Below are 144179 nucleotides of genomic sequence, written 5' to 3' on the forward strand. Positions count from 1 at the left end.
AACATCAGTACAGTAACAAAATATCATCACAACTACAACTGTATCCTGAGTTCACAAATTATCAAACGTATGTCTCTTTGTCATAGTTTGGGAACTTTGTACCAGGTTCGTGAACTACAAAACTCCTGTACATATTTGGTGTCCCTTGACAATGTTAACAAATTCATTAGAAAGTTCAATGAACCTATTTCCAGTTTGAGTTTTTCTTGTCTGTAATTAGATTCTAAGAGGCACATTTGCTAAATTATATCGCATAAGAGTCCCTTTGTTGAAGCTCCAGTGGCGCAATGTGCCATGGCATATTTATAAGGCCACTTAAAGCCACTTTACATGGATTTTCATAGCCTTACAGATAGGTGCCCCTTTCACCCAGTAAACTGTGTGAAAGGGGCGTTCCATGGGTGTTGCAGTGGGTGTTCCCACGCAACACCCATGGAACCTGACATATTCCCAGATTTACGAGAAACCGTAAACCCAGGAATACGTAAGAACCTAACGTCACCCCAGGGGTGGCGTTAGGGAGGTATAACGAAGAGAAATATTTTTATTCCTTATTGTGCTTTCCTTTTTCTATGGAAAAAGGAAATTTCTTGTGATTGATTGTGTGCAGGTAGGTGTACCTTCCTGCATAAAATCAATCAGTCCTGCAACACAGGCACCCCTGCATAATGGTGCAAGAGTACCTGCGTTGAAGCATGGCACCACATTGTGCGCCCACACTTTTGAATAGGACAGGAATGCACCGTATCACATAGATGTGGCGTATTCCTACCCTTTTGTTTTGACGTAGGGTAGCTCAGCAAGATTCCTTGCGGCGCTGCCCCGCGCCAAAACCTCATAAATGAAGCCCCAAATTTGCTGCACTTCTTCGCACTAGGGAGAGAAAGCAACAGAGAGCCATAAAATAGTCTGCTTCTGGACTCTTCACCTGCATGGCGCACAATGTAAATGTAAATGTAAATGTAGTATACTTGTAAAGCGCACAGCTGCCCCAGCAACGGGGCGTCCCGGCGCTGTATAACTCTGGGGAACCCGTCCTGGCTTTCCCTGTGGGATGGTCCCTTGCTGGGAGTCCCCAAGGTGGAGCCAGGCATCCCCGGAATTGGTGGGGCCGTTGTAGAGATGAGGCAAGCTAATGCCCAGAGTTGCCGAGTGGAACCCCTGATTAGAGTAAGCACCGAAGCGAGAATTAGCGAGAATTATCGAGTCCGCTGACCAAGGTCCACGACCCTGCCGCGTCGGGAATTGAACCCTGGTCCCAGGCCGTTCTCTGCTTCCGGGTCTGCCGCCTCTAACCAGTGAGCCACACTACTCCAAACAAGGTTGCCTTACACCAAGCACATTTCAAGGTGTGTTCATGATGGCTAGCATATACTGTTTAATAGAAGCATACCATTCTAATACTATGTTTAGTCACTTTTGTTTACATTATACACATTTGCTGTACAATGAAGTGCACAAGCAGTGATCGAAATCAATGGAAATATAAAGAAAACTCTACTACTTAACATCTGCATCAAAGAGCCATTATTTTATGAAGTAAAGCCTGGTCTGAAAATCTTTGTAGATCTGGCTTTGATTTAAGAGTCCATAGTGGCAGTTTTAGAATGCCCAAGTAATGGAACACCTCTTTGATGCAAAGTAGCACAAGGCAGTACAATGCACTATGTATGCTACTTTAAGGGCAACTTTCCAGTGCAAAAAAGTTTTCTGCTGGAAAGTAAATACTTCATCACACCTTAGTGGTGCATTGCATCATGTTTTGAGATTTTGCAGCTGCCCCAAATCTTGATTATCCTGGCCCAAGAACAGCAGACTACAGACTAATTTGGATGCCATTTAAAATATAAAAAATACATCATATTTTAAAAAAAAAGTGTTGCTTTTGAGCTGGTTAGAGTTAAGTTCAAGAACTGAATCGTTTTCTTTTTTAAGCATTGTGATAAAGGGATTGAACCTGAATCTGCAGCCCCAGCAATCATAGGAAAAAGAGCAGCACTTCATCTAAAATCCGCAGACTTGTCACAGAATTGGTGGACTTTCTGCTATGTTGGGAGCATTTTGAGGTTTTCATTGACTGTAACTTCCTTTACCATTCCACCTGATCAAAAATGCTCAGTTGGAGAAAGGAAGAGATCTTGGGGCAGATTTTCAAAGCTTTTTTGAGGTCGCAAATGGCCAAATTTGCAGAATCTGACTGTTTGCAACAGCAAAAAAACATTGTTTTATTATACAAAACCCTATTTGCAGGTAACTTATTACCGAATCACAAATTGGGTTTGCGATTTGGTATTAGGAAGGGGCATGTTTAGGTCATCCCTTCTTAATACTGAACCACAAGGGTATGTGTGTCTGTTCTGCAACTCATATGGTGTCTCAAAACATTCACATTTTACCACCAACTTGAAGTTGGTGGTAACCCATTCACCAAGAGTACGGGGTCCCCAAAGGACCCCTTCCCCTTTGTGACTGTTTGTGAAAATAATTTTAAGTGCAGGCAGTAGTCCCCCAGACCCCTGCCTAGTCCTGTAAAATGAAAAGAACACTTTTCCTTTTTCTTTTTGAAACACACCCCGTTCTTGTTTAAGGAAAACAGGTTGCATTTAAAAATAAATTGCTTTTTTGAATGGCAATCACTGGCATAGTGGTCTGCTGACCCCAGCAGGCCACTTTCCCTGTGATTTTTGCTATTCCCAATAGGTCACAAACCGAGACCGACCTCATGAATATTAATAAGGTAGGTCTATTTCCGACTCACACGGAATACAAATTGTGTTAAACACACATTTGTACATTACTGTTTTCAATTCCCAAATAGCGAAGTGCAATAAATTGCTATTTGGAAATCCAAAACATTTACCTATGTACATCTGGTCCCTAGTTCTAAAATAATGATTTCATTCTGATTTCCCGATGAGTGACAGCAGTATCTCACACTACATTTACTGGACCACGGGTGCAATTGGAAGGGAAGAGAAAGTGTCTTTCCAGAGAAAAACATCAGGAATATCAGCCCAGACCGCACCATAACAATCTGCAGTTCCATAAGCAACTGATACAACTTCTGTTCATGCTATTAGCAATAAGGGCTGGGACGATGAAGGACAACGAATAAAGGAGTCATGGTCATCGAAGTACTTCCCCCACACACCCACTGAAAAAAACGAAATGCTTGCAGAGATAAATGCAAGAACTCTGCAGGGGAAAAGAAGGATGGCACTACCTTGGGTAAACTATCATGCCCTGCCATTTATTGTCCAGGCATGATATTACCCATTGGGGCGGTAGAGGCCAGAAACAAATTAAGCCTGACACCAGCCAGTGCCCTGCTACCTTTCCTGCATAAGTGCAGCAGGAAGAGGAAATGGAGGTCAATCTAGAAATGGGGAGAATGACACTGTATCTAAGGTACAAGGAGCAAAACATCAGAATAAAAGAAAAGCCACTGGTGGAACACATATATATAAAATTCACTTATTTCTTTCTTTTCCTATTTTTACAAGTTCAAGTGGTCATTTCTCATTTTTATTATAACTAAATATTTAAAAACAAAAACATTCAAAAGTAAAATAAAAAATAAAAGTTTTTTGGGCAAACTTTAATTGTGAAAATAACTGTTGCAATAGATAGCATAGTGCTCACTGTCCGCAAACTATTACATGTTAAACCCTGGTATTAACATGATTTAATTAAGCAATAGGTGGGAAATAATGTATACTAAGTACCTTTTCACAATCTGCATTTTTTAACACATTTAGGGCTCCATTAGGATGACGGGCGGACATTGTCCGCCCGCCACCCTATCGTAGAACGGGACCGCCCGCCATAAGGGCGGGGGTCCCGTGGGAGGAATGAGGATGTGCCCGCCACAGTGGCGGGCACATCCTGTAGTTTTAGCATTGTGGCGGGCGGTGCACTCTGCACCGCCCGCCACAATGTGTAAAATGCTTTTTTGCATTTGCATATGCAAAGCAGCAGGCACCGCGCGGTGCCTGCCACTTTGCATATGCAAATGTGGGGGGTACCATAGGTACCCCCCATGTGCCCCCCGACAGTGGTGGCAACCTGGGGGCCCTGCAGGGGGCCCCCGCACCAATCTCCGCCTGCCTTTCCGTGGCGGCATTGCCGCCGCGGAAAGGCCTCTACATATTGCCATTGTAATATGGCTGGCGGTGTCCATTGGACACCGCCACCATATTAATCTATTACCGCCGCGGTCGCAGGGCGACCACGGCGGTAAAGCGGCGGACGGTCTTTCTGCCCGCCATTGTCCCCTCCACCATCCTAATCAGGCGGAGGGGAAAACGAGAGTGGTTGTCGGGCGGATTGCCTCCGCCAGGGTGGCGGTGGCCACCGCCACCCTGGCGGAGGCAATCCGCCCGATATCGTAATGGAGCCCTTAGTATTAGTACAACAGTACTACTCACATACTACAAAATGTTATACACCAACTTACGCGTAGAGACCTCTGCCTTTTCTATCTTTTCCATGCGGTGGGCTGTGCCCACTTGCAAAGAGGTCCACACATGTAGGCATATGTTTTAGTAGTAAATTTAGGAGGAACCTGGGTCAGGCCCTCAAACAAACCCCTGCTGTGCACAGCTAAAGGCCACGATTAGAAGAAATTCTCCATGCAAAGTGTTTTCTGCACCACTAAGGTAAATAAGGTGAATATGTGTTTCCAAATACATACATTTAACAGGTAGGCTGTTCTGCTGTAATACACACTAATATTCTGCAGGGCTTTTCGTTTTTGAAAAAGAAGCCCAACATTGCTTGCGCAAAATTACTCCATTAACAGATTTTCACCGAATTTTGCAATCACTTGGTGTAGTCAGCTAAGATCCGGTACAATTAATTTCACTGTATCATATAGGGTAAAAAAGGAAAAGTGCATATGTAAAAAGTGCTTTCCCATTTTAGCCTCCATAGGAATGTCTATGTTGCCTAAATTCACGATTCAGAAAATCGGGAATCCTGTCAATCGCTTTCAAAATGTTTGTCAAATTGATTGGCTGAAAAGGGCTTTATTTTTTTTCCTTAAAACAAGCTATTCACAAGGATTCTTTAGTCAGTCTGTCTGTCTGTAGTCTGTTTTCTGCAGGTTTAACACACTATGAGCCAGATGTATCAACATTATGAGTTGTGATTTCCAAATTGCGATTCCTACCCAATCGCTATTTAGGAATCACGATTTCTAATGAATTACAGTTTTAGTTCTAGAAAAGCGATTCCTAGTGGGTCACACATCGACCTGCCTCATGAATATTAATGAGGTAGGTCACAATTTGCCATGTCTGTGATTGGTTTTAATAAAGCAATTTTATTGAATGCAGCCATTTTCCTCAAAGGGATGCGATTTCAAAAAAGTAAATGTAACGGTTACATTTTATTTTTTAAGAGTAGGCAATGGCCTGTGGGACCAGCTCCTGCTCTTAAAAATATTTTAAGTAACACTCTCAAAGTGGTGCGATGGGGACCCCTTCACATTCACAAAAAGGTTATCACCAATTTTTAATTGGCAGTAAATTATTACTATTTTGCACCCGTAATGAGGTCACAAAAGATTAATTTCAAATACCTAATCGGAATAGGGTCACAAAAGATTAATTTCAAATACCTAATCGGAATAGGGTCAAAAATGCAAATTGCATTCAATAACAAGTTACCAAATCACAATTTGCATTTTGTATATAGAAATACGCTTTTTTGTGGTTCCAATATGTCTATCTGTCGCTTGTTTGTTATTTTGACTTCTATTCTGTTTAATCAAAATTCACCCTCTAAATGCAATTGGCACAGAGTGAAAAGAAAATCCAGAAGAAACTGCAATAGGTGGAAAAACGACACCATCACAAAATTACAACTGAGCACATTATCTAAGAATGGTATCCACAATACAACAGGCATGTTACAAGGTAGGAATTAAAGCAAACTAATATACAAAATAAATATAATCAAGCAAGTAATTAAATCAGTGATCAGTTTGGGCAGTGATCAGTCATCACTGCCCAAACTCACACACCCTTCCTTTATTCTGCTCTCCGTACCTTATTCCTCTTTTCCCTCCGTCATTTCACTATTGTTTTCACTTTTTCCTTCTCTGCTATGCATCGTTATCTCTTCCTCTGAACTTCAGTTCTTCAATGCCTCTTCACCCTCTCCAGCTATCCCACCCATGTACTCTGACTCTTGCACACCCTTTTCCTCTATGAAATGTTTTTCTGTTTGGTGCACGCTCTGATACTCTCTCTCTCTTTCCAGCTTACTCAGTCAGCCTCTTTCTGTCTCACCATCTATTTTCAAAGAACATGCTTTCTGTTTCCCTCATTTCTCTCATTTTCGTTCTAAAGCTCTCACAAACACTTTTCTCCCTTCGTCTCTCACTCCACTTCTCTCTCTCTGTATCTCTTTCCCTCTCACTATTTTTCTATGACAAGCTATATGTCCCTGCTATTCCCCCTTCTTGGTTCCAGCCAATCTTTCTGTCTTTCTCTCATATAATTTCAGCCTGAGTCTCTTTAACTCCCTCCTTTTCCCCGAGTCATTTACTATCATTTAACCTCCTAACAGCTTCCTCCCACACTAGATAAATGTGTCAATCAACAACTATCTTACAGTTTTAGCCTCTCCCTGTCTTCAACTTCACATGGCCACAATTTGCCATGTATTTTCCGAACTCACTCATTCTGCCCTCCCCCCCCCCTTTTCCTCATGCTCTCACTTTCAACATTTGGCGTTAATAAACAATCAGTATACAATGTTCAGTCTACAATTGAATATCCTTTTTTTCTGGCCTCTCAAATTGTTTTTATACCATGCTCTAATTCCCCAGTGGCATTGTTTATACAAGCCTGAAATTGGATATATCTGTATCCCAAATTACCATTATGTCTGTTAACACACAACACTCTCTGTCATTTTCTTACACCATTGTTATTTCTCAATCTTTTTAAACATCAATATCTGGCATTCTTTCTCTCTCCCAAAATGTTCAACTATCATGGGTACACATTTTTCTCAAGGTCTTCATTATCATTTCATGAAAACTATTTTCTCTCTATCTCTCTGGACTACACAAGCAAATGCTTTCTCTCTTTATTCTGCTCGATCAGATCCTTTTTATTCGGTCACACCGTTTCCTTAACATTCAGTTGCTGCCTCCCGAGCCCCTCTATAAAGCTCACAATCACTCCTGTCTCTTTCCGTGTTTCTCCTACATTTCTCTCAATAATTCTAACTGTCTCTGCCCTGGCCTCCTTTGCAGTTCCATGCATTCTAAGTCTTTATTTCTTATACTCTCTATCTATCTGTGCTACTTTCACTGTTAGCCTCTAACATATATTCTCCTTCCCCCAATACATCTCTGCCTTACTATATCTGTCTTTCTCACTAAAATATAGCGATTTGATGATGAAATTAGAAAAATGGAGTCACTAAAGACCATAAATAAGTCTTATAATCTTTGTCCAAAAATTACATTGTTTCACTTTCTCTTCCTATCTTTTAAAATTACCAAATATATAATTGTATGCAAAGTGACTGAAATAATGTGTGAATCTATCTGCTCATCCGGCTTTTCAAGTCAGATATGGAGCTCAGCCACTTTATAGGCCCTTTTTTGAGCAGTGGGCTTGACAATTTGATTAAAGACCAATAACAACTTTAATATCCTCACCATAATGCCATAATTGTGCCATATCATTCTCTGAGTATGGCAAACTATCTTTCCTGTGATTTTGGTGTGAAATCAAGTGACACTAAAACTGTGAAGCAGAGTTAAGTATTGCCTCTTTTCACTTATGCTTTAAAAAAATACAAACATTTGTTGCTTTTTGTTGATTGGTTTAGAATTGGAAAAAAACCAATGCTTAACAAATAGAAAAACTGTTACAATAATAAAGATTGTGCGATTACATTCTCAATTAATCATGTGAAAAAATTAATCTAGTAAAATTGTATTTTTGTAAACTAAGTAGATTCTACCTTAATCCTACTTAGAGGCCCAGTTTAATACTCAGCGAGAATGTCCCTTAAACCTTGATCTTATTCTAAATCTCTATACTTCACTAGAGCATTTGGAAGTATTCCTTTAATATCCCTATATTCCTTTAACTCACTCTTCATTCGTTTTCTTACGAAGCTCTGTTATCAACATAGACATTATCCGTTTCCATCTTCCTTTTCTACCCTTTGATTGTAATAATCTCCCTATTTGTTTCTGTTTCTCATACAATTACTGCATTTTACTGTGTTCATCGGTCAGCCTCTACAAACCTTCCTCTCTCTCTTCGTGTATCCACCTCCATTATTCTGTAAACAAGCAATCGTTATACTCAAGTGTCAAATTTCTCATATGAAATACATTCACCTTATCCTCCTTCACGCTCTCTAAACCCTTTACCATCTTTTGCAGTCTGTTATACCTTAAATGTTATGTTTTCTTTCCTTTTCCTCTCTTTTGGCAAGTTCTCCCTCTTCCCCTTTCTGCCTGTGTCTTTTTACTTTCTTGTCTCTTCCTTTCTACATTCGACACATTTTACAAGTATTTAACTGATTCCGAAAATCGATGTATTTATCTTTCCTTCCTTTACTTTATCTTTCATAGTGTCTATCTGTTTCAGTTTACCTTATTTAAACTACTCTTTTCCCTACCTATTCATCACATCCACTATCTCAACCATTGAAGGTCATCAAATGTCCAGTAAACTATATATCACCCTCAGTTACATTCCCAGTTCATACTTCTATCAAACGATTGCTTAACTTTTACCAGAAGGGAAAATTAAGAAATAAAAAGAAGTGAAGAAGGTTAGAATATAAGTTTCTTAATAACAGGGAACAGAGAAACGAAACATATGTAAAGCAAGCATCACTAGCTCAGCAAAATAATATTAAATATAGAAATATTAAAATGTACAGAATCACTTATAAAGAAGATAGTAAAATGCCTACTGAAAAAACAAAAAAGGAGACAACAGCATCTGTGAATACAGTCAAATGAAAAGATTTGGAAAGCACAAAAGGAATTATACTTCGAAAGACAAAAGAAGCACAAACCAATGAAGAATAGTACAAAAGAAACCAACAAGTGCGAAGCAGAAAGCAGAAAAACTCCATCCGGCAACATTAAAAAAATAAAATGTGCGCATGTCTTGGTATGTTATTGTTGTGCCTGGTACAAAAACAAACACATTAAAACAGATATAAATACAAAAACAATCACCAAAATAAGAGTAGTCTGTGGTTGAAATTAATTTTGGACTTTCAAATGATATGCATGTAGTGTCTAGGCAGAATTAATGACATCAGGCCAACAAGATCTCTTCTGATTGGAATGGACATTGAACCTTTAGTCCTTTACCATAAGAATTAAACAACCTTTATGTGTATAAAAAAATAATAATATGGACAATGCATCATTTCCGAGCAATAAACCCAATGCAGCTAAAGAGAGTAACACAAACCCCACTTTAATTATTGCACGGGCACAAAGAAAAGGTACTCTTTTTCCACTGGATTCAAAAGACAATATAGAAACACCAGGCAGTAAATGTACAGAAAAGGAACCCCTGCTATAAATGGCAGTTCCAAGGACAGGGAAACTACTATAATACTAGAATGCTGCTCTGCAACCTAAAACAAATAAAAACTCACAATAGACACAAAAGGGCCGAGAACATGAATATTTTTAAAATATGTCTTATTTATTTATTGTTGGTAAGATATCTTATCTACTTTTGCCTTTACCATGGTGAAGGTCCTGATCACTCTTTCTAAACTAACCTATTTTCTTATACGAAATATTTGGATGTTATTGATTGGGCTAAGTGGAACATGTAATATATCTGCAGGTACTTACAAAATATTGTTCATCGAAACATACATAGACTATATTTCTAGATGAAAGAATCAAGAATACAAGCTACAACCTTTTATTCAAATGACTGAATTGTTTCTATTTATGTACTATTTAGAGATTATTTTGTGAAATATTTTTGTAGCACGTTATGTTGAGTCCAGTTTCTGCTCACCATGTGAGAAGGACTCCTTGATTATTCATTGGATGATATGCAGTACATTGTTTGCATGCCTGCTTGTCTGAAGGCATGATTGTTGTGTGGTACGATTATGATATTAAAGAAATTGCATTGTTATTTAACCATAGAAACATGTAATTTAGGGTTTCAATATACATTTATTGTATCTTTCATACCAATAAATAAATGTGCTCTTTTTAATATATTCATGTTCACTTGACCCTTATGTGTCTATCCTCATCACTGCGGCACGAATTCCGCCGCAGTGCTGAACATTCCGATCGCGGGTGTGGTCATGACGGCTCCCGGCCGTCAGCAGCACACGCCCACCGTGACTCATGACGGCCAGGAGCCGTCATGAGCATGGAAGAGGCAATAGTAAGTTTTTAATTTATTAAGGTGTAGAGGGGCTTTCTAGTACAACAGAAACACTAGGCAGTAACCATCAGATAGCTAAATTCATTTATGTTCTAGTTAATAACGTGCTGACAAACAAATTTGTGAAACGTGTGAGTATGTTTAAGGAACATGCCTGCAAGTGACCTGTATATGTATTGCATACACAATAATGTGACGTGAAGGCTGTGGAACTGCAGTTTGAGTGTATTTGGGATGACATTCATGATTTGCCACAAGATGCAAATGAAAACATTCATGGGGAAAGCATGAAAAGCGTTAGTGAACTTTGTTCAAATGACCATGCAAATTTAAGAAGATAATATCAGAGAGGCTTTTTGTCAATGTTACTCTTTATATGAAACAATAGAATCCACCATTCGGATACATTGTAGATTATATCTGGAGAAAGGGGGTTCAAGCAAGAAAAACACCATGCATTCATATGTTATTGGGGATGATACTAAATCTCTCAATTCTGGAAAATCCATAATGGATTTTATGGTACAGTGCATGATGTGCAATCTCAGAAACAGAAAACAAGATCTGTGTCACAAAGATTTATGATTTTAAGAAGAGAAGGCTTCAAAATACTACACACAACTTTAGAGGAATGGTAGTTTTGGTTTTCCAAGACCAGTTTTATAAACAGAGAAAGTGAATAGTAGTGTGTCTGCAATCTGACATGCAGCGTGCAGAAAGCCACGATAATATATAATATCTGAGCCTGAAAAAAGCCTCAAAACTCATAAATGACTATAATGAAGTCATCTTGAGCATGTGGAATGCAAACAAATATGTACAGTTTGTTGCAGACATCTCAGCAGTGGTTACACAAAAGAGATGTCCCAAACTCAGCAAAAACAAAGAGAACAATATATGTGGGCAGAAATATTATCTAAAATTCCAAAAAAGATAAACCTATAGCATCCACATTTAGTCACATCAGGGATATGGCACATATGATTTTTCCAACCAGGTTATTAAGTGATCACTGTATGGGAAGCCTCAAACAATCATTTGGTTTCATTTATGACCAGTTCCCAAATTTAAACACTTTTTAAAAGCTTTCCAGGAAATTGAATCAATGGATGTTTTGAATCACAAGAACACATGTAATGTCAAAGCAAACATTACGGATACATACTATCCACAAGGGGGTTAAGACTTAGATCCCTTTTTAGATAAAATATGAAATAAACTGAAGCGGTCAGTCACTTTCTTGTTCCAGGCTGCAAGAGAAGCTTGGTGAAACTTCCAAAATCAAGCTTTCTAAGTCACTGTGGTCGACGTTGTGAAACTGCTGGAAAAAAATAAATGTTACTCTATGGTGTTTCTGCAGCTGTTAAGGTCATGGAGAAAGTGAAGGATCTGTAGGAAGAGCAAGATTTAGTAAGGAAATTTCGAATCACAACACAGAAAGAGGCGGTGTGAGCTGGAAAAACTTTTAATGTGTATGAAATAAAGAATCTGAAGAAGAACATCGTGTCTGGATCCGTATTTTGGCACTTTACTTTTTGAAAATGGACTTTATCCTCACTAAATAATCTAAGTACAATTGTCAAATTAATAATGTGTTCCATTGCCCGAAGATCTTGTGAATCATAATGACTAACGTTTGAAATACGCAATAATTTGTAAGAGTGCTTGATAAACCTGTTTTTTCTTAGGTATTTGATATTAGCATTTTTTGCTAGTTGAACACCCCTGGTGGTGGGGGTATAACAGGATAACAGTGCACCTTGTAGAACTATAGTTGTATAATTGACACTACACGTAGATATGCTTTGGGAGCTGTATTAACTGGATGTGCGGACGTTTTCTCTGTTAGAGAAACACTACCACCCAATACCTGCTTACAACACAGAAAGAGGCCAAGGCGCAAATGTAGAATTTAACGATCCACTTGATTAAGCACTATTTCCAAATGTAGCAAATCCATAAGATGGAGCTATCCATGGAATAAACAACTGAAGACATAGAAAACTCTCACAACTTTGTTGACAACAGAGAGCCTAAATCTGTACTTGACAAACTAACCCAAGGGGTCAGTCATGGAATGGTGCATGACATGAGAAGCTTTAATTGCTCATAGTTACCCTTCTGCTTCACTATGTGAATGGTAGGCATGCACAAGCAAAGGTTTTCTCATCCAGGCAATAACGATATTTGTGCGTTAAAGACAACATGAAAGCAGTCTTCCATTTTAACAGCACAAACTGGACAAGCTGACTGTTACATTAAAAGTATAACAACTCATTGGTACTTGATGTTGCCTGAGAATGAGCTGGACTTTATAAAGGTGGGTACAGAAATGTCAGAAGAACTCATTTGTTACTGCAAAAAAATAAGATGTTATTCACAAAAAAAGTAATATGGTATGAATAGCATTGTCAGCAGTCAGCATTGCAGTTACACTCAGAACCTTGTAACTCCAGAGAGAGTCCAATAGTCCATGGTTCACAAGGCAAGGCAAGCTATATTCTCAAAACATCCTCATCATTCCCTTCAGTCTCAAGACTAACTCCCAAAACAGCGAAAGACTTGTCCGGAGGGGGCAAAAGATATACCTGGGCCTGGATTTAGCAGGCATCAGTTTCCAATAACCATTTAATTGTTCATTGGAATCCATTAAGGGGCAGATTTAACAAATGATCATGCAGCGCTGCTCTGCAGTCACCTTGCTGCTCTGTGCTCCGTGATAGTGAAAAGGCAGGAATGCACTGTACTTAAGAATATACTGCGCATTCCTGTCATTTCCCAGCGCTGACACACAATACCGAGGTGCAAGAGTGCCTGCGTTTTAAGCAGGATTGCTGTAGTGCAGTAAGGGACACCTTCCTGCTCAAAAACAATCTCCTGAGGCATTTTTCTCTTTCTATGTGTGCTGCACAATGCAGTATACATAGAAAAAGTAACTGGGAACTATAAGGATATTCTCATCAATACGCTTCACCAGGCATAGCATTTGGACACATTCTGAGGCCTACCACTAATGGTAAATCAACGAATGCACCAAAATCCATGGGTGGATGCGTGGAAACACCCCCATCCACTCATGGAACACCTATCTGGGGCAGAGCAACGCAATGCAGCAATTTGCACTGTGTTACTATAGCTTTATCAAGCCATGCAACACCACACAAGGTGGCCTTGCATGGCTTGATAAATCAAGCTTAAAAGTTGCTTCACTCTTGCACCCCATTGCATGGTGCATGGGTGATACAACTCTTTATTAAATATGCCCCTAAATGTTTTAGCAAGTCTTTGAATTCAGGGTGTGGTGAAACACATCCATAATGCATCAACTCATGCTTTTTATCAACAATAAGGCCAAAGTAGTGTACAATCTAACTGAAATAGGAAAGACTTTAACATATCCCGGGAGAGCTAAAAGGGTGCTGTTTGGCAAAGGAACATTAATCATGTCAGGTAGAATCCTGAATAGCTCAGCCCAATATCCAGTGACCTACAGACACAGACATGGCAAATGTAAGAGGCCAATTTATATAACATTGCAAGAGTGTGCAATATCCTATGCAAGAATGTGTTTTTTTATCAGCCTCAGTCTGCAGTTAGGGGAGAGAGCCCCAGTCAAGGAGCAATTGGCTTTCTATTATCATTGGTTCGAGGCACTAGTAGTTCTGCTGCTCACTTCTTTTTACTCTGCAGGAGTGTGAATTAGAGCTTCCCTCAGTCTTGGGTTATATATCCGGGACACTTACTTACGAGGTGATGCAGTGTCCATTAACATTGCCAAAGATGGCACTGCCTTGGGAGGGGAGGAAGATGGCATTGGAGGTTCAACAAGATTCACGGAGTCTAATGAAAAAAGCACATTGAGTCAAGTGTGGTCAGGTGTATCTAGTATAGCAGATAATGGCAGAAAGTTATCCGCCAGAAACAAGTCTACTAGCTTGTACAACTTCAAGTGTGTGATCTCCCTTCTTGCCTTGGATTCAGAGGACAAGGAAAGACTGAAATTATCAATAAGCGGTGTTCCAGCAGCGTGTTTGTGGCGAAGGGCTATATGACGATCATACCTCCTCGGAGTTGCCATTTGATCCTTTACCCTGTCACCTCTCTCCGTGTTCCCTCCTCTGCTTCCAGGCACCGATATCACCTCTCAAGAGCATTGTCCCTTTAGGACATCCCCTTCGGCCGCGCACGTGAGGTGGTCACATAACCCTGACTTCTCAGAAAGGGAGGAAACGGAAGAGACCCAGCGTTCGCTTGCTCTTCAGAAACGCTGGGAAGGAACCGCCGGGGAATCCATTCAGAAAGAAACCGTACGGACCTTTGTCATCGCACCAGCATTCGGGGAAGGACTAGCAACGTCGCACAACCAGGAAGAAGAGTGCCCGTCAGCGAAGACGCTACAGCTTGAAGACGAGGAAAAGAGGAAACCGGGCCCCTCCCGGCACCGTGTTGGAAGCGGCCTGAGCCAGGAGGGTCGTGGCTTCACAAGGTACAGGGGCAGTTGAGTGCCGTCTGGGGTAGGGGGAGACCGGGGCTCTAGGGCAAACGCACTGGGGCTCTAGAGTAAACGCAATACCTTGGATTGATGGCATAGCTCTGGTAGCTCTCCCGGTTGTAGCACAATCACGGTGGTGGCCGGGTGCCTTGCCCTTCACTCCCTTCCCTGATTACTCCATTATTAAGAAAGGGTCCCTGGTACCAACATTTCCTTTTCTTTGTTTTCTTTTTTTTTGTGGGTTACCGGACCTGTACCATTTGTCTTTTTTTGGACTCTGCACGATGAGTCAACCCTCCGGTGTGAGAACCTGATGCCTAGAGAAGCTACTCTCTGACAACAAGAGAGAAGACTCTCTTCTAATCTCGAAGGGACTTGATAGTGACCTTTATTGTGAGATAACCAATAAATTGGTGATATAAATTACTCCCTGTCTTGTTCTTGCTTCTCCACTGTGCCACACGTGGTGTCAGAAGTTGGATTTGTAACGCCCCAATACTCAAAAGCATGGAGAACCTGATACAGCAGCCCATTCGTGGACAGGAGAAGTTAGAATGGGCTGTAGAAAAACAGATGTGCACTTCCCACACAGACAGGGAACTCCTTAGGGACACTCTGGCCAACCAAGCAGAGAGGCTAGAAAAAGTCGCAGATGACCGGCTAGAATTAACGTCTCAACTACAGAATCGTGCTGGTACTGGACCCAATGTTTCCTTACAAAAATATGTTACAAGCGAAGACCCTGACGCCTTCTTACTCAATTTTGAGAGAGTAGCTAGGGCGGCGGGATGGCCAGAGACCAAGTGGCCATTCTTTTTGGCACCTCTTCTCACAGGGGAAGCCCAGGCCGCCTATCAGGTGGCGAATGCAACCGGCCATACACCATACCATGAAATCAAAGAAATCATTTTGGCCACCTCGGAATGGACACAGAGGCATACCGAGTGCGGTACCGGAAAGAGCGAGGCACCTCTTCTGATAATCCAAAGACACTATATTTTAAACTAAAAGCAGCCGCGGATAAGTGGCTAAAACCACAAACAAGTACCAAGGAAGAAATCATGTCGCGTATATACCTCGAGCAATATCTAGAAGCTCTTCCATACCCTATACAAAGGTGGCTAAGACAACATAACCGGCTGACAGTTTAACAAGCCGTGGAAATGGCTACATCTTTTTATCAGGCCCAACCCTGTACACTGGCTTGGGATACTGAAAAAGCCATACGACCCCCTGCTTTCCCAGGAAAAACGGAAAAAAAAGCTCCAAAGCTAGTGACTGAATTCTCAAAGTTCCGACAATACCGTCCTGAGCCTATTCCTGTCAAGGCCCCGCAATGTTTTGATTGTGGGGAATGGGGGCATATCATTAGAAACTGCCCCCGGAAAAAAACCACAAGAAGAGCCAATGGATATAGGCTGCGTTCCCCAATCTATCCTCTACACTGACGAAATGGGACCCAGCTTTTATGTAAGTGTTCTTGTAGCTGGGGTATCCATCAAGGCCTTGTTGGATTCTGGGTGTCGACAATCTGTTATCCGTTAATCTTTGGTAAAACCTTCTCTCCTTAAAACCCAACAGGTTGTCGCTATTAGATGTGTACATGGTGACATTAAACACTATCCTTTAATTACCCACCCCCATTTCCCTTCCCAACGGGGTAACACTTAAAGCCCGTATCAGGGTACTACCAACCCTTCCGGAAGAAATGATATTAGGTCAGGACAATCCATCATTCCAAACATTACTCACAGATGCACTGACAAGCAAGGAGACACACCCCCTTCCTCCTTCCTCACGCCCCACCCAAGCCCCCTGGTTATCAGATAAGAGCTTTCATTACAGTCAGTTAAATGACCCTACACTCCAACCTTCTTGGGAGCATGCCAGACAAAGCCTGTCTCATCAGAAATCAGTATATCCCTTAGGCCATAGACCCTGCCCGTCCCTTGGTCTATTCATCCGCTCAACTCTCTGCACTTATGGTCCCCTGCCCGCTTTCCCCTTCACTGGTGCAACACCTCGACACCTCTGGTATTTTCGCGCCCCATTGTCCCTGGCCACCTTCCTCCGTTCACAGCTTCACTTCTTCCCCACCCGCCCCTCTAGTAGCATCCTCTCCCCCACCCTCCCCCTCTGCAGCCTCAGCCTGCCTGCTCAACACTCGTTCTGCAGTCAAGCATCAAATTGAGCTCTTTAACCTCTTAAGCTCGGATTCTCCTGACTACCTATTCCTTACCGAAACTTGGTTCTCCATCGACTCACTTCCGGATCTTCTGGCCATTCTTCCCGACACTTATTATGCTCTCCGAGCGGACCGCCCGGCCGGAAAGGTCGGGGGTGGCGTGGCGATGATTATTCGTTCCATCCTAAAATTCCAGCTTCTCGACCATCCCCCCATATCCAACGTGGACTACCTTGTGGCTCGGTCCCTTAACCTCTCAGATCCTCTTACTCTTGTCCTTATGTATCGCCCTCCCCTACCCATGCCCCAATTTGTAGCCTCCTTGCAGGATCTCCTGGCCACCCTGGCGGTCAACAATTCGTCAGTCATCCTACTCGGAGACTTTAATTATTGGCCGGACGACCCTCTGGAAAATTCCTCATCCAAAGATTTCTCTGCCACCCTCCAGTGCTTAAATTTCACGTCGCATATCGCAGCCCCTACCCACGTCAAGGGTCACATTTTGGACCAAATCTGGTCATTGCGCCGTGAAGTCTCCCCTCCATCTATATCTCCGTGTATTTGGTCCGATCACTTCACTATTTCTTTTAGTATTTTCTCTGCCTCTCCCGTTAAACCCCCCCTACCTAAGAACGTGTTAGCCCGTAGCTGGAACCAGACGGACCTCACTCTTCTCTCATCTTCTCTGGCCTTCTCAGTGCCTGATCTGACGGACCTTTCCCTCGAATCTCAGACTAATGCCATCAGCACTTGGCTCTCTTCCTCTTGTGATCAGGTCGCCCCACTCAAGAAAGTCAAATCTGTCCGCCCGCATGACGCACATAGATGGTTTACGAGTGAGCTCAAAGACCTTAAACTTAATCTCAGGCGCTCGGAACACCACTGGAGACAAAATTACTGCCCTCTACTTCGGGCTAAATACAAACTTCTCCTCAATAGTTATAAAAAGGCAATCCTGACGGCTAAAACAAATTACTTCACGGAGAGAGTCGCTCTCTCTGCAAACAAATCTCGAGAAATTTTCTCCCTCGTTCAGCAACTTGCCACCTCCGATCGCACTAGCACTAGCCCTGCCCCCACTCAGTCCCTCTGTTCTGCACTCAACGATTATTTCATCGACAAGATTGCCAATATTAAAGCTAACATCCCTGCAGTTTGTCAATCCCGCGCCTTTCCTCCCCTCCCTTTGCCCTCTTCTTTTCTGGACCACTTTCCCTCTATTTCCACTGACAGATTCCTTCACTTGCTTTCTAAAGTCAAGTCCGGCTCTCCGGCGGACTGTGCACCGGCCCGGATTCTCAAAGCTCTCTTTACTAGCTGCCCTGCTCCCCCCTTACTCTGCTCAACACTTCTCTGGCTCTTGGCTCTGTTCCCGCTTCTTTTAAAACCGCTATGGTTCTCCCCATCCTTAAAAAACCTGGTCTGGACCCTTCTCTCCCCTCTAATTTCAGTCCTATTTCTCTTCTTTCTTACTTGGGGAAGATTCTGGAAAGTTACGTAACATCTTGCCTGTCCTCGTATATCGAGGAAAACTGCCTTTTGGCCCCCCATCAGGCGGGTTTCCGTCCAGGACACTGTACGGAGACTGTGATCATTGCTGTTCTGGACGAACTCAAGGGGAAAGTGGACATCAATCTTCCCCAAGCCCTGGTGCTTCTCGACTTGTCAGTTACGTTTGACACGGTCGACCATGCCATTCTTCTCGACCGTGTCAGTGCAGCGGGCATCAGGGGAACAGCACTCTCCTGGCTAGCGTCCTTCCTTCAAGACAGGTCCCAAGCCGTCCATCTTTCAGGCTTCTCCGCTTCTCCCCGCTCAGTTATGTGCGGGGTGCCCCAAGGCTCTTCCCTTTCCCCCCTTCTCTTCAACCTCTATATCTATCTTCTTATTCTCTCTCTCCGCGAGCAGGGGGTCTCCGTGTACAATTACGCGGATGACCTCCAGCTCGTTTTTGACCTCTCTACCTCTTCGGATTCCCCTCTTTTTCTTAGCTCCACCTTAGTTTTTATTTCTGAATGGATGAGCATTAACCACCTCAAGCTCAACCCGGATAAGACGGAGCTCGTCCTCATGGGTGGTCCCTCTAATCCTTGGTCCCCGACTCATTGGCCCCTATCCTTCGGTTCCCCCCCCTTACCGGTTTCCTCTGTCCGCACCTTGGGCATCAAGGTCAGTAATGACCTCACCATGCATGCCCAAGTTAGCTCCGTCGTATCCTCCTGCTTCCTATCCCTCCGTCTTATCCGGAAAGTCTCCCGGTATTTCTCCACGGATGCCCTTAACCGCATGCGTGCGGGCGGAATTCCGCTCGCACGCTGAGATTTTTAAAACCGCACTTTACATGACGAGCTGGGTTCGTCATGAGCGTGCGAGGAGGCTACCTCATGATGAGCCCAGCTCGTCATGAGCGTGGAAGGGGTTAAATCCATAGTCATGGCCCTTATCACCTCTCGCCTTGACTATGGGAATGGCCTCTACGTGGGCATACCTGCCTTCGAAACTCGACGTTTACAGGCCATTCAAAATCAGGCAGCCCGTCTTATTTTTCACCTTCCCAAATTCTCCCACATCACGCCTGTACTCAAGTCCCTTCATTGGCTCCCTGTGCACTTTAGATCCTTCTTTAAACTGGCCTGCCTGGCTTTTCGGGCTTATACCCACTCCGCCCCCCTCTTTATTGTTTCCTTGATCACCCCCTACACTCCTGCTCGCACTCTCCGTTCTTCATCTCTCTCTCTTCTCCAAGTCCCTCACTTCCGTAAATCCAGAACAGGGGGCACCCGTTTCTCGGTCCTTGCCCCCCAGTTCTGGAATAGTCTTCCTCTCTTTATTCGTTCTATTCCCACCTATCCTTCTTTTCGCAAAGCCTTGAAAACTTTCCTGTTTGCCAGGCCTTCCCCTGTTAGCCCTTTCGGGTGCTCTGTAGAGTCAGGCACCAGCCCTCAGCGCCAGGAAGCCGCTTGGCCACAGTGCGCTTTAGCAAGTCCCTTTTTTCATTTCATTTCATTTCATTTCAACGATCTTCTTTATAGAATAGCCAAGGAAGGAAGTACTCCCCAACTAGTGGTTCCTTAATCATTTAGAGACCAAGTCTTCTTCTTTGCACACTCACACTTAACAGCAGGTCACCGGGGTGCACAAAAACGATAGACACGCTTTTACAGCACTTTTATTGGCCAGGGATCTTTGCACACATAACCAAGTTTTGTCAGGAATGCGAGATCTGCCAATGGAAAACCCCCTAAAAACCTCCTCCTGTACCTCTGCAACCTCTTCCCATTATTGGCAATCCCTTCGAAAGAGTATGTATGGACCTCATTGGGCCACTTCCACGTACAAAAAAGGGCAACTTATACGCCTTGGTAGTCATTGACTACGCCACACGCTATCCCGAGGCCTTTCCCGTACGAACCCCCAATAGCCAGAATATCAGTGACAAACTCTAGGAATTATTTTCAAGAGTCGGTTTCCCACGTGAGATACTCACGGACCAGGGAACACCGTTTGTTTCCAAAATAATGAGACAGGTATGCAAGTCACTGGACATCATATAAAAACATTTGTGTACCACCCTCAAACTGATGGTTTATGCGAATGCTACAATTCCACTCGAAAACTGACACTAAAAAAATTACTAAGTGTAGAAGGGAAGGAATGGGATATGCTCCTCCCTTTGGCATTATATGTTATCAGGACTCAGACTCAATCTAGTCTGGGTTGTTCCCCATTCCAACTCCTCTATGGTGGAGAACCCCGGAGTCTTCTGGAGATCACTAAGGAATTCTAGGAACAAGAGAAGGAGGAGGAAACTAAATCCTTCTTAGAACACACTCAAGGTCTGCGTAGCCGTATACAGAAATTGAGGGAATTTGCTGACGCCAATTTAAAAAAAGCACCAACCAAACAACAACTGGTTTATAATAGAGGGAAAAAATGTGTCATTTAAAAATAGGAGACTGGTCGTTGGCCTCACACCATCTGGCATCACCAAGATAAAGTCAGAATGACAGGGCCCCTATCAGATTGTGAAGAATGTGGGCTTAACCTCATACCAAGTCCAAATCAGTCCCAAGCGAACACAACTATATCATATAAATCTGTTGAAAAAGTGGTTAGGTCCTCTCCCTAAAAATCTCCACTTAGTAAACCACATGACTAAGCCTGTTAGTACTCTAGAACATTTAGTTATCAACCAGGAACTTACAGGGGAACAAAAGGTATCTCTGCAGAATGCGTTGGCCCCATTTGCCCCTTTATTCTACAATGTTCCTGGTCGTACTTCCCTGGCCTAACATTCCATTCACACTCAACCCGGAAAAGTGGTCAAACAAAAACCATACCGCATCCCAGCAGCCAGAAGAGAGGCCATTGAACAAGAAGTGGAAAACATGCTGGCCTTAGGAGTCATACGACCCTCACAGAGTAAGTGAGCTTCGCCAATTGTCCGGGTACCAAAGCCGGACGGTTCTGTCTGTTTTTGCATTGATTTTAGAGCTATCAATGCAATATCGAAGTGTGATTCCTACCCGCTCCCACATGTGGACGAGCTCATCGAAAAACTAGGTGAGGCACAGTACATCACAACACTCGATCTCACAAAAGGGTATTGGCAGGTGCCCCTTAATCCTCAAGACCAGGAAAAAACAGCCTTTTTCACACCTTCTGGGTTATACGAATTTACCGTTTTACCCTTTGGGCTACACGGGCACCTGCCACTTTTCAACGCCTCATGAACAAAGTACTGGCGGATCACCAAGCCTACTCCTCGGCATACTTGGATGACATAGGCATCTTTAGCCCCACATGGGACACACACTTGCAGGATTGTCAACAAGTGTTACAAGCCCTTCAATCTGCTGGTTTACACATCAATGCAAAGAAATCAAAAGCAGGTTTCCAGAAAGTGAAATATTTAGGATTCCTTTTAGGAAAAGGACACATAGAACCACAGGAAGAAAAGTTTAAAGCCATTAGGCAAGCCCCTTTCCCTAGCACTAAGAAGGAGATCAGGGCTTTTTTGGTCCTCCTTGGATATTATCGCTGTTTCATACCTCAGTATTCTGAAATGGCAGCCCCCCTAACAGACCTCCTGAAGAAAGATGTTAAAGGCAAAGACCTCCTCCATCCACCTCTTGCTGCTACAAAGGCCTTCCTTAAGTTAAAAAACGCTATCACCTCATGTCCCATATTACGTTCCCCAGACTTCTCCAAACCTTTCCTCTTACAAACCGATGCATCAGAAGGTGGGGTGGGGGCGGTCCTTTCTCAACTATCTCCTGATGGCCTTGAACACCCTATCCTCTTTTTGAGCCGCAAGTTATATCCAAGGGAACAAAAATATCCCATAATAGAAAAAGAATGTCTTGCCAGCAAATGGGCAGTGGATAAGTTACGGTACAACCTTGAGGGCTCCCACTTCATCCTTTATACCGATCATGCCCCACTCCTGTGGTTGAGCAGAAACAAAGGGAACAATCACCACATCCTACGCTGGTTTCTGTCTTTACAGCCCTTCTCCTTTGAAGTTTGCCATCGCAAGGGTTCTGAAAATGGAAATGCAGATTTCCTTTCCCGGCTTCCCTGTTCCCCGATCGGGAACAGGCTGGGGTGGGGGTGTGTGGCGAAGGGCTATATGACGATCATACCTCCTCTGAGTTGCCATTTGATCCTTCACCCTCTCACCTCTCTCCGTGTTCCCTCCTCTTCTTCCAGGCCCCGGATATCACCTCTCAAGAGCATTGACCCTTCAAGACATCCCCTCCGGCCGTGCATGTGAGGTAGTCGCATGACCCTGACTTCTCAGAAAGGGAGGAAATGGAAGAGACCCAGCGTTCGCTTGCTCTTCAGAAATGTTGGGAAGGAACCGTGGGGGAATCCATTCAGAAAGAAACCGTACGGAGCTTTGTCATCGCACCAGCGTTCAGGGATAGACTACCAACGTCGCGGAACCAGGAAGAAGAGTGCCCACCAGCGAAGACGCTACCGCTTGAAGACGACACAAAGAGGGAACCGGGCCCCTCCCGGCACTGCATTGGAAGATGCCCGACCCAGGAGGGTCGTGGCTTCACAAGGTACGGGAGCAGTTGAGCGTCGTTTGGGGTAGGGGGAGACCGGGGCTGTGGGGCAAATGCACCGGGGCTTTAGAGTAAACGCAATACCTGGGATTGATGGCATAGCTCTGGAAGCTTTCCCGGTTGTAGCACAATCACAGTGGTGGCTGGGTGCCTTGCCCTTCACTCCCTTCCTTGATTACTCCATTATTAAGAAAGCGTCCCTGGTATCAACATTTTCTTTTCTTTGTTTTCCTTTTTTTGTGGGTTACCGGACCTGTACCATCTGGTTTTTTGGGACTCTGCACGACGAGTCAAACCTCAAGTGTGAGAACCTGAAGCTTAGAGAAGCTACTCTCTGAAAAGAAGAGAGAAGACTGTCTTCTACTCTCGAAGGGACTTGATAGTGACCTTTATTGTGAGATAACCAATAAATTGGTGATATGAATTACTCCCTGTCTTGTTCTTGCTTCTCCACTGCGCCACAGTGTTAATTTGCATGATTGGCCTGGTATTGAAGCCTATCTCAAGCCCAGTTATACACCTTACAGTTCTGAGTTCCGACACTGGTCAAATTATCGAAATGCAAAGAGCAGTGCTTAGCAAGGTGAGGCTGACGATATCAACCTTGATAGAAGTGTGTAGCAGAAGGGGTGTGGGGTAATTGCAGAATGTGAGCATAATTGCTTGGTTGCCCAACCAATTTGAACATACAGGACCTCAATCTTTTGAAAAAGTGTTCAGCAAGATTTATATGGATCTTCATGAATAAGTACAGCAAATGTGGAAGAACAACTATCTTGGCAATGACCAGATTAGCAACCAGTGACAATGGCAACTTTTCTCCAGACATCAAACTTAGTAAAAGCAGTCCCATAGTTCTCCAGTACAAGAATTTGGCATACAAATGTACAAAGAGATGCTGGACTGTGAGACTGAGGTCTGTTTGCTAATGATGTTGCCTTAATCTGTCAACCAGTGGTTCCGTTGTAGCTCAAAATATGATATTAAATGGTGGACCTCCCTGCTTCGTCCCCCTGGATATAGAAATGAAGTCTGAGAGTAATCCATTGTGTAATAATGTAAAAAGGTACAGCTACTCCAGTGAATCAAATGCCTTGGTGACATCTAGGAAAGCAGCTTTAGTATTCAGTTTGGAAGATAATTAATGAATGAAAACAAAAACAATGTGATGGTTATGGGCAGTAGTGCATTATGATATGAATCCCGACTGATTTGGTTTTATGTGTTGTGAGAATGGGCAACTTTCTATTTGGTATTAGCATAGCGAGTAATTTGTTGTCGAATGTTTATCATCAAGACCAGGCAGTAGGAGGAACAACACTCAGCTGGTTTGCCCAGTTTAAATATGGTGACAGTTAAAGCTTCACATACTGAGGACATGAAGCCACCTGTTAGTCTGAACTCCTTATAAATAACAAGTTGGTGTGTTGCAAATATCTGGGTGAACTCTATATAGAACTAGTTTAGTAGTAATCTGTTTGAGGGCCTTTACCACTTGTTTGGCAGGCTGTGTATAACTTGGATAATGTCCTTAGTAGTAATGGGCATGACATTTTCACAATTATCTGAATGATAACTGAGCTGGTCCAGGTATGTTTGACTAGATGAGCAAGCATACAGCTCTTTCTTCTGCCCTGCCCATATGCCACAGCCATTGCTTCCTTGCTCAAGTAGTTACGTGTCTACAACCTCCCTGTATTCCTCTAGGTATTCCTCAAGCATAGACTAAATGTTTGCCAGGATATCAATGAGCCAGGCAGAACAGTATAATGTCTTCCGATGGCAAAGCTCTGTTTCTATGGATGCAGTATGATTGCAGGATGTTTTCCTTATCCCTGCTTGTTTAAGCAGGCACGTGCCCCTAATTAAAAAGTTAAAGATTTTCCCAAGAATACTGGAAATGTGAACACATTTTAATGAGAATGAAGTAGTTTATTTAGGTTGAACACATTTCATCTTTAAATATATGGTCTAATAGACCCTTAGGGGATATCTTGCAACTGAATGTTCAGTGTTGTGCATCAGGGAAGGACAATTCAAGTAGAACCACACTACTGATGTGAGGAGTCCACTCCACGTTTTCGCGTGAGCAGAGCCGAGGAAGAGCTTAGAGTTTGGAGCAGCTGTGAGCGGGCAGGCAGGCAGGCTGTTGCAACGCTGTGGAGGCCGCCGCCGCCACGACCCATAATCGACGCAATCACCGTAACCGCCAAGACAGGAGACAGGAGGCAGGAGACGAGGATTAACGGGGAATGAAACCACTCCTCACCAGCGGGCGAGGCACTTGGCACCAGTTTGTCAGCGCAGTAGAGCGGAGCGGAGCTCAACGTGGTAGGAACCACATATTGAAGTTTATTGGCGTATTCCTGAAAAATTGCCTCAGCGCCGGTATAAGCTCTTGTTTTGACTTGATTGATTTTGGGGATTTTAATCAATTAATTTCCCATTTTTCTCCAATTGATTCCCCTTTTTTGACTGGCACTTGAGTTCAGAGAGAGAGAAGGAGAAAGCCCAGGTGATCCAGTACGTGTTTAGCTCTGACCGCTCCTGTTCCTGCACCTTATTAGCCATCGGCGCCGGTTTTGTCCCGGATTTGTCCCGGCTCGGCTTGGCTTGTTTCGCCCCCGCTTTCATGAGTGGTCAGCGGGGGGGGTAGGCTTTGGCTGTGGATGCGGGGGTTATCTTGGACATAGAGCAGAGTACAGGAGCGAGAGCAAACGAGTAAGGTGTAAAATTGGGCCTGAGCCTAAACCTGAGCCCTGAGCCGAACCACACGGAGCAGAGCGATGGAGCGGAGCAGAACTGCAGAATGTGCCATGACTCACACAACGGGTTGAGATTGAGGACTTTGCTCCCCCCGCTTGCACCTAAGGTACAGAGAACATAAGGAGAGTTTCAGGAAAGCCGTTTGCAGGTAGCGCGTTACCACCATTTGCCTCCCTTGCCTCTCCATGTCAGCCCGGTGTTAGCCCGGTAATTTTTTAGTCCAGGCAAGGGGTTCTGGATGGGGTGGTATTGCTGCCTGCTGCGTGCCTATGCAAGAGGAGCAGAGGTAAATCTACACCCATCTAGTGCATTCCCACCTTTTCTACGTGACAATATAGCTGGGTCAGAGACAGAAATTGTGCCGCAGGGATTATACAAATGGCGGTGTCATTCATTGTCATTAATTGTCCCAAAAATCTTGTAAGAAGTTAGGTGGGCTCGGTCCTGGGCTATATCTTGCGTCAGTGGTGAAAGAGCTCCTAGTTGAACGGAGGCTGTCTTGAGACCTGGAGGCCTGGGATCTGAGGTCGAAGCAACCAGACGTATTTTTCCATCTTATGTCCTCTATGGCCACTGTGTTAACTGTATGAATTTTATGTTTACCCCATAATACCTCTGTAATTTGTGCCCTGAAAAAGCATCTAGCAGCAGTGGTCTGCAACTAGAAACTAGTAACTAACAGCAGCTTTCACCCCTTTGGAGGAACACTATTTGACCACTGATTGAACTGTTTGAAACACTGTCTGAAAGGAAAGGAAACATTCTTTACTTGTATACATATTTCAGCAGTGTTCTTTGCAGTGCTTTTTGTCCACCCTTGATTTTTTTGTTTCTTTATTATATTTGTCCTTGTCCTTGTCTTTAGTACACCCCTTTGTATAACACTTAAATATATTGACAGCAAAAAAACTAAGGTCTGGGCGAATATGGTAGGTAGGACTTGTGCAAAAACTAAATCAAATCCCTTACGAAACAAGGATGTTTCTGGCATGATGTCAAAAGGAAAAAGTCAACTATTTAGTCTATGGGAAAGGGGATAGGATAAAAATCCCCAAGTTGGATCAAATACCGTAATTACTGGAGACAGAGGGGAAAATGGGAGTGAGAATAGAAAAGATGTTGAAATGGTAAATACTGTTGAGGCTGTAGAATCACTTACTACTGGTAGTAAATATAGCGGAGGAGAAGTCTGAGAATCCCAAGAACCCCAGAGACACACAGCACAGAGTCCTGTGGATCTAATCGGCTCTCCAATCCCCCAAGTATCCTTGGGACCTGCTCTTAAAACAGTAGATGTGATTCTACACAGAACTCCACACGCTCCCCATGGAATCAAGGAAGAGCCCTTTGGTCCCTATCCAGTTGAGGATGTTCAAAGCAAAGATTTTACTCTCCCGGATCTAGATTTAGAACTCTGCAGGAGGTATGTTTCTTGTGATACTAGCAAGATTATAGAACTAGCAAATACTCCAGCAATAACAGTTTCTATAGGACTAAAATTATTCAACAGTACTCCATCTAATAAATCAAATAACTCTCTTTTGCATTCCCTCGCCTCTATGAGCCCTGATTTAAATATCAACGATACCCAACCCAGTCAAATACTCAGGAAGGATATATTAGTCTCTGACTCACTATTATCTCTAGAACATCTATTATCATCTATTTTAACGCTACTTGAAAAATTCGTAGGAGGTTCAGACTGTGTTTTGGAAACTGTAACTCAAATATTAAAGGTATTGTTAAAAAGTAATCAGGAGAAGGAGGTTAGTTTAAAAACTGATTCTAAACAAGTAGAAGCGGAAGTAAAAGTAGAAGAGGCTATGGAGAATATAGCTGAGAATGCTAATAGTCATCTAACCAAATTCAATCATGATCGCAATCCTCAAACGGATAAGAAAATTAATAAAGTGGTAGTGTTAGAGAAGACCTGTAAATCCTTATAAAAATCTATACAGGTTAATTATGATTCAGCTCAAGAACTAAAAGACTCCGTGGACTCAGCAAAAAGAATAGATAGGGAAGTATTCCCTATTTTTAAAACCCAGTTAAGTGATGAGAAAGAAGATAACTTAGGAGCTTTACACTTGTAAAAAAATTAGAGAAAAGGAAAAAATTAAAATAGAGGAAAAAAGATTAAATCAATACGAAGATCCTCAAAAAAGAAGCAAAGGAGAATTTGTTTTAAAGAAAACATTGAGGCCTCAGTTAGTAAGGAATTTTCCCCCGAAACACCGCAAAAGGTATCACAAGATATGATCCAGAAAGATTAAGCTGATCTTGTGAATCCGGAGATCAAAGATCTAGCAATAGGGCCAATGTTGGCCTATGAAGCTCCCCCCCTCGAATATTGCATACCGCATAACAGTTCTTGATAATACCGCAATAGAGGGGATTCCATCACTTATAACAGCGGAGCAGCCGAGGTCTGTTAGCCTATTTTCTTCAGTACATAATTGTTTGGCTGTCCCATTCTCTGACATTGTAAAAATTAGAGGTAAGTCTGACTGATGTTGAACGCATCAGGGAAAGTACAGACACACTCCAGTTAGATTTCATGCCTCTGTTTGATACTGATTTAATATTAAAGAGGACTTTGCTTCTCAAATGTCTTCTGGAGATTGAAAGTTTGAAACTTATCCAAAGCAGTGGTATAAGCTTACTAAAAACAGAAGTTGGCTATAAATCAAGGGTAAGGTTTAATTCCAAAATTATTGCAAACCTTATATTACAATGGTCAGAAGGCCTACAAAGTAGGGGGATTGATTTAATCCCATTTTCTGAGAAACCCCGAAATAGAGCCCTCGATAACAAGTCTTTGTTAACACATTTAGATTCACGCAGTATGAAACAGAGGAAATAAGAATCTGTATTACAAAAAATGTCAGACAAGTGAAATTTAAAGATTCCATCCCACTTTCCTTTCAATGGAACTCCAAAGAAGAGAGTCCAAAATGGAACTGGTTACCTGGTGTTCTATCGAGCAGATCTAATAATAAACTTCCACACAGCCATCCTTCTAGCAATGAATTAAAAATAATATCATGAAATGCTGCAGGAATAAAGAATAGTAGGGAGAAGTTACAATTCTTATGTGCACTAGATGCAAACATGATCTTTCTTCAAGTGACCTGGTGTACAGAGGAACTATTATGTAAGGATTATTTTACTTTAGATTGTAAAGCAATTCCATCCAGGAGAGGACATGCAAAGGGAGGGGTGGCATGCCTGCTGTCTTATAAGATAAAAATGGAATTATGACCACTATAATGATCCTAGTAACCTTTTTTTGGCAATAACATTGTATAATCCTGACAATAATGTAAAATGTAAACCATTGAAGTTGATAAACGCTTATATTCCACCTGACGCCTGTCATGATGTACTCTTAAAGATGTACTCTGAATTGTAAAATCTCTAATTCTACTTTGGACATATTCTGAAATAAGGAAAAAGAAGAATCCCTACAGATCCCACAAGCGCTTTTTCCACAAAATATTAGGACAAATAAGAGAGGGAAAATGCTCCCTGATAAACTAACGAAAGTTGATGGCATTATAGTAAATGGAAGATTCCCCTCTGATACACCGGTGAACTTTACTTGTAAGTCTAATAGCAGAGAATCTATTGTAGACTATGTGACAGTGGGAAGTATCTCCTTCTTCTCATTGAAAGATCTTAAGGTTTCCAATTCTCTCTACAGTGACCACAAAGTATTAACTCTCACTGTAAATTTAAATTAACTCTTGAGCGATCCATGGGCACTAAACGGTGAAGCTGTTGGTTTTGCTAAGAAATCAGTGAAATTTCATTGGGATACCAAGGCCTTCTTGGGCCTGGATAGTATCTTGGAGGTCACTGTAGAGAATTTGTCTAACTGGAATGGATCAGAAATTGCCAGTTTTAATGCTTTTATGATTAAGGCGATAGATATTGCAAAGAAGTCAAATCAAAAAAGAAGTACTAAAGTTGTCCCCAGATCCCTACACCCGTTTCATCTTGAAATAAACAAATTGATTAGAGAACAGTACTTGTACTACTCCTCTGATAGATATTGTAGAATATTACTATTAAAGAGGAGGAGGACTAGGGCAAATGTTAAGTTAAGAAAAGAGAAGAAAGATAACATCTGGATTAAACTGAGAGAAGCAGTGTCGAAAGGCCAAGTAAGAAAGTATTGGTCTCTCATCGGGGAGAGATGTGGAGCTAGATCAAGACCACTCCCAGTTGCCATTGAGGAGCACAAATGGGTTAGCTATATTCAGGACTAATATGCAAGTAATGCAACCCCAATTGACCGTATTGGACTGAAGGAAGACCCTTCATCGTATGGCGCGCCATCTGAAAAAGATATTGAAATGGCGATCAAGGATATGCGATCCTCCGGGGCGATGGGCCCGGAAGAGCTACCAATTACGGTTTTAAAACAAAACAGTACAATGTGGAGTAAAATCCTTTATCTAGTGTTCAATTATTGCTATGCAATAAAACGGTCCACCCATCCTGGAAGGGGAGTATATTAGTCCCCCTATTCAAGAAGGGACACTGAGATGTCCCAAATAACTATTGTCAAATTGCTCTTTTAGACGCAGTAGATAAAGTTTTTGCTAAATGCCTCTTGATGCAAATAAATGACTGGGTGGACGTGGGTAAAATCTTACCTTTTGAACAAACCAGGTTTAAGTCAAAACATGGAACTATAGATAACCTAATGGCTCTACAGGTAATAAACAAAAAATATGTTAAAGTTAGAGGAGGAAGAGTGTACACAGCGTTTATAGACTTCTCCACAGCATTTGATAAAGTAGATCGTCTTTTGCTGTGGATAACACTGTCGGACCTGGGTATGCCAGCCATCCTCTTGGAGTTAGTCTATGCTCTCTATACAGATACTTGGTGTAGAGTCTTGGTGTAGAGGGGAAAGAAGTCTCTCCCAAACAATCCCCACTGTAAATGGCCTAAAACAAGGATGTTTATTGGCCCCTCTACTATTCTCCCTATATATATATATCTGACCTTCCCCATGCTTTGTCCCAAAGTGAGGGTATCGCCCCATTACTGGGGGGAAAACCGATTGTTTGTTTTCTTTATGCGGACTACATATTAACATTGGATTTGACACCGAGGTGATTAAATAGTGATCTGCAGGTGCTACATGAATATGCAGAGGCCCAATATTTAAAGATAAATGTATCTAAAAGTAAAGTAATGTGCATGCACGGAAGAAAAAAGTTGAAGTATAGGAATTTCGTTTGGTCAGTAGGTGGACAAAAACTGCAACTTGTAAAATCATATGTTTTCTTGGGAAAAACGGTGTGTAGCAATTTAAGTGATAAAGCCCACATAGAAAATAATATTCATAAAGCAATTACACTGTGGAAAAGTTTGGGTTCCCTCTATAGATCAACTGGAAGGAGACATTTTGCACTTTTATTAGAGTTATTTCATGCTAAAATTCCTGCCTCACTGTTGTTTGGTATTGAATTACTTGACTTAGGAAAATGGGGCTTCTTAAATACAAAAGAAGGCAACATTTTTACGGAACCTAGCCTCAGTTAACTCTGCTTGTCCTGTGGCTGCACTAAGGTTGGAATTTGGTCTAAGAAGTACCTGGGTACAGGGACTTGCGGGGATAGTGCGATGGGTTACAAGCATTGTAAAGGGTGATCCTGATACATTCAGATCTTTTATCCGGAAAGAATTATTAGGAAGTTTAAATGAGCATCTATTAATTGTTAAAAATGTTAGAGCTGCGGTTGACTTGCTACAACTGCATGAATCCGTACTTTTCACCCTATCGCCATATCAATTAAAAGCCACTTTGAAACAGGCCACCTGGAAATTGAGCTTCACCAGGGAAGCCTGTATTCTAAAGAGAGGCACCCACCCGTCTATTGACTCCTGTGTGATAAACAAAGTACAGGCTTATATCACTTGGAACCTGCCCCATGGAGTGCCCCACTTTTGGTTATTAATGAGGCACGGTATACTTGCTCTAAACAATGTATTATCTAAATGGTGTGGCTCTTCTCCAGTCTGTAATTTGTGCAATAATTCTATTCAGGATGTTACTCATGTGCTGTTAATTTGTCCCGCCCTATTATTGTATCAACGTAAATGGATGGGGCCAATCTGTTTACAATTATCTATTCTCTGCCTCTGCACTGACAGAGTCCATTTATGAACCACCAAATGAAATATGTTATCATCGCATTTTCAACTTCTTTAAGTATTTTTTAGATATGTATTAAAACATTTATATGGTGGGTATCATTATTAAAATTGGATTTATCTGATGTTTAATATTACTTAGGGTATTTGTATATCATATTTTATTGTTTTGAAAATGTAAATTTCAATGTTATGTGGATCTCTTTGGAGTTCCAAGATCATAAATAAATAAACTTGAAAAATCTTGAAACTTGTGTAGTATAAGGCCAACATTTATAGTGACCATCCAGTACTCAAGCCTTGACCCATAATTTTGTGCAAAGGATTTATAAGTGCCTTCCTGAGTTTCTAGATTTATATTGTGCAAAAAGTAAAATAGATCATGAAAAGTCATCATATCACTTTAATGGGATGCAGCTTCAAAATGAGGGTGCTCTGCCATCCCTGATCTGTCAAGGGAGGGGTCTAATATAACCACCAAATTAAACGTTTTATCATCGGATTTTCAACTTCTTTAAGTGTTTTTTAGATATGTATTAAAACATTTATATGGTGGGTATCATTATTAAAATTGGTTTTATCTAATGTTTTATATTACTTAGGGTATTTGTATATCATATTTTATTGTTTTGAAAATGTAAATTTCAATGTTATGTGGATCTCTTTGGATTTCCAAGATCATAAATAAATACACTTGAAAAATCTTGAAACTTGTGTAGTATAAGGCCAACATTTATAGTGACCATCCAGTACTCAAGCCTTGACCCAGAATTTTGTGCAATGGATTTTTAAGTGCCTTCCTGAGTTTCCGGATTTCTATTATGCAAAATGTCAAATAGATCATGAAAAGTCATCATATCACTTTAATGGGATGCAGCTTCAAAATGAGGGTGCTCTGCCATCCCTGACCTGTCAAGGGAGGGGTCTAATATAACATTGAAATCGCCTCCTCGAATATTCTCCCCAAGGTTAACCTACTTTACAGCCACCCAAACATTTTGGAAATATTCAGGGCAGTCAGCATTTAGGTCGTAAATGCAGATGACGATGAGAAATCTGCCTCTCCGACTACCATGTAATATTATGAACCTGCCTTTAGGATCATGTATAGTTTAGTGTGACTACATGGGTATGTTTTCTTGTCACAGTAGTACCTCCTCTGACATACCAATAATATGACTTTCTTGGTAACACATTAAGCCATTTTGCTGGGGTAGTGAAACTGTACAGTTTGTCTGGTGGGTCTCCTGCAGACGATCAATATCAGCCCTGTTCCTCTTCAAGTAAGCTAACAGGTAGTGATATTTTTGCTGCTAATTTCTACCACATACATGGGAAGTTAATGGACTGAGGGGATGGATAAATAATATATTCTGTTCATGACAGGTAGGATGGTCTGGAGTACACCTGGGATATGCAATTTAAACTTTATGTTAATCGCAAACTTAAGGCTGCCTAAACAACTGAACAATTCCTAAAATGTACACAAAATCGCAGGCAATTTTACATAAAAAATCCATCATGACAATACTTGGGGCATTTGATGCAATGACCATAGGGACAATTAACATCAAGTTATACATATTTATTATTAGAAAAGATATGCTGTTCCATTTGTACTAGACAAATAGTTTCTACATCTTTAGAAAAACCTCTACAGTGTTTTATTTCATTGTAAGTTCAACCATATATTCACTCATACCTTCTCATTCATCAACAACATTCATCCATTCACAAATATAAGACAATGTTCGTCAAATATTTTTTCATTATTTGACAAAAATAATCATAAATGTAGTGTCTCAAACAGTGGTTCCTGTATGATACATTTAACTTTTATACACTATATTTCTGAAACACTAGCCATTTTATACGTTTTATTTCTTCAATGCGCATTTGAGCTAGAAGACTTCTTCAGGGAGCCACAAGTCCTAAAACATATACTGTATCTATAAATGGTCAGCAGTTGTATTGGAGTCACTAACTGCTAGCAGGCAGCCTCATGCTAATTCAGGCCATCCAAGTTACGCCAGCTAGATCCTAACAGTTTTTTTTTTAAACAAGACATACATGTGTTAAATATCAGACAAGAGGAACACAGAATTATTGCTCAATGAGTATGTACTTTTATGGTATTTCCTCATTAATCAGATATAAAAAGGCTGATGGCAGAGCCACCAGTTACATTGAATACAATAAAATTGTAACCCCAACAATCCCCACTCCTGCCCACCCAGGACCTGGTGCCCGGTTAGAAAAGCGGTAAAAAAAAGAAGAGCCATTGTCCTCTCTCCCCAACCCATCAAGGGCTGTGCGCTGGTGTGATGTCAACATCCGTTAGTCGGAGTAGGCGTAAATGCTTGGGGCATGTTAGCTTGTGATATTCTGTCATCATTAAGGACAGGAAGGGCTTCCAACGCTTAGGGAATGAAAAGCGCTGATTCGCTAGTGTGAGGGTGATGCGCTCAATCCCCATTGTGTACCATAATCTATGGAGCCATCATTGGTGTGTAGGAATGTGCCTGGTACCCCAATGCATTAATATTTTTTGGAGGACCGCCAGCAGCACTAATCCGATCTGTCTACCTCTACGAGACTTTAATGGAAAGGTAAGTGCATTAGGGATTCCCAGAAGCACATATGCAGTAAATCGGGGGATTTCTGTTTCAAGGTTTTTGTCTATGTCATTAAGAATCTGTACCCAGAAATTAGCTAGCATCGTGCAGTCCCATAACATGTGAAGAAGTGTGCCTGAGGCTCCACTTTGGCGCCAACAGTCAGATGATTTAGAGGGAGCGTATTAGTGCACTCGGGCACCAATAGGTTACTATTTTAGTGGCTGTTTCAATGCCTCAAATATTACGGGCTGTGTCCCGGGAACAATAATAAATATCTTCCCATTCTTTTAAGGATAGCTCCTGTCCTAACACAGTTTTCCATCACTTTTGACCTGGGGATTTCGTAGGTGTGTTCCCAGGGGCCTATAATTTATGCAAATGAGTAATGAGTCATGTGTCCATCGTGCTAGAGAGTAACCAATGTTTATATTGGGGTAAGGTGTTGGTGTGCTCCCGGGCGATTTGTCGGTGCATCACCCAGTGACGGATTTTGGCATAATGCCACCGCTCGCCAACTGGGAGGTTGTGCTCTTGGTGGAGGCAATCGAATGGGATGGGGCCCTCTGCATCAAACATATGCCCTATCGATCTGCATCCTGGTTAGTTCCAAAGATGGAACCCAGGATCGGTAAGAGCTGGGGTAAAGTCAGGGTTCCCAATTATGGGTGTCAGAGGGGAAGGGAAGGAGGTGAGGAACCTCTTAGTTGCCACCATATCCCGAACTGTTAGCACAGGTTTAGTGATAGAAGAGTGTTACAGGTTGGGGGATGTGCGATTTTGGGAAGGAAGGGGATCTTCCACAGGGGCTGCCCCGCAAGAGCCCTCTCCATAAAGAGCCAGTGTTTTTTTAACTCCGCGCACAACCATTCGACAAAAGCTCTTAGTTGAGATGCCCTATAATATCAGGAATCTATGACAAAATATCGAATACAAAAATTTCTACATACAAAAATATTGCAACAAAAATATCGATTACAAAAATATCGACATCCTATCTCTAACAAGGTAAGTACAAAAATATAGAAAAAATATATAGATGTCAAAACTATCGTTTTTAAAAAAATATCGTTTTTTTATTTAAAAAAATGAAATATTAATAAAGTAACACTTATAAATGTAATAAACATAGTTAAAAATATATTATATTATTTAAAATTAATAAATTATGTAATAATAACAAATAATAATAAAGATATAATACATAGTATATACTTCAATAATAATAACTAAAAAAAATATTTTAATGACTTATAAATAATTGAAAATATAATAAATTACAAATAAATTTATATACATAAAATAATAATATAAATAACAATTAATAAAAATGTAAAACACATTTAAAAAAGTAAGTAAATGTTGGATAGCGTAGGGGTAAAAATTACTATTCCCACTCCAAACAGTGCAACAGTAGGGAAAGAGTTGGATAGCGTAGGGGTAACAATTACTATTCCAGCTCCAGAGAGTGCAACAGTAGGGAAAGTGTTGGATAGCATAGGGGTAACAATTACTATTCCAGCTCCAGAGAGTGCAACAGTAGGGAAAGTGTTGGATAGCACAGGGGTAACAATTACTGTTCCCACTCCAGAGAGTTTACCTAAAAATGCTTCACAATCCCAAATAAGACTGGAATTCGGCTTGAACAACCAACTACTTGCTCGGATGGGTAACATAATTAAAGTATGGTACAGAGTAAAAAATGACACGGAGAATCTAATTTCACAGCTTTTATGGAAAGAAATAACTATTAACTGTCATATTATTCATATTTTTCTGTTCTAAACTTTTAAACATATGAATTTATATATTTAACACAGTTTTATAATCCATATGTACTATTTTAAAAGTTTATTGCTTCTTTTTTAAAATCACTTTCCTTTTATTCTATTATCGTAATTGAAATGTTTATATTGTGCATTCACTCTTTGTAAAGATTTTAAATAATCAATCAATAAACATTTACTCTTCTTACTCTTCTTCCACTCCAGAGAGTGTAACAGTAGGGAAAGTGTTGGATAGCGTAGGGGTAACAATTACTATTCCAACTCCAGAGAGTGCAACAGTAGGGAAAGTGTTGGATAGCGTAGGGGTAACAATTACTATTCCAACTCCAGAGAGTGCAACAGTAGGGAAAGTGTTGGATAGCGTAGGGGTAACAATTACTATTCCCACTCCAGAGAGTGCAACAGTAGGGAAAGTGTTGGATAGCGTAGGAGTAAAAATTACTATTCCCACTCCAGAGAGTGCAACAGTAGGGAAAGTGTTGGATAGCATAGGGGTAAAAATTACTATTCCCTCTCCAGAGAGTGCAACAGTAAGGAAAGTATTGGATAGTGTAAGGGTAAAAATTACTATTCCCACTCCAGAGAGTGCAACAGTAGGGAAAGTGCTGGATAGCGAAGGGGTAACAATTACTATTCCGACTTCAGAGAGTGCAAAAGAAGGTAAAGTGTTGGATAGCGTAGGGGTAACAATTACTATTCCAACTCCAGAGAGTGCAACAGTAGGGAAAGTGTTGGATAGCGTAGAGGTAACAATTACTATTCCTACTCCAGAGAGTGCAACAGTAGGGAAAGTGTTGGATAGCGTAGGGGTAAAAATTACTATTCCAACTCCAGAGAGTGCAACAGTAGGGAAAGTGTTGGATAGCGTAGGGGTAACAATTATTATTCCAACTCCAGAGAGTGCAACAGTAGGGAAAGTGTTGGATAGCGTAGAGGTAAAAATAACATACTTATAAATAAAAAAAATGTTTTAAATACTAAAAAACAAAACTATTAAATAAATATAAACCATTTACAAATACCAATACATAATTATTAAAAACATGATGAGCAATAAATATTTTAGTAAAAAAAAAATTAAAAAATACCATTTAATAATATTTAATTACCAATTAATAATTAATTAATTATATAATTAACAAAATAATTAATTTAAAAACATTATTACTTAATTACATTTAAATTACTTCCCACCCTATTCTCCTATAAACCCACAACCCGCTACAGAACATATTTATTAATTAATCAATTAAAAAAGTAATTACCAATAATTAAAATTAATTACCAATTAATAAAAAATTAATCACTAATCGATTAAAATTAATTTATATTTTCTAATAATTAATAATTACTTTAGTATCATTAAATTACTTCCCACCCTTTTCCCCTATAAATGCACAACCCGCTACTGAACATAATTATCAATTAATAAAAATTAATTACCAATTAATTAAAATTAATTACCAATTAATTAAAATACATTTATAATTCTTACTAATTAATAATTAATTTAGTTTAATAAATTACTTCCCACCCTATTCCCCTATTAACCCACAATCCGCTACAGAACATAATTATCAATTAATCAATTAATTAAAATTAATTACCAATTAATTGAATTTAATTACCAATTAATTAAAAACAATTTATAATTCCTAATAATTAATAATTAATTTAGTATAATTAAATTACTTCCCACCCTATTCCCCTATTAACCCACAACTCGCTACAGTACTAAAATACAAAAATTGATTAAATTACATAAAAATAAATTAAAAACATTATAAACACTTAATAATATACAAAAAAATATATAAAAATCGATATTAGTAACATCGAAATTATTAACATCGATATTACTAACATCGATATTTAAAACATCGATATTATTAATATCGATATTAAAATGTATTGATATTACTTACCTTCTATATTATGTCCCTTCGATATTTAAACATCGATAATATTGTATATCGATATTTAAATTTCGATATTTTGTCTGCATACCAATATCAGACCAGGTCCAGTACACCGAAACCAACGTCAACAGGGGGTCTATAGGCCAATTCTCTGCGGAGGGGGGGTGCCTGCCCATCCATATGAAGTGGTTCAGGGCAGTCTGAAGAGAACAAAGAAATCTGGGTGGCGGATCTAGTGGAAGGACCTTAAATAGATACAGGATTTGAGGGAAGACCGCCATTTTCACCACAGCGAGCTTCCCAAGCAAATAAAGGAAGAGGGGTGGTGTCGCCAGCGGCAAATATGTATGTTTAGAATGGTTAAAAAGCAATTCCCATCCACACTGATGAATCCCAAACACCAGAGATAGTAAACAGTCCCCCATTCACGCCCTCTTATCTGTGGTTAAGCAAAGAATATGTATAGAACTCAAATCACAATCAATAAATTAAAATTAATCACTAATCGATTAAAATTAATTTCTATTTCCTAATAATTAATAATTACTTTAGTATCATTAAATTACTTCCCACCCTTTTCCCCTATAAACCCACAACCCGCTACTAAACATAATTATCAATTAATCAATTAATAACAATTAATTACCAATTAATTAAAATTAATTACCAATTAATTAAAATAAATTTATAATTCTTACTAATTAATAATTAATTTAGTATAATTAAATTACTTCCCACCCTATTCCCCTATTAACCCACAACCCGCTACAGAACATAATTATCAATTAATCAATTAATTAAAATTAATTACCAATTAATTACATTTAATTACATTTAATTACCAATTAATCAAAAACAATTTATAATTCCTAATAATTAATAATTAATTTAGTATAATTAAATTACTTCCCACCCTATTCCCCTATTAACCCACAACCCGCTACAGTATTAAAATACAAAAATTATTTAAATTACTTAAAAATAAATTAAAAACATTATAAACACATAATAATATAGAAAAAATATATAAAAATCGATATTAGTAACATCGAAATTATTAACATCGATATTACTAACATCGATATTTAAAACATCGATATTACTAATATCGATATTAAAATGTATCGATATTACTTACCTTCTATATTATGTCCCTTCGATATTTAAACATCGATATTATTGTATATCAATATTTAAATTTCGATATTTTGTCTGCATACCAATATCAGACCAGGTCCGGGACACCAAGACCAACGTCAACAGGGGGTCTATAGGCCAATTCTCTGCAGAGGGGGGGTGCTTGCCCATCCATATGAAGTGGTTCAGGGTAGTCTGAAGAGAACAAAGAAATCTGGGTTCCGGATCTAGTGGAAGGACCTTAAATAGATACAGGATTTTGAGGAAGGAACGCCATTTTCACCACAGCGAGCTTCCCAAGCCAATAAAGGAGGAGGGATGGTGTCGCCAGCGGCAAATATGTATGTTTAGAATGGTTAAAAAACAATTCCTATCCACACTGATGAATCCCAAACAGCAGAGATAGTAAACAGTCTCCCATTCACGCCCTCTTTTCTGTGGTTAAGCAAAGAATATGTATAGAACTCAAATCACAATCAACTACTTCAGCATAAAACAAACAATAGAGTCCCTGTGGTTATGCAGATCATGTTGAGAGATAATCTCATCAATGGTCAAGTTTCAGTGCTCAGCTCATGAGAGGATGAAGATCATGGATGGTGTGCTAAGGAAGAATCAGGATTCAACGGAGGTGACATGCTAAATGCCGGATAACTCAAATGGCATGGGCATTTGCTGTTGCAAAAGGAAGTTGAACCAGATTCAGTCATTGTCACTCAGATGAGGCCGATCATCACCCTCATCATCATTATTGTGGAAGGAGGAACGTCAACGATTTCTGTGCAGGAACTTGGAGGCTCACTTGGGAGTGGTGAGAACATGCTGTTGGTGTGACCATCAACTTATCTGAAGAAAGTAGAGCTTTTGTGAGACCAGCTGTCTGACAGGATCTCTTGATAGGAGGTATTCATATCTGGCCTCGTGGACTGTTGCAATCAAATCAGGATAGAAGCAAATTGTATACCCCGGATACTCAATATCTCTCTTTTCATGAGCCAGATTAAGAACAGAGTTTCAATCTTTGAAATAGAGCAGCTGGTTTAATATTGGGGTGCACTGGTTGGGGGACGCCCCCTAGTGTTGTCTCTGAGTTGAAAACATAGGTGGAATGCAACATAGTTATAGCCAGTTTTAAGTAGGCACCCTACATAGTCCTCCACCCTATTAATGTATTTGAGGGTGCAGTGGGCATTTTTATAACATCATTCTTCTCCTGGATAGCCTCCAATGCGCTCTTGATGCAGGATATTTTCATGTTTCTGCCACCAGCTGAGTCTTTTGCATCTGATACATGCTGCTTCCAATTGTCAATACGATTATCAAATTTGTTGAGATGCTCCTTCATTTAGTCTAGGCATACATTTAAATAGTCTATCTTGGAATGCATGCTCGTAAGTCTCTGCTTCATGTCAAGTCGAAGCATGACGACCTTAATCTGAGTGTGTATGTTGGTTGGCGTGGGATTTAGAGACTTCAGATGTTGCCTCCTGGCCAATGGGCCTAGCAGAACATCTGTTCTCAAATGTTAGCTTTGGTTGCCTGAGCTCCTGTTTGCTCATATCTGTGGTGTATGTAGTCACCATAAGTGTGTCAGCAGAGTACAGGCAAAAGTCAACTCTCCAACAGCATCCTTGGCTGATAATCAAGTGGGCAATTTTACTTTCATTCAACCACATGTAACTGAATGAGAGGGATGTGAGACAGAGACTGGGGTAAAAGGGCACCAAGATATTTGAGGTGCTGCAGTAAGAACAGTGCACAACACAACAATGAGAGGTCCAGGTTAAACAAGTTAGTTGACAGAGTCACAACTTACAACAGAGCAGCCTTAATCCACGGGATGGGGGAGCTTTGCAACACCCACATGGCAAGAAAAATTAAGGGGCTTGTAAGGGCTCACCTAAGGACCAGTCACCATCTTGTGATGCACTGGCCCTAGAGCTTCCGGATGGTCCAAATTAATGAAATACCAAGGCCTGACACATGGGAACAGCAGTCACAGTTAGCCGCCAACCCCACGCCCATCAAGGCCTCCATTGTCTTGCACACCTACCAATGCCACCAGGCCTGATCTCTACCTCTGCCGCCATGCTCACAGAGGCCCCACAGGAGCATACCTTCGGCCGTGGATGGCAAATGTAACAGGGGCACAGGTCAGCCACTGAACTCCAGCAGAAGCAGTCAGCAACACTAACAGCGCAGGGGACTGCAGCACTACGCCTGGTCAGGCCCCCAAACACCAGGATCCGGAGTCAGCTCCCACAATGTCCCACCAGAGAATGTGTAAGACAATGCTACCTACTACACAGCAGGCCAGTTGTGTCCAATGTCGAGGCCAGGCCCTGACTCAGCCTATCTCTGTCGCAGCAAGAGCACCACCGTCCCTTATGGTTAGAATCCTCAGCCTTTACTCATCACATTCCAATGTCAAAACTGTTATTTAAACTCTGATGCTTGATACTGTCCTTAATCAGGATTAATAGCCTCACTGAGGTGTGCTCATCTTGTGTGGGGGAAACTAAAAATTCAGTTTGTAAAACTGAAGATCAGAACAGGCAAGTTAAGTGAGCATTAATTATAGTGTTTTGTATTAAGTTTACAGTGTTAAAACTTAAGTGTTGAATCAGGTATAGTATATGGTACAATAGATTAAGTAGTGAAATCCATTACTTACTTAAACAGGGCCTGCAGTGAGGACCTTCTAATTCAGGTAGAGTGCGTATAAGAGGCACAAACAGCTTCAAGGTGTAGTGTGAGATTTTTCTTATTTAAAGATCTATCAGGTAGATTCATCAAGCATTTTTGCGACCCCAAACGGTGCAAATCGCAAAATTCGGCCGTTTGCGCCCGCAAAAATGGCATTTGAGATTCATCAATGGTTCATGAACTCGCAATTTGAAAAATCGCAAATAATTGCGATTTCTCAAATTGCGATCGCATTTAAGGAATCTCAATCTGAGATTCCTTAAATGCTATTCATGAACCTTTTAAAAATTGTGAAATCGCAATATTGGGCCGCTATTTACCGCAAAGTGTAAATAGCGAAAACTCAGAAAAATGCACTTTAGTGCATTTTTCTAAGTTGGATGTTACACACACACACATGTCCTTTGGACATGTGTGTGCGCAACATCAGTCTACATTTACTTTTCAGGGGTGCTACAGGGTGTCCTTTGGACACCCCTGGGACCCTTGGAATCGCATCCTTATTTGCGATTAGCAATTTGCTAATCGCAAATAAGGAAGCTGTAGGAATCGCAATTTTTTTGCGATTTCTACATGAATCCCGTTTTGCGAGTCTTTAATAGCGATTCCTTAATAATCTCTATTAAGGACTCGCAAAACAAGACATTGATGAATCTGGCCGTATATGTACATTTAAAGCAGTTACAACTATGCCCTGCATATGCAGTGGTAATCCATTAACCACAAAACGAGTTTGGATGTGGCAGTAGTACCTCTAGGAGCAAATGTTTTTAAGGCAAAAATTGCCCATGCGGCTTTGTCAAGAGTAAAAACTTTTTCAGGGTCATACCTATTACACTTTGACAAAAGCAAAATTATTGCAGATTTTAGCTTCATTAGAGACAAAAATAGATGAAAAAGATGATTTGTCTCCACGAAACCCGGGCCATGCAACCTGTCCATTTAGATGGATTTTTTTCTATTCATACTGCAGCTAGTTGGGCTCTAGGGGAGTCGTCATAAAGGGGCTTATTGACGAGTAGCAACCACCTTAGGAAATATGGTCTGTAAGACAGAGCATGATTGTCCACACTTTCAAATGATGAATATTATATTTGGGCAAAAGGCAACTTTTGTCATTGTCAATTTTTACCATAACAACTTTGTACAAACATTGAAATAGCACAGAAATTGGAACAAGCTCCAGGCGGCCATTCAAAGGACATTAATACAGATTATATTTTGCTTGTGGACTGTGCCCCTTATCTAAGGTGTCTGCTTGTAGCTTGGGGGCAAGAAAGAAAGTTGCCATTTCGAACATAATCCCTGTGGTGATATTTTTTAACTCCATAATGTCAACATTTTCCTTTTTTACTCAGAATTGATTTTTCTATGCAGTCGACACCATACCAAAATTTCTTATATGGCTAGAGGTCGAGGCAGTCTTATTGATTTTATTGCTTTTTCTGACCGTTATAAACTGCACTTGGTGAGCTTTTCTATCCTCGAAAAATGCTTTAGTGACCATTTTACGTTATCATTCTTTGTTGAAATTCACGATAAAAAAATCAGCATGGAACTGAAATGACATCCTATATCATACCATACAAATAAGTTTATATTATGGAAATGGTCTGCTGTAAAACCAGACATTGTTTTGAAGTAGATAATGTTGAATAATAGGGGCGAAATAGGGGAGTGTTCGAAGAGTACTATTAATCCAAATTGTATGCTTGCAGCCTTTGCTGACATTACTCAGTCAATAAATGTAGCATTGCAGGCAAGTAGAAGATCTACATCCTGAAGACCTTTCAAATGGTTTGACAGTAACTGTGCACAGGCACACACTAATCTTAGAATGGCCCTGAGGCAAAAGCCCAAGGATAAGATCATGTTGCCCCTTATAAACAAGTACTTGTGAGTCGCAAGGTGACTATTAGAAAGGAGGCTTGAGAGAAACTAAATGAAACCAGTGTCAACAAGGATGCTAGTCTATTTTGGAAGACTATTAATGCCCCCCTTCTTCAGGAGAGCCAAAGCGGCGCAAATCGTGGACTGGATGTACCATGATGCATAGTAGCAAACTTTTCTGGGAAATGACATAGTCTGGCCACACCCTTTTCCCTGCTGAAACTGATTTTCATGACCTCCTCTACAAATTATCACACATTCTTTATGTTCCTGTATGTAAAAAATTGGATTTGTATGTTTAATGTACTCTTTCATGGTTATGGAAAATAACCAAATAAAGAATATTTGACTGACTGAGATGAAGAACCTTGGCTCCATCTTGGTGAATATGAAGTTCCTAAAAAATTGTCCAAATAGAAATGACAAAAGAACCACGAAAAAAAAGAGCAAAAATCATGAAAAGTTGAAACACATATTAGAAGAAACACAGACTCCCACTAGGATGATGTTGGTATATGTTTTTTAAACACAAGTGGAACTATCCGTTATGCAAATGTGGCAGTTAATACACTAGTTTTACTTACTAAGTAGGAAACTCACTAAATGAAATCAGCCAAGGACTGTTAACTTCAGTATTGAAGGAAATGGCCACAGACATTAACAACAAGAATAGTGGATACATAATTCAATGAGAATTAAAGAAGCAGTACAAAGAACTTGCAAGAATGAGCAATATGAGTAAGGAGTATTAAGATAGCCAGAAGTGTATGATGGATTTTTCCAATGAATGAATGAAGGTATGACCATGTAAAGTGAAATGCAGTTTGAAAGTCTGAAAAAAATGCAATTCACAATATTACATATGAAATACTGCAAAAGGCACATGCAAGCAAACATATGGATTAAAGAGGTTGACAAATACATCATTTTAATGTTGCACAGATACAACAGAGAAGGAAGGAAAAACTGTGCTGAAAAAAATCACTTTAAGTACAGGCAGATATCTCTAGAGGCCAAAACAAACACAGTGGTTCCGATAATATTCCCCAAAAGTCTTCAACATCACTTCTTGTCACTATACTATTTACCCGAAGAGCACTCTTGGCTGACACCAATGCAACAACAAAAAATCATGGTCAGAGAATGCTTACCCAGAAATTTGAAAATGCATACTTACCAGTATTGCAATGCATATTCTCACTATACAAACATTCTACAGTACAAATATAACGATATGGCAAAATAGGTAAATAACCCATACAAACACCCAAAATGTACTGTGTTGTCATATAAGAATGGCAGTATAAACAATTCATTGGAAACTTAAAATGTAGGTTATGTTTCAGAGAGGTGAAGAAAACAGAATAACCTAGAATTTAAAAATCCAAACCACGGAGTGATGCTGTCATTACTTGCTAATCTTCCTATTAGTAGGATAGTAGCCATTAAAATGAAGATTTCTAATTGAAGAAAGTACTAAAGCAATAGCACAAGATAAGGGGTGTTATGATAGGTGTGCATTACTACATTAAGACAAATAACAAAATATTTCAAATGTGTCAGTTAACATTACAATTTGAAACAATGAAAGTAATTGAAGAAAACACGTAGAAGCTTCATTGATGACATCACCAATGACACCACTAATTAGCTCAGTCAAAAAAGGCTAAGAAAGAGTTAGAATGGAAAAAGAAGAAAGGCACATTAAAAATAGAAAGAAAATATTTGGCACTAACCCCCAGATTCATCATGCTCCTCTTTTGCGAGTCCTTAATAGCGATTATTAAGGAATCGCTATTAAAGACTCGCAAAACGGGATGCATGTAGAAATCGCAAAATTTGTAGCGATTTCTACTGCTTCCTTTTTTGCGATTCGCTAATTGCTAATCGCAAATAAGGATTGAATCCCCATTCATTCCTATGGGCCAAAGGCCCATAGGAATGAATGGGGAGTCAATCCATATTTGCGATTAGCAATTAGCGATCGCAAATAAAGAAGCGATTTCAAGGGTGCCAGGGTGTCCAAAGGACACCCTGTAGCACCCCTGAAATGGTGATTTACACTGGTGTTGCGCACACACATGTCCAAAGGACATGTGTGTGTGTAACATCCAACTTAGAAAAATGCACTAAAGTGGATTTTCCAAAGTTTTTGCTATTTACCACGAAGTCAGACTTCGCGGTAAATAGCGGCCAAAAATTGCGAATTCGCAATTCTAAAATGGTTCATGAATTGCATTGAAGGAATCTCAAATAGAGATTCCTTAAATGCAATTCCTCGCAATTTAGCGATTTCAAATTTTGCGATTTTTGCATTTGGGATAATGAATCCCAAATGCAAAAAAAGCGCTCGCAAAGGGCCAGATTCGCAGAATCTGGCCCTTTGCGAGATGATTTTTGCTTCATGAATCTGGCTGTAGATGATTCCAAACAATACTAAACAGAGTAAATGAGAAAAAGAAACAAACATAGAAGGAACATCAACAAGAGAGAAAATGAGTCACATAAATTGCAAGATACATATCAAATAAGTAAGAAAGAAAGTGTGCACTTGTCAGAACTAGACAAAAAAGAAATAATACCATAGAAACTAAGGGGAATAAAAAGAGACAGAGGGAGAAAAGAGTAGATCAATCATAAAACAGAACAAGCACCTAACAAAACTAATATTGAGCAAATTTCTATGACAAATTGAACATTCTTCAAAAACAACCTTTTTAAAAAACAATATTTTTTATTTGGATATAGCTCGTAAATCATGAATGCAAAATACATTTAAAAAGATGGAATACATTCGTACCACAAACCGCACACCCACATGGTAAGAAATTCATGTTTAAAACCATACACAGTAAAAGCCACAATGATAATAAAGTGCAATAATTCACACACTTACTTATACAGTATGATTTAACATAGTTTTTAACTTATATCCGTTTCAGCATCACAGCATCCCCAGGCTGCTTTTAACCCGACTTCTCCTACAGAGCCTTAAAGTTTTTATAGGAGCCTGCTGTTAGAGCGTACTTTCTTTTGTGCTCCTTATCCTGCAAAATTGACTTATTAACTGTGTAATAGTTGGAATATCCACCGATCTCCACCTCTGCAGAATCAGCGACCGAGCAGCCAGGACCAGGATGAACATCTGTTTTTTGTAAGATAGATGCTGTAAATTCTAAAACCATTGTCTGAGTGTCCAAAATCTGTGTCAAGGCAATATTTGTTAATATTCTCCCAGAATCCAACTAATTTTGGGCACCCACAAATAATATGGGTCCAATATCTAAAGCAATTTGATGAAATCTGAGGATTTATTTTCTGCAAAAGATCTGGAGTACAGTGCAATAGCCATTTAGTATAAAATTGCATCCACTTAAAATTAACTGCTTTCAACAAGGAGCTATTAAACTTATTGATCTGATACCAATCTGTACTAGAAATGTGTAACCCTTACTGATTTCTGACAAAGTTTATCTTCTCCTTGAATCCAAAATAGGGAGACCCAGCCGATTATCGAAATGCAGTGTGTATGGTTTACTAAAGACCCTGCGACAGCACTTATATGGCCAAGAAGTGTGGGGTTAAGTTCAGACAAAAAGCCTTTAATCCTAGGGAATGCCCATTGCAAAATAATGTTACTATGCTAAAGCAACGGTTCTATTTCGGACCTGGTTTTCGACTCTCCCTGCAAAAAGTCTCCTATTACACTAAAACCCTGACTTCTCCAGTTCGCCATAATTGTTGGGACTAGAAGTAAAACGTGACCTTCGTAAATATCCAAGATGTAGGTTTCTGCATTTAGCGTGAGGATCGAGAAATGCCTAAACAGCTGTTTTTTTTTGTTTAATGCTCCATTGGAGGGTTTTATATCTTACTTTTTGGAGAATTTTATTAAGCTCATAACATTTCGGCTTAAATATTCCTTGTAAATCGGATCTAGGAAGAAATTACCATACATATTGATGTTTAAAACCTTTGTGAATCTGTATAAGGTGTGTGCAAAATTAGCATAATATTACTCTTTCAAATTAGGAAGTGCTAGTCCCCCTTCTGAAACTGGCCTGAAGAGCATTTCCATTGACAGCCTTGATGCCTTATTAGCCCATATAAATGTGGAAAAGAGGCCTTGGACTTCATCAAAAAAATTCATTTGGATCACATAAGGGATAGCTAAAAACAGAAAGTTGCATAGAGGGAGAATCATCATGCGGATTATAGCAATGCAGCCTATTAAGGAAACTGGAAGTTATTTCCATTTGAACAATTTACTCTTTATTTTATTAATGAGAGGGATATAATTTAGGGCATAGAGATCCTTAATGTTTTCCATTACGTATATCCCTAAATACCTCTTGGGTCACATGTTAACTAATAAAACGAGATCTGTTAATAGTGATTTGGCCGTCCAATTACATAGCATGATCTCTGTCTTGGATATATTCGTTTTATGGCCCCCAATAGATTGAAATTCATGAAACAAGTAAAAAATGTGCAATTGCACTCCCCTTTTAGGTTTTAAAAAAGGGACATATCATCCGCGAATAATTTTATATTAGTCATACCGGGCACTGGAGAAGTTGTACTGCTTAAGGAATCGATGGCTATTGCTAGTGGTTCTATAAAACAGGCGAAGAGCAGGGGGGAGAGCGGGCAACCTTGTCTTGTCCACCTAACTACTCTACAGGCACCTACCCTCTTGGCATTCACTATGGCCCCCTCATAGAATTTTGAAATAACTGCGATCAGTTCAGAGGGAAAACCGAAATTAGCGAGTGATAGAAAAAGGCTTTCCCAACAAACAAGATCAAAGACCTTTTCTGCGTCTAAAAGCATAATCTGAGCCGGTATTTTATTTTGTTTAAAATAATCCAGAGTTTCGATTAGAAAAGTGGTGTTGAAAGATAGTTGTCGCCCTGTAACAAACCCACACTGATGCTTGTGGATTATTGACCCTATACAGTTGCTAATTCTGTTAGCCAAAATTTTGGTTATAATCTTATAATCAGAGTTCAAACAAACTATTGGGTCTATAAGAGTTTATATCTTCCCTATCTTTATCTTTTTCAAAAAGCTAACAACAACTGCTGTTCTAAAAGAAGATGGTATTTTCCCACCTCGTAGAATATGATTGGCCAATAGCACGAGTTCCTTATTCAGATTTGCGCTAAACTTTTTGAAAAACTCAATCGGAATACCACCTTCCCCACATGCCATTGGCCATTGCTTGAACCACTCCTTCTATTTCTTGTATTGAGGCATCAGCAATTAAGCTTGTGGATTGATCCATAGTTAAATTTGGAATTTGTAATCTACTAAGAAAAATAATCTAATTTTGTAAAATCCACTTTGTGTCTAACGGAATAAATAGACTCATAATTCCTAACGAACTCCCTTTGTATTAGATTTTCTTCTGTGACACGGCTCTTAGTGAGCTTATCGCTTAGTGCAAGAACTCTGTTATGAGCTTGTTTATCTTTTGTTTGCCAGGCTAGACATCTGCCTGTGAACTCGCTCTCTTCGTGTAAATTCTGCAAATAGGCAGAATTGGCAGTGTAAACTTTAAAAAAATAATAATCTTGCATCTCCTGGCGCGCCTGTCCCAGTGCCAATTTATTCCTGTTGTTCGTGTCCCCTAGATATAGCTCATTTGTATACTTAACCTTGTCCTCAAGGTGGTTTCTCTCTACAATCTGTGCCTTTCTCGTGGCAATCTGCTTAGATGATACAACCCTGCAAAATGTTGCTTTAAAAGCCTCCCAAACATTCTCCAGTGGGGCTGTACCCCTATTGATCTGAAAGAAACCCTCTATCTCCCTATGGATTTTCTCAACCCAGTCTGCATCCACCAAGAGAATTCCAATAAATGTCCATTTCGAGATATTTGAATTTCTGCCAATTCCAATTATTTCTAATTTCAGTACTGTGCAGGGCCGGACTGGCTACCGGGCAGTTGTGTGTGCTGCCCTGCTGGGGGCTAATTTCGTTGATGGGGACCTGCGTGTGCAAAACGAAATTCGTTTTGCTTTTTTTATTTCAAATCGCACGCAGGTCCCCATCAACGAAATAAGCCCCCACCACAGAGAAATTAGCTCCTAGCTCGGCAGCACACACAACTGCCCGGTAGCCAGTCCGGCCCTGGTACTGTGTGATCTGAGAAGCAAGTTTGTGTATATGCACCATTAGCCTGTGCTAGTTCCCTAGAAATCAAGAAATAATCAAGTCTAGCAGCCGAGTTATACTCTGCTGAGAAACATGAATATTCTTTTTTTCTCTGGATATCTTTACCGCCAGGAATCTATAAAATGTACATTTTTATACACTCCTTTAATGCTTCTCCTACCCATGTTTTTTTTGTTTCCTCACCCCTGATGACGAATCTAAACCTGGATTTTGTAGATAATTAAAATCCTCACCCACAATGATTGGGCCAGTTATTAGCAGCAATGCTTGGTAAAGATCCGTCAGGGGAGCGGGATTATCCTCTACTGGGGCATAGATTGTTGCTATAGTCATCTTGTAGTTGTCAACTGTGCCATTAACTAGTCTCCACCTGCCGTCTTTATCAATATGCGAGAATGTGACCTGAAAGGGGTAGAATTTGCAGAAAAAAATTGCTACCCCTCTTTGCGCAGTGCCTGTTGAATAAAGATAGCAACTTCCTGCCCACTGCTGAAACATATTAAATGAAAGTTTTCTATTAGCTACATAGTGGGTCTCCTGTAAAAGGACAATATGTAGGGAGTAGCCTTTTAGCCATTCTTCCACAGCCAGCGCTTCAATTTTATCATTCAGGCCTGCGCTTCAATTTTAATATTCAGGCCATTGGCATTAAAGGAAATAATTTTTACCCCATCTCTTGCCACCCGCTGGTTAGATTCCATTACTGATACCAAGACAAAGTCCGTCTAAAATGAACATTTGGGTTCCTGATCCCTTTAAGGAGTTAATCCTCATTGATTCGGACAAATATAGATTGACATTCTGAGTAAAATGCTTAACAATATTATACCTTACACAAGGCTGATTTAAAAACATAATTGAGAAAGAATTGACCAATTAACTTACAGTGAATTTGAGATGAATAATCATTGTAAACCTCTACATGGTTCCATGGAGGCAGACAGACTCTTAGCCCTATAAATATAAAGTGACTGTGTGAGTAAAGTGCTTAACACAAAGTGCTCATTATACCCTTCCAAGAGGAGATTACCAACCACTGAACAGTACACATAATTTGCGAACAATTGAAAAACAAGATAACAACATAATTAATGTTTTTTTTTAAAAACAGTCCACGGCAAGTGCCTTGTTAGGAAGCAACATATATTACAGTACTAACGATGTAGCCAAAAAAGTGCCCTTGCATAAAAAGTTCAAATGGTGACTTAGGGTTTATGGCTCCCTAAGGGCACGCTAGCTCTAGGCTCTCAAATATCTTTGCCTGATGCCAAGAAAGAGAATGCCTTAACAAGATGCTTAAGCTAAAAGTCATGTAATGACAGTGCTAATAAAGTGCTTAACAAGTTTAAACGACATGTCCTTCTCCACCAGAGGAAGGCAAATCGCTGAACTGAAAATCCTGGTTTGTGAAAGTGCCTGTGCATAAAAAAGTCAAACTTCCACTCTTGACAATGGCAATCATCTACAAGATGGCAAGCATACATTACAGTACTAATGAATTTAAAGTGCCATGCGTAAAAGCCCATTAATGCAAATAGTGCCTAAAGTGCATAAACAAATTGCTGTACTTCCTTGAGCTCTTGCTTGATTATTATACTTTTCATTCCTCGTCATTTTTGTGTTTATCTCCAGATTTAAACAAACGATCTCCCATTTTTTGCCTATGCTTCCCCTTTGCACACCGTGCACCCTCCAGATGAACCTCTCCCTGTATTCCCTGGGTGTGTGGAAGAGTGACCCACATCTCCTCCCACCCCCCCTGTGGTTACTGGGTGCCATGTCACTGCACCCCCTTCTTTATGCGCTTCCGCTACTGGAGGCTGTGATACCTCCATGCTCCTGGCGGCCCGACCACGGCTATTCAATACTGTAAGAACATCTTTACTTTTCTCAATGTCTCTTTGCCACCACAGCTGACATCTGTGAGAAGATTCTAAAGTAAGGTACCTTGTGTGGACAGTGTTCTTCTCTCAGTGGCTTTGGAAAGAATTTTCTCCTTTATTCGAAAATCAGCGACTTTTAGCAGAATCTTGCGAATAAATTTTGCATCTAGGAGCCGCTGCAAGGGGAATCTCTGGGCTCTAGTAATGGTAATTTACCCCTTGAGTTCAGGAATTGCTGTCTGCAGTAGAGTCTCAGCCCACTCGCGTAGCTGTGGCCCTTCAACAGCCTTAGGAACACCTACCAATCGTAAATTGGCCCTTCTGTTAACATTTTTCATATCCTGCAATTTGGATTCAAGGCCTTCTGAAATATATTTGAATTGGGAAAATTCCTGATCATAGATTGTTATTTTATCTTCAAGATTGGATACACGCTCTTCTACTTCGTTCAGGCATTCTAGGATTTTCCCCAAGGTTTCTTCTATTTTGGAAAGCCTGGCATGTAGTGAGGCAATTTCCACTGCTTGTGTGACCCGGAGTTCCTTGATATCTGAAAGGATCACTTAAAACATGTTTTGGATTGTGGGATCTGTTTCTTACCCAACTTCTGGATTGCCGGAAGCTGCACCATTGTGGAGTGGGATCGTACTTGCGTATAAGGGGTGAGCTGTAGACCTTTAAATGTTGTCCAATTGTCATGGTAAGGGGAGCAAGGAAGCAGGGACCTTGCAATAGCAGTGAGGCCGAAGCCGTACGAAAGGCAGTTGCGGTCATTGTTGCAAAGTGGGACTTGGAGAATAGTGGGAGTTGTTTACAGCGTGCAGGAGTAGAAAAGGACTCTGACATAGGTGATTTTTGAGTGGGGCTAAACTGATGACTACTTTTTCTGTCCTTGACTTGAAGGCGCGCTAGCATTGCCTGATGATTACTTCTAGGGCCTGTCTTGGACATGCCAGCCTGAGTCTCTGACGACTGTACTTTCTCCTGGGTGTTCAAATGCTGGACTTTCAAGTCCATTCTTTGTTGTGCATTGTGCAAAACACGAGACCCGCGCACTGTCTTATCTGTGCCTAGTTTACCATGAAGCTGTCTTTGTGTCTCTACCGACTGAGTCCCAATGTTAATGCCAGTGATGATGCTTGTGGTTAGATTCTTCTGTTTGATTATGCGCATGCTTCTGAACCCCCACTCGCAGCTACCTTTTATCGGCCACAGTCCCCTCATTTACCTCCACCTGAGCCAGTTTTCCTGCCTTTGCGTTCTTTTGTTGCCAAGCCCATATAGATCATTGCCACCTTGTAATTCTGCCTTTTAGTTCTATGTTAAGGTCCTTTTTTCCCCCTTCTTTATAAAATCCACACCAGTCCTGAAAACTGCTGCTACTGCACTTTCTGGGTCCTTGTAATCACCGTTGTGCTGCCGCGAAGTAATCCCCTACCGGGGATAGGACTGTAGGGCCGATGCCACCACAAGTTGGCTCCTCCTAACATCGCCTCTTGAGGACACCGACCCCGAGCCCCGTCCCTGACACAGCCCGCCTTAGCCGGTCACCATGGCGCTGCGGATTGCATGTAGCCTTCAGGATTCCTAGCACCGGCTCGCGGTTCACCTTTCTTCCTCCCGCTGCTGGCTCTTGACCTACACCAGTATTTCCCCCCTTGAAAACGCCATAAACACTCTGAAAGACGCTGCAACTCGGTGCTTCATCCTCAGAACGACCTTCCTCTGCTCCGATCACTTCCGGGGGGGTGGGGTATCACCAGGATAAAGCACACTAGTCGCGTAGCATGTGTGTAGCGTCTGGCAGATCCTCTTCTATTGGGAGCATCTTCGTGCAGTGCTTTCAAAAAACAACCTTGACACTAAATCAGAAAACATAAAGAAAAGGACCTAAATATATATATATATATATATATATATATATATATATATATATATATATATATATATATATATATATATATATATATATATATATATATATATCTATCTATGCAGGGGTAATATTTACTGGTACCACTGCTACCTAAACAAGAGTAGGGAAATTATTTAACTTTAGAAGCTTCAGATTCACTTTTCCCACTTCAACCTTACCAACAGTAGGGAAATCACTGGGCTTTGAACGGATAGGATTTGCTGTTCTTAACAACAGTTGGGAAAGCACTGAAATCCAGAGGGGTGAGACTTATTGTTCCAACTACAACTTAATGAACTGTAGGTAAAGCACTGGACTTTTGGATGGATCAGACAAACTGATCAACAATAGGCAAAGTGTTAAACTTCGAAGGATTCAGATGTACTATTTCAACTCTACCCTAGCAACAGTGGAGAAGGTGTTGGACTTTGGGGGTGTCACATTTTCTATTCTCACTACAAATAAAACAACAGTAAAGATGTGTTGGAAAAATACATTAATAATTATTATAAAGTATATTTTTTAAATTCGCCAATTTAAATATTAATATAAAAAATATTTTTAAAAATTCATAACATTTTAAAATTCTTCTTTTTTAAAAAGCAACTTGTATAAACTACAACATGATCTACTAAATTAACTAAAATATAAAAAATACGTATTAACAACAACTATGTAAAAATGATTTACCAATTTAAAACACTAAACAAATTACAATAAAAACTCACCCTACTTTTGCAATCTCAACAACTACAAAATAAAGTGAAATTATAGTAAAAAAAGAATTCAGTACAAAAAAGCAATAACAAATTAAAAAGGAAATAAGCTAACTTTTTAAATTAAATCTTTTACATACTTAATAATGAGATTAACTAATGTACATGCATATACATATATGAGTGCAAGGGTATTATTTAGATGATATGGGAAGCTACTGAGGGCCAGAAGAAATTGTAGCCGATACATTGACTATGAGCAGACCAGTCAAGTTCAGGTTACTTTATTGTTACATTTATTTAAAACCATAACAATTTTACAGATTAAAACTATAGTTCATTACAATTTATGAATAGCATAAAAAAAGTTCTAAAAGAACTTCTGGCCGGTTATTCACCTTGCTTCCTGCTAAAACACATTATAGAACGAGTTTAAAGAGGCAAACAATAAAATAATACATCTCAAAGAAGCACCAATGGTTATTCAGCATTGGTCGATGCACATTTCTCTTACGAAGTATGGGAAAATGCATTAGTATGTCTTATCACTAAGCATGGTAAAGTATATTCATAAATAGAAGCTGGTGGAATTCGGACTTCACTGCCGTTGGCTGCTAGTAATACAGGAAGGTGAGGACCAAGTCCAGGAGGCGGCATGGAGATCGCTGCAAATAGGCCAAGCCACCATCTACGTCTTTTCATCATTTAATCATAGATGAATTCTGGGTCAGATATTTTAAGGGGCTTTGATGACCCCAACCTGCTCAGTATGTTCGTGGAGGGAAGTCAAACTGCTGTGGACCTCTTTTTGCCATAGATTTGACCCGATTTAATGTCATAAAATTAGGAAACACCAGGCTTTTCACAAAGGGCTATTGGCAGGAATTTCATTAATTTTCAGTTTAACTGTGGGTCGCCAGGATTTAGGCACACTAATATGGTTTCCCTGCAGGTACCAATGGCTCTGACAATGAAGCTTCTTTTTAATAGTTGCAGCCGAGACTTGCTCAACTGAGGACAAATGCACATCAAATGAATAAAGTCCTGTTCTTTCTCTTTGCAGTGCCTACATAATGTCAGACCTGCGTATTTCCATACTGGTTTGTTTGCTAAGGCCAGTATTTTCCCCATGAGTAGAGTCATGAGGCTGCGTTTTATTCATGTTGGAATGGAATTGTCCGGTAGGGTGCAGAGGACGATGTGTTGTAATGCTTGTTTACCATCCACGCGTTTGAGCGGGCACTGAATTTTAATTTGTCTTTGAGAGAAGATAGTAGTTTTGAGGCCCTGTTGGTTCCCTTTTTGAAGGCATCATGTGGCATGCCTGACTCCCATAATTCTGTATGACTCAATTGTTTGATTGAGGTGTACATGTATTTGTATTGTTCCATTTTCTGGTCGCTTTGGAAAGCTGACCATAGACACTATTGTGAGTGTCTTGGGAGTGCCTGATCTTGTACCAGTTTTTCATTGCTAGATATTGTTTTATAAGGCCATATTCAAGGAGGAATTTTGCTGGGGATGAGTTCTGGGTTAGGTTAAACACTCGCCTGAATGTATTAGTATGTATCTTGCCCACTGTTGTTGCATCCAGGCCTTGCATTGCCACGTTATCATAGCATAGAGATGGTTGGTTATAACTTGGAAGCTATGGCTGTTAAAAGTAGCTGAAATAAAGGCCCATCTAATTTTTTGCCGAGTAAAAAAGGCGTGGCTTAGGGCAGACCCCTTCTACTCAATGTATTGTTTTTACTGCATGACTATAACTCCTGCTTCACCATGCACAGTGTTGTTATCAATGATGTCATTTCAGATGTCATTAAGGATATTAATAATGCAGTCATTGAACAGGTCATGAGTGATGTAATATGCTAGGGTAGAAGAAGTGCACTCCAAGTGTAAAATAACTATAACTGGTAGATTTCAGTGCTTTTGTTAGTTAAAAAAATTATGGACCAGATTACGATGCGGTTAGGAAATCTTCCAGACCATATTGGTTTGGAAATGGTTTCCGATCCACTTGGATAGGGAGATTCTGACCGACCGAGTGCAATGCATCCGGATGCTTCCAGATAGAATTTGGTTGGACTCCCATTGACTTCAATGGGAGCCTATGTTCCTAACTGCATCATAATCAGGCAATCAGTTAGGAGGACCTTTTCCTGATCCAATCCAATTCAGAAGGAGCAAATGCCATTAGGAGGCCTTCCTAATCGCATCATAGTCCGGCCGTAGGATGGGATGCTTTCCTAACTGCATCGTAATCGGGCCCTATGTTTTAACAGTAATTTTCATCTTATTATAATGTCCTTTCAACCTCTGCTTTTTCCATGAATTTTGAAGTTTTTTTATGTAAACTAAGCTATAATTATAATTCCTAATTTATAACATGATAGTACCCTTTGTGTTTTTCTGTGAATTTCTCTTGTTTGTTAACGTAAAGTAGGATGTCCATCACCGTGCGTGGCATGGGGTTGGTTCCAGAGTCGTGCCAGTGTTCAGGCCCTGTGCCCAACTCCCAATAGGCACGTTTTTGATTTTTTGGGGTGAGCTGCAGATCACCAGATCCACTGCGATTCTCTAGGGCTGTAACATTTGTGTTGTGATGAATGCATGGAAGTATGAAAAAAATCTATTGATTTTAATTTGATCCCAATTGGAGTCCCTAAGGGACCTTCCCCCATCTTATTTTTAGGTCGAGCCTTCGCAGCGCATGCGCTGCAAAGGAAAAAAACCTCTTCCGAGCGCTTAGGCTTTTCAGCCAAGCACGTGCACGTGTTGACATTGCCTTCAATGGCAACGCGTGCACGTTAGGAGATCCACTCACGGGAGCGCGCAGCCCATCTGGTCGCAATTATCGCTCCTGCGAGTGAATCCCTCCCCGCTGCTGCCGCTTGTTTGTTTTTGGATCCATTTTGCAGCGCCGATCGAGCTCTTCACAGACATTCGAACTGCAAAACTCTGAGCCTTCCTTCCACGTTTAAGTCACTTCTGTCTGCGACGCGCTTCCTTTAACACCACGGACCACAGAGATTTCCCCAATAGTCAAGAAATCACCGAAAACTCGCCATTTCGGACAAGATGTAGGTCTGCCCCTCACTGTGATAACTATATTCTAGCTCAACGCTTTCGTCTCTGTGTCTCTCAGCTGATTATCTAATTAGCTGCTGTCACAGGGCTAATTGTCGTGTAACGTTAATGATGCACTTTCGTGCTGAAACTGCCCCCTCCAAAGTAAACTATGTATCTCTAATTCACCCCTTGTTTAAAACTATTTAGAAACAGTAGAGACTGGCACACAGCGACGCCATTAAGGCTACAGCCATTGGGTATTGGGGGAATTGAATAAACGCTGTCAGCTGGGACCATTTCTTAACACCCTTGTTAGTCAGCAGGGTGAGTCCAGAGGCTCCAGGCGGAGTGCGCGGGGCGAAGCGTGGATGCGGACCGTAGCAGGAGCTGCGCACGCTCACACCGGGAGTGCGTTAAAAATGGCTTTGGTTTATGACGAAGAACCGGGTTTGGCAGAACACAGTTTATGTACCGGTGTAGTGTTTTCCAATAGTAGTAATCAAGTATAGAGGCAGTCCAAATACTTGAATGCATTTCTACATATTGTCATGCTATTTAAGTTTCTGCAGGCCTGAGGGTAGGGGGCAGTAAAGTAAGTGGTGAGAACTTAATTAATTTGCTGAAGCAAAAGTTCCAATTATATTTTTCATAATGTTTAGAAAGTAAACTGAGAAAAAATACATAGGGTCACCGCCCCACACGTGCAGGCTGCTCTTCAGCCCCTTTGTGTGCACTGATGTGCGATCTTTGTCCCCTCACACATCACATCAACTTCTGGCTTTTTGTAAACCAGATTTATTTGCGAAATTCAGTTAACAATTGCCAGAAATACATTATATTTCCTATAGTTAGCAAACAAAATACCACACACATTGACATCGGTGCTATAATAGCAAAGCAAATCAGAATTAAATTAATTGCATAGCTCACGAATCTTTCCTCAGATTTTCTCGAACCTTTCAATGGCATCTGGAATCTTGGAGATGCTTTCCACTGAACTCTGCTAAGATATTCAATGCATAAACCTTCTTCCTCCTTACTCTGCACTTTAAACTTCCTTTACCTCAATCTTGGTGCAAGCAGTGCACTTGCACAGTCTTACCTTTAGGATGTATCTAAAACCCACCTCTTCCACCTTACCCTGTTTAATGTTTCCCATTCCCAGAGAAAACACACAAAGAGAATTCTGATCACTTTTGCATCTTTCCATGTTTTCATTCCCTGGTCTCCAAACCGCCCATGATCATAAATTGCACCCAGGTCAGTGCCCGCCTATGTCTATTGATAGCTAGTGTTACTCACCACCCCAGCTGTCCCCAGATATTCCTAGTCATTTCTTATCTTTTGATATCCTCTATTTCCGCCTGGAAAGGCAGGCAGTAATCTCAAGTTCCGAATTTCAAATGTCTAAAATGTCCAAAAGGTACAAGGTGTTTTAAAAAAATCCAAAATCTGCAGCAAAATAAGAAAACATATTTTCTGCAGAAAGATATGGGCTGTATATTTGGGTTGGCCCTCCTACTCTGCCCCTGTACTACATCATTTATATTGGTTCAGAGGGTAAGTCTGCTAGGGGCATAATCTGTTTCACCTTTCCTTATGATTTCCCATGTTAACTTGATGGCCTATCAATGAGGGATATGTTTTGCAGTCAGAACTTCAATAATTTGTGTATTTCGGACAACACCTTGCAGTTCACAATTGTTCAGCTATCATAACTGTCACTGCAGAAGGCCTGTGCACAACAAAGTATCAGTTGCCATATTTACAACATATATTTTGTGGCAATGTATGTTGTTATTAGGGACACAACTATCTACGCAGCGCTTTGACCCTTTCACAACAAACAATAGTGCCTAATATTTTAATTTCCATACTTATGGTCATTTGAAGTCAAATATCCGATTCTAGAACATGCCACGTTAGTCGACTTGCAGGAATTCAGCTCTGATGTTGTCTACACGAAGTACCATGGACCAGCCTTCAGCATCCTAGATTAATGAGTATTTTAAAAATAATATATATTATAGTTTTGATGTATTTTTTTGAGGTGGAATGAAAGTTTCTATAAACGTGCTCAGAGGCACAACCAGAGCCAAATTTCAGGGTGGGGGGGGCTAGGAAACAAATTCGGGGGGGACTGAAACTTTAAGCAATAGGCAGAGTGGAGCTGCAGTGGCTCTTAGAAGGGTGAAACAACAGCAAGGCCTCATTAACAAGCAAATGGTCTTTTAAAGACCTGTGAAGTACTCGGGTGCGGCTGTGTGTGTGCCCTGGAATCTGTCTCATCCCGGGCTGCCACACACGAGGGGGGGGGGGCTGAGCCCTTTAAGTCCAATGGGTGTTGCGCGCCTGAACATGCTTATATGTAAAGTAAGGGAGTCTGCAAGCGTCCTTGGGGTCGCGGCTGGTGACGTGACATGTAAAGAGCACTTACCTGTGTCATGGAATGATGACTTGTTCGGGGTCTCTGACGTCAGGCCGGACTGGGACGCTAGACCCAGGTATTCAAACAACCTACAATGTTTTAACTAGCATTAGCTCCAACCTCAGGTTGAAGAGCACACGTCAATTGAAGTTCTATTTGATATGGGTGTTATAAAAACGGTTGATAATCCTTCGGTGGCCGTGACACTCCTCACACTGTCCTAAACGGTAAACATCGTTTACAGCGCGGTGTTTACACCGCAGTGCCTTTACAACGATGCCATTACAACACAAGTCGTTACTACGATTTGCGCTGGATGACGCAGTTGAACAAGGAATGTTGTAATTTTATATTCCAACACCTTCCCTACTGTTACGTGGACTGGTGTTGGAATATAAAATTATAATATTCCACAATCTGCGCCCTCCAACGCAAGTCGTTGTAACGATTTGCGTTGTAATGCCCGCGTTGTCAAGTACCGCGATCTAAAAGATTGCGTTGTTCTTAATACATCCTCCTAAACAGACACCACACAACACAAAAATAGCCGGGGCCCAGATGTGGAGCAAAGAAGCCTTTTCTGCACGTCTGATATCCACGCCGCTTGCACTGCATTGCACACAGTCTCGTGTATTGCTCCTCTCTTGACCTCACTGGAAGGTTGGGAGGAGCCTGGCTTCTGGTATTTCAGCGCCCGATCCCAAAGGGATCTGGCTCAAAGACCTACACGCACCTTATCATTTCATATTTGCACATGGTTCTGTACCCCCAGTGCTTGTGAGATGTGTGAGATGTATGATCTTGATGAAGTCCTTACTCCCTCATTCTGTCTTTTTAATGGAGGACTTATTTCTTCAATCATGTGCCATCATTTCTTTTCCTGACTCTGCTTTGCTGTTCACGATCTTGAACTATTTATGACGACCCAGAAAGAAGATGAGCAGTAAAATGATCAAGGTAGAAAAAATGTAGAAAAAATACAATTTTACTGGTTGCTGCCTCCACTCACACAGAGGGGAACATTAATGTTCACGAATGGATTTTCTATCAGCACTTCTGTTTTCATATTTTAATAGGTTTCAAACAGAGCAACATAGCTTTGGGCGGTTATTCCACTCCTTTGCACTGCATGATACCTCTGCATGCACAGGCATAGTTAGCCAACAAGAAACAGGGGAATGCAAAGTCAAAAACACTTTTGGGACTAGCACAATTTCTTCTCCTTAGTGGGGAGTTAGGGTAAAACTTGGTGCAAACTCCTTTACCACCGTATTATGAAAGCAGGTTTCTGGAGGTGATAATGTGTGACAAGAAAGTTTGTAGATAACTGTTTGTGATGATGATGTGTCATGCTCCTTTTCTGTGCTGCTGTGATTTTGTGCTGCATTATTGCAATATGAGGTTGTTGTATTGTACTGCGGTTGTGGTCTGTTTTGTTGTGTTATGCCCTGTTATGTTTTTATTTTGTTATGTTACGTGGTGTACTTTATTGTTTACCTAGATACGCCAACAAATGATTCTCCACTTTGCACCAAAAGTGGTACATACGTTTGAACGTTTGAAGTTTCCATGACTGCTGTTTACCACTGCCTGAGGTGGTAAAATAGCGCTGATCTTTCTCTGTTAAGGTGCCAGCCATCCCAATACTGTGGCAGAGACAGCCTTAAATTAACACCTGCAGTGCTCACTTTGGCCTTGGTTACTTTTGGTCTGAAAAAGGGTACTATATTTATTGTACCTAATTTGTTCCAACATCGCAGGAATTTATCGGATGCAATAAATAGCATCCAGTTACATTATGGCAAGAAAAATATGCCATAACGTTTGGTGTTAACTAAATACTTATAAGGTCCCAAAGACGAGACCTATTGGCTATGCCAATGCTTGTTTTTTAAGTAGAGACTTACGGGCAGCAAATTCTTGTGACTTGGCGTATGACCATTCAGTAGTTTTTATGAAAATAAGGCTAAATAATTATGTATTTTTCACTCCTTTGCAGATCCTTGAATAGGGCTCAATGGATCTTCAAATATCCGAGCTGAACCACACTTTGTGATTGACTAGACTAACGGACTTACGGGCATATTATCAAGAAACAGTGTTATAATTATCGCCACTTTAGCGGCAGAAAACTGCCGCTAAAGCGGCGATAATGGGCTTGATAATATGCCCTTGAGAGTTCCAATATAAGCCCATGTTCTGGTGTCAACATGGGCCTCTATTTAACACCGTGCTTGATAATATGCCCCTTAGTCCGTTAGTCTAGTCAATCACAAAGCGTGGTTCAGCTCGCATATTTGAAGATACACTGTGCCTCATTCAAGGATCTGCAAAGGAGTGAAAAATACATAGTTATTTAGCCTTATTTTCACAAAAACTACTAAATGGTCATACACCAAGTCACAAGAATTAGCTGCTCGATCAAGAGCCTGCTTTCTGTTAAATATGATGTAATTCCATTCACCCATATTGGTTGTATCTGTGTTTGAAGTTCCAATGAAAAATTGCATGGGACAAGATATTTTAAGATCCCCCATTTCCTCAGCCCACGCTGAAATATCACCCCGACGCTGAGGTAGGTGAGACTTGTTGGGGGACAATTTTATTAATATTAGTCAAACGCTACTAAAGTTATTAACAAACCAAAAAAATCTGTGTAATTTTGAAGTGGTGTCCTAACTAGTGGCATATATTGTCAAATTAGTATTTTTAGCATAGGAGTGACGTGAGTAAGGACATGTGCATTATGCATTAATAAAAATGAATTTTAAATTGAATGTACTGTAGCTGAGTTTAAAGCAGCTGTAATTAGTATGATCAATCAATCAATTAAAGGTCAGTTATAGAGTGCAGAGCTACCTCAATAGAGGTGTCCTGGTGCCGGTAGCGAGACTAAAGAAAAGGTGGCCAGTTAGACTATACCTGACTAAAGAGCCACGTTTTTAAGTCCTTCCTAAAACCCCATTCTGTCTCTATCAGCTGAAGATGGATAGGATATGCTTTCCAAAGTTTAGCCGTCCTTACCGAGAACGACCTGCCACCTTGTCAGGTTTTGACATATCTTGGGACGCAGAGGAGTCGCAGATGATTTGATCTCAGCGTAGGCTCCTGTTGGTATAAGCTGAACCTCTGATTGAGGTAACATGGAACAATGTCCCTTAAGGCTATGAAGGTAAAAGTCAGAGGTTTAAACTTTATCCTCCTGGCCACATGGAGCCAGTATAGCAGCCTCAAATGTGGAGTAGTATGGTGCTGAAAGGGCACCCATTTAATTATCCTTGCTGCTGCGTTTTGAATTATCTGCACTCTGTGAATCAGATAAGCTGGAAGGCCAAAGTATAAACTGTTGGCCTAATCCAACTGAGAGGTCACCAGAGTGTGGACAGTGATCTTGTGGCTCTCCTCTGGTAGAAAACGTATGAGTTTTGTGATAGATCGTAACTTCAAGAAACAGGATGAATAGATCTGTTGTATTTGTGCCATAAAAGAGAGATCAGTATCCAGCCTGATCCCCACATTTCTTGCCATCTTTAATTACATCACTGATGAATGAGGAAGGGTTTTGAGTAGTCATAAAAAATGTGACCTCATATTTCTGTTTCAGAGTGCTAATCATAATTTATATGATGAATAGATCTGTTGGATTTGTGCCGTAAAAGAGTGATCAGTATCCAGCCTGATTCCCAGATTTCTTGCTGAGGCAGCGGTGATTGGCGGCAGATTCAGCTCAGCAGGTCACCAAAGATGGGATTGGGGAGGTGACACCTGTCTAAAGAACAAGACTTCACTCTTTTTTTGCAGTAAGTTTCAGATAATTACCATTCATCCAGTTAGAAATATCTTCCAGGCACTCCTTGAACTTATGGAAGGCAGCAAAAGAGTGGTCTCTAAAAGAAACCACCAGCTGCATGTCATCCGCATAAAAAACTACCTTCACACCCCATGATTCAATGAGGGTGGCCGAAGGGGCAAGATATAGATTGAAAAGCAACTAGCTCAGGGCCGAATTCTGTGCACTCCGCTTGGATGAGGATGAGAAAGGTCGAAGAAAGACCCATTGTGTGCGGTCTTCTACGATGGACTGCAGCCAGGATACTACCTTCCCCTGAATTCCAGGTGACTTACTGTCTTCAACAGGATCAGGTTTGCAACTGTATCAAACACTAATGACAGGTCTAAAGGTACTATCATTGCAGATACACCGCAGTCCAGGACAACTCTCACTCATTCAGATACTGCAAGAAGTGCGGTCTAAGCTTGATGGAGAGTGATGTAGGAGGCTATTAACTTCTTCAAAGTCAGCTAATTGTCACTGAGCCCACTTCTTTAAAATTTTAGCAAGTGCTGACAGCAGAGAAATTGGTCTGAAATTGCTGAGCACTCCTGGATCAGCGTTAGGTTTTTTGAGCAGTGGCAGCAGGAACGCCTGTTTCCATGCGACTGGAAAGAAGCCAGTTTTTAAGGAGGAGTTCTAAATCAGATTCAATATTGGAGTTAACCAGGAGTCCATCAATCTAAAAAACTTAGAAGGACAAGGATCTCCCAGAGAACCAGACCTACACTTCAGAAGTTCCACCAATGAGTCCTCTGCTGATATTGGAAGAAATTCTAAGAAGGAGACATGGGGGTTGGTGGGAGATGGTTTCCGGTTAGCAACAGGTGCAGTATCCAGTGGGAACAAAAAGTGAAGTTTTTGAATTTTTTCCTCAAAGAAATCCAACAGGCTGGTACAGCGAGCAGGAGAGTGGTGAACAGCACTGTCCACCGCTGCTAGAGTGGTAAACGATTTTATAATGTTGAAGATTCTCTGAACTCTCAATATGTTTTGCAAAATGTTCCCTCATCTTAAACTGCATCAATTTGCAGAATTGTTTCAAAGCTTCATTCTAGGCACTTTTGGCTGCAAAGTTGTTAGTCTTTCTCCAGCGTTAAAACCTCTAACAGAGGCTTTTCTCTACTCTAATTTCTGCTGAGAACTAAAGGGCCGAATGTTTAGATCTGTTAGCTGTGACTGACTTTAACGGGGCAACTATATCTAAGGCATTCATGATTAGGGCTCCCGGTTTTCCGTTTTTATGGATTTTCACATATAAATACAGACGCAAAAGTATTTTTTCTTTGTCTGTATTTATATGTAGAAACAGAAAAATACGAGTAAATGTTGCCGTGCTGCCTTGGTTCAGAGTTGCCTTGCCACGCCCCTGTTACGATGCTGGGAATTCCTTCCAGTGACGTACTGTGGAACTATTGGTTCAGGGTCTTTAAGTGACCCTGAGCCAATCCTGGTTGTTTTGAAGCGTCACAGTGTGGGCGTGCTAATACCTCCAGCCCCGCCCTGGTAACATTTGCCCTATATTTTGGGGGCTCACCTGCCTGTTTTTTAGGTCTCGACCTGCCAATGCGCAAGCGCATTACAGCTTGAGACATATAGAGTTGGATCACGAAAGCTGAACAAGGATTAGGCGGATTACGCAGAGTGCATGTGCCCATGCACGCGCTTGCCATTTGCTCCCCGAGCCGCCTCGCATCATCGCATTAATCAGCCCTCCTCCAAAGACTTGTTTACAGTGCTGCCAGCCTATCGCGTGCCCGCCGCATCAGACTTCAAGGAAAGGCTGTCGCTCCCCCGCCCGACGCATCAGTCTTCAAAGGAATGCTCCCCGCCCCTCCCCTGCCACAGCAATGCCGAGAGCTTATTTGGCTCTTTACGATCCTCGGCAGCGTCTAGTTATTGACTAGTGCCTTTCTGGGCCTGTGATCAGACTGCCGGGTAAGGGTTTTTCACCCCGTTTGGCTGAACTCTTTGGTTAGTTTATGGTCAGGTTTGTTGTCTTTGCAGTCAAGGCACAGCGCTTTACCAAAGACTTATTTAAATTAATAAAACCCAATGCCAGTTCCGTTTTATCATCTTGAAGAGTTCGGGGCAGGGTGCCCTTCCCAGTTTGTTGACCTTGAAGGCACATGTGTGTTTGTGCAGGCCGTTATCAAGCCAAAGCAGAGTCCGCGCTTTCTTTAAAATAGCTGATCACAGTTGTCGAGTGTCTGCAGACGCCCCAAGTCTCACTACCTTGCCAATTCACCCTCTCTCACGCGCACTCATACGAATGCATTCCTCCCGTCTTTCGCTTCCTCTATCCTCCTTTCTCATCTCCTGTTATTTCTATATCCTTTTCTCTCCCATTTCATCATTCTTTCATCTCCTCTCTCCTTTCTCGTAGATCTTTCCTCCCTTCTATACTTCACTTGCTCATAGACACGTATGTTTCTTTCTTCCTACTCCCTTTTTCATAGCCTTATTTCTCGTATTTCTTAATTTAGTGCTCCCTCTTCCTATTGTTTCCTCCACTTTGATTTGCTTTCACTTTCTTTCACTCTCTCTCTTCCCCCTCTCATGCATTCAAATTCCTGTTTTGTTTTCACTTTTGGTCTTTCTTCTCTTCCAGCCTATCTCACAACACCCATGTGAACACAGGTTGATCACACAAACGCTTTCACGTGGTCTCTCACGCACGCATACATACACACACACACACACACAAACACGCACGCGGGTGCACACACTTTTATTTGCTTTCTTGTATGTTGTGCACAAATATTGCAGACACTCAAATATACCTACATACAAACACTCGCAACAAAATCTTTGGTAAAAAAAACACACACAAGTATGCAATCTGGATAAAACATAATTTTTTTAACCATAGTTTTTATTCAGTTATTTTATCCAACTACCAGACATGAATGAATACATACATTTATGGTATAAAACATACGAAAATCTTGAGCACAATAATAAATACCATGCTGTATTTTTGTTTTCATTTTTATTTTATTTATATAATATATTTTAATACAATAAAGGCATTTATTCAAATTCCCGGCATCCTTTTGTTCATTTGCCTTTTTTGCCAACCAAGCACACTATATATGTAAATAAACAACGCTCGGCCTCACTTCCCCTCCCACCCCTCCCAGCTTTAATTACCCCAACATTCCTTTCCTCCCTCGTTGACCGGGAGGTGTATACATGTCCAGGAAGTTCATTATACACCTCTTAAGTCACCCGAGACTTACAGGCGCATTCCAAGGAACGCCCCGCCATAGCCCCTATGGACAGGAAGCAGGCAAGTTTACTTCAGGTATAAAAGGGGCATGCACGGAACAAGCATTATCAAAGCCAATAGGTCTCGAATAGAACAAGCATTGTCAATGCCCATACATCTCGTCTTTGTGCCCATGAATAGAACAAGCATTGTCAAAGCCCATAGGTCTCGTCTTTGTGCCCATGCATGCAACAAGCATTGTCAAAGCCAACAGGTCTCGTCTTTGTGCCCATGCACGGAACAAGCATTGTCAAAGCCAACAGGTCTCGTCTTTGTGCCCATGCACGGAACAAGCATTGTCAAAGCCAATAGGTCTCGAATAGAGCAAGCATTGTCAAAGCCCATACGTCTCGTCTTTGTGCCCATGAATAGAACAAGCATTGTCAAAGCCCATAGGTCTCGTCTTTGTGCCCATGCATGCAACAAGCATTGTCAAAGCCCATAGGTCTCGTCTTTGTGCCCATGCACAGAACAAGGATTGTCAAAGCCAACAGGTCTCGTCTTTGTGCCCATGCACGGAACAAGCATTGTCAAAGCCAATAGGTCTCGAATAGAACAAGCATTGTCAAAGCCCATACGTCTCGTCTTTGTGCCCACGAATAGAACAAGCATTGTCAAAGCCCATAGGTCTCGTCTTTGTGCCCATGAATAGAACAAGCATTGTCAAAGCCCATAGGTCGCGTCTTTGTGCCCATGGATGCAACAAGCATTGTCAAAGCCAACAGGTCTCATCTTTGTGCCCATGCACGGAACAAGCATTGCCAAAGCCAATAGGTCTCGTCTTTGTGCCCATGCATGCAACAAGCATTGTCAAAGCCAACAGGTCTCGTCTTTGTGCCCATGCACAGAACAAGCATTGTCAAAGCCAACAGGTCTCGTCTTTGTGCCCATGCACGGAACAAGCATTGTCAAAGCCAATAGGTCTCGTCTTTGTGTCCATGCATGCAACAAGCATTGTCAAAGCCCATAGGTCTCGTCTTTGTGCCCATGCATGGAACAAGCATTGTCAAAGCCCATAGGTCTCGTCTTTGTGTCCATGCATGCAACAAGCATTGTCAAAGCCAACAGGTCTCGTCTTTGTGCCCATGAACAGAACAAGCATTGTCAAAGCGAACAGGTCTCGTCTTTGTGCCCATGCACGGAACAAGCATTGTCAAAGCCAATAGGTCTCGTCTTTGTGCCCATGCACGGAACAAGCATTGTCAAAGCCAGTAGGTCTCGTCTTTGTATCCATGCATGCAACAAGCATTGTCAAAGCCAACAGGTCTCGTCTTTGTGCCCAAGAACAGAACAAGCATTGTCAAAGCCAGCAGGTCTCGTCTTTGTGCCCATGCACGGAACAAGCATTGTCAAAGCCAATAGGTCTCGTCTTTGTGTCCATGCATGCAACAAGCATTGTCAAAGCCAACAGGTCTCGTCTTTGTGCCCATGCACGGAACAAGCATTGTCAAAGCCAATAGGTCTCGTCTTTGTGCCCATGCACGGAACAAGCATTGTCAAAGCCAGTAGGTCTCGTCTTTGTGCCCATGCACGGAACAAGCATTGTCAAAGCCAGTAGGTCTCGTCTTTGTGTCCATGCATGCAACAAGCATTGTCAAAGCCAACAGGTCTCGTCTTTGTGCCCAAGAACAGAACAAGCATTGTCAAAGCCAGCAGGTCTCGTCTTTGTGCCCATGCACGGAACAAGCATTGTCAAAGCCAATAGGTCTCGTCTTTGTGCCCATGCACGGAACAAGCATTGTCAAAGCCAGTAGGTCTCGTCTTTGTGTCCATGCATGCAACAAGCATTGTCAAAGCCAACAGGTCTCGTCTTTGTGCCCAAGAACAGAACAAGCATTGTCAAAGCCAGCAGGTCTCGTCTTTGTGCCCATGCACGGAACAAGCATTGTCAAAGCCAATAGGTCTCGTCTTTGTGTCCATGCATGCAACAAGCATTGTCAAAGCCAACAGGTCTCGTCTTTGTGCCCATGCACGGAACAAGCATTGTCAAAGCCAATAGGTCTCGTCTTTGTGCCCATGCATGGAACAAGCATTGTCAAAGCCCATAGGTCTCGTCTTTGTGCCCATGCACAGAACAAGCATTGTCAAAGCCCATAGGTCTCGTCTTTGTGCCCATGCACGGAACAAGCATTGTCAAAGCCAATAAGTCTCGAATAGAACAAGCATTGTCAAAGCCCATACGTCTCGTCTTTGTGCCCATAAATAGAACAAACATTGTCAAAGCCCATAGGTCTCGTCTTTGTGCCCATGCACAGAACAAGCATTGTCAAAGCCAACAGGTCTCGTCTTTGTGCCCATGCACGGAACAAGCATTGTCAAAGCCAATAGGTCTCGTCTTTGTGCCCATGCATGCAACAAGCATTGTCAAAGCCCATAGGTCTCGTCTTTGTGCCCCTGCATGGAACAAGCATTGTCAAAGCCAAAAGGTCTCGTCTTTGTGCCCATGCTATAGGTGTCACATTGACCAAAAATAAAAGTATTACCATTGTAAATGACAAAGCTATTAATTTCACTATTTTAAAAAATAACACATAAATAACAAATTTGTCATGTACAGGACAAATAACTCAAACTTTCCTAATGCGAGACCTATTGCATTGCAAATGCTTGTTTTGCTGTTTGCCTGCACTACGGAGCACCATATTTGAATACGCCTTCCTGTTTGGCATTTCCAGGGATCCAGGACTCCACCGCCGAGTTAGCCTGCGCCAGCCCACTGCCATTTGTACTTCATACTTTGTATGTGGCCTCAGGGGACAGATCGATATGCCGTAAAAGCCGCTCCTGCCTCTCTCAGTCCCTCTGCAGCCTCGGGCTCCTGCCCTCCCTCCCCCACCCCACATATGAAGTGGCAGCACCAGCTGTTCGCATCCCCATGTTTATTTTCGTTTTTCTTGTGATCTGCTTGGCTGCAGCACCGTAACCCCTGTCTGAAGTGCCCTTAGCACCCTGTAGCCCATCAGCCCTCACCTATTACTGTTGTCTCTGCGCACATCAGATTTTGGGCATACCTACATGCCTGCTGGAAAAAAAAAACACTCTTTGCTATAAATATTGAATTTCAGAGTTCTACCCGAGATAGGTTGGGCAAAAGTATGCAAGTGTTTGTGTATGTGGGTGCGGGGGGCAGGGCAAGGGGTCTATGTCTCCCAGCACCCACACAAGTACAGCTCTCTCACCCAATACACTTTCACACGCAGTATTAGAGCGAGCCAATCTGGGTCCGAGAGCTGTACTAGTTGGCTGTGTGCAGAGCACTCTCGCGCCTGATGCTGTTACACCCAGCGGTCTCTCTTCACCAGCACTCAAACAGCAAAAGCATTTTCGGGCACCCAACACTTTCACAACATTAGAGCACTCTGGCACTCAACACTTTCGCCACACCATCGCTCTCCAACACCCATACTTTCTTGTCCTCAACAACTGCTCTATCTCACACCTAACACTTCCACAATGTCCTCCCTCTCTCGCACCGACCACTCTAACAACACCTGTACTCAAGTCTGGAAACACTGATAAAAAGTACGCAGTCAGAAAGAAGAATGAAAAATAGTGCTGCTACTGCCTACGAATTCCAAGAACACAATCACCAACAGAGCGCTACCTCTGGCGCCATCATTCCTGGTAGGAGTGTTGAATTCTAGCTCCGGTCCCTGATGCCTGGGTGCATCTGGTTGTTCGTTTTTTTCATCTTTAGCTAAGTCTGACTAAATGTGCAGGTTTGATTAACCCCTTTAGTGCTGCCGTCGGCCATCGGTCGTCGCGAGCACTATCTTGCCAGTGCTGCGCACGTCTGTTGGCCGACGCGGCCGCACCCGTTTCTTCGAACGTTCAGCACTGGCGCAGAACGTTCGAAGCAACAAACGGGTTAATACTCTGATAGATACCAAAGACCGGAAGCCTGTTTTGACCAGTCCCTCTGCCATCCAACTAACTGTGCAACGTCCTCAGATGTGTCCAGAGGCACAACTAGAGCCAAATTTGGGGGGGGACAGGGTGCTAAGAAAAAATTTCATGGGGGCTGAATCTTTAAGCAATAGGCAGAGTGGCACTACAGGGGCTCTTAGAAGGGGTGAAACAACAACAAAGCCTAATTAACATGAACATGGTCTTTTAAGACCTGCGAAGTGCTCCGGTGCGGCTGTGTGTGTGCCCGAGATGCTGTCTCAACCCGGGCTGACACACACGACAGGGGTGCTGAAGCCCTTTGAGTCAAATGGGTGTTGCGCGCCTGGATGTGTCCATAAAATGTAACTTTGTGCCTGAATGTTGACCCTTTGTCCTGAGTTTTTACAGTCACTGCCCAGAATGTGCCTTGTTGCCCGTTGGCGACCCTCCTAGGACCCTACAAGACTGAGCCCTCCAAGGTTTACAGCCTAGACCCTGGACAGCACGCCCTGCCCAGGGTGTGGACAGGAAGAGAAGGGAATTTGATTGAGGGACCCTCTGCAGCAGCAGTGCAGCAACCTTTGCCCAGCCCCCACACCATCCAAGAGCTCCCTGCCCAGAGACCTTAACAAAAGCCACTGACTAGTGAATATGCATTCCTTGTAGCTGGTTGTGTGCACTGGGGTCCACGCTACCTCTCTCACTTGCGCCATAAAATGCTTTGTGTTTGATGGCAAGAATGTGAGATGAGCTCGAATCAGAACATGGGATTCTGGCTTCACGTGGTAGTGTCCAGATTCGCTGTGAGGCTCCTATTAATCTGTCCCCTGAGGCCTGAGTTGCAATGGCATTTTAACTTGTTGTTCCCTTGGCTAGTGTCCATGTGGAAGCTGTCCCTGCTGCAACCCCCCCTACGCATGCTGTGCCCCCCTGTCAAGGCATTTATTTATTTATGCTTTTTTATATAGCGCAGACTTTACCCGAAGGTGTCAGAGCGCTTCACAATAGGAACAGTAACGTTACATGAGGAGAAAATTACAAATGTGCATAGTACAAGAGCAAACATTACATTACATGAGGAAAAAGTTTTCAGATGAATGTATTGTGTTGACCAATAACAACCGGGCGCAGGTGTGTCTTGTCAATTTAAATAAATGTGGAAAAATACTAGCTGTAGCGTCGTCTTTTGCTTGTGGCAAAAAGAAATGCGGATAAATACAGAAAAAATGCCCAAAAAATAAATATGGATAAATACAGACGGAAATGGTAAATAAATAAATACCATAAAACCGGGAGCCCTATTCATGATCCACAAATTGAACTGGATGAGTCACCTTCGGGGTTGCCCGTTAGCAGTAGCACAGCTGCTTGAACGTCTGGCCACAAGGTCTCTTTTGTGACTTTCCTCCAGTTCCTCCTTATTTCGATGTTTTTCTCCTTAGTGGCACATTAGACTCAAAGCTAAAACTGAAAGGGACACAGAAGGATGATTTTATGGTTATGATTGTGTTTTAAGGGATTGTAAATCTGAAATAAAATGATAATCGAGATTGGACATTTGCAGTGGTTTTCCGTGTTTGAGCCACAACCAAAACTCACCTTTACTGTGTTTTTACAGATGATTTCTTTGGTTTTATATTGTAGTTATTTTCTTACTTGAAAATGCCATGTTAATGAGGATGAGCGCAGTGGTAGGCAAGGTGCTCTTGGCACCAAACCTCTGACTTTGGTAGTGCACAGTATGGTTTGTGTACTCGGTGGAGGGAATGGAGAACCAAAGCTGCCCAACCTACCACCGGGGCCCAATGCCCTCTTATAGTTTGTACACCAAGCAAGCCCTGAACCCTAACACCACAATAGCTCCCCTACACATACTAAATAGAATATAGCAGAGAGCAGTTACTACATGTCAGAAGTACTGATATTATTAGTGTGTCACCCCCAGCAATAAAAGATTTCTTAAAATGAAGGAAACCCCATCTCTCAATGTAACCCCTGGAAGATTTAAGGTGCATTTTCTTAAAGCTTTTAGGTAGGCTACTGTAGGGGCTGCAGCACTCCTATAAGCTCCCAGAAAATGTAATTTATTTTTGTACCATGGCCCTCCCAGGCGCACCAAGGAACACAATATGCAAATGTTGAGCGGTGCAGCTGGGGTTTATGGGGGGATTTCTTTCAGGAAAGTCTGTGGTGTTCCCTTTGGCAAAAAACATAGCCTTTTTTTCTGTGTTTCCTTTTAGCCTAAATGCACTCATGGTGCAAAGTTTTTATTTTGCAAAGGTGGGTGCTCTGTCCCAAGTCGGCATCTGTGGCTACTTATGTTTAAGGTTGCAGAGGTTCCCCATGGCCATTTGGTCTCTACCAGTTTCCTGAATGCACAAGACAGTTCAGGTTCTTCCCTGCTCTCCCACCTGCCTGCAGTAAGTGCTGGCAGGGGCAAGGTGCTCTCTCTCTCGTCGTCAGAGCTGTGGATCTCCTCACCCTGGGTGCCTCAGGTTCTCTAAAGACCCAGGGACAGAGAGTAGAATAGGGCACCTACTGAGACTCCCAGGGTTTATTCCTGCCCTGTCAGTTTTCCTCCTCAGGGGAGAATTACTGTGCTCATTTGATCTTGGGTTCCAAGGGTGCCGGAAGCACACAGGGACAGTATAATCCAAGAGTGTGGAAAATTAGCCGTGGAGCCAACCCCCCCAGTGGTCAGATTATTCCATACATCTGGAGTGCTGGGCCTTCCTGGAGGCTTACATCTTAATCTTTCAGTTGGGGAAACCCCACATGCTCAATCGTGCCTATTCTTTTCCCCAAGGTATCCCCCGACCAGAAGTTGTTTTTCAAACTAGACTCTTTCCAAAATAGAGGCTCTTTCTGCAACATGAATTGGCTGCTCTTTTGTTCAGTAAATGACATTTTAAGAACTTCAAATGTGAATGTCAGAAGCTCAAAGCGGCAGAGATTTACAAAATGAATAACCTTCCAAGTCCTACCAGGAACATGTTTTAAATGTCAATATCTCAAAAACTACTGAACGGATTTACAACAAACCAACAAAGTCACTATTTCTGGGTACAGTTCAACTTTTTTGCCAATTTGGTGTAAATCAGTTCAGTGGTTTGGGCTGAAGGTATGAATGTTTTTTTCCCATAGGGGCTAAAATGTGAAAACACATGTTTTTTCACACACACCCCTTTTAACTTTTTTCGCTATGGACTGATCTTTAATCAATCAATCAATCAAGACATTTGTAAAGCGCACTACTCACCCGTGAGGGTTTGAAGGTGCTGGGGGGGGGTGCTGCTGCTGCTCGAACAGCCAGGTCTTGAGTAGCCTCCTGAAGGTTAGTAGGTCTTGGGTCAGCCTTAGGAGGTTGGGGAGGGTGTTCCAGGACTTGGCAGCAAGGTAGGAGAATGATCTGCTGCCGGTGGTCATTCTCCTGATGCGGGGAACGGTGGTGATGGCGAGGTCGGCAGAGCAGAGCTGGCGGTTCGGGGTTTAAAAGGTGAGCTGTTTGTTGTGTTATGCTGGACCGGTGTTGTGGAGGGCTTTGTGTATGTGGGTGAGGAGCTTGAAGGTGATCCTCTTGTTGACGGGAAGCCAGTACACGTCTCTCAGGTGGGGGGTGATGTGGCTGTGTCGAGGGATGTCGAGGATCAGGCGGGCAGAGGCGTTCTGTATGCATTACAGTCATTTCAGCAGTTTGGCCGGGGTCCCGCTTAGAGGGCATTTCCGTAGTCCAGTCTGCTGCTGACGAGGGCCTGGGTGACCGTTCTTCTAGTGTCAGTGGGGATCCACTTGTAGATCTTTCGGAGAATACGGAGGGTGTTGAAATAGGAGGATGAGATGGCGTTGACTTGATTGGTCACGGAGAGTGTAGAGTCGAAGATGAATCCCAGGTTGCGTGCTTGGTCGGTGGGTGTTGGAGCTGCTCCCAGGGCAGTCCGCCACCCGGAGTCGTCCCAGGCTGAAGGTGTGGAGCCGAGGATGAGGACCTCCGTCTTTGTCCGAGTTCAGCTTCAGACGGCTGTTATTCATCCATTCGGCGACAGCTTTCATACTTTTGTGGAGGTTGGTTTTGGCGGTAATAGGGTCCTTGGTGAGTGAGAGGATCAGTTGTGTGTCATCGGCATAGGAGATGATGTTGAGGTCGTGCAGTCTGGCGACGTGGGTGAGTGGCGACATGTATATGTTGAACAGTGTCGGGCTGAGAGAGGATCCTTGGGATTTAGCATGCCCAATTTTAGCTGACTGATTCAGTACATTTTCAAATTTCATTCAAATCTCCCCACAGAGTATGTTTGTACCATAACAAATGTCACTGTGTAATTATTGTGTATATGTACTATGGACACATATTTTAAAAAAGGTTAAAGGTTAAAGTGTTGTTATATTTTGGTGCTGAAATAATGTAAAAAGCAATGTTAAAAAAAACAGAACTTCACTGGTTATAGTTTATGAGCTAAGTATAACTTGTGCTCCACCATGTACTGTTTAAGGCATCATATATTACATCACACAAGACATGCAAAATGCCATCTTTGATTACATCACTGAGGAATGAGGAAGGGTTTTGAGTAGTCATAGAAAATGTAACCTCATATTTGTGTTTCAGAGTGCTAATCATAATTTATATGATGATAAGAAACTCATGTTTTAATTTACTGATGCATCCTCTGTAGAAAATGCTTTTAGTTTTACAGCTTTGATTCCATCAAGATGGCATTCAGGTGTGCCACACTTTTATCATAAATACAGAATATTAGCACTCTTGTTTCTTGTTAGAACTTTGTGCTAAAGCTGCAGTGAATTACAATGGAGTACATTGATGGGTACTGATGGTGTTGAAAATACATGTTTCACTCTGCATGCCAAAATGCTTTACATAAATGGATGAGTAAGATATCCGAGAGCTCAGAGACATGCATCCACTTTCTAGACTTTTAAACATTATTTTGTTGTTAAACAGAACCACTCAATTTGTTCATTATAAAGATAATGCTTTAAGCTCACAGCTTTGATTCCACCAATATGGCGTCAGGTGTGCCCCACATTTATAATAAATATAGAATGTTAGCCCTCTGTTTGTTAATTAGAACACTGTGTGGAACTGCAGTAGAGCACTCTGGAATCAACTGACAAGGCTGCTGCTTCCACTACTGCTGTTAGAAGTACATGTTATACACAGAATCTCAGATGTTATTCTCAATTGGCTGAGGAAGATAGTGCGAAAGTATAGAAGATGTGCTCTAAGTTAAGCCTCTGGACCACCTTCCATAACCTCTATGAGAAGATCATGAGGAAAAACAATTTTCTTTTGAACATGATTTATCGAATCCCAGCAGATGGTCAGCATTTTTCACAGGATAAGATCTCCTTAGAACACCCCACAATGTCTTAAATTATCATGGCATTACCTCCTACAAATGAATTATATTGTGACTAAAATCTGTTATCACGCTTTTTATGTGCTCCTTTTTGTAGACGTCAAAACGTGGGATTCACTAAAATGTATTTGAAATGGGACCACATCCAAGAGTCCTACAATGGCTGCCATAACTTGTTATTGCCAGTCAAGGGGGGTGGGTGGGGGGGGGGTCCATACAAGCCCATTTTGGTCAGGTTGCACTCAGCGTGACCTCTAAAACTTTTTTATTCATTTTCAGCATGCACGGATGATGTCGATGTGGTCCTGTAATGGCTGCCACAACATAATATTGTGGTTGTGGCCAGACAATCGGGATTGGATAGTCCCCTTAGATGTGGCCAATCAGAACATATCTGGACACCATGGGCCTCATTTATGAAAAGTGACGCATCGCTGCATGAAAACAGCGATGCGTCACTTTTCACTGCGCCCTCCTTGTGACACCAATGATGCGTCATATTTACAGTATGACGCATCATGGCACAAGAAGTTACAGATACGTCAGTATTTCTGATGTATCTGTATGGCGCAAAAGTGACGCATTGCTGGAGTGTGTCTCAAAAGTGACGCAGCTCCAGCAATGTGTCCTTTCCCATGGGGCAAGCCCCATGTGAAAGGGCCTGTGTCAGTCTTACGCCTGCTGTGAGTCAGGCATAAGAAATTGACGCATTTGTGTCCTAGAAGTGGCGCAGTGAAATCTTATAGATTTCACGGCGTCACTTCTATGACCCTTTCTTGCGTCAGAATGCCCCCTGCATACATTATACCTGGCGTAGGTATAATGTAGCGCAGGGGTTTACAAAGTGACGCATCTACCTAGATGCGTCGCTTTGTAAATATGGTGCAACAAGGCACATTTTTTACGCTGCTGGTGCGTCACAAAAAGTGACGCACCGGCGGCATAAAAGTGACGCACGGCCTCATAAATGAGGCCCCATGAGTCCACATATCACTATCTTTCAACCCCTTCATTACCTTCCTGATCACCTCTTTAGACACAAATTCCTCTAAAACTAGTTATTGGATTTACACCAAATAATGATAACCATGCTTTCTTAATAAAGTGTTAACTTTTTACTAAAGAGGAAGTAATTGTGTTCAGCAGTTTTTTTCTGTATAGCTTCCTAACATTTCCCATATGAATTACATAGGAAATCAATGTTTTGGGACCCTGTCCCATTTTTTCTTGAGCCTTCCTTGCTGGATCATGACTTTCAGAAAGAAGCTGAGGTGGATGAACTTTTTTTGGAAAGTGTTGTGGCAATTCAACAAATAGTGTCAAGATTATTAACAAAACAAAAATGCTCTTACTATGGAAACTCTGACATGGCTATAACTACACAGCACAGTAGAGAGGGGTTGGCTGCCTGTGGCTGCCTATGGGGGTTGGGTGCAGGCAGTGCACTGCAGAGGGCTGATCTTAAACAGAAGGTTAACTGTAGGGTCTGCCTACAGGCTAAGGTCCATGGCCACGCCCATAAAACACACAGTAAAAGGCTGGCCGTTGAGGGGGGGTTGGATGCAACCCAGTGGTGGGAGGAACCCACTGCGGCATACAGTCAAAAGCTGTGCTCAGCATGGGAGTTGGGTGAAAAAAATTCTCAATAATCAATGGACCGGATTACAGAGTTGCCCTTATTAGTGCCACATTTCACCTTCAAATTGGTGTGCTGGGTGCATAAAGGGACAGTGTACTCTATTACTGCTAATATGCTGCCTCCAGGGCAGATGTGAGGTTGTGAATGCCTTGAGGCAGTGCATTTGTTAAAGACAGAGCAGCAGTTTGAAGTCTTTCCCAGTGCAGACAGAACCAGCTTGCACATTAAAGGGGGACAGAGATCCCCCAGCGGGTGGGTGAACTGTAACTGCATCCTCCTGCACAGAGATGTTTGGGGGTCCATCGAACACCGCTTCCTGTCTCAATAGAGCTGTCCTCAGGTGTCTTACTTCCTGCATGTGACATGTTTGTGACACACAATCAGTGTGTCTCCTGACACACTCCCTGCTATATTATAGAGTTAGAGCAGAGGCAAACTATTCCCATTCAAATAATGCCAATGAATGAACACCATCTTAACATAGTGTAGGCTCTGTATGTGTGTGAGTACTATTTATATTACAGAAGTGGCCACACACATGTCTGATGTGCCTTCTGTAATACTATAGTGCCCCTGGGATGAACAAAATAGGTGCACATGCCCTAATGCGCCCTCGGTTTGCTGTACCTTTTGGCCCCAGTTGTTCCTAAAATATAAACTCTTTATGCCCAACCTGAAAAACTGTTGAACGCTAATTAAAAAAAAATGAAACAAATGTCCACCAAAGCAACAAAAGCATACTTTATGAGCAAAGTTCTAACTTTATGTCAATTGTTGTGTAATTCTTCTCAGCTATTTTTCCTGTATCAAGCAGCAAAGAGTCCTATGATGATTAAGAGGGCTGTGTGGGATGTGAGTATTTTACAGAAAGTCATTTTATATCATGTATGAGCATCTCATGGTGAGTGCTCCATAAGGAGAAGTGCATCTCATGGGGGTAACAGGACACATGTACACTCCCTGCCCATGGGCAAAGCAGGGACGTTTGTTCCATAGTCTACTCTCAAGCCCTTGTGCATGGAAAGGGGTCTAAGGCTTTCAATTTCCTTCTCCTCGCCATTGGTCAAGCTAGGGAGATTGCATACATGTCATTGCACCGTCCTTTTTTAAATCTTTCAATGGTGGCAAACAGCAGAGAGAGGTAGTAGGAAAAGCAGTAAGGGTTTTTACTATGTGCAGCTTTAGCCAGCGGTGATTGGGGTATTGGGATGCCTAAGCCTCTGCCTTGTCTCAAGAGTGGGGAGAGGGTAGAATTAAATACCTTGCCTTGTCCAGTGGCAAGGGCTGTAAATTTCTGTTCCACCGGGATCCTGAATTCTGTAAAGGAAGGTGCTAGAATAATGAAAAGGTACCCGCTGTCTTCTCCTGGCTTTGGGGTAAACATTTGTGTTGACCAAAGGGTGAGGGGGGATTATAAATAAACAGGGCAGCTAACAGATGCCCAGTGCTCTATTTAAAATTGTGAAGTGAGTGCGTAGGCAGGTGTGAGCTGCCCCAGTCCTCCATGGCCCACAGAATTTGGCACAAAAGTAGATTCAATGGAAACTTTTTTTGCCACCAAATTGGAATTCATATGATCTTAGAAAAGGCACCAATTTTCCAATGAATTTTCATCTCACCATCATACAAAGTAAGAAGGCCTAAAGTGATCACATGAAAACAGGGACCAAAAGACTATCCCCTGTATTTATATTGTATGATATACTCACTCCACAACCAGTTTTACCAGAATACATATTTTAGCTTTATGACTAAGTGCCATAAAAAGTAGTCCCTTTAAGTATAAAGGGAAACACATGTATCATCAAGGAAACATGGAAAACTATTTACAGGGCTATTTTACATGTAAGGAGCTCAGGGGCACTATGGGCTTGATTTACAATGGTAAACTTACACTTTTGTGAAAGTTTACAATTTGTTGAAATCCACAAACCAATGTTACTAATAGTATCTTCACTTCTTTTTATGTGTGGAGCTTCTGCCACAATGTCAGAGACTACAGATTCGTAAAGATATTACTCTTCAAATTTCGTTGTGCATTGCAAAAAATCATAAACTTACACAAAAGTGTAAGTTGACCTTTTTTGAAACAGGCCTCATCACCCTTAAATCTCAAAGGTTGTGCTATGGCTGTATTGTGCAAATAATTGAATTGTAGTTCTACTGCTTTTAGTGTACCGCAAAAATCCATAGGGTTATACTAAACAAAAAGACACATACTCCTTTGGAGTAGATTGACAACATGGCGTATCCTCTGCTTGGGGCATCTTGGCACTGAACACCTATGGCCCGGTTCACAAAGGCGGACTTAGACCTGAAGTCAAAGTTTCCCTTTGTGAATTGGGCCCCTTAGACTTCAAAAGCTTACCTTTGTGAATTGGGCCCTTAGACTTCAGGTCTAAGTTCACTTTTGTGAATTAAGCCTCAAGTGTTTTATTGCTACCCACATCCATGGTACTCATGCTATTCAACTTAGAAGGATGCAATGCCAAGTGGACCTGCAAGAATTCGAACCTGTGACCATGATGTTAAACACAGGCTCCTGGAGCGCATTCAACAGTCCACTGAGCCACCTGGTCCACACCCACAGCCCCTCATAACCCTCCCTCAATGAGCAGCTGCATCCTTTTTAATGAGAAATCTATTCTTATTTGTCTTCAAGAGAAATGTCTTTTTCAGAGACTAATTCTCTTCCAGCCTTCTCCTTTATAAACAATAGCGATGTTCAATGGACCTGCAAAACAAATGTAGGACATGCCTTTCAGTGAAGCGTCTGCATCTGACAAGTATACAAGAGCCCATCTGTTGGCATTCTCCTCAAACGTAGGGAGAGGGATCATTGTGTGTAGAAGTATTTGTCTTGATACAAATAGAATATCATTATTAAAATGAGAAAGTTCAAATAATCCACGTAGCTGGACATAATTGTTTTAGTTCTTTATTTCATCTCTGTGCTTCTTGAAGGTATTCGCTTCCGAAACATTCCTGAGTCTGCCCATCGATTATTGTTTAGGTTGAAGAACAGCCAAAAAAATGCTACTAATTCATAATTACAAAAGCAATTCAGTGGAAAGGATGGGCTTTCAAATTGGCAACATGCTATTCTGAGCGGAGTGGGCATGAAAATATTTTTACTTGCGCAATTTTCACGCAGATCTGTCCTCCCTAGTACGTATAAAATGCATGTCTAACATTGCAATTTAACACAAGCATCCTTTCTGATTACCGTTTCTCCCTTCATACTCTGGTAATTTGGCGCATAAGTGCACAACAGCCTAATCGAAATATTTAATTAGACGTCGTGGAAAAAATAAAGTTCCCAAAAAAAAACATGTTTATTTCTAAGTCAAATGTAAGATATGTAAGCTCATAAGTTGTGGAAAACAAAATAATTGAATGTAAAGATTGATTAATTCACTTTTCTAGATTGAAAGTTAAACTACAATTTTGTTCACTTATTATACATTATCGAAGAATGGAAATTATGCTTGACTGTTCAGAGCAGTCACAGCGGCGCAGTTTCAATTGCCAGGGTTAAAGCATTCGTGAACATTCTTTGTGCTGGTTCAAGCTGCGTGGTTACTATTTTTTTATGGACATCAATAAGGGCTAGCTAGGAGAGGCAGCTGTTACTCCCGGCGAGTCCTATGGTATATCGGGCAGCAGCCTTGGTACTCTTAATTTCAGGGATCATGAAACCAGCACAAGAGTTGAAAGTAAACAGGACACCAAGGGCCTGATGCTCTGAGACACTTTCCAGGAAGACAAACACACAACTGATTATAAGCAACCAATTTAAGATAGGTTAAAATCAAGGTGCATCTGTTTACGATAGGGCACATTCGGCCCTTTGAATGCAGGCAGAATTCCCCCGTGATTTTACACGTGTGCAGCCGTCCGTTGCACACACCCACCATGACATCGGACAACCGGGAGCCGTCCAACGCATCCAAAGGGTTGAAGTTTCTCCTTGCTATAACAAATTCCTGAATGGCAAAAAACTCACAAAGAGCATACCGATAATGTTGCAAAGTCATCCTGTGCCCTGGGCACCCCCCAACATTTTGCTGAATGGTACTGGTGTTAACTGACTCTGACTGGCCCTGGGCTCTGCCTAACCAGGCCCATGGCCAGTGCAATGCTGAAAGAGACACATTTAAAAGACAGTGAAACACCTACATACACTAGGGTACACTATGGTATGGGGTACCCCTGTGATTGACATGACCCACCTCCTAGGGCCCTAGCGCATATTAGAGCAGGAGGATTGGAACTACCTATCAGCCCCTATTATAAATAGGGCGTGTCAGTTTAGAGGTCAGCATCTCTTTTGCACTTGCGTGTGTGCACTGCAGAGGCCTGAGGTCAGTTTTAAAAAGTAACCCTGGGTGGTAGGACTGCTTTTAAAAAGTAAATTGTGCTCAAACCCGGCTTTGGGGCACTTAAAAAAGGATAACCTCCAAGGTTTTGGCATATTAGGAACCCCCAGGGTCTCCCCTAGGTGTCCCAGGGGTGGGGGTCAGGTATTTATAAGGTAGACGTCAAATAAGGTTGGTGGAGGGTCTAAGGGGAACAAATATTTAAAGACCAAGAAGACAGACTAAATCCCCTATTCACGATATGACTATACAAAGCAAGACTGTCAATGGTCTCTACAGCTAATATGGGCGAAGACAAAAAGAGAATCTGTGTCTACCTACGGAGTGTGTACAACAAAAAGAAAAATGAATCCCATCAGCCCACCCATAGGCAGAGCTTCAACATCTGGGATAAAGTCAAAGGTGATCTGGTTGAGGAGTGACACACCTATTGGTATTGTGTGCTTCTCCAAACCAAAAGGACCAACAGTGATGAATCATTCCAAAAGCCAAATGTATGTAATGGTGTGGGTTGTCAATTGCAGTGAAAAAAAACATTTATGTGAAAAAAGTGAAATATAAAATTGGCTACCATGACCTAAGGAAAATTTTATTAGGGAGAAGTCATGGTGTCAATGTTAAAACTAAGTGTGAGGTGTAATGGTGTCGATGCAAGTGACCAGTGACCAAACTGGTCAGGCACTAGGACCTGCCCGAGTGAGGGACGAGGGCGGGCGGAAAGGAAGGAGCTGGGGGATAGCCGTTAGTAATTGAAGAGTGAGGACGCATAACAAAGAGGTTCGTGTTTACACCATACTGTGTCTGCCTGCATTCTTTGGGGCTGGACACTACAGCTGGCGACGAGGGTACCGGACCATAAACGTGTGGACGGCTACAGCAGCAATGGGCGACTGACTGGTCCGGAGCTCGCCCCACGTCTGGAGGCTCGAGCGCGCTGCAAGAAAACGCCCACCGAGTGCCCACCTCGGAGGCGGAAGAGCGCCAACAAAAGCGCCCACCGAGTGCCCACCTCGGCGGCGGAAGAGCACCAACAAAAGCACCCACCGAGTGACCACCTCGGCGGCGGAAGAGCACCAACAAAAGCACCCACCGAGTGCCCACCTTGGTGGCGGAAGAGCGCCAACAAAAGCGCCTACCGAGTGCCCACCTCGGCGGCAGAAGCGCGCTTTCAAGAGCGCCTACTGAGTGCCCACCTCGGCGGCAGAAGCGTGTGGCCGAAGAAAATCACCAACCGGGAGCCCACTCCGGTGGCAAAAGGAAAGGAAAGTGAACCTCACCTGCTGAAGTGACTCTGGCAGTGGATCGCGGCTGCAACTGACAAGCGGTGAGTGGAGAGTCGAAGCGCCGAGTGAATGAGTGGCTCCGGTTGAAAAAATGAGCAGAAACGACTGAAATCTCGCTGAAAACGAGATTCCCGGCGGCCATTTTGAAGTCAGGCAATATTGACCAATCCCCTGCGAGGGATCATCGGCGGCCATTTTGAAGTCAGGCAAAGAGTCTGAAACAACAAATAAGCATTGGCAAGGGTCAAACAAACATTGGCAAAGGCAAATAGACCAACAAACAAGCACTGGCGGGTGCAACCAAGAAACAAACAAGCACTGGCGAGTGCAATAAAGACAGTAAACAAGCACTGGTGAGTGCAGCAAGATAACAAACAAGCACTGGTGAGTGCAACCAAGTAACAAACAAGCACTGGCGAGTGCAATAAAGACAGTAAACAAGCACTGGCGAGTGCAATAAGATAATAAACAAAGACTACAAAAGCAGGTGGGAACCACAAGCGCACAATGCCCGACTCAGAGTCCGCAAGCATGTTGAGAACATCCCTCCTGCGACGCCTCGAGCCCCTTGTCATTGAATCCGGCGGGAGCATGGGCCCGCGATGGCAAGAGTGGATCGAAGATTTTGAGAATTTCATGAAAGCGTCCAAGGTGACAGACGTCGAAGAGAAACAGCTCATTCTGAAGAACCTGATTGGCAGGGAAGGTGGACGAATCATAAAAGAACTGCCAGAAGATTCCTCTGAGACCTATGCCAAAGTACTTGAAGCACTAGACAGCAAGTTCCTACACAAAAGGAACATCGACTTCGAGCGGTATACTTTCAACCTGGCCACCCAAGAGAAAGGTGAACAAATGAGGGCATTCGTAACACGTCTGAGATGACTGGCGAAGCACTGCGATTTCGACAAATTCTCAACTGAGGACGCCCTGCGACTAAGAGTCATAGAAGGTTGTCTCTCCGAGCCACTGAGACGCAAGCTACTAAAGAGAAGCTACGCTCTGGAAGATATCGTAGAGATGACGAGAGTAGATGAACAAGCTGACGAACACGCGAAGGGAATGGAAACTGGGAAAAGTGAGAGACGAGAACAAGTCTACAAGACGCAGTCTCGGCAAGAGCAGAGACGGTCTCCACCACAGTCTAGGTCCTCCAGATCCAAGAGACATCACCACCAGTCAAACAAAGGTCACAAGGACCAGAGTCACACGAAGGGACGATCAGACAGACAACCCAAGTGCTACCGATGCGGATACGACTTCCCGCACGCAGACGCATGCCCAGCACTAGGACAACAATGCCGGAAATGTGGTAGAGACAACCATTTTGAAAGCATGTGCGGGGCAGTACCAAAGAGTGACCACGGGGGAAGACACCGACGACACCAACCCTCAAACAGTCGTCATCACGTCAGAGCAGTCCAGGATAGACGAGACTCATCTACTGGGTCATCACAACCCAGCTGCCGCTCCTGCAGGACATGTCAATCTCGGCGATCGTCATCACGAGAATCTCGATCCCCATCACCCACTCCCCGATCTCGAAAAGAATATCTTTACGGTGTAGCTCACCTTGATCAGCTGAAAGAGTACCAGCGTCTAGACATAAAAGTTGGCTCCCACCCCACACAGTTTGTGCTAGATAGTGGAGCAACGTTAAACTACTTACAAGTAACGGAGTACCAACGCATGAAATCACCGCCCAAGCTAGCTGATGCCCACGTACGAGTGTATACGTGGATGGCCAAGGAGCCACTAACATGTCTTGGGAAGTTTGAGACCGAACTGTCATATGAAGGTCGGACAATACCAGCCTATATCCATGTCATCGAGGGGCCTAAAGCCGACTGCCTCCTGAGGTTAGCAACTGCTGAGCGACTGAAACTAGTGGACATCTTATTCAGGGTCACTGACAAACCAACACTCATCCGGAAGTTCCCCAAGCTTTTTAAAGGCCTGGGAAAAATGAAGAACTGCCAAATAAAGTTACATATAGATGAACAAGTCACACCGGTGGTGCAACACCACTGAAAAATCCCGTTCCACCTGCAAGAAGCCGTGGAGAAGGAACTCCAAGACCTGCTGGAAGCCGACATCATCGAGAGAACGGATGGACCAACTCCATGGGTCTCCCCGGTCGTGGTGGTCCCAAAGAAAGGAGAAACTGGCCGAGTCCGTCTGTGTGTAGACATGAGGGCTCCCAACACGGCAATAGAGAGAGAAAGACATCCAGGCCCTCACATCAATGACATGATCACTTCTCTCAATGGAGCAAAGATCTTTTCCAAACTGGATCTCAACAAAGGGTACCATCAGCTAGAACTGCACGAAGGGTCAAGATACATCACAACATTCTCGACACACCTTGGATTATTCAGATATAAAAGACTAAGCTTCGGGGTGTCATCAGCAGCAGAGATATTTCAAGAGGCCATCTGGAGAACAATACACCACATTCCACAGGTCCTAAACTACAGCGATGACATCCTCGTCTATGGAGCAACGACTGAAGGACACAACAAAGCACTGGATCAAGTCTGTCAGGCGCTGATGGAAGCGAACCTCACACTCAACCAAGACAAGTGTGAACTTCACAAACCCACACTAAAAATTTTCGGACACCTGTTCTCTGGAAGCGGAATGAAACCAGACCCAGAAAAGGTAGCAGCACTAAACGACACACCAAGCCCGGATAACGAAGGCGATGTACGATCATTCCTAGGCATGGCCAGCTACTGCTCAAGATATATACCTGACTACGCCACGCTAAGCTACCCGCTAAGGATGCTCACTAAACAAGGACAGCCCTTTCAGTGGTCCAAGCAGTGTGAAGGGGCATTTCAAGAAATCAAGAGAACTGTGGAATCAGCAAAGAACCTAGCATACTTCAATCCGAAAAGAAAGACGGAGATAACAGTGGATGCCAGTCCCGTGGGATTGGGTGCCATCCTCGCGCAGTATGATAGAGAAGGAGACCAACGGCACATAGTAGCATATGCCAGCAGAAGTCTAACGGACACGGAGAGAGCATATTCACAGCTGGAAAAAGAAAGCCTAGCTGTTGTCTGGGCGTTTGAACATTTCCACATTTTCATTTTTGGAAAACATTTCACACTGATAACTGACCACCAGGCGCTGATCAAAATATTTGGAAACCAGCGAGCGAAAATGCCCCTGAGAATAGAGCGATGGGGCCTACGGCTCCAAGAGTACACCTACACCATAATTCACAAACCAGGAAAAGATGCAAACCCCGCTGACTACATGTCCCGACACCCCGCTAGATCCAACAAGTCAGAACAATCAATCGCGGATGAATACATTCGTTTTGTAATAGACCAAGCGAGGCCTCCGGCCGTTCCGCTGGAGGCCATTTGTGAAGCGACGCAAACGGATGTCACCCTACAAGAGGTGAAATGTCTGATCCAAACGAACAGCTGGAGACACTGAAAAAGCAATGAACAAGACAACCACGAGATGGCAGCATTCAAGCACGTACATGAAGAACTGTCAATAGCCGACAATGGTCTCATCTTACGGGACACCAGAATAGTGATCCCACAACAACTCAGACAAGGGGTCATCAACCTGGCACATGAGGGACACAGGGGCATAGTAGCCACAAAAAGAGCACTCTGTGAAAGAGTCTGGTTCCCAACACTAGACCTGATGATGGAAACGAGCCTTAAAGACTGTCCGCAATGTCAGCTGGTAAGTCGTCCGGATCCCCCTGCACCACTACAAATGTCTCCACTACCGGAGGGCGTCTGGCAACACATTGCCATTGACTTCTTTGGGCCAATCAAATCAGGCCAATATGTCCTAGCCATCATGGACGAATACTCCTGATTCCCCATCGCACAACTGTGCACATCGACGAAAGCCTCAAGTGTAATACCGATCCTAGAGGAGGTCTTTGCCGCATGGGGCATCCCCCTAGTGGTGAAGTCAGACAATGGGCCTCCATTCAACAGCCATGAATTTGCTGATTTTGCTAGGCACCTCAACTTCACACACCGCAAGATCACACCACTATGGCCGCAAGCCAACGGAATGATCAAACGCTTCATGGCCACGATCAAGAAGACCATCCAGCAAGCAGAACTCACCGGGAAGAGCCTTCAGACAGCACTCGACGAAGTATTGCGAGCATATCGCAATACGCCTCATTCCACCACAGGCAAATGTCCTGCCACTCTCATGCTAGGACGACCAGTGCGCACCAGAATACCCATGTTGAGTATGACAGCACACGAACTGGATCTCGACTCTGATCATGAGGAAATCGCGGTCAGAGACAAGATAAAGAAGGAAAAGATGAAGAACTATGCCGATGAGCGACGCCATGCTACTCCCCCTCAAATCCAAGAGGGAGACTGGGTGCTGGCACGACAAGAACAGCACAGGAAGACCGACTGCCGATACCATGAGGTTCCACTCAAAGTGATCCACCAAAAGGGAACCATGATCACTGCAGAGACTGATGGAAAAAGACTCACTAGGAATGTGACGTACTTCAAAAGGTGCTGCCCCAATGTCAAGGAGCTACTGACCGAACCAAAACTGGAGCCGGGAGACCCAAAGACACTGTCAACCCACAGCCAGTTACTGATGGAGATTGCAGATGAGAATGAGCGCGACAGTCCCAACCTCCAGTCACGCCCCAGACGTGTGATCACGAAACCGTCTCGCTTTATCGAAGAATTTTAAAGACAATAGTTTACTGTTTTGCTGTGGCGTACATTATCGTGTTTTCGTTTATTCACAGAGGGGGGAGATGTAATGGTGTCGATGCAAGTGACCAGTGACCAAACTGGTCAGGCACTAGGACCTGCCCGAGTGAGGGACGAGGGCGGGCGAAAAAAGGGAGGAGCTGGGGGACCAAACAGGCAGATAGCCGTTAGTAATTGAAGAGTGAGGACGCATAATAAAGAGGTTCGTGTTTACACCATACTGTGTCTGCCTGCATTCTTTGGGGCTGGACACTACATGAGGCAGTTTGAAATTATAACTGTCTATTAAGGATGATATCTGGTCAACATGTTTCAGCTATTGTAGGGGATATTGGACCTACTAAGCTTTCATCAGGACCTTGTATAAGAATGAAAAATTAAGACATATAAGTGATAACATACATCCTACCGTACGTAGGTATTCCATACGGGGGATGTCTGCTTCATAAATCAAAGGATTCTTTCCTACAAAGAAGAATACACACAGAAACAACAAAAAAGGTAGAAGACAGACGCACAAATTCTTATTTTTGCGCCACATTTATCACCTAGAGGTGATTTTTCAAAATAATAACAGCTAAACTTATATCTTTTGTACTCACCCAAATTTGTTTGGGAGAAAGCCTCACCTCACCTGGCCACTGCTCAGGGATGGAGGCCCCGCTCTATATGTGAAATTAAAAAATCAATCAAGAAAAATGTCGACAAAACTACCAAAGCAAATAAGGAATACAAGGAGTCGATACTTTTTTCTAAGATTGAAAAATTCCGTAAAGATCTGGCCAAATTTTCAATGGAGAGAATTTATCCATACATCAGTGACACTTATAACCCTCCAGATTACAATAGAAAGGGAGACGGTATGGGTCCAACTATTCGACCTCTTCCTCAGATCCCAACTCCAGTGACTCAGATTCATCAAATAGCAACACACCAATAGGACAGGGCAGAGGCCGCTACAATAGGCCGAATCGTAGGGGGGCGAGACAAGGGGGCAACTATTACCAACAAGGCACTTGGTGGCCTCCGGCACCTTGGGGATACCATCAGCCCCAATTCCCACCACCAATGCAGAATTTCCAGCCTCCACGGCAATGGTTTAATGACCAGGCTTTTTTAGGACAGGGCCACGGACGGAGCAGAGGAAGGAGGAGAGGTCAGCCTCAGGTTCATTGGGAAGACAAACCCTATTTACCCAACACCCAGAGCAGGAAGGGACAACAACAACAAAAGCAACAACAAGCAGGGCCCAGCACAGAGGGGATAGCCTCATAGTCAATCTTAGCTCTCGTACCCTTAATGACTTGGAAGAACAAGTTCTCAACAAAGGACTTGGATTTGTACGCACTAATATGGGCGATCCTTTCCAGTTGCGTTGTGAAATCGAGAAATTTTTCCGAAAAGTGAGACTTCACTTCTTCTTCAAAGATAGAACCAATGAGGGAGAAGATAGGGATTCCAATACTAGTCTAAAAAAACCTTCGACTTTTACACCACTACTCCAACAAGTACCACCACAAGTGGGAGCCTTTGAGAAGGCGGTCACCCATGATATTATGGAACTATGCATGGGTGAGCACCAGCCGTTCAAGAATCTGTCATCTAAAGAAAAACAGGCAGTCGATACTTTGGCTAAAGATACCGTTATTATAATCAAACCAGCGGATAAAGGCGGTGCCATAGTGATCATGGACGCAACCATCTATCGAGACGAATGCCTCAGACAACTTGGGGACTCGAGATCTTACTGTCTTCTCACACAAGATCCTACACATAGACTCATGACAGAAATAGGTCATATGGTTGAGGAGGCCTCTTCTGAAGGCTGGATCAGGGCAGCTGAGGCAAAATATTTGATCACCAACCATCCAGTTACCCCCTATTTTTATATTTTGCCAAAAATACACAAAGCTCAGAGGCCTCCTCCGGGACGTCCTATAATTTCGGGCATTGGCTCATTACTGGAACCTTTATCCACTTTTGTGGACTTTTTTCTGAGACCTCTTGTCAATAAAATGCCTACCTTTCTGCAGGATACAAAAGACGTTCTGCGTCTACTTCTTGAGATCACATTCAATATTGAGATTGACTTTTTGGTCAGTTTTGATGTTGAGTCGCAGTATACATGTATACCCCAGGGAGAGACTCTATTAGCAGTCAGGAGTTTACTTGAAGCCAGCGAGCTAAACAGTATTACTCCTGTGGACTTTAATATGGACTGTGCTCGACTAGCCATGACTGAGAACTTTTTTGGCTCTGAAGAGAAGATCTATTTACAGACATCAGGGATCTCGCTGGGGAGTGTATTTGCACCATCGTTGGCCAATCTCTACGTTCATATTTTTGAAGAAGAAAGTGTCCTCAACCACAGCAACCCATTTTTTCATCGAGTGTTGCTGTGGAGGCGCTATATTGACGATATCCTGGTCATTTGGCGTGGGGAACCCGAGTCGATTATGGACTTTCAACTATGGCTGAACAGCAAGAACCCATTTCTAAGATTCACAGTGAATTTTAGTAAAGAAGAGCTTCCTTTTCTGGACACTGCTATATTTCCCATAGATGGCAGATTAGGGAGTAGATTATATCGGAAACCCATGGCAAAAAACTCCCTTTTTACTTTCAACAGCCATCATCCTAAATCGCTTCGAGAGAATTTACCTGTGGGACAGTTTTTAAGGGTACGTAGAAATTGTTCTGAAAAATCAGACTTTGATTTCTATGCCAGAGACCTTGCCCTGAAACTACGCGAGCGTAATTAACCCAGTCGTATGATCAGGAGAGCACACAAACGTGCGGCTAATAACAATCGTGATGCCTTACTGGGCCCTCCAGTTGAAAAACCACCCTTGGACAGATTGACCTTCGTCACAACTTTCAGTACATTGTCTAATAAAGTGCAAAAAACTGTGCGTAGAAATTGGAAGATTTTGAACGTCGCTGGATCAAATATCCCTACTCCTCTATTTTCATTCAAAAGAGCATCCAGCCTGAGAGACTGCTTGGTCCATACCAGACCTAGACAAGAGAGAAATGAACATATGAACACTCTATGGAACTTGCCTGCTGTGCAGGGACACTATCCTTGTGGTTCTTGCACAGTTTGTCCACAGACAAAAAAGACTTTGACTATAGACATTGGGACTTCTAGACCATGGGTCCTTAAGAACCACACGAACTGTAATAGTGAAAAAGTCATTTATCTTTTCACCTGTCCTTGTTCCCTACGTTATGTAGGTATGAATACAAGAAAAATCAAGGTGAGAATAAATGAGCACAAAAGCACCATCAGGTGCAATAAACAGGCTACACGACTGACCAACCATTTCCTACAGATGAAACACAAAGCAGATGAAATGAGTTGGACAATCTTGGAGCAGCCTTTCGTGCCCCAACACGTCAAGGACTTGACGAGGTTTCTTTTCCTTAAAGACAGAAATGGATTTTCAAACTGCGGACTGACGTTGATGGTTTGAACGATGATATCCCGTGGGTGACCCTCTAAGTTCTATCATGATTGCATCAATAGATTGTGATATCTAACATCAGACATGATCTATAACGGATAGTTTTATAAAGAGGATGATCAAACTACAGATACATGTGTGGACTAGCCCTGGCATTTTGCTCTTATCCTGATTCCCTCTATTTCTCCATCACTGAATACATGACAACATATCCCTGGCAGTGCAGGACGTACTAGTTGCCTATGTTGTATAAACTTTTCTTAGGCTCTTAATCACCTGCGACTCCTTGTATATCCTGTTTGCTTATTGCATAGTCTTATTACCCTCTAGGTGCTGCTTTTCACATCTATTTACGTATTTACATATTATTTAGTGATTTACCATCTAGCTACAATAGTATTGCCATCATCCAATGATGGTGAATCAATGGCTTTTCATCGAGTTACGATTATGCACATTGTTTATATTTATGCCTGATGTGGACATTATGTGGGCTGATGTAGCCTGCGGTGTTTTTCAAACTATTCCTATCGCTGTGCGCTGCATGATTGCGCATGCGTATATCGTTGCACCGTCATGCTGGGATTGCCTAGAGGTCGGGTACGGTTCTGGAAGCTTTGTAAAAGTGGCATTGTTCGCAAACAGTTGGAGGCTGTAAAACAGTCGGATCATGATATCATTCGGCGTTATGCAATTTTCAAATGAGGGTCCGACTCTCGTTATACAAGATTGCAAATGCACAGGCGCTACGTATCGTGTCTAATCTCCTCATGTGCCATTGGTTTACTAACATTCTTAAGCCAACCAATCATGTTACACCTTGGTCGTACCAATGCGTACTAAGGTTTCCCCCGTGTTTGGTTTTCCCTCTCTGGTCGCATCTGTTAAAACGCGGCGATGCTGGGAAACGGAAATAAAACTGAAATGGGATAGACACATAGACAATGCTCTGTTTAATTTCCGTCTTCAATTTACGCATGTCCGATTGGCTTAACCATGTGGTTTGAACATCATTTTAGTTTTATCACAGGTTTACTTCTCCCGGTGTTTCACGAAATTTAATTGGCCGAGACTGCTGTTTCCTTTGTGGTCCAGCAGCAATGCAACTACCCCATTGGTTTTCGCCATATATATTAACCTCCTCCCTGATCCTGTCGGTACCTCCCAGGCGGCTTAGGATCAGCCCAGAGGTACCGATGGACAGGTGAGTACGCTATGTCAGCCCAGCTTCTGCTCCAACGCATTTTCCACTTCTGACTCAGCAGAGCGCCTAAGCGAGCAGGAATTAGGACTACTAGAATACGACTAAAATACTGGATTAAGCCCTATATTGATTCATTTTAAGAACAGAATTCTATTCTGAAGAGCTTTTTCACTATATCCACAGTGAGATATTATTATCTTTACCAACTTTGTCTCAACCTTATGGCGGCCCCTGCTGGTGCCGTCTCTTACATGCTTAAACAAATTTATTGCCTAGGTTTTTAGCGGTTTTTCTGCTAGTGAAATTTGAATATGGACACGACCTAACCAGGCATCCATTGATTTTCTATTTCACATATAGAGTAGGGCCTCCATCCCTGAGCAGTGGCCAGGTGAGGTGAGGCTTTCTCCAAAACAAATTTGGGTGAGTACAAAAGATGTAAGTTTAGCTGTTATTATTTTGAAAAATCACCTCTAGTTGATAAATGTGGCGCAAAAATAACAATAAGAATTTGTGTGTCTGTCTTCTAGCTTTTTTGTTGTTTCTGTGTGTATTCTTCTTTGTACGAAAGAATCCTTTGAATTATGAAGCAGACATCCCCCGTATGGAATACCTACATACGGTAGGATGTATGTTATCACTTATATGTCTTCATTTTTCATTCTTATACAAGCTTTATTGCAGTAGTTTTTAAGAGGTCCTGATGAAAGCTTAGTAGGTCCAATATCTCCTACAATAGCTGAAATATGTTGACCAGATATCATCCTTAATAGACAGTTATAATTTCAAACTGCCTCACACTTAGTTTTAACATTGACACCATGACTTCTCCCTAATAAAATTTTCCTTAGGTCATGGTAGCCAATTTTATATTTCACTTTTTTCACATAAAACATTTTTTTTCACTGCAATTGACAACCCACACCATTACATACATTTGGCTTTTGGTATGATTCATCACTGTTGGTCCTTTTGGTTTGGAGAAGCACACAATACCAATAGGTGTGTCACTCCTCAACCGGATCACCTTTGACTTTATCCCAGATGATGATGCTCTGCCATATGGGTGGGCTGATGGGATTCATTTTTCTTTTTGTTGTACACACTCCGTAGGTAGACACAGATTCTCTTTTTGTCTTCGCCCATATTAGCTGTAGAGACAGTCTTGTTTTGTATAGTCATTTATAAGGTAGACCCTAATAAAAATGAGTTTAATATGCCCTGGGTTAAGTGAAATTTCACATGTCACTCCCCCCTTTGTGCTAAAGTACTGCCAAAACTCGACCTTGATGCTAGGAGCACTGTGGATGGAGAAACTGCAATATTTCTACAGATTCAGAACCCCCAAAGCCTCCCCTAGTTGTTCCAGGGGGTGGCGGCCCTGTAGATATAAACAAAGTACTTATGAAATATTGTTTTGTAAGTACTGGTGCTAGAAAAACTGGCCCAAGTCATTTTTCACATTGCAAATCCCCTGACACATAGGTTAACATTGCAGGAAGTTATTAACTTATAACTCTTGATAGGCGAGGGCTAGAAGAACCATTCAAAGACTTCCCGGAAGGGTATTAATAAGCTCAAGAATATGTTATGGTTGAATTTCTCCCAAAGTGTACATGCAAGAAGTTATAAGACTTTCTTGTTTGTAAGTCCAGATTCAGCCTTCCAGTGGTCTTTCCTGATTGGTCAGAGTTAGGTGGATTAGCCAGGCTGCCTTGAAGAGGGTATAAAGAGCCCCTGGGGTTAACCAGCTCTTGCTGGGATGGCAGTGTGCTGCTACACAGGAATGCCAGAGCAGGGGGAGGAGTCAAAAACCATGGTCTTCAAAGAGAAGAGGAGGCCTTAGTGTCATTTACTACTCTAAACTTTCCACCTCAGTCAGAGCTAGGCTTACGGAAGGAATGAACCGATGGAAGGGGTAGAGTTTATGAATATTAGCTATCCTAGGGGTGTGTTTAGCCAGCTCTTACCTCTCTGCTGGAAAATCAGCCATTATGAATTTGGAGGATTTGGGCCAGATGTAGGTGGCCCAATACCGGTCGGTAACGGCCGAAATTCGGTAATTTCGGCCATTACCAACCGGTATTGGGCAATCGGGATGTAGGGGACCAAAAAGTAGCTGAATCGGTAAAGTTTACGAATCGGTAAAGTTACCGAATCGGTAAAATTACAGAATCGGTAAATTTACAGAATCTGTAAAGTTACAGATTCGGAAAATATACCGAATCGGTAAATAAGAAATGGTAAAAATTAATTTTGAGATGTAGGTCCCCTTTTAAATACCGAATTTGCATGAAATTCGGTATTTAAGAGTCAGTATTTACCATGGATTGAAAGCAGGTGGTAACCAGGTGCAGGCTATAAAAAAGGACCCAAAATGCACCACTTACACCAGAATGGCAGCATTCTATGTCATTGCGAGGCGTCTACGGCTCCAGGCAGAAGGAGTGAGGGTCTGGAGGAGGGAGGAGCAGGTGTATAGGCAGAGGATCACAATATTCCAGCTCACTGAGCCTGAGATCCTACAGAGGTACAGGCTGGCCCCACAAACAATCCTGGACCTCATCAGGGACCTACACCCACTTTTGAACCATCCTTCCCCAAAGGCGCACGCCATCCCACCCCATGTGCAGGTGCTGTGCAGCCTACACCTGCTTGCATCTGGAAGCTACTAGAGTGTGGTTGCTGCGGTAGGTGGGGTGTCCCAGAGCTGTCCGTCCCGGTTCTTTAAAAAATTCCTTGATGCCATGTTGCAGAGAATGCAGCACTACATTAGCTTCCCTGCTACGCATTAAGAACTGCTAAGGACAAAGACTGACTTCTATCAGATGGCGCAGTTCCCTAACATCATTGGCTGCATTGATGGTACCCACATACCAATATGCCCACCTGCTGCCACAGAGTACATTTATCGGAACTGTAAATCCACCCACATCATAAATGTACAGGTGATCTGTGATACAAAATACGTGATCACTGACATAGTAGCCAAATTCCCAGGGAGTACCCACAACTCCTACATCTTCCAAAACAGTGGGATCTACGCACGCCTGACTGCGGGGGAATTCGGCGAAGGATACTTGCTAGGTGAGACACTGTGTGAAAACACTTGAATCGTATTACAGGTGGATGTGTGTGAGCATGTGATTAATGTCAATTCTGTATTACTAATAGGGGACAGTGCATATGCCCTCCGGTCCTTCATCCTCACACCCTACCTCAACCCAACTACACCAAGTCAGAGGAGATACAACAGGGCACACAAAACAACTAGAAATGTTGTGGAGCGCACCTTTGGCATGTGGAAGAGCAGGTTTCGCTGCCTCCATAAAAGTGGCGGGGCCCGCCAGTACACACCAATCACCTGCTGCAAAATGATTGCAGCCTGTGCAATGCTGCACAACCTGGCGGTCAAGAAGGGCACAGAAGTGGAAATGTCAGATTATGAGGACCATGACGACGAGAAAGCAGTCCCTGAACCACACACATCTGGAGGAGCAACATCAACTGATGGCAGACACAGACAGGAAGAGGTCACACGCAACAATTTTTAAGTAAGTAAGGAGACCAAGACAGGCGTAGTATGCTACAACGCTAGTTTAATTATGTAATGATGTTGGTCATTTAAAGCACAAAAGTGCAACAAGAAACATTTCCCTGCAATGCTCCCAGTTCTGGTTAACTGCACCATGAACTGTGAAAGTTATTTCCTTGGCCGCTTCCCGGTGACACTAGTAGGTTGTTCAACCTGCTCACTGTCATGTTGGCCTGTGGCCTCAGCATGGCGCCTGCTCCTCCTAGTTGCAGGGGTGCTTCCAATGCTGCTCCTGGTCGTGCTCTCCTCACTTATCGGCACATCCAGAGCAGCTGTGTGTGCAGTTTGTGCATTCAACAGCACCTCAAGAGCGCTGGACATCCTGCCCATGCCGCTAGTGACCTCATTTGTGTTCTGTGTCATGGCCTCCTGCATGTTGGAGCTCCTCCTGCATAACAGGGATGTGGCAGTGGCCAGGCGGTTGATGGCTGTACTTTGGACATGCGCACGACGCCTATCCCTGTACCTAGCAGCAACATCATTGTCTATTTTGGTGTATAGTAGCTGCACCGAGTTGTTGATTCCCCGCATCCCTGCTGCCATCTCCTTGTTGACCTTTACCATCTCCTTGTTCACCTGTACCATCTCACTGATGCCCTTTCCTATCTCCCCAATGTTACTATTCAGGGACCTCAGCTGACGTTGGCATGCACGGATGGCTCTTCCCTGCATCCTTTGTATCCGCACCATGCTCCCCTCAAGACCGAGGAACACACTTCCACCCTCAACTGGTGCATCTGCTGGCCTTTCTTGCACTCTGCGGCGTCTTGCTGTACTATGGCCCATCCCTGCACTGGAGTGTGTTGTGCCAGGGCTCACTACTACAGGCAAGTTCTGTTGTCCGTCACCCTCCATATCAGCTGCTACGGACTCCAAATCGGGGAGTGGAGCCACGACATGCCTCCTGCCTGGTTGTGATGGGGGTATCACATCATTCTGTGATGCTGGCATATCTGGTGATGACAGCAGGAGGGGGGACTGAGATCTGCTAGGGGACGCCAGCAAGTCCTGGGCCATTTCTGTGTCTTGGGCAGGTGGATGGCTACTTGATGCAGCTTTCTCCTGTGGTACGTTGGGGGTACTTTGTCCTGCATCCTGGCTCTTCTCCCTCTCAGGTGGTGTCCCTTCAGGCTCCTGCGAGCGCCTGCGAGACGTTTCACCTGTGGACATATGAGCGTACATTAGCTAAGCGCTACTGTCTCACAGTCACTACAATTAAATAATTATCACATTGGCCATGTTCTGTATGCAGTCATTACATGAACTAGTTGGTTGGTGTGCTGTATGACATGTCCTTACATTTCCTGTCTACATATTGCATCATGCATTGGCCCTGTATATTGCTAGCAGTACTGGACTTGGGTTCACTTGCCCATTAAGGGAACAGGTAAGGGTGTTGCTATTGGGGGGAATTTGTCTTACCTTTTTTGCTGGCAGCTCTGGCCGAGCTGTCTACTTCTCCCACTCCGCAGACGCTGTCCGGTTCTAGGGTTGAGGCCACCATCTCCTCCAGGTCAGTCCGGGGGGGTGCTGGGTTCTTTCCTCCGCCTGTTTTTGGTGCCTGCTTGTGTTGTTCTGCCATTTTCTTTTTTGTTTGGCTCCTCAGGTCATAGAAACGTTTTTTAAGGTCATCTATGGCCCTGGTGGTCACCCCCACGGCATTTACTTTCTCCATGATGTCCAGTCAGATTTTTCTTTTGGCTGATTCAGCCACAGTGAGGGACGGCCTTCCAAACAATTTGTGGTGCACCTTGACCACCTCCTCCACAAGGACCTGCAGCTCCATGCTGCTGAATTTCAGCTTCCTCCTCCTCTCAGGCTGCTCTTTGTCTTGGCTGCTTGTCATGTTTCACTTTTAAAAGTTCTCCAAACCCTTCCTGTTGCTCCTGCACTCTGCTCAGCTCCAACTGCCTTTCCAGAAGCTTCTAATTAGTTGCAGCTGCCTGTGTAGCCACTTCCTGGTAGAGAAGGGGAGGGTGGTGGCACCTGATTGGCTGCCTACTTGAGCTTCACTTTTGTTAGCTTTCCGATTCGGAATTTACCGATTCGGTATTTACCGAATCGGAATTTACCGATTCGGTATTCCCTATTCATTCCTATGGGCCTGTTGGCCCATAGGAATGAATGGGGAATACCGATTCGGTAAATACCGATTCTGTAAATACCGAATCGGTAAATTCCGATTGTCCGATACAGATTTTTACCGATTCGGTATTTTTTACCGAATTTTTATCTACATCCCATTTTCCGATTCTAAAATACCGATTTGGTAAAAATCGGTATTTTAGAATCGGTAAAATCGATTTACCTACATCTGGCCCTTGGTGCACTCTGGGACAAAATAATGCCACACTCTACAGGATGTGGTCATATTCTTGGGGAGTTGGCCTGCTCCCATTGGTCAGAAGTGACCTCCTGCTGGACCCAGAGAACTGGGAATAAGTATCTGAGAGGGGCAGAGCCTCTCAGATCTGCTGCTTGAAACTTAAGGAAGAAAGACGTTGCCATGCTGAGAAGGTGGGGTTCAAAGTTCTAATGCCGATCCTCTGAAGACTGCAGGAGCTGAAACTAGAGCCCTGTGGATTACCTTGCTACAAAAGAACTAAAGAATGGACTCCCTGTAAGCAACAGGTTAACCAAGCTCACCTGGACCATCACCACCAAGGATACTCAACCTGGAGAATACCAGTGGATTGTGGGAACTGAAGTTCTCAACTTTCATGGACCACCTTGGAGCTTCCAGACCCTTGGAGTGAGTTTCAGACACTTTGGGACCCCTTGAGGAAGTTCAGGAAGAAGTTCACGAAGTTTGGAGAACTTTGGAGCAACTTTGAAAATAATCTCCATAGATCGACCGACTCAACCTGGCCAGCCAAGCCGCCTGCCTTCAACCTCGAGCCGGCCAAGTCATCCAGGTTCGTCCCACTAAAAGCCTGTAGGTCCAACTTCCAAAGTTTGACTGGGAGTAGAAGAAATCCAAGGCTGGAGAACCCTGACCGAATCCTGCCTGGTGAAGAGCATCAAGGGACCCCATGAGAAAAAGCGCGGTAAAAGTTTCTTAGTCCGAACGAAGAAAAGGTGACCGGAAGAAACCGCAAAAGCCAAGCCGCCTGCCTTCAACTGCGTGTCGGCCTGATCCTGGGTTTGCCCTGTTGAAACGCTCTGGAAGTCAGACTTCCATAAGTTTGACCAGGAGTTCATCACAAGGCTATCCGGCGAACCCTCACCGAATCCAGACTGGCTGAGAGCTTCGAGGGACCACGGGAAGAAAAGCTCCAGAAAAGTTTCTAAGTCCGAAGGTTAAAACTGTGACTGGGACCTACCGCGAGTAGTAATCGCTCAGGGCTCCATCACAGCCGGCCTGAAACTTTGACTTTGAGCCGGTCTATCGCAACTAGCTATCCCAATAAGGTGCTATATGTTTCTAAGTGCTATATAATGCTAAATCTTTGAAAATTCATATCTCCAGTTCCCTACATTGGATGTTTGTAGTTTGGGTGTCATTTTAAAGATACAAATATTTCCAATTTTTATAAATAGGTGTTGGATTTTCATTATGTTTTGTGTTTTATTTATTTACTGAATTGGTGTTTTTAAATGCTTGACATACCTGTCTTTGAAGTTATGCCTGCCTGCTCGCAGCCAAGCTACCAAGGGTTGATCATAGGAATCATTTTCCAAGACCTATGCTGAGTTCTATCATGTGCTAGTGGCCTTATTGCCAGACCTACATTTGCCCCTACTAATAATCAATTTTCCAACATTTGGTGCTCAGCAGTGTGGATGAGGACTTGTGTTTAAAAGTACACCTTACAGTAAAGAGAATTAAGATTATAAAAATCCTCGAAATTGCCTTAGAACAACACTTCTGAGTTTGATTTTTGGAATTTGGACTAAACTGTTTTAATCCATTATTTAGATTTTTGCAAATTGTTCTAAGTCTGTTGTGCCTAGTTAAAATTTAACAGAACAAAAGGTTTAAGTGTCAGTAAAGAAATAGACGCACTGCTAGAAATCCAACGTGCATAAGTCAAACCGAAAAGCAATCATAGGTTGGTGGTGCAACTGGGTGAATGGAAACCTGTAAAACCACTCTGTAGTCTAACCAGTAGGCCAGCTAGACCCTAAACAATTAGAAAAAATACCCTATGCACACACATTCAAAAGTACAAGCAATAGTGATATCATTGGATAAGAACATAAATGCAAAGGGTAAGGTAGCAAAGTGACAAAGGAGTCTTGTGTAGACGGTGTTCCTGGTGTCCGACACCAGGAACACCGTGACCCGGGAGACCTAGATGCCGGCGCGCACTTCGCGTCTTCCTCTTTTGTTCCGCGTTTGCCACACTACTCTGGGAATTCCTCAACTTGCCACATGAACTGAAACGGACCAGACTCACGACCTTGACAGTGGGTTCACTTTTGAAGCTTTCTGGCATGTCCACGGTCTCCATACAATATCTCTCACCTGTCCTGTCCGACGCAACTTAGTCGGAAGTGACCTTCTTCATTGTTCTATTCACACTTTTATTGGTCAAGGGACCCACCGGGTCTGGGGTATCGCCGGCAGAGCGACCTCTGTGGTGAATACAGTAGCGTTCGAGCCCTGAAGATTCGCGTGAGCGATGAAACACGTGTCGGTTGGCTGCTGTTTCTATGTCAAGAAAATAAAGAACTGAGGATTTCAGTCTACACAAGACTCCTTCGTCACTTTGCTACCTTACCCTTTGCATTTATGTTCTTATCCAATGATATCACTATTGCTTGTACTTTTGAATGTGTGTGCATAGGGTATTTTTTCTAATTGTTGTGCCTAGTTGTTGAGACCCAAAACTAAGGAACAATCGAGCTGGACCTGGCTAAACTGTCCCAGTTCAAGATAGCTGATCTTAGGGTACAGTGTAGGCTTAGGGGGCTGCCTGCTTCCAACAGGATTAGGAAGGCAGGGTTACTTAAGGCCCTCCAGGCCTGGGCTGGGGTAGCTGAGGAGATTCAAGAGGGAATGGAGGGTGTTCCCCCAACCTCACCCAAGAGGAAGGTGGGGAATATGCCTCTTCCATTATCTCCACTAGTGGCCATATGATTCCAGATCGTGGGAGTGGGGAAGGGTCCTGTACTCAGGAACCACCAAAGTCCCTTGCAGAGAGATAGCATGAGGCTCAATTAGCTTTGATTTCTTTGGAGAAGGAAGGACAAAACCAGAAGGAGTTCCCCCAAAGACCCACAAAAACCTGCACAGGGAGGGGGGGAGGGGGGCGAGCCATCACAAATCCAAAGGGAGGTGGAATCAGAAAAAAGAATGGAAGGTTTTTTGATCCCTCAAAAGTGGGTAAGTGCTTTGACTGTAACCAGCCAGAGCACAAACTGGGAGATGCTGTCTGTGCCAAGAAGCTCCCCTCTAAGGGGACATCCACAGGGATTGTCGATGTAAGTGTAGGGGTGGAGAGTGGTGCCCCAGAGAGGGGTGGTCAGGTGGTGGAAGCAACCTTAGTGTACCTGGGTGGGGTGAATATTGCATCCCTTGCTGCCTTACCTCCAAACATGGAAAAGTACAGGCAGAGACCTAAAGTCGAACTGAGGTTGAGGCTATCAGAGATCCTGGCGCTAGTGTAACTATGGTCCTGGATGAGCCAGTGTCTCCAGAAATGTTGTTACATGGTGAGTTTCACCAGGTGCCTTATGCAGACAGTACTACCAAACTCCATCCTATGGCTGTGGTTGATTTGGAATGGGGAGGTGTGACATGCCCTATGTAGGTACCTGTGTCTAAGGTGCTCCCAGTCCAGTGTTTACTGTGCAATGATCTTGAAGCCACTGTGTAGTCGGAGGTGGAAAGAAGACTACATTTAAGAAAATATTACAGCTCCCTGAGTGGGATTGTGCTGTGACTAGGTCACAGACTAGCCATAAGGGAAGGGCTGGACACTTGGACCAAGGAACAAAGGGCTAGGCATCCAAGGACAAAGGCACTGGGCCTGGTGAGCCATCCCAGGGAACTCCAGAGGTGCAGAAAGAATATAACCCTGATGGGGAGGATCTGGCCTCTGAGGGAGCAACTCCATCCCTGCCAGAGCTGTTAGATCTGACAGAGCTGACAGGAGCAGGTGGACCCTCCAGAGAGGAGTTCAGTAAGGCACAGCATGACTGTCCCACCCTTGAGAGCTTGAGGTGGATTGCTTCTAAGCAAGAAGAGGGGGATGACAGTGGGTTTCACAAAATCTACTAGGAAGATGGACTGCTTTATACTGAGGCCAGAAACCTCATGGAGGGGGCCACCAGGAGTTTGGTGGTGCCACAGAGTTCATCCTGACTTTGAGTCATGATATCCCCTTGCAGGACATTTAGGACAGACACAGAAATAGAACCGGTTGTTGAACTATTTCTCCTGGCCCCATATGTCTAAAAAAGAGAAGGAGCTTTGTAGCTCCTGTGTCACCTGTCAGGCCAGTGGCAAGACAAAGGATCCCCCAATACCACTGCCAGTGGCTGGGGTTCCTTTTGAAAGGGAAGAAATGGACATTGTTGGTCCCCTGGATCCACCTACTGCATCACGGAATAGGTATATCTTAGTGGTAGTGGACCATGTTACTAGGTACCCTGAAGCAATCCCTCTTAGAACCATTGATGCTCCTGCAGTGGCTAGAGCACTGCTTGGTGTGTTCAACAGAGTAGGGTTTCCAAAGGAGGTGGTATCAGACAGGGGCACAAACCTCCTGTCCAGCCATCTGACTGCTATGTGAGATGAGTGTGATATCAATTCCATGTTCACCACCCCCTATCACCCACAAGCAAATGGTCTTGTTGAGAGATTCAACAAAACCCTGAAGGGCCTGATAAATGGGTTGACAGAGACATTCAGGAGGAGATAGGATGTTCTCCTCCCATGCTTACTGTTTGCATACAGGGAGGTGCCACAGAAAGGGTTTGGTTTCAGTCCCTTTGAGTTGTTGTTTGGACACCCAACGAGAGGGCCATTGAGCATGCTGAGAGACCTCTTAAAGACTCAAAGGACAATGCGCTTGACTATGTGCTAGGCCTGAGATTTAGAAAAGCAGAGTACATGTACAAGGTAAACAGGAAACTGGAGGCCAGCCAGGAGCTCATGAAACACGGGTATGATCAAAAGGCTACTATGCCTAAGTATACTCCAGGACAATTGGTGTGAGTGTTGGAGCCTGTGGCTCCAAGGGTCCTCCATTACAAGTGGAGTAGGCCCTATCCAATCTTGGAAAAAATGGTGAGGTTACCTATTTGGTTGACCTTTGGCACCCCCAGGAACCCTCATAGGGTCCTGCATGTGAATAGATTGAAACCCCACCATGACAGGGCATACATAACCATGTTCCTGGTCACTGATGAGGGTGTGGAAGAGGAAACTGAGCCTGTGCCCGACCTCCTCTCAAATAATGTATAAGATGGGTCAGTGGAGGAAGTTGTGCTCTCTCCCAAGTTGACAGACCAGCAGCACGGAGACTGTAAGCAAGTGCTGGAGCAGTTCGCTGGCCTGTTCTCTTTCACCCCAGGCATCACTGAGTGGTGTGTGCACCACATTGACACTGGTGACAGTCTACCTGTCAAAACTGAACTGTACAGGTTGTCTGACCATGTCAGAGCCAGCATTAAAGCTGAGGTTGCTAAGATGCTGGTACTGGGGGTAATTCAACCGTCTGAGAGTCCGTGGGCCAGTCTAGTGGTGCTGGTACCTAAACCTAATCCTTAGGGGCGACCCAAGGAGTTAAGGTTCTGTGTGGACTACAGAGGATTGAATGCAGTCACAAAGACTGACGCTCCTCCAATACCTAGAGCTGATGAGCTCATTGATAGGTCAGGGGCTGCTAAGTACCTGAGTACTTTTGATTTGACTTCAGGTTACTGGCAGAGAGCCCTCATTGATGGAGCCAAGGAGAGGTCAGCATTCTCCAAACCAGAGGGGCATAATCAGTTGAAGGTAATGCACCTTGGATTAAAGAATGTACCTGCCACCTTCCAAAGGTTGGTGAACAGGGTCTTGTCTGGATTGGAACAGTTCAGTGCAGCTTACCTGGATGATATAGCTGTATACAGTTCTACCTAGGGTGATCACTTAAGCCACCTAAGGGAAGTGCTTCAGGTCATGCAGCAGACAGGCCTGACTATTAAGCAAGCAAGTGTCAAATAGGGCAGAGTTCTGTGGTGTACTTGGGCCACCTGGTAGGTGGGGGCCACGTACAGCCTCTCCAAGCTAAAATCCAAACTATTTTAGATTGTACAGCTCCTGTTACCCAGACTCAGGTCAAGGCATTCCGTGGACTGACAGGGTACTTTAGAAGGTTTGTTCAAAATTATTGAACCATTGTGAGGCCCCTAACAGAACTCACTTCTAAAAAGAAGCCCAAGAAGGTAGATTGGACCCCAGAGTGTCAGAAGGCCTTTGATACTCTGAAAGCTGCCATGCGTTCAGCACTAGTGCTGCTAGCCTCTGACTACACAAAGGAATTTGTGGTTCAGGCAGATGCTTCAGAGCAAGGGATTGGGGCAGTGTTGTCACAGCTAAATGAAGAGGGCCTTGATCAGCCAGTTGCCTTTATAAGCAGGAGGCTTCTCCCTAGAGAGCAGAGGTGGATTGCCATTGAGAAGGAGGCTTTTGTTGTGGTTTGGTCCCTGAAAAAGTTGGGACCATATTTGTTTGGGACTCACTTTCATGTTCAAACTGACCTCGGGCCTCTCAGATGGCTCATGCAGAGGAGAGGGGAGAATCCCAAGCTGTTAGGGTGGTCCATTTCCCTACAGGGAATGGACTTTACAGTGGAACACAGACCTGGGGTTGCCCTTGCAAATGCAGATGGACTTTCCAGGTGTTTCCACTTAGCTGATGAGGACTACCAGGGTGTAGGTTAGTAACCCATTACCTTTCGTTTGGGGAGGCTATGTTGCAAAGTAATCCTGTCCCTGGCCACCCCCCAACTTTTTGCTGAATGGTACTGGTGGTAACTCTCTCTGACTAACCCTAGGGTCTGCCTAACCAGGCCCAGGGCTGGTGCAATGCTGAAAGAGACACATTTAGAAGACAGTGAAAATATCTACATAGACTAGGGTACGCTATGGTATGGGGTACCCCTGTAATTGGCATGACCTACCTGCTAGGGTCTAGGGCATATTATGGCACGAGGATTGAAACTGCCTATCAGGCCCTAGCATAAATAGGGCATGTAAGTTTAGAGGCCAGAAGCTCTTTTGCACTTGCTTGATGCACTTATGAAGCCTGAGGTCAGTTTTAAAAAGTAGCCCTGGGTGGCAGGACTGCTTTTAAAAAGTAAATTATACTCATACTCGCCTTTCGGGTTTGGGGCACCTAAAAATGGATAACCTCTAAGGTTTTTGCCTATTAGGAACCCCTAGGGTCTCCTTTAGGTGTCCCAGGGGGAGGGGGAGGGGGGTTAGGTATTTATATGGTAGACCCTTACAAAATCAGTTTAATATGCCCTGGGTTAAGTGAAATTTCACATTTCACTCCCCCCATTGTGCTAAAGTGCTGCCCAAATTCGACTTTGATGCTAGGAGCACAGTGGAGGGAGAATCTGCAATATGTCTCAGATTCAGAACCCCCAAAGCCTCCCCTAGTTGTTCCAGGGGTGGGGGTCCTGTAGATATAAGCAAAGTACTTATGAAATATGTTTTTGTAAGTCCTGGTGCTGGAAAAATGGCCCAAGTCATCTTTCCCATTGCAAATCCTGTGCCACATAGGTTAACATAGCAGGAAGTTATTAACTAATAACTCTTGATAGGCAATGGCTAGACGTACCATTCAAAGACTTCCCCGAATGCTATTAATAAACTTAAAAATTATGATATGATTGACTTTCTCCCAAAGTGTACATGCAAGAAGTTATAAGACTTTCTTGTTTGTAAGTCCATATTCAGCCTTCCAGTGGTCTGTCCTGATTAGTCAGAGTTAAGTGGATTAGCCAGGCTGCCTTGAAGAGGTGATAAAGAGCCCCTGGGGTTAACCAGCTCTGCTGGGAGGGCAGTGTGCTGCTACACAGGAATGCCAGAGCAAGGGGAGGAGTTGTTAAACCATGGTCTTTAAAGAGAGGAGGAGGTCATAGTGTCATCTATAACTCTAAACTTTTCACCTCAGCAGAGGTAGGCTTGTGGAAGGAATGCACAGATGCAGGGGAAGAGTTTGTGAAAATTAACCATCCCAGAGGTGTGTTTTGCCAGCTCTTACCTCCCTACTGGAAAATCAGCCATTATGAACTTGGAGAATTTGGTGCACTCTGGGACAAAATAATGCCACACTCTACAGGATTTGATCATATTCTTGGGGAGTTGACCTGCTTCCATTGGTCAGCATTGACCTCCTGCTGGACCCTGAGAACTGGGAATAAGTATCTGAGAGGGGCAGAGCCTCTCAAATCTGCTGCTTGAAACTTAAGGAAGCAAGTTGTTGCCATCCTGAGAAGGTGGGGTTCAAAGTTCTAATGCCTATCCTCTGAAGACTGCACCAGCTGAAACTACAGCCCTGTGGATTACCTTGCTACAAAAGAACTTAAGAATGGACTCCCTGCAAGCAACAGGTTAACCAAGCTCACCTGGACCATCACCACCAAGGATACTCAACCTGGAGAATACCAGTGGATTGTGGGAACTGAAGTTCTCAACTGTCAAGGACCACCTTGGAGCTTCCAGACCCTTGGAGTGAGTTTCAGACACTTTGGGACCCATTGAGGAAGTTCAGGAAGAAGTTCACGAAGTTTGGAGAACTTCGGGGCAACTTTGAAAATAATCTCCATAGATGGACCGTCTCAACCTGGCCAGCCAAGCCGCCTGCCTTCAACCTCGAGCCGGCCAAGTCATCCAGGTTCGTCCCACTAAAAGCCTGTAGGTCCAACTTCCAAAGTTTGACTGGGAGTAGAAGAAATCCAAGGCTGGAGAACCCTGACCGAATCCTGCCTGGTGAAGAGCATCAAGGGACCCCATGAGAAAAAGCGCTGTAAAAGTTTCTTAGTCCGAACGAAGAAAAGGTGACCGGAAGAAACCGCAAAAGCCAAGCCGCCTGCCTTCAACTGCGTGTTGGCCTGATCCTGGGTTTGCCCTGTTGAAACGCTCTGGAAGTCAGACTTCCATAAGTTTGACCAGGAGTTCATCACAAGGCTATCCGGCGAACCCTCACCGAATCCGGACTAGCTGAGAGCTTCGAGGGACCACGGGATGAAAAACTCCAGAAAAGTTTCTAAGTCCGAAGGTTAAAACTGTGACTGGGACCTACCGCGAGTAGTAGTCGCTCAGGGCTCCATCACGGCCGGCCTGAAACTTTGACTTTGAGCCGGTCTATCGCAACTAGCTATCCCAATAAGGTGCTATATGTTTCTAAGTGCTATATAATGCTAAATCTTTGAAAATTCATATCTCCAGTTCCCTACATTGGATGTTTGTAGTTTGGGTGTCACTTTAAAGATAAAAATATTTCCAATTTTTATAAATAGGTGTTGGATTTTCATTATGTTTTGTGTTTTAATTATTTACTGAATTGGTGTTTTTAAATGCTTGACATACCTGTCTTTGAAGTTATGCCTGCCTGCTCGCAGCCAAGCTACCAAGGGTTGATCATAGGAATCATTTTCCAAGACCTATGCTGAGTTCTATCATGTGCTAGTGGCCTTATTGCCAGACCTACATTTGCCCCTACTAATAATCAATTTTCCAACATTTGGTGCTCAGCAGTGTGGATGAGGACTTGTGTTTAAAAGTACACCTTTCAGTAAAGAGAATTAAGATTATAAAAATCCTCGACATTGCCTTAGAACAACACTTCTGAGTTTGATTTTTGGAATTTGGACTAAAATGTTTTAATACATTATTTTGATTTTTGCAAATTGTTCTAAGTCTGTTGTGCCTAGTTAAAATTCAACAAAACAAAAGGTTTAAGTGTCAGTAAAGAAATGGACGCACTGCTAGAAATCCAAGGTGCATAAGTAAAACCGAAAAGCAATCATAGGTTGGTGGTGCAACTGGGTGAATGGAAACCTGTAAAACCACTCTGTAGTCTAACCAGTAGGCCGGCTAGACCCTAAACAATTAGAAAAAATACCATATGCACACACATTCAAAAGTACAAGCAATAGTGATATTATTGGATAAGAACATAAATGCAAAGGGTAAGGTAGCAAAGTGACAAAGGAGTCTTGTGTAGACGGTGTTCCTGGTGTCCGACACCAGGAACACCGTGATTCGGGAGACCTAGATGCCGGCGCGCACTTCGCATCTTCCTCTTTTGTTCCGCGTTTGCCACACTACTCTGGGAATTCCTCAACTTGCCACATGAACTGAAACGGACCAGACTCACGACCTTGACAGTGGATTCACTTTTGAAGCTTTCTGGCATCTCCACGGTCTCCATACAATATCTCTCACCTGTCCTGTCCGACGCAACTTAGTCGGAAGTGACCTTCTTCATTGTTCTATTCACACTTTTATTGGTCAAGGGCCCCACCGGGTCGGAAGTATCGCCGGCAGAGCGACCTCTGTGGTGTATACAGTAGCGTTCGAGCCCTGAAGATTCGCGTGAGCGATGAAACACGTGTCGGCTGGCTGCTGTTTTTATGTCAAGAAAATAAAGAACTGAGGATTTCAGTCTACACAAGACTCCTTCGTCACTTTGCTACCTTACCCTTTGTATTTATGTTCTTATCCAATGATATCACTATTGCTTGTACTTTTGAATGTGTTTGCATAGGGTATTTTTTCTAATTGTTGTGCCCAGTTGTTGAGACCCAAAACTAAGGAACAATCGAGCTAGACCTGGCTAAACTGTCCCAGTTCAAGATAGCTGATCTTAGGGAACAGTGTAGGCTTAGGGGGCTGCCTGCTTCCAACAGGATTAGGAACGCAGGGTTACTTAAGGCCCTCCAGGCCTGGGCTGGGGTAGCTGAGGAGATTCAAGGGGGAATGGAGGGTGTTCCCCCAACCTCACCCAAGAGGAAGGTGGGGAATATGCCTCTTCCATTATCTCCACTAGTGGCCATATGATTCCAGATCATGGGAGTGGGGAAGGGTCCTGTACTCAGGAACTACCAAAGTTTCTTGCAGAGAGATAGCATGAGGCTCAATTAGCTTTGATTTCTTTGGAGAAGGAAGGACAAAACCAGAAGGAGTTCCCCCAAAGACCCACAAAAACCTGCACAGGGAGGGGGGGGGGCGAGCCATCACAAATCCAAAGGGAGGTGGAATCAGAAAAAGAATGGAAGGATTTTTGATCCCTCAAAAGTGGGTAAGTGCTTTGACTGTAACCAGCCAGAGCACAAACTGGGAGATGCTGTCTGTGCCAAGAAGCTCCCCTCTAAGGGGCCATCCACAGGGATTGTCGATGTAAGTGTAGGGGTGGAGAGTGGTGCACCAGAGAGGGGTAGTCAGGTGGTGGAAGCAACCTTAGTGTCCTTGGGTGGGGTGAATATTGCATCCCTTGCTGCCTTACCTCCAAACATGGAAAAGTACAGGCAGAGGCCTAAAGTCGGACTGAGGTTGAGGCTATCAGAGATCCTGGCGCTAGTGTAACTATGGTCCTGGATGAGCCAGTGTCTCCAGAAATGTTGTCACATGGTGAGTTTCACCAGGTGCCTTATGCAGACAGTACTACCAAACTCCATCCAATGACTGTGGTTGATTTGGAATGGGGAGGTGTGACATGCCCTATGTAGGTACCTGTGTCTAAGGTGCTCCCAGTCCAGGGTTTACTGTGCAATGATCTTGAAGCCACTGTGTAGTCGGAGGTGGTAAGAAGACTCCATTTGAAAATATTACAGCTCCCTGAGTGGGAATGTGCTGTGACTAGGTCACAGACTAGCCATAAGGGAAGGGCTGGACACTTGGACCAAGGAACAAAGGGCTAGGCATCCAAGGACAAAGGCACTGGGTCTGGTGAGCCAGCCCAGGGAACTCCAGAGGTGCAGGAAGAATCTAACCCTGATGGGGAGGATCTGGCCTCTGAGGGAGCAACTCCATCCCTGCCAGAGCTGTTAGATTTGACAGAGCTGACAGGAGCAGGTGGACCCTCCAGAGAGGAGTTCAGTAAGGGACAGCATGACTGTCCCACCCTTGAGAGCTTGAGGTGGATTGCTTCTAAGCAAGAAGAGGGGGATGATAGTGGGTTTCACAAAATCTACTAGGACGATGGACTGCTTTATACTGAGGCCAGAAACCTCATGGAGGGGGCCACCAGGAGTTTGGTGGTGCCACAGAGTTTATCCTGACTTTGAGTCATGATATCCTCTTGCAGGACATTTAGGACAGACACAGACATAGCACCGGTTGTACAACTATTTCTCCTGGCCCCATATGTCTGAAAAAGAGAAGGAGCTTTGTAGCTCCTGTGTCACCTGTCAGGCCAGTGGCAAGACAAAGGATCCCCCAATACCACTGCCAGTGGCTGGGGTTCCTTTTGAAAGGGAAGAAATGGACATTGTTGGTCCCCTGGATCTACCTACTGCATCACGGAATAGGTATATCTTAGTGGTATTGGACCATGTTACTAGGTACCCTGAAGCAATCCCTCTTAGAACCATTGATGCTCCTGCAGTGGCTAGAGCACTGCTTGGTGTGTTCAACAGAGTAGGGTTTCCAAAGGAGGTGGTATCAGACAGGGGCACAAACCTCCTGTCCAGCCATCTGACTGCTATGTGAGATGAGTGTGATATCAATTACATGTTCACCACCCCCTATCACCCACAAGCAAATGGTCTTGTTGAGAGATTCAACAAAACCCTGAAGGGCCTGATAAATGGGTTGACAGAGAAATTCAGGAGGAGATGGGATGTTCTCCTCCCATGCTTACTGTTTGCATACAGGGAGGTGCCACAGAAAGGGTTTGGTTTCAGTACCTTTGAGTTGTTGTTTGGACACCCTACGAGAGGGCCATTCAGCCTGCTGAGAGACCTCTTAAAGAATCAAAGGACAATGTGCTTGACTATGTGCTAGGCCTGAGATTTAGAAAAGCAGAGTACATGTACAAGGTAAACAGGAAACTGGAGGCCAGCCAGGAGCTCATGAAACACGGGTATGATCAAAAGGCTACTATGCCTAAGTATACTCAAGGACAATTGGTGTGAGTGTTGGAGCCTGTGGCTCCAATGGTCCTCCATGACAAGTGGAGTAGGCCCTATCCAATCTTGGAAAAAATGGTGAGGTTACCTATTTGGTTGACCTTTGGCACCCCCAGGAACCCTCATAGGGTCCTGCATGTGAATAGATTGAAACCCCACCATGACAGGGCAGAGATAACCATGTTCCTGGTCACTGATGAGGGTGTGGAGGAGGAAACTGAGACTGTGCCCGACCTCCTCTCAAATAATGTATAAGATGGGTCAGTGGAGGGAGTTGTGCTCTCTCCCAAGTTGACAGACCAGCAGCACGGAGACTGTAAGCAAGTGCTGGAGCAGTTCGCTGGCCTGTTCTCTTTGACCCCAGGCATCACTAAGTGGTGTGTGCACCACATTGACACTGGTGACAGTCTACCTGTCAAAACTAAACTGTACAGGTTGTCTGACCATGTCAGAGCCAGCATTAAAGCTGAGGCTGCTAAGATGCTGGTACTGGGGGTAATTCAACCGTCTGAGAGTCCATGGGCCAGTCTAGTGGTGCTGGTACCTAAACCTAATCCTTAGGGGTGACCCAAGGAGTTAAGGTTCTGTGTGGACTACAGAGGATTGAATGCAGTCACAAAGACTGACGCTCCCCCAATACCTAGAGCTGATGAGCTAATTGATAGGTTAGGGGCTGCTAAGTACCTGAGTACTTTTGATTTGACTTCAGGTTACTGGCAGAGTGCCCTCATTGATGGAGCCAAGGAGAGGTCAGCATTCCCCAAACCAGAGGGGCATAATCAGTTCAAGGTAATGCACCTTGGATTAAAGAATGTACCTGCCACCTTCCAAAGGTTTGTGAACAGGGCCTTGTCTGGATTGGAACAGTTCAGTGCAGCTTACCTGGATGATATAGCTGTATACAGTTCTACCTGGGGGGATCACTTAAGCCACCTAAGGGAAGTGCTTCAGGTCATGCAGCAGACAGGCCTGACTATTAAGCAAGACTCAAACAAATGGAGGATCCCCTAGTGACGGATGTCAGGGAGGGGGAATTAGAATTATCACAAAAAAACCCTGTATTTTGTAGCAGCCTTAGATTACTGAGGGAAATAATCCCTGAGGGGTTTCTACAGAGAATGTTTTTAAGGGGCAAGCTCATCAATAAACCAATAACAGTAAGCAACAAAATTTAACTGTGATAAAGTAATAAGCATGTACGAATAGATAAAAAAATCAATTTGTGATTTATTTCAACCTCCCAAATGGGTTACAATCTAAAATGAATTAAAAATATATTTAAAAAACCTTTTTGTGAAAAGGTTGAACATACAATCAATTTACACTATAAAAATTATCAAGACAAATCAATGTGCAAAACAAGTCGACGCGGCGTTTCGGTGTCTTTCAATCTTTACACCTTCATCAGGACAAACATATGTAATTCAGAGTATCTATAAGTTAAACAACAGAAGTTTAGTGTCATTTCATGTCTAATAGTTTCGTCATCACAGTTTGCTTACTCTTTATTTAGGAATATGTTATAACCCCTTAAGGATATCTATCACCATGCGTAGTGTTCAAAAATTGCCTCAGCAATTTCGGTTACCCCACTGTTCCACAACTATTCACTATGTTACTATTAGTGAGAAAAGTCTGATACCTGCAATGTGGTTACAGAATTAAGTTTAGTCAATTTCTTCAGTTCTTATTTGTTTGGCTTGGACTGGCTTGTGATGATTCAGTCACGCTTGGAAGCTCTAAAAAGTATAGAATGATAGATTATAGCCCCAGACTATATAAGTAACTGTAGTCTAAGTAGCTTTGTCATTCACTGTGGGCCTATTACCTTTTGATTATGCCTCAGCGTTTTCACATTGCACGGAAGAACCACCGTGTATCAGTAGGACAGGATCGTTCAGGTCTGGGATTATATTTGATGTCCTATGAGAATAAATACATGCCATTCCTTAGTTGCTGTCGGAGTGTAAGAGGCAAAAGGGGGATATTATGGTACAAGGGGATCAGGTAGGTATTAGGCAGTGGGGAGTGCTTATAGTCCCTTCACATTGTACTTACCAACTTAAAAATGGTTGGATTTGCCGGTGTGCTTTTTTTGAATTTATGCACCTCCACTTTGTAGTTTAGGTTCAACGATATCTATAGGAACAAAGTTTATTTCGGCCTGATTAATATAATGTTAATTTTACAGAAGTTTACTCGAACTTATAATCTTCTCTGGGCTCTATATTACAATTTTATACTTTTCTTAATTCAATCGGGCTTTAGCGTCATAAGGGAATTTGTATACGTTAGCCCTATCTCATTTTTACATGAGGGATACTTCTAGCAATTACCCCCGCCATGGTCTAGTGAGGATACAATACTTCCTCAAACTTTTCTTTCAAACCTCCTATTTGGTGTGTCTGTCTTGGCCCGAGACAATTTTTTAAGGACACACTTAAATTTAAAAATCAACTTTCTAGGGGGTTAAAATACCCATTGTTCTTAAGACTAGGGGCTCCTGTTCTCACTGTGGTCATAGTGACACCCTTTCATACTACCATTAAGTCAAAACCCTGTCTAGACACATACCTGTGGTTTATAGACCGGCCTCCCTGTTCCTCCGTGCGTTCTCCTTCGTGTGGATTAAAAGGGTAAAAACACACTACCTGGCACTGCGTTTTTATGCTAGCTCTACTCGTCTTAACCCGGAAGTAGAACTCGGCTCTCTACATTCTGAGACTATTTTCGGCCACTACTACCAATATCTTGAGTTTCAGTTATTCTTTGGGTATTATAACCCTTAATTATTCTACCTTGTATTTATAAAAAAGTATTAGGCTCTTATTCTGTCGCGTTCGCCGGCCGTCATCCCGGAAGTGTTTCTCGGGCAGCCTCGGGGATAGTCTTATCAAACAATTGTACAGGACAAAATAAATCCCACCCTTCTAACCGCTTGTTATTTTGAAAGCTCCGCTGTTCCTCTTTCTATACATTATTTTGTCTAGTTGTAGATATTACTATCGACATCTACCGCTGCCATCTTGGATTGGGAATTATAAAGAGAAAAGGACTAAAATCATCACGTGGGTTGTATTCGAACGACCTGAAAGGTGGTTCGGTCATATTGAAATAGGGAACCATTCCGTATTACTCATTTGCCCTGGTGGTATGTTTATACACCGTTACTCACATTACCCAACTATAATAAAACATGTACAAAAATTGTGCAAAAAGTTTTTTTGCATAGGAAAGTTTTCTCATTCGAAATTCCACAATGTATTCGCTAATGCATGAAATAATACGTTTTTAACATGCCCCATATTTGTGCACTAAATCTTATCGATATTTATACATGCATGCACTATGTCATAATTTACACTGAACAGAGTTTATAATGCAGTGATTTAATAAAGCACTTAATTATCTATGAATGGAACCAATATCAATACTACACCATATAAAGTATCTTATTCGATAATACATTCCATATATATACACCAGTGCTATCGAACACAATGGAAGAAATAGATCCAACCTTAAATATTACATTCGGTGGCTGTTTGGTCCGAACAGTATAAGAGATTTACAGTGGTCAATATATCAATGGTCACTTGGCGGAATTTATACTTGATACACATATGTTATTAAGCATTGTTGATCACATGAGTCGCTTTATGTGGGCATAGACCAATTTCTAAAGTGCAGCTTACCTGGATGATATAGCTGTATACAGTTCTACCTGGGGGGATCACTTAAGCCACCTAAGGGAAGTGCTTCAGGTCATGCAGCAGACAGGCCTGACTATTAAGCAAGCAAGTGTCAAATAGGGCAGAGTTCTGTGGTGTACTTGGGCCACGTGGTAGGTGGGGGCCACGTACAGCCTCTCCAAGCTAAAATCCAAACTATTTTAGATTGTACAGCTCCTGTTACCCAGACTCAGGTCAAGGCATTCCGTGGACTGACAGGGTACTTTAGAAGGTTTGTTCAAAATTATGGAACCATTGTGAGGCCCCTAACAGAACTCACTTCTAAAAAGAAGCCCAAGAAGGTAGATTGGACCCCAGAGTGTCAGAAGGCCTTTGACACTCTGAAAGCTGCCATGCGTTCAGCACTAGTGCTGCTAGCCTCTGACTACACAAAGGAATTTGTGGTTCAGGCAGATGCTTCAGAGCAAGGGATTGGGGCAGTGTTGTCACAGCTAAATGAAGAGGGCCTTGATCAGCCAGTTGCCTTTATAAGCAGGAGGCTTCTCCCCAGAGAGCAGAGGTGGATTGCCATTGAGAGGGAGGCTTTTGTTGTGGTTTGGTCCCTGAAAAAGTTGGGACCATATTTGTTTGGGACTCACTTTCATGTTCAAACTGACCACGGGCCTCTCAGATGGCTCATGCAGAGGAGAGGGGAGAATCCCAAGCTGTTAGGGTGGTCCATTTCCCTACAGGGAATGGACTTTACAGTGGAACACAGACCTGGGGTTGCCCTTGCAAATGCAGATGGACTTTCCAGGTGTTTCCACTTAGCTGATGAGGACTACCAGGGTGTAGGTTAGTAACCCATTACCTTTCGTTTGTGGAGGCTATGTTGCAAAGTAATCCTGTCCCTGGCCACCCCCCAACTTTTTGCTGAATGGTACTGGTGGTAACTCTCTCTGACTAACCCTAGGGTCTGCCTAACCAGGCCCAGGGCTGGTGCAATGCTGAAAGAGACACATTTAGAAGACAGTGAAAATATCTACATAGACTAGGGTACACTATGGTATGGGGTACCCCTGTAATTGGCATGACCTACCTGCTAGGGTCTAGGGCATATTATGGCACAAGGATTGAAACTGCCTATCAGGCCCTAGCATAAATAGGGCATGTAAGTTTAGAGGCCAGAAGCTCTTTTGCACTTGCTTGATGCACTTATGAAGCCTGAGGTCAGTTTTAAAAAGTAGCCCTGGGTGGCAGGACTGCTTTTAAAAAGTAAATTATACTCATACTCGCCTTTCGGGTTTGGGGCACCTAAAAATGGATATCCTCTAAGGTTTTTGCCTATTAGGAACCCCTAGGGTCTCCTTTAGGTGTCCCAGGGGGAGGGGGGGGGGGTTAGGTATTTATATGGTAGACCCTTACAAAATCAGTTTAATATGCCCTGGGTTAAGTGAAATTTCACATTTCACTCCCCCCATTGTGCTAAAGTGCTGCCCAAATTCGACTTTGATGCTAGGAGCACAGTGGAGGGAGAATCTGCAATATGTCTCAGATTCAGAACCCCCAAAGCCTCCCCTAGTTGTTCCAGGGGTGGGGGTCCTGTAGATATAAGCAAAGTACTTATGAAATATGTTTTTGTAAGTCCTGGTGCTGGAAAAATGGCCCAAGTCATCTTTCCCATTGCAAATCCTGTGCCACATAGGTTAACATAGCAGGACGTTATTAACTAATAACTCTTGATAGGCAATGGCTAGACGTACCATTCAAAGACTTCCCCGAATGCTATTAATAAACTTAAAAATTATGATATGGTTGACTTTCTCCTAAAGTGTACATGCAAGAAGTTATAAGACTTTCTTGTTTGTAAGTCCATATTCAGCCTTCCAATGGTCTGTCCTGATTAGTCAGAGTTAAGTGGATAAGCCAGGCTGCCTTGAAGAGGTGATAAAGAGCCCCTGGGGTTAACCAGCTCTGCTGGGAGGGCAGTGTGCTTCTACACAGGAATGCCAGAGCAAGGGAGGAGTTGTTAAACCATGGTCTTCAAAGAGAGGAGGAGGTCGTAGTGTCAACTATAACTCTACACTTTTCACCTCAGCCAGAGGTAGGCTTGTGGAAGGAATGCACAGATGCAGGGGAAGAGTTTGTGAAAATTAGCCATCCCAGGGGTGTGTTTTGCCAGCTCTTACCTCCCTACTGGAAAATCAGCCATTATGAACTTGGAGGATTTGGTGCACTCTGGGACAAAATAATGCCACACTCTACAGGATTTGGTCATATTCTTAGGGAGTTGACCTGCTTCCATTGGTCAGCATTGACCTCCTGCTGGACCCTGAGAACTGGGAATACGTATCTGAGAGGGGCAGAACCTCTCAAATCTGCTGCTTGAAACTTAAGGAAGCAAGTCGTTGCCATCCTGAGAAGGTGGGGTTCAAAGTTCTAATGCCTATCCTCTGAAGACTGCACTAGCTGAAACTACAGCCCTGTGGATTACCTTGCTACAAAAGAACTAAAGAATGGACTCCCTGCAAGCAACAGGTTAACAGAGCTCACCTGGACCATCACCACCAAGGATACTCAACCTGGAGAATATCAGTGGATTGTGGGAACTGAAGTTCTCAACTGTCAAGGACCACCTTGGAGCTTCCAGACCCTTGGAGTGAGTTTCAGACACTTTGGGACCCCTTGAGGAAGTTCAGGAAGAAGTTCACGAAGTTTGGAGAACTTTGGAGCAACTTTGAAAATAATCTCCATTGATGGACCGACTCGACCTGGCCAGCCAAGCCGCCTGCCTTCAACCTCGAGCCGGCCAAGTCATCCAAGTTCGTCCCACTAAAAGCCTGTAGGTCCAACTTCCAAAGTTTGACTGGGAGTAGAAGAAATCCAAGGCTGGAGAACGCTGACCAAATCCTGCCTGGTGAAGAGCATCAAGGGACCCCATGAGAAAAAGCGCTGTAAAAATGTTCTTAGTCCGAACGAAGAAAAGGTGACCGGAAGAAACCGCAAAAGCCAAGCCGCCTGCCATCAACTGCGTGTCGGCCTGATCCTGGGTTTGCCCTGTTGAAACGCTCTGGAAGTCAGACTTCCATAAGTTTGACCAGGAGTTCATCACAAGGCTATCCGGCGAACCCTCACCGAATCCGGACTGGCTGAGAGCTTCGAGGGACCACAGGAAGAAAAGCTCCAGAAAAGTTTCTAAGTCCGAAGGTTAAAACTGTGACTGGGGCCTACCGCGAGTAGTAGTCGCTCAGGGCTCCATCACGGCCGGCCTGAAACTTTGGGGTATATTATCAAGGGGTTTATCTCCGCTTTTTTGGCTTTAAAAGCCAAGAAAGCGGAGATAAAATTATCTCCCTATTACCAAGCTGTCGCTAACACCAGTTAGTGACAGCTAATAGGAGATAGCGACCATCTTGGGCCCCGCTTTGCATGTCAGTGATATTTATCACTAATGACATGCAAATTTGGCGTGCCAAGATGTTAGCGACTGGAAACAGTCGCTAACATCGCTATCTCCTATTACCAACTTTTGGAGATATTCGCGCTAAGCGCGAATATCTCCAAAAGCTAACACCTGCCCTGAGCAGTTCTTCACCATGTTATCCAATGGGAGGTGGATAACATAGCTAAGAGCATTTGCTCGATAATGCATGAATATCGCTGACTTTTCAGCGATATTCATGCATTGCGGCCGTTTTTTATCGCATTTGCGATAAACCTTGCTAATAGCAAGGTTTATCTGCGATAAAAATCGCCGATGTGCGGCGATAATTTTTGTCTCTAAACAAGTTAGAGACAAAAATTATCGCTAGTTGTTGGTAATATGCCCCTTTGACTTTGAGCCGGTCTATCCCAACTAGCTATCCCAATAAGGTGCTATATGTTTCTAAGTGCTATATAATGCTAAATCGTTGAACATTCATATATCTAGTTCCCTGTATTATATGTTTGTAGTTTGGGTGTCATTTTAAAGATAAAAATATTTCCATTTTTATAAATAGGTGTTGGATTTTCATTATGTTTTGTGTTTTAATTATTTACTGAATTGGTGTTTTTAAATGCTTGACGTACCTGTCTTTGAAGTTATGCCTGCCTGCTCGCAGCCAAGCTACCAAGGGTTGATCATAGGAATCATTTTCCAAGACCTATGCTGAGTTCTATCATGTGCTAGTGGCCTTATTGCAAGACCTACATTTGCCCCTACTAATAATCAATTTTCCAACATTTGGTGCTCAGCAGTGTGGATGAGGACTTGTGTTTAAAAGTACACCTTTCAGTACAGAGAATTAAGATTATAAAAATCCTCGACATTGCCTTAGAACAACACTTCTGAGTTTGATTTTTGGAATTTGGACTAAACTGTTTTAATCCATTATTTTGATTTTTGCAAATTGTTCTTAGTCTGTTGTGCCTAGTTAAAATTCAACAGAACAAAAGGTTTAAGTGTCAGTAAAGAAATGGACGCACTGCTAGAAATCCAACGTGCATAAGTAAAACCGAAAAGCAATCATAGGTTGGTGGTGCAACTGGGTGAATGGAAACCTGTAAAACCACTCTGTAGTCTAACCAGTAGGCCGGCTAGACCCTAAATAATTAGAAAAAATACCCTATGCACACACATTCAAAAGTACAAGCAATAGTGATATCATTGGATAAGGACATCAATGCAAAGGGTAAGGTAGCAAAGTGACAAAGGAGTCTTGTGTCACGGCACCGGACCAGCATACCTGAACAGCCGACTCAAATTCCACGCACCCCAAAGGACCCTACGATCAGCCCAGCTTTCCTACGCTGTGGTCCCCCGCACCAGAAAGACCAGATCGGGAGGCCGCTCCTTCTCCTTCCTCGCGGCCAAGGCATGGAACGCCCTTCCGCTCCACCTCAGACAGACAACATCGCTCCCCATCTTCGCAAGAAACCTCAAAACCTGGCTCTTCGACAGACCCCCTCCTTGATGGAATGGAACCTGCACCCCCCCAAATCCCCCCCCACCCCTAGCGCCTTGAGACCCTTACGGGTGAGTAGTCGCGCTTTAACAAACTCCTGATTGATTGATTGATTGTGTAGACGGTGTTCCTGGTGTCCGACACACTACTCTGGGAATTCCTCAACTTGCCACATGAACTGAAACGGACCAGACTCACGACCTTGACAGTGGGTTCACTTTTAAAGCTTTCTGGCATCTCCACGGTCTCCATACAATATCTCTCACCTGTCCTGTCCGACGCAACTTAGTCTGAAGTGACCTTCTTCATCGTTCTATACACACTTTTATTGGTCAAGGGCCCCAGCGGGTCGGAAGTATCGCCGGCAGAGTGACCTCTGTGGTGTATACAGTAGCGTTCAAGCCCTGAATATTCGCGTGAGCGATGAAACACGTGTCGGCTGGCTGCTGTTTCTATGTCAAGAAAATAAAGAACTGAGGATTTCAGTCTACACAAGACTCCTTTGTCACTTTGATACCTTACCCTTTGCATTTATGTTCTTATCCAATGATATCACTATTGCTTGTACTTTTGAATGTGTGTGCATAGGGTATTTTTTCTAATTGTTGTGCCTAGTTGTTGAGACCCAAAACTAAGGAACAATCGAGCTGGACCTGGCTAAACTGTTCCAGTTCAAGATAGCTGATCTTAGGGTACAGTGTAGGCTTAGGGGGCTGCTTGCTTCCAACAGGATTAGGAAGGCAGGGTTACTTAAGGCCCTCCAGGCCTGGGCTGGGGTAGCTGAGGAGATTCAAAGGGGAATGGAGGGTGTTCCCCCAACCTCACCCAAGAGGAAGGTGGGGAATATGCCTCTTCCATTATCTCCACTAGTGGCCATATGATTCCAGATTGTGGGAGTGGGGAAGGGTCCTGTACTCAGGAACCACCAAAGTCCCTTGCAGAGAGATAGCATGAGGCTCAATTAGCTTTGATTTCTTTGGAGAAGGAAGGACAAAACCAGAAGGAGTTCCCCCAAAGACCCACAAAAACCTGCACAGGGAGGGGGGGGGCGAGCCATCACAAATCCAAAGGGAGGTGGAATCAGAAAAAGAATGGAAGGTTTTTTGATCCCTCAAAAGTGGGTAAGTGCCTTGACTGTAACCAGCCAGAGCACAAACTGGGAGATGCTGTCTGTGCCAAGAAGCTCCCCTCTAAGGGGCCATCCACAGGGATTGTCGATGTAAGTGTAGGGGTGGAGAGTGGTGCCCCAGAGAGGGGTAGTGAGGTGGTGGAAGCAACCTTAGTGTCCCTGGGTGGGGTGAATATTGCATCCCTTGCTGCCTTACCTCCAAACATGGAAAAGTACAGGCAGAGGCCTAAAGTCGGACTGAGGTTGAGGCTATCAGAGATCCTGGCGCTAGTGTAACTATGGTCCTGGATGAGCCAGTGTCTCCAGAAATGTTGTTACATGGTGAGTTTCACCAGGTGCCTTATGCAGACAGTACTACAAAACTCCATTCTATGGCTGTGGTTGATTTGGAATTGGGAGGTGTGACATGCCCTATGTAGGTACCTGTGTCTAAGGTGCTCCCAGTCCAGTGTTTACTGTGCAATGATCTTGAAGCCACTGTGTAGTCGGAGGTGGAAAGAAGACTCCATTTGAAAATATTACAGCTCCCTGAGTGGGAATGTGCTGTGACTAGGTCACAGACTAGCCATAAGGGAAGGGCTGGACACTTGGACCAAGGAACAAAGGACTAGGCATCCAAGGACAAAGGCACTGGGCCTGGTGAGCCAGCCCAGGGAACTCCAGAGGTGCAGGAAGAATCTAACCCTGATGGGGAGGATCTGGCCTCTGAGGGAGCAACTCCATCCCTGCCAGAGCTGTTAGATTTGACAGATTTGACAGGAGCAGGTGGACCCTCCAGAGAGGAGTTCAGTAAGGGACAGTATGACTGCCCCACCCTTGAGAGCTTGAGGTGGATTGCTTCTAAGCAAGAAGAGGGGGATGACAGTGGGTTTCACAAAATCTACTAGGAAGATGGACTGCTTTATACTGAGGCCAGAAACCTCATGGAGGGGGCCAACAGGAGTTTGGTGGTGCCACAGGGTTCATCCTGACTTTGAGTCATGATATCCCCTTGCAGGACTTTTAGGACAGACACAGACATGGAACCGGTTGTTGAAATATTTCTCCTGGCCCAATATGTCTGAAAAAGAGAAGGAGCTTTGTAGCTCCTGTGTCACCTGTCAGGCCAGTGGCAAGACAAAGGATCCCCCAATACCACTGCCAGTGGCTGGGGTTCCTTTTGAAAGGGAAGAAATGGACATTGTTGGTCCCCTGGATCTACCTACTGCATCACGGAATAGGTATATCTTAGTGGTAGTGGACCATGTTACTAGGTACCCTGAAGCAATCCCTCTTAGAACCATTGATGCTCCTGCAGTGGCTAGAGCACTGCTTGGTGTGTTCAACAGAGTAGGGTTTCCAAAGGAGGTGGTATCAGACAGGGGCACAAACCTCCTGTCCAGCCATCTGACTGCTATGTGAGATGAGTGTGATATCAATTACATGTTCACCACCCCCTATCACCCACAAGCAAATGGTCTTGTTGAGAGATTCAACAAAACCCTGAAGGGCCTGATAAATGGGTTGACAGAGAAATTCAAGAGGAGATGGGATGTTCTCCTCCCATGCTTACTGTTTGCATACAGGGAGGTGCCACAGAAAGGGTTTGTTTTCAGTCCCTTTGAGTTGTTGTTTGGACACCCTACGAGAGGGCCATTGAGCCTGCTGAGAGACCTCTTAAAGAATCAAAGGACAATGTGCTTGACTATGTGCTAGGCCTGCGATTTAGAAAAGCAGAGTACATGTACAAGGTAAGCAGGAAACTGGAGGCCAACCAGGAGCTCATGAAACACGGGTATGATCAAAAGGCTACTATGCCTAAGTATACTCCAGGACAATTGGTGTGAGTGTTGGAGCCTGTGGCTCCAAGGGTCCTCCATGACAAGTGGAGTAGGCCCTATCCAATAGTGGAAAAAATGGTGAGGTTACCTATTTGGTTGACCTTTGGCACCCCCAGGAACCCTCATAGGGTCCTGCATGTGAATAGATTGAAACCCCACCATGACAGGGCAGACATAACCATGTTCCTGGTCACTGATGAGGGTGTGGAGGAGGAAACTGAGCCTGTGCCCGACCTCCTCTCAAATAATGTATAAGATGGGTCAGTGGAGGGAGTTGTGCTCTCTCCCAAGTTGACAGACCAGCAGCACGGAGACTGTAAGCAAGTGCTGGAGCAGTTCACTGGCCTGTTCTCTTTGACCCCAGGCATCACTGAGTGGTGTGTGCACCACATTGACACTGGTGACAGTCTACCTGTCAAATCTAAACTGTACAGGTTGTCTGACCATGTCAGAGCCAGCATTAAAGCTGAGGTTGCTAAGATGCTGGTACTGGGGGTAATTCAACCGTCTGAGAGTCCATGGGCCAGTCTAGTGGTGCTGGTACCTAAACCTAATCCTTAGGGGTGACCCAAGGAGTTAAGGTTCTGTGTGGACTACAGAGGATTGAATGCAGTCACAAAGACTGACGCTCCCCCAATACCTAGAGCTGATGAGCTAATTGATAGGTTAGGGGCTGGTAAGTACCTGAGTACTTTTGATTTGACTTCAGGTTACTGGCAGAGTGCCCTCATTGATGGAGCCAAGGAGAGGTCAGCATTCTCCAAACCAGAGGGGCATAATCAGTTCAAGGTAATGCACCTTGGATTAAAGAATGTACCTGCCACCTTCCAAAGGTTGGTGAACAGGGTCTTGTCTGGATTGGAACAGTTCAGTGCAGCTTACCTGGACGATATAGCTGTATACAGTTCTACCTGGGGGGATCACTTAAGCCACCTAAGGGAAGTGCTTCAGGTCATGCAGCAGACAGGCCTGACTATTAAGCAAGCAAGTGTCAAATAGGGCAGAGTTCTGTGGTGTACTTGGGCCACCTGGTAGGTGGGGGCCACGTACAGCCTCTCCAAGCTAAAATCCAAACTATTTTAGATTGTACAGCTCCTGTTACCCAGACTCAGGTCAAGGCATTCCGTGGACTGACAGGGTACTTTAGAAGGTTTGTTCAAAATTATGGAACCATTGTGAGGCCCCTAACAGAACTCACTTCTAAAAAGAAGCCCAAGAAGGTAGATTGGACCCCAGAGTGTCAGAAGGCCTTTGACACTCTGAAAGCTGCCATGCGTTCAGCACTAGTGCTGCTAGCCTCTGACTACACAAAGGAATTTGTGGTTCAGGCAGATGCTTCAGAGCAAGGGATTGGGGCAGTGTTGTCACAGCTAAATGAAGAGGGCCTTGATCAGCCAGTTGCCTTTATAAGCAGGAGGCTTCTCCCCAGAGAGCAGAGGTGGATTGCCATTGAGAGGGAGGCTTTTGTTGTGGTTTGGTCCCTGAAAAAGTTGGGACCATATTTGTTTGGGACTCACTTTCATGTTCAAACTGACCACGGGCCTCTCAGATGGCTCATGCAGAGGAGAGGGGAGAATCCCAAGCTGTTAGGGTGGTCCATTTCCCTACAGGGAATGGACTTTATAGTGGAACACAGACCTGGGGTTGCCCTTGCAAATGCAGATGGACTTTCCAGGTGTTTCCACTTAGCTGATGAGGACTACCAGGGTGTAGGTTAGTAACCCATTACCTTTCGTTTGGGGAGGCTATGTTGCAAAGTAATCCTGTCCCTGGCCACCCCCCAACTTTTTGCTGAATGGTACTGGTGGTAACTCTCTCTGACTAACCCTAGGGTCTGCCTAACCAGGCCCAGGGCTGGTGCAATGCTGAAAGAGACACATTTAGAAGACAGTGAAAATATCTACATAGACTAGGGTACACTATGGTATGGGGTACCCCTGTAATTGGCATGACCTACCTGCTAGGGTCTAGGGCATATTATGGCACAAGGATTGAAACTGCCTATCAGGCCCCAGCATAAATAGGGCATGTAAGTTTAGAGGCCAGAAGCTCTTTTGCACTTGCTTGATGCACTTCTGAAGCCTGAGGTCAGTTTTAAAAAGTAGCCCTGGGTGGCAGGACTGCTTTTAAAAAGTAAATTATACTCATACTCGCCTTTTGGGTTTGGGGCACCTAAAAATGGATAATCTCTAAGGTTTTTGCCTATTAGGAACCCCTAGGGTCTCCTTTAGGTGTCCCAGGGGCAGGGGCAGGTATTTATATGGTAGACCCTTACAAAATCAGTTTAATATGCCCTGGGTTAAGTGAAATTTCACATTTCACTCCCCCCATTGTGCTAAAGTGCTGCCCAAATTCGACTTTGATGCTAGGAGCACATTGGAGGGAGAATCTGCAATATGTCTCAGATTCAGAACCCCCAAAGCCTCCCCTAGTTGTTCCAGGGGTGGGGGTCCTGTAGATATAAGCAAAGTACTTATGAAATATGTTTTTGTAAGTCCTGGTGCTGGAAAAATGGCCCAAGTCATCTTTCCCATTGCAAATCCTGTGCCACATAGGTTAACATAGCAGGAAGTTATTAACTAATAATTCTTGATAGGCAATGGCTAGACGTACCATTCAAAGACTTCCCCGAATGCTATTAATAAACTTAAAAATTATGATATGGTTGACTTTCTCCCAAAGTGTACATGCAAGAAGTTATAAGACTTTCTTGTTTGTAAGTCCATATTCAGCCTTCCAGTGGTCTGTCCTGATTAGTCAGAGTTAAGTGGATAAGCCAGGCTGCCTTGAAGAGGTGATAAAGAGCCCCTGGGGTTAACCAGCTCTGCTGGGAGGGCAGTGTGCTTCTACACAGGAATGCCAGAGCAAGGGGAGGAGTTGTTAAACCATGGTCTTCAAAGAGAGGAGGAGGTCGTAGTGTCATCTATAACTCTAAACTTTTCATCTCAGCCAGAGGTAGGCTTGTGGAAAAAATGCACAGATGCAGGGGAAGAGTTTGTGAAAATTAGCCATCCCAGGGGTGTGTTTTGCCAGCTCTTACCTCCCTACTGGAAAATCAGCCATTATGAACTTGGAGGATTTGGTGCACTCTGGGACAAAATAATGCCACACTCTACAGGATTTGGTCATATTCTTGGGGAGTTGACCTGCTTCCATTGGTCAGCATTGACCTCCTGCTGGACCCTGAGAACTGGGAATAAGTATCTGAGAGGGGCAGAACCTCTCAAATCTGCTGCTTGAAACTTAAGGAAGCAAGTCGTTGCCATCCTGAGAAGGTGGGGTTCAAAGTTCTAATGCCTATCCTCTGAAGACTGCACTAGCTGAAACTACAGCCCTGTGGATTACCTTGCTACAAAAGAACTAAAGAATGGACACCCTGCAAGCAACAGGTTAACCGAGCTCACCTGGACCATCACCACCAAGGATACTCAACCTGGAGAATACCAGTGGATTGTGGGAACTGAAGTTCTCAACTGTCAAGGACCACCTTGGAGTTTCCAGACCCTTGGAGTGCGTTTCAGACACTTTGGGACCCCTTGAGGAAGTTCAGGAAGAAGTTCACGAAGTTTGATGAACTTTGGAGCAACTTTGAAAATAATCTCCATTGATGGACCGACTCGACCTTGCCAGCCAAGCCGCCTGCCTTCAACCTCGAGCCGGCCAAGTCATCCAGGTTCGTTCCACTAAAAGCCTGTAGGTCCAAGTTCCAAAGTTTGACTGGGAGTAGAAGAAATCCAAGGCTGGAGAACCCTGACCAAATCCTGCCTGGTGAAGAGCATCAAGGGACCCCATGAGAAAAAGCGCTGTAAAAGTTTCTTAGTCCGAACGAAGAAAAGGTGACCGGAAGAAACCGCAAAAGCCAAGCCGCCTGCCTTCAACTGCGTGTCGGCCTGATCCTGGGTTTGCCCTGTTGAAACGCTCTGGAAGTCAGACTTCCATAAGTTTGACCAGGAGTTCATCACAAGGCTATCCGGTGAACCCTCACCGAATCCGGACTGGCTGAGAGCTTCGAGGGACCACGGGAAGAAAAGCTCCAGAAAAGTTTGTAAGTCCGAAGGTTAAAACTGTGACTGGGGCCTACCGCGAGTAGTAGTCGCTCAGGGCTCCATCACGGCCGGCCTGAAACTTTGACTTTGAGCCGGTCTATCCCAACTAGCTATCCCAATAAGGTGCTATATGTTTCTAAGTGCTATATAATGCTAAATCGTTGAACATTCATATATCCAGTTCCCTGCATTGGATGTTTGTAGTTTGGGTGTCATTTTAAAGATAAACATATTTCCCTTATTTATAAATATGTGTTGGATTTTCATTATGTTTTGTGTTTTAAATATTTACTGAATTGGTGTTTTTAAATGCTTGACATACCTGTCTTTGAAGTTATGCCTGCCTGCTCGCAGCCAAGCTACCAAGGGTTGATCATAGGAATCATTTTCCAAGACCTATGCTGAGTTCTATCATGTGCTAGTGGCCTTATTGCCAGACCTACATTTGCCCCTACTAATAATCAATTTTCCAACATTTGGTGCTCAGCAGTGTGGATGAGGACTTGTGTTTAAAAGTACACCTTTCAGTAAAGAGAATTAAGATTATAAAAATCCTCGACATTGCCTTAGAACAACACTTCTGAGTTTGATTTTTGGAATTTGGACTAAACTGTTTTAATCCATTATTTTGATTTTTGCAAATTGTTCTAAGTCTGTTGTGCCTAGTTAAAATTCAACAGAACAAAAGGTTTAAGTGTCAGTAAAGAAATGGACGTACTGCTAGAAATCCAACGTGCATAAGTAAAACCGAAAAGCAATCATAGGCTGGTGGTGCAACTGGGTGAATGGAAACCTGTAAAACCACTCTGTAGTCTAACCAGTAGGCCGGCTAGACCCTAAACAAAAAATACCCTATGCATACACATTCAAAAGTACAAGCAATAGTGATATCATTGGATAAGAACATCAATGCAAAGGGTAAGGTAGCAAAGTGACAAAGGAGTCTTGTGTAGACGGTGTTCCTGGTGTCCGACACCAGGAACACCGTGACCCGGGAGACCTAGATGCCGGCGCGCACTTCGCGTCTTCCTCTTTTGTTCCGCGTTTGCCACACTACTCTGGGAATTCCTCAACTTGCCACATGAACTGAAACGGACCAGACTCACGACCTTGACAGTGGGTTCACTTTTGAAGCTTTCTGGCATCTCCACGGTCTCCATACAATATCTCTCACCTGTCCTGTCCGACGCAACTTAGTCTGAAGTGACCTTCTTCATTGTTCTATTCACACTTTTATTGGTCAAGGGCCCCACCGGGTCGGAATTATCGCCGGCAGAGCGACCTCTGTGGTGTATACAGTAGCGTTCGAGCCCTGAATATTCGCGTGAGCGATGAAACACGTGTCGGCTGGCTGCTGTTACTATGTCAAGAAAATAAAGAACTGAGGATTTCAGTCTACACAAGACTCCTTTGTCACTTTGCTACCTTACCCTTTGCATTTATGTTCTTATCCAAAGGTATCACTATTGCTTGTACTTTTGAATGTGTGTGCATAGGGTTTTTTTTCTAATTGTTGTGCCTAGTTGTTGAGACCCAAAACTAAGGAACAATCGAGCTGGATCTGGCTAAACTGTCCCAGTTCAAGATAGCTGATCTTAGGGTACAGTGTAGGCTTAGGGGGCTGCTTGCTTCCAACAGGATTAGGAAGGCAGGGTTACTTAAGGCCCTCCAGGCCTGGGCTGGGGTAGCTGAGGAGATTCAAGGGGAAATGGAGGGTGTTCCCCCAACCTCACCCAAGAGGAAGGTGGGGAATATGCCTCTTCCATTATCTCCACTAGTGGCCATATGATTCCAGATCATGGGAGTGGGGAAGGGTCCTGTACTCAGGAACCACCAATGTCCCTTGCAGAGAGATAGCATGAGGCTCAATTAGCTTTGATTTCTTTGGAGAAGGAAGGACAAAACCAGAAGGAGTTCCCCCAAAGACCGACAAAACCCTGCACAGGGAGGGGGGGGCGAGCCATCACAAATCCAAAGGGAGGTGGAATCAGAAAAAGAATGGAAGGTTTTTTGATCCCTCAAAAGTGGGTAAGTGCTTTGACTGTAACCAGCCAGAGCACAAACTGGGAGATGCTGTCTGTGCCAAGAAGCTCCCCTCTAAGGGGCCATCCACAGGGATTGCCAATGTAAGTGTAGGGGTGGAGAGTGGTGCCCCATAGAGGGGTAGTCAGGTGGTGGAAGCAACCTTAGTGTCTCTGGGTGGGGTGAATATTGCATCCCTTGCTGCCTTACCTCCAAACATGGAAAAGTACAGGCAGAGGCCTAAAGTCGGACTGAGGTTGAGGCTATCAGAGATCCTGGCGCTAGTGTAACTATGGTCCTGGATGAGCCAGTGTCTCCAGAAATGTTGTTACATGGTGAGTTTCACCAGGTGCCTTATGCAGACAGTACTACCAAACTCCATCCTATGGCTGTGGTTGATTTGGAATGGGGAGGTGTGACATGCCCTATGTAGGTACCTGTGTCTAAGGTGCTCCCAGTCCAGTGTTTACTGTGCATCGATCTTGAAGCCACTGTGTAGTCGGAGGTGGAAAGAAGACTCCATTTGAAAATATTACAGCTCCCTGAGTGGGAATGTGCTGTGACTAGGTCACAGACTAGCCATAAGGGAAGGGCTGGACACTTGGACCAAGGCCAAGGAACAAAGGGCTAGGCATTCAAGGACAAAGGCACTGGGCCTGGTGAGCCAGCCCAGGGAACTCCAGAGGTGCAGGAAGAATCTAACCCTGATGGGGAGGATCTGGCCTCTGATAGAGCAACTCCATCCCTGCCAGAGCTGTTAGATTTGACAGAGCTGACAGGAGCAGGTGGACCATCCAGAGAGGAGTTCAGTAAGGGACAGCATGACTGTCCCACCCTTGAGAGCTTGAGGTGGATTGCTTCTAAGTAAGAAGAGGGGGATGACAGTGGGTTTCACAAAATCTACTAGGAAGATAGACTGCTTTATACTGAGGCCAGAAACCTCATGAAGGGGGCCACCAGGAGTTTGGTGGTGCCACAGAGTTCATCCTGACTTTGAGTCATGATATCCCATTACAGGACATTTAGGACAGACACAGACATGGAACCGGTTGTTGAACTATTTCTCCTTGCCCCATATGTCTGAAAAAGAGAAGGAGCTTTGTAGCTCCTGTGTCACCTGTCAGGCCAGTGGCAAGACAAAGGATCCCCCAATACCACTGCCAGTGGCTGGGGTTCCTTTTGAAAGGGAAGAAATGGACATTGTTGGTCCCCTGGATCCACCTACTGCATCACGGATTAGGTATATCTTAGTGGTAGTGGACCATGTTACTAGGTACCCTGAAGCAATCCCTCTTAGAACCATTGATGCTCCTGCAGTGGCTAGAGCACTGCTTGGTGTGTTCAACAGAGTAGGGTTTCCAAAGGAGGTGGTATCAGACAGGGGCACAAACCTCCTGTCCAGCCATCTGACTGCTATGTGAGATGAGTGTGATATCAATTACATGTTCACCACCCCCTATCACCCACAAGCAAATGGTCTTGTTGAGAGATTCAACCAAACCCTGAAGGGCCTGATAAATGGGTTGACAGAGAAATTCAGGAGGAGATGGGATGTTCTCCTCCCATGCTTACTGTTTGCATACAGGGAGGTGCCACAGAAAGGGTTTGGTTTCAGTCCCTTTGAGTTGTTGTTTGGACACCCTACGAGAGGGCCATTGAGCCTGCTGAGAGACCTCTTAAAGAATCAAAGGCCAATGCGCTTGACTATGTGCTAGGCCTGAGATTTAGAAAAGCAGAGTACATGTACAAGGTAAACAGGAGACTGGAGGCCAGCCAGGAGCTCATGAAACACGGGTATGATCAAAAGGCTACTATGCCTAAGTATACTCCAGGACAATTGGTGTGAGTGTTGGAGCCTGTGGCTCCAAGGGTCCTCTATGACAAGTAGAGTAGGCCCTATCCAATCTTGGAAAAAATGGTGAGGTTACCTATTTGGTTGACCTTTGGCACCCCCAGGAACCCTCATAGGGTCCTGAATGTGAATAGATTGAAACCCCACCATGACAGGGCAGACATAACCATGTTCCTGGTCACTGATGAGGGTGTGGAGGAGGAAACTGAGCCTGTGCCCGACCTCCTCTCAAATAATGTATAAGATGGGTCAGTGGAGGGAGTTGGCAGACCAGCAGCACGGAGACTGTAAGCAAGTGCTGGAGCAGTTCGCTGGCCTGTTCTCTTTGACCCCAGGCATCACTGAGTGGTGTGTGCACCACATTGACACTGGTGACAGTCTACCTGTCAAAACTAAACTGTACAGGTTGTCTGACCATGTCAGAGCCAGCATTAAAGCTGAGGTTGCTAAGATGCTGGTACTGGGGGTAATTCAACCGTCTGAGAGTCCATGGGCCAGTCTAGTGGTGCTGGTACCTAAACCTAATCCTTAGGGGTGACCCAAGGAGTTAAGGTTCTGTGTGGACTACAGAGGATTGAATGCAGTCACAAAGACTGACGCTCCCCCAATACCTAGAGCTGATGAGCTCATTGATAGGTTAGGGGCTGGTAAGTACCTGAGTACTTTTGATTTGACTTCAGGTTACTGGCAGAGTGCCCTCATTGATGGAGCCAAGGAGAGGTCAGCATTCTCCAAACCAGAGGGGCATAATCAGTTCAAGGTAATGCACCTTGGATTAAAGAATGTACCTGCCACCTTCCAAAGGTTGGTGAACAGGGTCTTGTCTGGATTGGAACAGTTCAGTGCAGCTTACCTGGATGATATAGCTGTATACAGTTCTACCTGGGGGGATTACTTAAGCCACCTAAGGGAAGTGCTTCAGGCCATGCAGCAGACAGGCCAGACTATTAAGCAAGCAAGTGTCAAATAGGGAAGAGTTCTGTGGTGTACTTGGGCCACCTGGTAGGTTGGGGCCACGTACAGACTCTCCAAGCTAAAATCCAAACTATTTTGGATTGTACAGCTCCTGTTACCCAGACTCAGGTCAAGGCATTCCGTGGACTGACCGGGTACTTAAGAAGGTTTGTTCAAAATTATGGAACCATTGTGAGGCCCCTAACAGAACTCACTTCTAAAAAGAAACCCAAGAAGGTAGATTGGACCCGGGATTGTCAGAAGGCCTTTGACACTCTGAAAGCTGCCATGCGTTCAGCACTAGTGCTGCTAGCCTCTGACTACACAAAGGAATTTGTGGTTCAGGCAGATGCTTCAGAGCAAGGGATTGGGGCAGTGTTGTCACAGCTAAATGAAGAGGGCCTTGATCAGCCAGTTGCCTTTATAAGCAGGAGGCTTCTCCCCAGAGAGCAGAGGTGGATTGCCATTGAGAGGGAGGCTTTTGTTGTGGTTTGGTCCCTGAAAAAGTTGGGACCATATTTGTTTTGGACTCACTTTCATGTTCAAACTGACCACGGGCCTCTCAGATGGCTCATGCAGAGGAGAGGGGAGAATCCCAAGCTGTTAGGGTGGTCCATTTCCCTACAGGGTATGGACTTTACAGTGGAACACAGACCTGGGGTTGCCCTTGCAAATGCAGATGGACTTTCCAGGTGTTTCCACTTAGCTGATGAGGACTACCAGGGTGTAGGTTAGTAACCCATTACCTTTCGTTTGGGGAGGCTATGTTGCAAAGTAATCCTGTCCCTGGCCACCCCCCAACTTTTTGCTTAATGGTACTGGTGGTAACTCTCTCTGACTAACCCTGGGGTCTGCCTAACCAGGCCCAGGGCTGGTGCAATGCTGAAAGAGACACATTTAGAAGACAGTGAAAATATCTACATAGACTAGGGTACACTATGGTATGCGGTACCCCTGTAATTGGCATGACCTACCTGCTACGGTCTAGGGCATATTATGGCACAAGGATTGAAACTGCCCATCAGGCCCTTGCATAAATAGGGCATGTAAGTTTAGAGGCCAGAAGCTCTTTTGCACTTGCTTGATGCACTTCTGAAGCCTGAGGTCAGTTTTAAAAAGTAGCCCTGGGTGGCAGGACTGCTTTTAAAAAGTAAATTATACTCATACTCGCCTTTCGGGTTTGGGGCACCTAAAAATGGATAACCTCTAAGGTTTTTGCCTATTAGGAACCCCTATTGTCTCCTTTAGGTGTCCCAGGGGCAGGCGGGGGGGTCAGGTATTTATATGGTAGACCCTTACAAAATCAGTTTAATATGCCCTGGGTTAAGTGAAAATTCACATTTCACTCCCCCCATTGTGCTAAAGTGCTGCCCAAATTCGACTTTGATGCTAGGAGCACAGTGGAGGGAGAATCTGCAATATGTCTCAGATTCAGAACCCCCAAAGCCTCCCCTAGTTGTTCCAGGGGTGGGGGTCCTGTAGATATAAGCAAAGTACTTATGAAATATGTTTTTGTAAGTCCTGGTGCTGGAAAAATGGCCCAAGTCATCTTTCCCATTGCAAATCCTGTGCCACATAGGTTAACATAGCAGGAAGTTATTAACTAATAACTCTTGATAGGCAATGGCTAGACGTACCATTCAAAGACTTCCCCGAATGATATTAATAAACTTAAAAATTATGATATGGTTGACTTTCTCCCAAAGTGTACATGCAAGAAGTTATAAGACTTTCTTGTTTGTAAGTCCATATTCAGCCTTCCAGTGGTCTGTCCTGATTAGTCAGAGTTAAGTGGATTAGCCAGGCTGCCTTGAAGAGGTGATAAAGAGCCCCTGGGGTTAACCAGCTCTGCTGGGAGGGCAGTGTACTGCTACACAGGAATGCCAGAGCAAAGGGAGGAGTTGTTAAACCATGGTCTTCAAAGAGAGGAGGAGGTCTTAGTGTCATCTATAACTCTAAACTTTTCACCTCAGCCAGAGGTAGGCTTGTGGAAGGAATGCACAGATGCAGGGGAAGAGTTTGTGAAAATTAGCCATCCCAGGGGGGTGTTTTGCCAGCTCTTACCTCCCTACTGGAAAATCAGCCATTATGAACTTGGAGGATTTGGTGCACTCTGGCACAAAATAATGCCACACTCTACAGGATTTGGTCATATTCTTGGGGAGTTGACCTGCTTCCATTGGTCAGCAGTGACCTCCTGCTGGACCCTGAGAACTGGGAATAAGTATCGGAGAGGGGCAGAGCCTCTCAAATCTGCTGCTTGAAACTTAAGGAAGCAAGTCGTTGCCATCCTGAGAAGGTGGGGTTCACAGTTCTAATGCCTATCCTCTGAAGACTGCACCAGCTGAAACTACAGCCCTGTGGATTACCTTGCTACAAAAGAACTAAAGAATGGACTCCCTGCAAGCAACAGGTTAACCGAGCTCACCTGGACCATCACCACCAAGGATACTCAACCTGGAGAATACCAGTGGATTGTGGGAACTGAAGTTCTCAACTTTCAAGGACCACCTTGGAGCTTCCAGACCCTTGGAGTGAGTTTCAGACACTTTGGGACCCCTTGAGGAAGTTCAGGAAGAATTCACGAAGTTTGGAGAACTTTGGAGCAACTTTGAAAATAATCTCCATAGACGGACCGACTCAACCTGGCCAGCCAAGCCGCCTGCCTTCAACCTCGAGCCGGCCAAGTCATCCAGGTTCGTCCCACTAAAAGCCTGTAGGTCCAACTTCCAAAGTTTGACTGGGAGTAGAAGAAATCCAAGTTCTAAGGCCGGTCTTCTGAAGACTGCACCAGCTGAAACTACAGCCCTGTGAATTACCCTGCTGCTAAATAGCTGAAGAGTAAACGCCCTGCAAGCTACAGGTTAACCGAGCTCACCTGGACCGTCACCACCAAGGATCCTCAACCGGGAGAACACCTGTGCATTTGTATGGGTTTTGTTCAAGTGGATTGTGGGAATGGAAGTCCTCAACTTTCAAGGACCATCTTGGAGCTTCCAGACCCTCTAAGTGAGTTTGAGACACTTTGGACCCCTTGAGGAACTTCAGGAAGAAGTTCAAGAAGTTTGGAGAACTTTGGAGCAACTTTGAATAAAAGCTCCATAGAGGGACCAAATTAACCTGGCCAATCCGCCTGCCTTCAAAAGCGTGACAGCCAAGCCAACCAGGGTTGTCCCACTAAAAGCTCTGTAGGTACAACTTCCAGAGTGTGACCGGGAGTAAAAGAAATCCAAGGCCGGTGAACCCTCATTGAATCCAGCCTGGTGAAGAGCATCGAGGGACTCTGCTAGAGAAAAGCTCTGTAAAAGTTTCTAAGTACGAACGAAGAAAAGGTGACCGGGTGCAATCGCGAAGACTAAGCCGCCTGCCTTCAACCGCGTGTTGGCCTGGATCCTGGGTTTGTCATGCTGAAATGCTCCGGAGGTCCATTGACCGGGAGCTCATCGCAAGACTATCCAGCGAACCCTCACCGAATCCTGACTGGCTAAGAGCTTAGAAGGACCACGGGAAGAAAAGCTCCAGAAAAGTTTCGAAGTCCGAAGGTAAAAACCGTGACCAGGACCTTCCCTGAGTGCTAGCCACTCAGGGCTCCATAGCGGTCGGCCTGAAACTTTGACTTTGAGCCAGTCCATCATGACCAGATATCCCAATTAGGTACTATATGTTTCTAAGTGCTATATAAGGCTAAATCTTTGAAAATTCATATCTCTTATCTCCTACATTGGACTTTTGTCATTTTGGTGTCATTTTAATGATACCAATACTTCCTATTTGTATAAATTGGTGTTGTATTTTTATCATGTGTTGTGTCTTAATTATTTACTGAATTGGTGTTTTTAAATGATTTACATACCTGTCTTTGAAGTTAAGCCTGCCTGCTCGCAGCCAAGCTACCAAGGGTTGAGCATAGGAATAATTTTCCTATGCCTATGCTGAGTCCTGTCATGTGTTAGTTGCCTTTTTGCCGGTGGCAGACCTACATTTACCCCTACCAATAATCCACTTTCCAACAGATAAGCTCTAAGAGGCTTAAAAATCATCCTTAAAATGAAATGTTTGTTCCAACTTTAGTCTACTGTGCTAAACTGAATGTAAAACATTGGAGAGTGAATAAACAACTGTGCTCCTATTATCTGACTTACAGAGCATATGTGCAAGGGAAGTGGTAGAGAGAGGCTTAACGCCGCTCTCCACCACTTCAGAAACACTGGGCTGCACCATATTTACAAGAATTTTGTGCAGCCCTGCGTTTCCACCTGTGCTGGCGCTACACTTAGCAGCCTAGCACCAACGCAGGCATCCTTGCATCATAGTGCAAGGGTGTCCACATGCAGGGAAAGATTGTTTATGTGCAGGAAGGTCCCCCTTCCTGCACAGAAAAAACGTTAAATGCTGTTTTGTAACTTCTATGTGTGCTGCTTAATGCAGCACACACAAAAGTTGCAAAATGGCATTTAATAAAAATTATTGTTTATGTGCAGGAATGGGGACCTTCCTGTACATAAACAATCCTTGTCCTTTTGCTGTTTTCATGTGTGCTGCACAAGGCAGCACACATGAAAACAGCAAAAACGAGGAGAAATGAAACATTTCTCTTTGTTGCGCCAGGGTAAGATCAGGTTTTCCCTGATCTTAATTCTGGCACTGTGACCTATTTACGTTTCCCTTGTAAATAGGAGGCAGCGTCAGAGTCAATTAGTGTTGCGGTGGAACGCCCACAGCAACACCAATTGCCCTCTGCTTTGACGCTAAGCATAGCATAAAAGGGGACCTTATTAACAAGGCAATGTTAAACTACATTAAGTGACTTCACGCTGCCTTGTAAATAATGTAAAATCCCTATTGCCATAGGAACTTCGCAAAAAGTGATGCTCCTGTGGCAATAGGGACTTGTACATATGCCCCACAGATTCTTAAGGCAGTGTGTTGACTGTCATCCTGGAGAAGCAAACAAAGAGGAACAATCCAGCGAGCACGCTGTTTGGCATATGCACGACAAAAGAATAAAGCATCTTCTTCATTTCCCACAGTTTGGCAGCCCATTGGACATACGTTATTGAGAATATCCTTATTTTTGTTCCAAGAGCAGGTAAACGATGTGATTGGCAGGATCCCTAGCCTAAATTTAATAAGCAGGGATGTTGTAAGTGGAGCTTTCACTTAGTCCATGAGTTCCTCGAATTGAGGTCTGCATTTGTGGGATAATTGCAAGTCAGTCAGGCTGCCAGAGAGTACAGTCGATCTTCTATTACAAAGAACAGTGGGGCATATTATCAAGGGGGTTTATCTCAGCTTTTTTGGCTTTAAAAGCCAAGAAAGCGGAGATAAAATTATCTCCCTATTACCTAGCTGTCTCTAACACCAGTTAGCGACAGCTAGTAGGAGATAGCGACCATCTTGGGCCCCACTTTGCATGTCAGTGATATTTATCACTAATGACATGCAAAGTGGGCGTGCCAAGATGTTAGCGACTGGAAACAGTCGCTAACATCGCTATCTCCCATTACCAACTTTTGGAAATATTCGCGCTAAGCGCGAATATCTCCAAAAGCTAACACCTGCCCTGAGCAGTTCTTAGCCATGTTATCCAATGGGAGGTGGATAACATGGCTAAGAGCATTAGCTCGGTAATGCATGAATATCGCTGACTTTTCAGCGATATTCATGCATTGCATGCATTGCACTGTGGAGAAGTGTGGCTCAGGGGTTAGAGGCAGCAGACCCGGAAGCTGAGATCGGTCCTGGGCCAGGGTTCAATTCCCCGCCTTGGCGGGGTCTTGGGCTAAAAATTTCACAGACTCGATAATTCTCGCCCCGGTGCCTCCTCGACTCATGGGTTCAAACTCTGCAACTCTGGGCAATAGCTTGCTTAATCTCCACAACGGCCCCTCGCGGCGGGATGCCTGACTTTCACCTTGTGGATACCCTGCTATCTCACAGGGGAATACCAGGAAGGGTTCCCTAAGCAAGCGCCGGGAAACCCACTGCGGGTAGCTGTGCGCTATATAAGCTCATTTACATTGCGGCCGTTTTTTATCGCATTTGCGATAAACCTTGGTAATACCAAGGTTTATCTGCGATAAAAATCGCCGCAGCTCAGCTGTAAACTTTTGTCTCTAACCAAGCAATAGCTATAATTATCGCTATTGCTTGGTAATATGCCCCAGTGTTCCAATAGCACTGTTTAACCAAATATCGGTCAGCTTTAGGTATAAAAAAGGGTTTAAGCCAATATTCAGTTATCCCTAACTTGGTCAACCAGGTTTTTCATGGGAAAACCAGGAAATCGTAACAAACAAGCTGATAACCACTATGTCTCGCAGATGGCCTTTATACGAGGCCAAATTGTCTGTAGTCCAGAGCCTAATCCAGTATGATATCGGTTTAAGGGAGGCTATATCTGAGATTTGTCTGAGATTTCAGTCAAACCCGAGTGGTAATAATAGGCCACTTTTTGGTAGCCTCAGCAGGGATTTAATGAAGGTATTTTCACTTCTAACAAACGAATCTTAAATTGCAGTAGCCCCACAAGTTAGCCCACTATGGAGCTTCCCCACACGCTTGCACCTTATATATTTCTAATGCTGGAGAGACTGGGCATGAATCTGCCCTATTACCAAACCTTACTACAGACCCAGGCATAACGTTTGAGAGTCAAAGTGCTTTTTCCAATCTGAGCCGTTCAATTGTGGGAGTTGCTGAGTCTCACACCAAGATGATCAAATTCATGGAACCTTACAAGGCTATTCCCCTCTGGGATTATCTTCCTTCTGATTGTTTTCGGATAGCTGAATAACAAGAATTTTATTTTCTTGTTGTTTATTTTTAAGCCATGGACAGAATAAGCTGAACTTCCGCAGGAGGGTGATTAAGCCCTGTATTGTTTTAGAAAGTAAACGGGTGTCATCTGCAAAGATCAGACCCTGGACCTTGGACCCAGCCTTTAAAGGGGAGTCTTCCTGGCAATCGAAGGGATAGGCAATGCATCTATTAATGAATAACAGAAATAAAGTGGGCGCCAGGACGCATTCCTAGAGGACTCCTCATCTGAGTGGGATGTCTCCAATTGTTTCTTCAGCTGGGCCCCATCTAAACCTGGCAAAATGTCCTGTATATAGTTGCTGGATCAGGCGCATATACCAGTATAAACCCCAGCTTTTCCAAGGACCTACCACGGTTTGGCCCTAAGAACGAAACTGAAAGTTGCATGTAGATCTACAAATGGAGCAAATAATGATCCCCATTAGATGTCATCTGTTTTCCACTTCATGGTAAGAAGCCATAGGACCTGGTCCACCCTGCTTGTATTAGTATAGGGTCACCAGCTGCTATCGCGTTGGATAGAAAATTATCATATGAGCCACAGATAAGAGGTTCAGAGTTGAACATATCAACGGAAACTCTATCAAAACCAGGGGTTTTCCCCGTTTCTGTGCAGAAAGTGCTTTGAGGGTTTCTTCTAGTGTGAAATTCACAGGTTCGGTACCTATTCCTTTTGTGGAAGAGAAGGTGACAGGGCTGCCCTCCTCAAGTTTAAGGCTTAGTGTTAAGGATTGAGAAGTGCTTAACCCACTCCCGTAAAAGAAACATGACATTTTGAGCGAGCATGGTCCCTATTTTCATTATGGTTCACCAGTTGCCAGAAAAATCTAATATCTTTCCCTCTTGCTGCTTCCAGCAACTTCTCCCACGTCTAAGCTTCCCACTTCGTCTTGCTAGACCTAATTGCCTCTGAGTAATTTCTTCCAGAATTGACAATGTCTGACCTCACATTACTTTTTAGAGCTTTCACAAGAACAGTCTTTTCCATTCTATAATTGTATATTACATTATTGAGGAATGGGAATTATCAGCCTGATTCATGTACAGGCCGTTTTGCGTGGCCCTAATAGCGAATCATAGCGATTCGCTATTGAGGACACGCAAAACGGCATTCATGTAGGAATTGCTACTTAAATAGCGATTCCTACATGTTCTTTATTTGCGAGTAGCAATTTGCTACTCGCAAATACTCCCCATTCATTCCTATGGGCCAAGAGGCCCATAGGAATGAATGGGGAGTATCCCTCATTTGCGAGTAGCAATTTGCTACTCGCAAATGAGATAGCGATTTTAAGGGTGCCAGGGGTGTCCAAAGGACGCCCTGTAGCACCCCTAAAATGCACATTTGAACAGGTGTTGCGCGCACACATGTCCAAAGGACATGTGTGTGTGCAACATGCAACTTAGAAAAATGCTTTTAAAAGCATTTTGCTGAGTTTTTGCTATTTACCGACAGGTCTGACCTCTCGGTAAATAGCGGCCCCAAAAGTCCAAAATCGCTATTTTGTTTTGTGTCATGAATAGCATTTGAGGAATCTCTATTAGAGATTCCTTAAATGCCATTCCACGCAAATATGCGAATTCTTACATAGCGATTTTTGCATTTGGGATTGTGAATACCAAATGCAAAAATCGCACTCGCAAAGGGCCAGATTCTCAGAATCTGGCCCTTTGCGAGTGCAATTTACCTACATGAATCAGGCTGCTAGTTCCAATGTCCAGAGCAGTCACAGCTGGGCAATTTCAATTGCCATGGTTAAAACATTCATAAATATTCTTTGTGTTGAATCAAGCTGTATGTTTAATATCTTTCACAAATGAGGCATGGACATCAATTAGGGATAGCTAGGAGAGAAAGCTGTTACTCCTGGGGAGTCCTATTGGTTATCTGGCAGTGAACAGGGCACCAAGGGCCTGATGTGCAAAAGCATTTCCCCACTCTGTGTCAGTGGTAAAATGTATTAGCACCTATGGGCCCAAAACCTCACTTGCATTAACACTATATCTTCAGCAGCAAAAACGTAGCTGGTGAGTGTTTTACTGTAATCTTACAAGCACAGTTTTAGAGACTGGCATAATGAATATCCCGTGAAGGCACGTGTAGGCCACAGAATATGCACACACCCATATATATTCTGGATGCAGACGGCTACTCAATAAAGTCCTATTTATTTGACTGTGTCACTGAGTTAAGACCAGCCATAGTGTAGACAGTGTGTGTGTGAGTTTCACCCACAGATCTGTGATGTCAGTGTGCAATGATGAACACAGCACTGTGGCAAATAATGACATTACGAGTACAAAGGTGTATGATCTCATTTCTGCTACACCAGCCATTAGACAAATCTGCATTCACACTCTGCATTGATTCCCTCTTCATCACGGAGTCATGATTCACTCCCATACTCCTCATGCATCCTACAATTCTTTTTTTCCACATGTTACAACATCCATCATGTTGACTGTGCCAAAACAAGGAAGGGGGCCTGAATGTCATCCATAAATACTCCTGATCCTGCACCCCAGGCAAGCAAGTGATACTCAACTCTTTAGAGCTACAGACATCGTGTATCCCACGTTCTGCAACTCAGACCACCATTTTCCATTTCATCTGCAGACATCTCAGGCAGTAAAAAGGCTTCATAGATAATTGTTTGGATCTCCTCATCATCTCCATCCCATCCATCAAACACACCCACAGAACCCACTTGGGTGGCTTTAAACACAAATGCAAACAAAGACAAAAAAACATCCTCCTTAACTTGAAATACATACTCAGCTTACTACAGAAAGTGACCATGCCAAGACTCCAAATTCAATAGTCTCAACCTCATCTTTTCAACATCACCAACAGTCCAGTACAAATTATCCATATCCCTAAACTGGACTGACTACCTTGCCATCCCTATCTTCCTTCTCAGCATCCTTCCAACAAATCGAGTTCTACCTAGAAGAGATGGCCAAACCTTTAGATCCTTCAAATTCAACTAAATCTGCAACTTAATGAAAGAACTCCTCTCCCACCCTGACAACTGTTCGTTCGATGCCGACACCCTTCTATGTTTTTTTTCCAAAACTATATGAAAATCCATGCTCCAACGCTCAGCTCCATGGTATTATAAAGACCTTGCAGACAATAAATGTGCCATCCACAGACCAGAATCAAACATTGAAGAAAAGCAGGAAACCTAATAACCTCATGATACCAAAGTTCATCTGTCCAACACCCTGACATCTCATCACATCAATCAAAGCAAAGTACTATACCAACACCATCAGTGAATCTACAAACTGAAGCAGAATACTTTTCTAAGACAATCTGGCACTGCATCAATCCCTTGACTGACCCACCTATGACACTCACCACAGACAAGTGTAAGGCGATTGACCACTTTTTCAGTGAAAAAAAAGAAGATTCAACAGCACATTAAGCACATTAAAAACACTAATCTTGATTCTCCTCTTATGTCCCTCGTTTTGGTAGAATTCCATAATTGTCTTCATTCACAGCCCTATCTCTCACCAATCTCACAGATATATTCAACTCCCTCAGAGATACTTCCTATGAAGATGATGGCCTGCCTTTGTCCCTTATTAAAGCTCACTCTATGGAAAGTTCTCTCATCACTTCTTACAATTGTCAATGACTTTCTCATTTATTACTATACTTTTCCTATTGATGTACTATGTTTACCTAATAAATGTAAATCACTGCAACTCCCTGGAGCCTTGAATAGGCTGCATCAAACTGCTGATAAATACTTGATTATTATTCCTGGTGTTTTTTAAACTGTTTTTATGGGCGATTTGATTAACAACACACAACTGCCCATCATCATTATTAGATGTTCCACTATGCGTCATAGACATGCAGATTGTTCATCAATGTCTCTTTTGGCTGATCTTAGAGTTGTTTCTCAATCCCATTCAAACCCATAGCAGGATATCCAGCCACCCCACACCTTTCCAAACTTCCTAGGGCTTCCTATGGATCCATAAACCACCTGCTCTGCCTCCAGGCATTGTGTCATGCCCTTTATCGACATGTGTTTAGTGGGCACTTGGAGACTTGCCCATCATTTGGCTACATCGCGTTTTTCAAGCCTGATCCCCAATGTGCCAAAGACAATTTGCTTTCGTCGCAGATCCACGTCAGTTCCCCAATAATCCCCTGCCATTATTGTCCATTGAGGGGACATTCCCAGAGCATGTGGAAAAAGGAGTCATCTATGCTATCCCATCTGAGGCAGTGGCATGAAGGTGCCTTCCTCGTCTTTAAGCAATCAGCTTTGTTCACAAATCAATCTGTGTAGTACTTTTACTTGAATGAGCCTCACACTTGTTTTAGTCACAGTCTCACAAGGGTGCATGAAGGCGCTCGCCCTGTCTTTGTCTTCCATGTGGCCAAACCTAGCACCCACTTGGACTTAAGTCATAGCTAGTTGTCTGGTCTATTATTAATGACCATACAATAGGTTTAGGAGACCGCCTTCCTGGACAGTTCTTCTGTAATTATCCTGTTTTCAAAGGGGTTGCTACTTTCCGGAGTCACCAAATCTATAGATTTTGCCTTAAGGGCATGTTGTATTTGAAGGTAAAGAAACTCCTGTGAGGAATCCAATCCGTTTTCTCCCTGTAGTTCTTGAAAGGACTTCATCTTGCCTTTTCCTGTCAGATTTCCCAATGTTGGAATGCCTACAGTGTCCCACTTAGTGAGGGGTCATAGATATATATTCAGTGTATATATATGCTCATCACCATCAGGGACTTTTCTAGTCTTGCTGCTGTATCATCTCGAGGGGCGAATCCCCACTCAT

This window comes from Lissotriton helveticus, chromosome 8, assembly GCF_964261635.1.
Source record: "Lissotriton helveticus chromosome 8, aLisHel1.1, whole genome shotgun sequence".
NCBI classification, from domain to species: Eukaryota; Metazoa; Chordata; class Amphibia; order Caudata; family Salamandridae; genus Lissotriton; species Lissotriton helveticus.